This window comes from Haliotis rubra, unplaced genomic scaffold (genome assembly GCF_003918875.1).
Source record: "Haliotis rubra isolate DU_JTF1 unplaced genomic scaffold, ASM391887v1 Scf870, whole genome shotgun sequence".
NCBI classification, from domain to species: domain Eukaryota; kingdom Metazoa; phylum Mollusca; class Gastropoda; order Lepetellida; family Haliotidae; genus Haliotis; species Haliotis rubra.
In genome coordinates, this window is record NW_025767602.1 from 103316 (window position 1) to 247494 (window position 144179).

The window sequence follows — 144179 nt, forward strand, 5'->3', positions numbered from 1 at the left end:
TCACATAAAATATGACCCAAAAGTAGGGGATATTGTATGAATCCAACTATACCGTATGCATGTGTTTATGAATCACATCTCACTCATCAGCATCACCCATCACAAACACTTGCACAGACAAGTCAACTGTCCCCAGGGAATCATGTCACACATAATCTAGTAAGGTAGATGGGTCTACTGGGTATTTTAACCAAGGAACACACCTTTTAGAAGAATAATTCAGCACATATAATTACAAATAATGATGTGTCGATGTCGAGTGACTTCTCATTAATCTGTCCACATTAGTGGTGGTCTGATTAATTGAAATAATCGAAGATTGGTCGCAGTGACTAAACGACCCTGCAATCGATCATGTTTTCTCACAATCGAACACAAACAATTCTGGAACACTTGTTTTCATCAACAATATTTTTCACAAGGTTGGTTTTGTCTGTTACATTTCATAAGCACTACAGGCTTGTTCCAAGTCATGATTGAATTTATCTTAAAGACACCAAGAAATTTATGTTCCTAACATACTAGTCATCCTTTAAAGATGTGAAATTTTGCCAACCCTCCCCCCCCTCCCAAAAAAAAATCAAAAAAAATAACTACATGTTATTTTTTTATCTTTCCTTATTTTTTTGTGCATTAACAAATTTCATAAATGATGCTAACTAATTATTTTCGATGACTGATCGGTTGTAAGGAACCAATCATCAATTATGAGATTTTAACCAATTCCCAACACTAGTCCACAGCCTGCTTCACGTGTGTCACAGATCACATGTCTGTAGAGCAACAAAAGCCTCTATGGGTGAGATGGAGGACTTGGAAAAGAAGGCGACTCACAAGAAAGTTCATGTTTACTTGATGCCTAAGTGAGTGGGTGAATATTGCTGGATGGCCATTGCAATAATTTTGCAGCTATTTGCGGCGAAGATGTGCCTACATTCAAACAGTAAATGATGATCTTTTGGGATGCCAAAATACCCAATAAAAAATTAATATTACATAATCACCAGTGTCTTGAGTAGTTACTTTTGACTTTTAATACTGTAACTCTCTCTGATATCTCTTTCATGGCCAGATGAATATATAGTCCGGGTTCAAAGAAGTCATTGATAACAAAACAATAACCAACTGTGAGCATAACTACTTCAAATGAAATTTTTTTCTTTATGGAAATGCCGCCTCCGTGGTGTAGTGGTTAGAGCGTCCGCCCGGAGAGACCGGAAGGTCGCGGGTTTGATACCTGACCACATCATAGCAAAAGACGTTAAAATATGGTACTTGTTGGTCCCTGCCTGGCGCTCGGCATTAATGGGTACAACAAGGACTGGTCGGCTCGGAGTCAGTATAAAATGTCTGAGTGGGGTATTCATGCTTCACTGCGGCATGGTATCTCAGTGGGCTAGCACTATAAAACCAGCTTAAGTCTGGGCTAGTACAAGCAGCTGCACATACACATACACACGCATGCACGTCGTCATATGAGCGAAATATTCTCCAGCACGACGTAAAACCCAATTTCACCTCACCTCACCTTTATGGAAATGTTTCGTTGTTGCTAAATGTTGCACTGAGATATATTCCAGCTAAACGACAACAGTCATAAATACTCAAGTCTATATCACACAATCAAGTAATCGGTCTAGACAACAAGTGCAAGATGACATTCATCAAGCAAGTCAGCAAGCCTGACCCCACAAATTCTGTCAAACATTTCATGCAATAAGCGTGGGTTGCTTAAGACCACTCGAAAAATGAAACAAATATACATTTCATAATTACGTTTTCATTTAGCACGTAGGCAACGAGACAACATTGGTCTATCCAAAATGTTAAAAAAGAATAGGTGACACTGAAAACCAAAATCCCCAATCCAACACAATGCTGCAGTTTGTTGTGGTCAAGTTACTATTGTATGCTCCCCAAAATAATGTTTTTATGAATTTTATGTTTGAAATTAAGTAGTGATTACACAATGAGTTGCATGGATATGAAAATAAATACACTACGAATATTTTCTGTTATCTTGGAGGATGAGGTGGCTTTATATCTTTCATTTTTTCTCTAGCCTTTTTTTCTGCTTCTCTCATGTTATTACTGTATATCTGGATCTGTTTAGTGAAGATCTCTCCAAGCTGGCCACAGTTGCTCTTGGTGGCAGCCCCCAGGTTCCTCTCGATCTGCACCAACAACTTGTACTGGATGTCGTCTCCAAGACGGTGCTGCAACAATGAGAGAGTGAGTGAGTGAGTGACTTTACTGCTAGTAACGAGGTTGTTATTCAGCCAGTGGACACAGATGTTTACAGATGTTTACGGTGATGTCAATACCTCTAGTGTACAGTACATTCTCTCTGTGCACACCCATGATAGAGTGAGTGAGTGAGTGAGTGAGTTAACTGCTAGTAACGAGGTTGTTATTCAGCCTGTGGACACAGATGTTTACAGATGTTTACGGTGATGTCAATACCACTAGTGTACAGTACATTCTCCCTGTGCACACCCAAGATAGAGTGAGTGAGTGAGTTTACTACTAGTAACGAGGTTGTTATTCAGCCTGTGGACACAGATGTTTACGGTGATGTCAATACCACTAGTGTACAGTACATTCTCCCTGTGCACACCCAAGATAGAGTGAGTGAGTGAGTTTACTGCTAGTAACGAGGTTGTTTTTCAGCCTGTGGACACAGATGTTTACGGTGATGTCAATACCTCTAGTGTACAGTACATTCTCCCTGTGCACACCCAAGATAGAGTGAGTGACTTTACTTCTAGTAACGAGGTTGTTATTCAGCCAGTGGACACAGATGTTTACAGATGTTTACGGTGATGTCAATACCTCTAGTGTACAGTACATTCTCCCTGTGCACACCCAAGATAGAGTGATTGAGTGAGTTTACTGCTAGTAACGAGGTTGTTATTCAGCCTGTGGCCACAGATGTTTACGATGATGTCAATACCTCAAGTGTACACCCATGATAGAGTGAGTGAGTGACTTTACTGCTAGTAACGAGGTTGTTATTCAGCCTGTGGACACAGATGTTTACAGATGTCTACGGTGATGTCATAACCTCTAGTGTACAGTACATTCTCCCTGTGCACACCCAAGATAGAGTGAGTGAGTGAGTTTACTGCTAGTAACGAGGTTGTTATTCAGCCTGTGGACACAGATGTTTACAGATGTTTACGGTGATGTCAATACCACTAGTGTACAGTACATTCTCCCTGTGCACACCCATGATAGAGTGAGTGAGTGACTTTACTGCTAGTAACGAGGTTGTTATTCAGCCTGTGGACACAGATGTTTACAGATGTCTACGGTGATGTCATAACCTCTAGTGTACAGTACATTCTCCCTGTGCACACCCAAGATAGAGTGAGTGAGTGAGTTTACTGCTAGTAACGAGGTTGTTATTCAGCCTGTGGACACAGATGTTTACAGATGTTTATGGTGATGTCAATACCTCTAGTGTACAGTACATTCTCCCTGTGCACACCCAAGATAGAGTGAGTGAGTGAGTTTACTGCTAGTAACGAGGTTGTTATTCAGCCTGTGGACACAGATGTTTACAGATGTTTACGGTGATGTCAATACCACTAGTGTACAGTTCATTCTCCCTTTGCATTCAGGGGAGCCTACCAATTATGGTAGAGTGAGTGAACGAACAAACGAACGATCGAACGGATGAATGATCGAACGAACGAACAAACGAACGAACGAACGAACAAACGAACGCAGTTTCATCTTGCTGTGTCCAGACTTTTACTAAGATTGTGGCGTGATGCAGGTCTCCGATGTTTACCAGTTGGTTGAGTCTCACTGACATGGGTAGGTGGCTGACAAAACTAGAAACACGATCACGGTAATCAGAGAACTATGATCACAGGGTTACATGTGCCAATATCTTTAATGCTGCAAGCAGGAATGTTCCAGCTACTCCTTAGTAGGGCTGCACAATATGACCGGTTTACCAGTATTTATCGGTTCAGACATGAACACGATATGTATTGCGATATGCTGATCAAAAACCGGTATGTGGACATGCTTTCGGAAAACTTCGTAACACTCGGAAATCTTCGGATATTTCCGTACTTTAAATCGTTCCTTTCCTTGTTTCATTTGTGCTAAATATTATTTACATTTTTATATTACATTAAAACTTTTTATCAAAGCCTAGTCTAGCATAATGATTTTGTTGTGTTTTTGCTTCATAAGTCAAGCATTAACTCGATCATAAGTAGTTTTTGTTAAAAAAACTTCTTGCAATATATTGCAATACATATCGCAATATATGCTTTCGCATCACAATATGAAAATTCTCTGCAATACCCACCCCTACTCTTTAGTCATTGATCAAAGTTACAAGTTTTGTTCGTTGGTTTGTTGTTTAACAGTGCAGCTTGTAAATAATCAAGTCTGGACCAGACAATCCCGTGACTGACATCATGAGCATTGATCTACAGGATTAGGATACCATGAAGTGTCAGCCATGTCAATGAACCAGATCACCTGATCCTGTTGGTCCCCACTGGCAACAAGTATGGTCACAGATATATATGTCGTTAAGGTTTGAGATTCACCAAGGATGAGTGAGTGAGTTTTACACTGCACTCAGCAATATTCCAGCTATATGGCAGAGGACTGTAAATAATCAGGTCTGGGCCAGACAATCCAGTGATCACCATCATGAGCATCGATCTACACAATTGGGAAATTAGATGACATGTGTCAGCCAAGTCGGCGAACCTGACCACCCGATCCCGTTAGTCACCTCTTACGACAAGCATGGGTTACTGAAGATCAATTCTACCCCTGATCTTCACGGGTCACACAAATGATGAGTATGATGAAAGCACATGTGTATAGGTGTGTTCTTTAATGCCGCACTAATGAATGTTCGAACAATTAGACAGCACTCTGTATTTAATCAATTCTGTACAACAATCTAGATGCTAAGATCACAAGCAAATTTCCTTGATGTTTGGGTATAGTGACACATGATCCACAAGGTCACGAAGCCTAACCACCTGACCCATGAATTAGCAAGAGACTTACTGTCACCCAGAATCCACATGCTTTAAAAAATATAAAAACACAATGTGGAAGGGACTTATGTTAATGCTTAGAGTTATCTTTGTTTCCACATAACCGCATGGGGACGACTAACGAATGACTACACACAATGATCAGGGTTTTACTTCAGGACAGCCATAAGCTGACACATCAAAGTTTGACACAATTGTGTTTAACTGTGTATACACAGATAAAATAGACCAATATTTAGAAAAATGATTTTCAGATTATGAAAATTTAAATAACATAAGATAGAGCTGCAAAATATCAGATAGCATAACTAAGAAATATTCTTCACCAGAACTGGATCCTTGGAAGCTAAAAATCATTTCTGAAATCTATAACTATTTAGAGTAATACAGAGACAGTATGGATCCAAATACCTACCTCTTTGAAGGCATCATATGTTGCCTTGAAGGCTGGCTGTTTCTCATTCATAAAAAACCCTCCGACTGCCATGCAAGATGTAGGCACCATTGGTTTGGGCAGCTTGGCAGACACTCATATACATGCAGTGGTCTGCCCGATAGTTCCAGTCACACCCGAACACATACAGCTGCTCTGGAAGCAATTATACTAAACGTCAATTGAGACAGTGTCACCCTTTTATATCTCATGATTTACAGATGGTGTGCTTAACAAAGATGAGTGAGTGAGTGAGTTGGGTTTTAAGCCGCATTTAGCAATATTCGAGTGAGTGAGTGAGTGAGTTTAGTTTTTATTACAGCTATATGGCGGCGGTCTGTAAATAATCGAGTCTGGACCAGACAATCCAGTGATCAACAGTAAGGGCATTGATCTGCGTAATTGGGAACCGATGACATGTGTCAACCACGTCAGCGAGCCTGACCACCCGATCCTGTTAGTCGCCTCTTACGACAAGCATAGTCGCCTTTTTGTGGCAAGCATGGGTTGCTGAAGACCTATTCTACCCCGGATCTTCACGGATAGCAATATTCCAGCAATATCATGGCCTGGTAAACAAAGTTGAAATAAACATAGCACTTGATTGGACAGCATAGTTTTACTAGTATATCATAATACACTTTCAAACAATACACAGTGCAATAAATATCTTGACATAATATTTATTACATAATTGGGATGTAATGAAAGTAGGTGCTGTTGATGTGGTCATGACTAAGAAGGTCACAATATATATCTGACATAATATTTTATTACATACTTGGGATGTAATGTAAGTAGGCGTTGATGTGGTCATGACTAAGAAGGTCACAATATATATCTTGACATAATATTGATTACATACTTGGGATGCTTTTAGCAATATTCCAGTAATATCATGGTGGGGGACACCAGAAATGGGCTTCACACATTATGCCCATGTGGGGAACTGAACCCGGGTCTTCGGCATGACGAGCCAACACTTTAACCACTAGGCCAGCCCACCGCCCCGGGATGTAATGAAAGTAGGCATTGATGTGGTCATGACTAAGAAGGTCACAATATATATCTTGACATAATATTTATTACATACTTGGGATGTAATGAAAGTAGGCGTTGATGTGGTCATGACTAAGAACTTCACAATATATATCTTGACATAATATTTATTACATACTTGGGATGTAATGAAAGTAGGCGTTGATGTGGTCATGACTAAGAAGGTCACAATATATATCTTGACATAATATTTATTACATACTTGGGATGTAATGAAAGTAGGTGTTGATGTGGTCATGACTAAGAAGGTGAGTGAGTGAGTGAATGAGTGAGTGAGTTTAGTTTTTATTACAGCTATATGGCGGCGGTCTGTAAATAATCGAGTCTGGACCAGACAATCCAGTGATCAACAGTAAGGGCATTGATCTGCGTAATTGGGAACCGATGACATGTGTCAACCACGTCAGCGAGCCTGACCACCCGATCCTGTTAGTCGCCTCTTACGACAAGCATAGTCGCCTTTTGTGGCAAGCATGGGTTGCTGAAGACCTATTCTACCCCGGATCTTCACGGATAGCAATATTCCAGCAATATCATGGCCTGGTAAACAAAGTTGAAATAAACATAGCACTTGATTGGACAGCATAGTTTTACTAGTATATCATAATACACTTTCAAACAATACACAGTGCAATAAATATCTTGACATAATATTTATTACATAATTGGGATGTAATGAAAGTAGGTGCTGTTGATGTGGTCATGACTAAGAAGGTCACAATATATATCTGGACATAATATTTTATTACATACTTGGGATGTAATGTAAGTAGGCGTTGATGTGGTCATGACTAAGAAGGTCACAATATATATCTTGACATAATATTGATTACATACTTGGGATGCTTTTAGCAATATTCCAGTAATATCATGGTGGGGGACACCAGAAATGGGCTTCACACATTATGCCCATGTGGGGAACTGAACCCGGGTCTTCGGCATGACGAGCCAACACTTTAACCACTAGGCCAGCCCACCGCCCCGGGATGTAATGAAAGTAGGCATTGATGTGGTCATGACTAAGAAGGTCACAATATATATCTTGACATAATATTTATTACATACTTGGGATGTAATGAAAGTAGGCGTTGATGTGGTCATGACTAAGAACTTCACAATATATATCTTGACATAATATTTATTACATACTTGGGATGTAATGAAAGTAGGCGTTGATGTGGTCATGACTAAGAAGGTCACAATATATATCTTGACATAATATTTATTACATACTTGGGATGTAATGAAAGTAGGTGTTGATGTGGTCATGACTAAGAAGGTGAGTGAGTGAGTGAATGAGTGAGTGAGTTTAGTTTTTATTACAGCTATATGGCGGCGGTCTGTAAATAATCGAGTCTGGACCAGACAATCCAGTGATCAACAGTAAGGGCATTGATCTGCGAATTGGGAACCGATGACATGTGTCAACCAAGTCATGAGCCTGACCACCCGATCCTGTTAGTCGCCTCTTACGACAAGCATAGTCGCCTTTTGTGGCAAGCATGGGTTGCTGAAGACCTATTCTACCCCGGATCTTCACGGATAGCAATATTCCAGCAATATCATGGCCTGGTAAACAAAGTTGAAATAAACATAGCACTTGATTGGACAGCATAGTTTTACTAGTATATCATAATACACTTTCAAACAATACACAGTGCAATAAATATCTTGACATAATATTTATTACATAATTGGGATGTAATGAAAGTAGGTGCTGTTGATGTGGTCATGACTAAGAAGGTCACAATATATATCTGGACATAATATTTTATTACATACTTGGGATGTAATGTAAGTAGGCGTTGATGTGGTCATGACTAAGAAGGTCACAATATATATCTTGACATAATATTGATTACATACTTGGGATGCTTTTAGCAATATTCCAGTAATATCATGGTGGGGGACACCAGAAATGGGCTTCACACATTATGCCCATGTGGGGAACTGAACCCGGGTCTTCGGCATGACGAGCCAACACTTTAACCACTAGGCCAGCCCACCGCCCCGGGATGTAATGAAAGTAGGCATTGATGTGGTCATGACTAAGAAGGTCACAATATATATCTTGACATAATATTTATTACATACTTGGGATGTAATGAAAGTAGTTGATGTGGTCATGACTAAGAACTTCACAATATATATCTTGACATAATATTTATTACATACTTGGGATGTAATGAAAGTAGGCGTTGATGTGGTCATGACTAAGAAGGTCACAATATATATCTTGACATAATATTTATTACATACTTGGGATGTAATGAAAGTAGGTGTTGATGTGGTCATGACTAAGAAGGTGAGTGAGTGAGTGAGTGAGTGAATGAGTGAGTGAGTTTAGTTTTTATTACAGCTATATGGCGGCGGTCTGTAAATAATCGAGTCTGGACCAGACAATCCAGTGATCAACAGTAAGGGCATTGATCTGCGTAATTGGGAACCGATGACATGTGTCAACCAAGTCAGCGAGCCTGACCACCCGATCCTGTTAGTCGCCTCTTACGACAAGCATAGTCGCCTTTTGTGGCAAGCATGGGTTGCTGAAGACCTATTCTACCCCGGATCTTCACGGATAGCAATATTCCAGCAATATCATGGCCTGGTAAACAAAGTTGAAATAAACATAGCACTTGATTGGACAGCATAGTTTTACTAGTATATCATAATACACTTTCAAACAATACACAGTGCAATAAATATCTTGACATAATATTTATTACATAATTGGGATGTAATGAAAGTAGGTGCTGTTGATGTGGTCATGACTAAGAAGGTCACAATATATATCTGGACATAATATTTTATTACATACTTGGGATGTAATGTAAGTAGGCGTTGATGTGGTCATGACTAAGAAGGTCACAATATATATCTTGACATAATATTGATTACATACTTGGGATGCTTTTAGCAATATTCCAGTAATATCATGGTGGGGGACACCAGAAATGGGCTTCACACATTATGCCCATGTGGGGAACTGAACCCGGGTCTTCGGCATGACGAGCCAACACTTTAACCACTAGGCCAGCCCACCGCCCCGGGATGTAATGAAAGTAGGCATTGATGTGGTCATGACTAAGAAGGTCACAATATATATCTTGACATAATATTTATTACATACTTGGGATGTAATGAAAGTAGGCGTTGATGTGGTCATGACTAAGAACTTCACAATATATATCTTGACATAATATTTATTACATACTTGGGATGTAATGAAAGTAGGCGTTGATGTGGTCATGACTAAGAAGGTCACAATATATATCTTGACATAATATTTATTACATACTTGGGATGTAATGAAAGTAGGTGTTGATGTGGTCATGACTAAGAAGGTGAGTGAGTGAGTGAGTGAGTGAGTGAATGAGTGAGTGAGTTTAGTTTTTATTACAGCTATATGGCGGCGGTCTGTAAATAATCGAGTCTGGACCAGACAATCCAGTGATCAACAGTAAGGGCATTGATCTGCGTAATTGGGAACCGATGACATGTGTCAACCAAGTCAGCGAGCCTGACCACCCGATCCTGTTAGTCGCCTCTTACGACAAGCATAGTCGCCTTTTGTGGCAAGCATGGGTTGCTGAAGACCTATTCTACCCCGGATCTTCACGGATAGCAATATTCCAGCAATATCATGGCCTGGTAAACAAAGTTGAAATAAACATAGCACTTGATGGGACAGCATAGTTTTACTAGTATATCATAATACACTTTCAAACAATACACAGTGCAATAAATATCTTGACATAATATTTATTACATAATTGGGATGTAATGAAAGTAGGTGCTGTTGATGTGGTCATGACTAAGAAGGTCACAATATATATCTTGACATAATATTTTATTACATTATTCATGGTGACACCAGAAATGGGCTTCACACATTATGCCCATGTGGGGAACTGAACCCGGGTCTTCGGCATGACGAGCCAACACTTTAACCACTAGGCCAGCCCACCGCTCCGGGATGTAATGAAAGTAGGCATTGATGTGGTCATGACTAAGAAGGTCACAATATATATCTTGACATAATATTTATTACATACTTGGGATGTAATGAAAGTAGGCGTTGATGTGGTCATGACTAAGAAGGTCACAATATATATCTTGACATAATATTTATTACATACTTGGGATGAAATGAGAGTAGGTGATGATGTGGTCATGACTAAGAAGGTCACAATATATATCTTGACATAATATTTATTACATACTTGGGATGTAATGAAAGTAGGCGTGGTCATGACTAAGAAGGTCACAATATATATCTTGACATATTTATTACATACCTGTGATGCAATGAAAGTAGGCGTTAATGTGGTCATGAATAAGAAGGTCACGATATATATCTTGCTCACGAGATATATTTTGATGTAATATTTATTACTGTACAGACCTTGGAAGCAATGAGAGTAGATGTTGATAAGGTCCTGACTAGGATGGTCACAATATACTACTGGAATAAAGTAACTGTGCATTATTTGACGTTATGCCATATTTTAATCCAAAGAGATAATAACAAGATTTGTGGTGTTTTCCTTAATCCCTGTTTAACTGTTGACAGGATAACATCAAAACCTGTATAATTTGACACAAGGCATCGTGACACATCATGTTCATAAATTCAGTATCGGTGTGTCCACCCCGTTCATGCAGGCTTGACAACAACGATGCACAGATGACACTAAGCGATTGATGAAAGCTTGGGGAATGTTGTTAAATGTCTGAACCAATGATTGTCCCAAATTCAGCAACTTCAATGGCTAATTCTGGGTTTGACATGAATGTCACTCAATTTCATCTCAAGTGTGCTTAATAGCAGACAGATCTGGAGAACACCTGGCCAGAGGAGTACCAGATTGTTCTGCTGTCTCAGGAAACCCATCACAACAAGAGCAAAATGTGGACGGCATTATCTTGCTAAGTATGAAGTTACGTCTCTGTCTTTGAATGAACGGCTGCACATTAGGCCCAATGATCTCATCCCTGTATCACAGGCCTGTCAGATTGCCATTGACAATGACAAGTTGTGTCAGGCCATGAGACGTGACGCCTCCCCATACTATAACGGTACCACCACCAAACTGTTGACATCGAATAACGCACGCATCAGCATACCATTCACCTCGTCGTCTGTTAGATGCTGTCTGCACCAGGCAAGAAGTCTCAGTGACACTGGAGCTAAAGTGGACATATTGTAGTCCGTCAGGGTCGGATGTTGTGCTCCCTCAGTCAGTTCTGTACAGTCCTGTTGTACAGACCGAGCAGTCAAACTGGCAGTTTGGAATCAGTTTCTTAGTTGGGTCAGCCGAATGTGGTTGTCTTGCTGACGTGACGTCATGTGTGGACAGCCGGTCCGAGGCAAATGTCTTCTATTCCCATTATGTTGAAAATGTCTCCATAGATATGAGATCGTGTTTCAATGGACACCAAAATGCATGGCCACTATATTTTGTGCCATTTCAGTATCCAGTATACCCATGGCATGGAGACGCTGATTTTCTGCAAGCTGTGGCATAATGCACGTGCAGTTTAGGTTGAAATTTACATGTTTTCCACAACATTCACAGGCTAGGGAATAATCAGCCATTCTTCAATTTTCAAGATGAAGTGTGTGAACTTCAGGTATAAAAAAACATGCAAAAAGGGAGTAAGTTCGTTGTTCACAAAGTGCATATGCCATGCGCGATAGGTGACATCAAATTTCTAGCAAAGTGCTTTGCTACATGTTTATTTAGGGTTATTTTTATGACTTTTATTTTATGCATTTTTAAGTTATGCACAGTTCCTTTTTTCCATTAGTATAATGGGATATGATATTCAATACATACCGGGGAAGTAATGAAAGTAGATGTTGATGAGGTCCTGATCACCAAAAGTTATTTTTAGTTTATATTCTTTGTAATACTCTATCATGGACGGCAGCCACATTGATTCTCGGAGACGAGTCAGGTTCATCAACATCACACCAGAATTAACTCCTGAAATATGAAGATATTAATTAATAAACTGATATATCTGTGAAGTTCATAGACTCAACAGGTTCAATGCTTCCACAGCTATTTCAATTCTGATCAATGATCATACATGACAGTTTAATGTCTTCTTACAGCAGGGTGCTTGAAGGAGTGAGTTGGGTTTTACGCCGCTTTTAGCAATATTCCAGCAATATCACTGTTGATGCAGAAAAATGTTCACTTCAATTAGTTTATAATTTCATGCACTAAAGATATTTGTTGTCAAAAGGTTATATTTTTATGTTGCAAAGTAGAAAGTGCTAAAATAGTGTAGTAATTTTCATTGTAAAATTTAGTTCAGATGAGGTTCAGAAAGTCTAGTTTGGCTATAACTGTTATTAGTTTTCCAAAAAAGTATTATCATGATTGTCATAACAGATTACTTCCCCTTATTGTTAGTGTTGCTCCTCATCAGAGCACATGGCTTGTCACTGCGTCCATGTTGGAGACATCAGCTGTTGTAGTTAGCATGAACACAAATTTTTCTGAACCTCACCAAGCCAAAGAAAAAAGTGAAAGTGAAATTGAACGTATAACTGAATAAACTTTTGGTGCGAGTAAAGAATTTTTGTGTCTTGCATCCACAATCACGGCAGAGGACACCAGAACAGGATGCTTGAGACGTCCCCCCAGAAAACCATTATTTCACATGCTTTATCTCAACATGTTGCTTTAATGTGAGACTATAACCCAAAGCAATGCACAACCCATTACCACTGGTTTGGTGTTGACAATCCTTTTATCAAACTCTAGGCATCTTGGACACAATCACCAACACAGCCTCAAGAAGACGGGTTCGAATCCCCACATGGGCACAATGTGTGAAGCCCATTTCTGGTGTCCCCCGCCGTGATATTGCTGGAATATTGCTAAAAGCGGCGTAAAACCATACTCACTCACTCAAGAAGACTTATTCTAAACCCATGAAGACCTGGGTTAGAACTGATGTTCAGTAAGCCACAGTTGTAAGAGGATCAGGTGGTCAGGCTCGCGGACTTGGTTGACACATGTCATCGTATCCCAATTGCGTAGATCGATGCTAATGCGACTGTCTGGTCCAGACTCGATTATTTACAGACCGCTGTCATACAGCTGCAATATTGCTGAGTGCGGTGTAAAACTAAACTCACTCACTAACTGTTTTTCTGTGTTAAGTGATGCAGTTGTAACACTCAAACTGGTCAACTGCTGTTGCTAGAAACGGATGAACAGAATAAGTGACTGGAATATGTACCTAGTTTCCCATAGTAAGGGTGCCTGGCAAAACGGTTGTACCACCCTGCTGCTGCATCCTCATGTTCTGGGGCTAGGGCTACCAGCTGGGTGGAGTTGAACAGCTTGAAGAAGCTCCAGATACCCTCCAGTGGGCTGAGGAACAAGATGTCTGTGTCTACATAGATCAAGGCATCCACATCGGTCAGCAGCGTCTGGAACAACAACATCTTACAAGGTCATACACAGTTCATCCAGCTGTCAGTGGCATGCCTTGGGAACAAAAACATCTTATAAGGTCAAATATCAACACAGTTCATCCAGCTGTCAGTGGCATGTCTTGGGAACAACATCTTACAAGGTCAAATATCAAACACAGTTCATCCAGCTGTCAGTGGTATGCCTCGGGAACAACAACTTCTTACAAGGCCAAATATCAAACACAGTTCATCCAGCTGTCAGTGGTATGCCTTGGGAACAACAACATCTTACAAGGTCAAATACAGTTCATCCAGCTGTCAGTGGTATGCCTTGGGAACAACAACACCTTACAAGGTCAAATACAGTTCATCCAGCTGTCAATGGTATGCCTTGGGAACAACAACATCTTACATTGTCAAATACAGTTCATCCAGCTGTCAGCAGTATGCCTTGGGAACAACAATATCTTACAAGGTCAAATACAGTTCATCCAGCTGTTAGCAGTATGCCTTGGGAACAACAATATCTTACAAGGTCAAACAGTTCATCCAGCTGTCAATGGCATTCCTTGGGAACAACAACACCTTACAAGGTCAAATACAGGTTATCCAGCTGTCAATGGTATGCCTTGGGAACAACAACATCTTACATTGTCAAATACAGTTCATCCAGCTGTCAGCAGTATGCCTTGGGAACAACAATATCTTACAAGGTCAAATACAGTTCATCCAGCTGTTAGCAGTATGCCTTGGGAACAACAATATCTTACAAGGTCAAACAGTTCATCCAGCTGTCAATGGCATTCCTTGGGAACAACAACATCTTACAAGGTCAAATATCAAACACAGTTCATCCAGCTGTCAGTGGTATGCCTTGGGAACAACAATATCTATGCCTTGGGATGAAATATTAATGTGAAGGCAAAATATCTTTGCAACTTGTCCGTCCTTCTATCGCCAGGGCAAGCATGTTATTAAATCTACACATAATCCATTTGTGGATCAATTCCCATGGTTCTCTCAATCTCAAATTACCTACCCTTGATTTCCAGTTGCCAGGCTGACTGGGTACACTTCCAGGTCCAATGTAGTAATAAGGGTGTAAGTTACAAACAAGCTACACTGTATGGTTGTAAATATCAACAACACAGCAGCCAGTCATATTATTATGATCGAGTTTGCAATAAATCCAATACTGAAAAACTGACACAAACTAAGCCCTAAAAAATCATTTCGACGGAAACCATGACTTTGTGTCCATTAAAACTGATGTACGCTCAGGGTTCTATGTATTATAACAGCGTATGAAACAAGCCACAAACCCAGCCAGACATCAGGATTAAATTTAGATTTAGATTTAATCAGACCAGACAATCCAAAGAAAATAACTAATGTTTTCGCTACAATGAATAATTTGATGAACCTGAGACATGTATTTACTGCATGTTTGCAGAACTCCGCTCATCGACAGGTGTTGCTGTTTTAGTGTTAAAATATGTCAACGCAGGGCTTTGAGCTTGCTATCCAGTAGCTCAATGTTCAAACAGTAATTGTCAAGTATAAATGTAACGCTCAATTTACTCAGATGTATGGAACATGTTATCTAAAGTTTTTACCAGACCTTCGGGCTGGCTAGCTGTAAATTTAGACCGTTATTCAGAAATCTAGCCAATCGGACGGGCCTTATTTCATACACTGATTATGAGTTGCCTCCCTTTCCCTAATGCTTGACTGGTATAATGTTAATGAAAATGCAAAGCAGCCAATTTTCAATCGCAAGAGCCATGGAGTTCATCCAGAGTAATTGCAGGTTAACTGAAAAGCAAGCTCTGGAGAAATAGAGGAATGGTACTTATAGTGAGTGAGTGAGTTTTACGCTGCATTTAGCAACATACATCACGGTGGGACGCCACAAATAGGCTTCACACATTGTACTCATGCCGGTGTAGCAGCCCAGAATAACCCCCCACCAGATCATACCCCAGGGTAAACTATGGGCTAGCCCAGTTTATACCCCGGGGGTATATTCTGGACCAGGCCAAAGTATACCCCTCCAGCCCAGACTATACCCCTAAAAAAATTATGTTGACAATTCACTCAATATGAGTGTGTGACTCAGGGCAATGGTCTTGGTGTCATTTTAAGGAATTTGTAGGTGCATTTTATTTACATTACTGCATAATACAAAATTTATGAAGCATTTGTTTAGTGCCTCTCTGCGATGTGATATTTTAGGACTTTCGTGTAACCCAGCCATGCTGATATATCATCAAGGTTAGTAGTTAGTTATCTGCTTTATCTGCTTTAACTAAGGTATTTTACGTGGGGAATTACACTTATTAAGAAATGAGGTGGAACCAAAAATAGAAAATTTGAGAGAAAACTGATTTGAAAAGTTAAAAAAACATATATACATATTTATAACAATTTTAAGATGGTAAAAAGTGGAATTATTCTATTATTGTTTTGGGAGATTTGATGGTCTATGGAGATCATCAAGGTGTTTGTGGAATTATTTTATACCTACCTTCTTGTTGTGACACAAATTAGTTTGACTTTTAGAGAGAAAACATATAAGTTAAAAAAATTAAACAAAACATTTTGACAAGTGTTCAACCAATCAAATGTGAAATGAGAAAGATTAAACCACATGCTACAAACACATTACATTGTAATAGAAACTCAACATTTTGGAGGTGGGTGTTGTCTTAATTAATACCCTACTCCACTGTCTAACAACTGGCTGTCTAACTAATGGGAGATAACCGGTGTGAGAAGGGGCTGGTGTGAGTAGGGGCTGGTGATAGTGTGAGTAGGGGCTGGTATTTGTTTATCAATATGAATGATGTACCCTGCCAGCTTCAGCTTGAAAACTCACACTGATTATGCTTTGTATCTGGAAAATGTATCGGACCATTTCAATGTTGTAACCAGTGTTTAATTGTGTGAGAAGTACAATAAAATTATAGTAGTATCCTTAATCACTTGTTTTCTGTAGGGGTATAATCTGGGCTGGGGGGGTATACTATGGCCTAGTTCAGAATATACCCCGGGGTATAAACTAGGCTAGCCCAGATTATACCTGGGGTATAGTCTGGGCTAGCCCAGTTTAACCCCGGGTATAGTCTGGGACAGGGGTATACTCTGGCCTGTTACACCGGGAATCGAACCTGGGTTTTCGGCGTGACGAGCGAACGCTTTAACCACTAGGCGATAGGGGTGGGTATTGCAAAGGATTTTCCTATTGAGATATATTGCGATGTGAAAACATATATTGCGATACTTATTGCAATATATTGCAAGAAGATTTTTTAACAAAAACTACTTATAAACGAGTTATTGCTTGATTTATAAAGCAAAAACACAACAAAATCAATATGCTTGACTAGGCTTTGATAAAAACTTTTAATGATGACAAAATAAATACTAGTATGCAAATAATGTTTGGCACAAATGAAACAAGGAAAGGAACGATTTAAAAAACGGAAATATCAGAAGATTTCCGAGTGTTACAAAGTTTTCCGAATGCATGTCAAAATACCGGTTTTCGCAATACGTATCGTGTTCATGTCTGAACCGGTAAATACCAGTAAACCTATGGGCACTTATAAGGCAGCCCTCAGGGTGAAGAGTGCTTCAAGAATAGTGTGTTAAGTGAGTACAAATTCATAGTGACATTGGCAATACTGCAGCCATATCACAACTAGAAACAGGTAATATGTTAACAATTGTTAACATTAGTGTAAAAAATCTCTCGACAAAGGACAGAAAAACAACTAAAATATCACAATTTGAGATATTAAACCTAGCATTCAACTTAAAATTTATATGACTATTTGGGACAATACAATATAGAAACAGGCTATACATTGCCAACAACTAAAGGTAGATCACCATACTAGGGACCATGGGGACTTTCAGTACATTTGCTACCTGCATGGACCCAAGCTGGATTTACATCATCCCTTCAGCTGTTGGCGATTGTAGTCAAATTTAGTCAAACATTAAAAGGATGCATATTCTGCAATTAAAATACGTAGAAATGTATGAAAAAAATAGTTTGCATGAAATTGAACTTACATACCCTCTCAGAGCTTCAAAGGTAACCATGAGCAGTTGTCAAGAGAAGACTCATTGTGTAAGTGTGCCAGCAAGGTGAGGTGAGGTGAAATGAGGTTTACATCATATTTAAGAATATTTTGCTCATATGACAACGTGCATGTGTGTGTATGTGTGGCTGCTTGTACTAGCCCAGATTGAAGCTGGTTTTATAGTGCTAGCCCACTGAGATACCATGCCGCAGTTATGCATGAATACCCCACTCAGACACATTATACTGACTCCAAGCCGACCAGTCCTTGTTGTACCCATTAATGCCGATAACCAGGCAGGGACCAACAAGTACCATGTTTTAACGCGGCTGGGGATCAAACCTACGACCTTCCGCTCTTTAATTCTTTTACAATGGCAGACTGAAACAAATCTGTAGGAAATAATTGTTCAACAGGTATCACTGGCTCCATACAGACTTGTATTGACTGAAGCACCCCTAGAAGGACCACACTTTGCGCTATAGCAAGATTTTGTATGACAAGAAAACATTGATGTGTCCTATTGTTGACAATTGCTGAGTAAAAAACTGAGTGCAATCAAGTTCATCAATATACTGTGTTTGAGATGCCATCTGACTATGGACGAGAAACAGTTTGTGTTGGTGCTAGCTGAAGTAAGAGTGACACTGATACTAAAAAAAAGAGCTCAAATTCATGAAAATATATTACCATGTTGACAAAAAGCTGCCAAATGAAGAACAAGAGTCATCAGAAGATGACAAGTTCCCCCAGCCCCTACAAATTTGAAAGAACCAATCATCTGACAGTTTCTTTAAATCCAACTTAATCCTTTTAAACTGTTACGTTGAAATCGTTTCCATGGAAATCATGACAAATATAAATGCCAAAAATTTGCAAATAGCAAAAACAACCACTTCAAGATCTGTTTGATATATATGCCAAGATTTGGAAATGAAGCCCACCCCTCCGTTTGAGACTGAGTCCAAATCGTTTCCATGGAAAATAAAAAATAAAAATGACAAAATTTTGCAAATAGCAAAAGGCACCACTTTGGGAGCTGTTTGATATATCTGCCAAGATCTGAAAAGTACTGAATCAGTTATTGAGTTGCGCTCCGGAAAGGAAGCCTACGCCATCCGAAATATTTCCATGGAAATCGAAGTGTCATTGAAAGATATTGATAATGTTTTTGTTATGCTCCGGACACAAAATCCACCCTATCTTGAGATTAAGTCCAAATTGTTTCCATGGAAATAAAAAAAATTAAAAATGCCAACATCTGTAAATAGCAAAAGGCAGATGAAGTATCGACTATATCCCCCTGCATTATAATCCAGGGGTATAACAACCAAACATGGTCTGTGTTATTTCCAAATGTTCATCACTCTTTTAAATAATCATGAACACACCTTAGCATGAACTACTTACTGGCAGGAAGAGTCTCTGTGAGGCACAGGGCTTGAAGAGCTGCTTCCAGTCATCAGACTTGCCTCCAGATGGGAAGCTGATGTCATAGATGAAGTAGTCCACCTTGGTCAGGAATTCAGCTGGCCAAAAGTCCAGCTGTACAAAACAAACAAGAGTTATATAATCTATGGACGAAACACTGATTCCAATTTCAGCAAGTTGTTCCATCTGCAAGTTGTTCAACGTTTACTCATGGGTTGTGTTATAACTGAAATTCTCGTCAATTCAGCATAAAACTGACACAGTCTCCATTAGTGCTGGAGCGATTCATAAACAAATCTGTCAATCAATCGCCTCACTTGCAGCAGAGATAACCGAGGGAGACTAATCAATATACATATAAAATGAAACGTTAAATTGCATTTTAGAAAGAATGTTTCTTATTGACATGTTTATTAAATCAAGATAATACACAACTGATCCAGTTTACCGGCTTGTAAAACTGCGATAACATACTTTGTGTCTCGATCATCTTGTACGTAGTATTAATCAGTGCCTGTTTCATTTGCACAATGTTCCATTATTGTCCATATGAGTTTTGTGGCGTGGTTTACAATTACAACTGATCATTGATCGATTACTGAGCTCCGATTATCGATCTGCATATCATGAGCAATAACCAGCCCCCGTTTCCATGTCATCGGGGTGTTTCTGAAGGCATAATGATTCTGAATGCCCCATATTTTGAAATATACATTTGAAGCCAAGAAACTGATAGACCCTGAGATTCATTAGCATGCAAGATTCAAGCAATGACCAATTTATTCACCTCATATTACAGACATAACTCATGTGATGCTCACCTGCTGTGGTCTAAATCTGATTCATTCCTAGTATCAATCGTGCATACATTTTGGGTGTGATTTATAAAAGTTTGATTTCCTTCAGGAAACATACAAGGGCAGATATTGAGGGTTGTACATCTTCCCAATAACGCATAATGTGCACAGTGATTGTGTGAGTTTCATTTTACACAGCTTTACGCAATAAGAGGGAGCATTTGTGTCGCCGAGCTCTGTGTTTTCCTGGCTTTCCTTTTTAGTGGATTCTTTTACATTTAGCAACATGTCACCACCCCTACTAAAGATTTAAACAGCATGTCGGGAATAAATGAAATATATCCAATTAGTTGTTCATTTTGAAACATACGTGACTGTCGCCTCAAGTGGTAAACACACCTTAAACGACAGTCAGTATGTAATTTCCATTACTGATAACCCGGTAAACAGATGTAGTATTTTGCTATGACAGACGTTTCATTTACCTTTCAAAGAAACTAAACAGGACGTTAAATAACTTTACTGTCAAGTCCAATGTGTCTGTCGCCAGTTTGTAATTTATGAAATTTGTGTCAGTTTTCTTTGGGAAATTGTTGATAGAAAGAAATTTACGTTACTGAAATGTACGATACCAGTACATTCGGATTTTCATATTCCGACGTTGCCCAGCTCAATACGACTTTTGCACACGTCACTATTTTAACCCACCACGTGTCATAGAGTCCTGAGGCGGCATATCAACAAATTAATATCTTCAGTATCGCTCAAAATATGATTATCCATTCCCCTAGGGTCAATGTACTTCTGTATCTTGGCTGTGGCTGATTGTGAACTATGGTTGACGAACTATGTATGTAAACAGATAGTGAAATGTACGTTACACTGGGTAACGTACATTTCACCAGAGTATCCAGTTATTCATGGACATTTAAAGTAAACATCAATCTCATAATCTTTAATATTATTAAATTCTTATGACGTTTAACTAGTATGAAGAATGTATTAAGCAGATATATCCATGCGTTTATTTCGCTGAAAGCTATTGATTTTTAGGCTATTTAAATTTTGGAAATCACTTTCAATAGCTACTGATACTTGCATAACCGTACCATGTTGTTGGCGTAAGTGTTTGTATGTAGCATATAAATGTAACTCCAGATACCCAGAGTGCCTTTGGGGTAAGACATGAGAATATGTAAGATGGTAACGTACATTTCAAATGTGCTTCAAGTAGATGGAGAGGATAATGAAGCGGAAATATCCTTTTTGGAGAAATGAGTTAGTGAGTGAGTCGGGTTTTAAGCCGCTTTTAGCAATATTCCAGCATTATCACGTCGGGGGACACCAGAAAAGGGCTTCACACGTTGTACCCATGTAGGGAATCAAAACCATGGTCTTCGGCGTGACGAAGGAACGCTTTAACCACAACGCCCAACCGCCCATTTTTGGAGTTAGAGATTTAAATTAATTGAAAGTGTGTTTGCTTGTTTCTTTCTCAGTCAAACCTTACTGATTGTATGGAGGATTACAATTCATAGAGCCACAGTCAAGTAGTAAAATGTGCGCTACGAATGAGAGTCACGGCAGTATGATTTAGTATCAAACTTGGAAGTGAGAGATGATTTTACCGATTTGAAAATGAAGGTTGCTTGAAACGATTTATGTCGTTTTTAAATCATCTTAATTTGTTCTGTCTGATGAAGTGAAATTTGCAGTATTTATCTGAAAATTCATAATTTCAGAACTTTGCTACAAAGGCAGTAATGTACGTTACATTTCATATACGTATATGTTCATGCAATCCTTTAAGATACGAACACATTCGAATACTTCATTTTGAAATTATTGCTTAGATGATCGTTTAATTGTCGACTTCTAGAAATGTTCTTGTCTCTAAACATGTCTATTTTGTGGACATAACATAAACCAAATGATGTAGTTTGAAATTACACTGACATGGTTTTTGGCCGAAACGATATGTCACCTTTGAAGATCTCGACTGGAACTCTTCTTTGATATTCATGACAGTTATGTATTTTCTTTAACACCGGAATATGCTCCACTATGGCAAGGAAGAAGAAAATATATCTTTAATATCTCTGTTTAATGCTAATCAACGTATCTGAGTATCGCTTTCAACGTAACGTACATTACTTAACTACATTTTTGGAAACTCGAAGCATTACTTTGAGTCGAAAAATAGTATGTTTAAAACAAAGATTACTTCACAACTCTTGTTGTATATTATGTACCTAATACTCTACTCTGAAATAATCGTATAGTTAATCAATATATATTAACTTTATTTTTTTACTTTTGATATGGTCAAATGCGCCCATTTATTGAGAATGAGTGTTTAACAATATTCCAGCAATATCACAGTGGTGACACCAGAAATGGGTTTCACACAATGTACCCATGTGGGGAATAGAATGTAGGTCTTTGGTGTGACGAGCCAACGCTTTAACCACCAGGCTACCTGTTGTAACTATGGTTAAAACATGGTCATTTTATGGATGTTTCATATATCATCATGCTTACTAAGGTTGATAGCGGAAGTTGGAATGCTTGTCTCCAAGCCACGGCTGCTGGATAGAACATCCATTGCTTTCCTATTGTTCACTGACATATTTTCTGTCAATCGTGTTTGCTTCCACTCGGACACCAAACTACCCCACCGGCCCTAGTGTGTATAGATCGATGCTCATGTTGATCACTGGATTGTCTGGCCCAGACTCAATTATTTACAGATAGCTGGAATATTGCTGAGTTTGGTGTAAAACTAAACTCACTCACTCACTTCTAATGTGTATTGGCAATGGAATCATCAGAAAAATAATCAGTAGTATATTTTATCGTTATATTGTCACAGTAGCTCCTCACATAACTTAGCCACTCTAAACCAGTGATCAAAATAATTTTCGAACTCAACCAGACAGTCGGGCAGGTGACCAATAAATGTTGCCTGCCCGTCTTGAAAGCTGCCTGCCCGCACTTTTGACTCATAATTGCATTTATCATTGTTTCAAATGTGAATTAATTCAGCAAATTAAAAACAACAAGCATGAAATTAAATACTCAGACATCCCCAGCCTGTGAAAAGATTTTAAAAGAGCCTGTTAAACTTGCAATTCTCCATATCGGTTTACATCATCAAAATTATATATTTTCTTCTCGCGTGTTATTCATACAAAGCTTCCAAAAGGGAAGTATATAAAAATATCAGCCACACAATCGAGCTTGTGGATATTTTTTTCAGGCAGCCCAACATGAAAGTTGCCAGCCTCAGCCAGCCTCAGCCAGCCTCGATCACTGCTCTAAACTCAATGCTAGAGTGTGTCTTTTGAGTAACGTCACAACTAGCAATATTCCAGTGTAATGAGAGCAGCAATTAAATAATTAAGTCCCGTGATTGATACCATGAGCAGCTTTACCTGCTGTTGAGGTACATTGTGACACCATCCAATCCATTTTGTCATCTCTTATTAGCAGCAAGTGCTGCTGTAGACCTATCCTCAACAATATTCCCCATTAAGTATTAGTGGATGACACTGCATGTGAGCATGCCTAACATACCTGATCTCTGAAGCCTTTCTGAAGCTCTGTTTCAGCAAATATGTGGAACACCAGGTGCTTGCTTGTGAATAACACAGCTGATTTTAAGAGGATGAGAGTTTCAGGTGTTCGATCACCACAGGCAACAACTGCCAGGTGGATAGAATCCTTTGGGGCAGTTTGTATGCTGAAATAAACAATCATAATGATGATTACTGTCTTCATGTGTGGGAATAAACATGAAGTGGGAATTCAAACGAAAGAGCCAAATGCACATATGCAACTAAACCTGACCTGTTTTGAATTTCTTTCATTAAAATCTAATTCTCTAATCAGATGTTATGTTTCTCAGCCAAATCATTTCAAAAAGGTGACATCTGACTGGTTGAAGACCCATTGGTGGACAACTAACATTATACATGACGAAAGGATTAATCTATGCTTGATAGGAGCTGGCATTCAGTCCCCAAGCCTGAGGAAGTGTGAGTGGGATTTGAACTATGAAGTTCCAAATTCATCTTACCCAGGAATGTAAGGATTTTGATGAAGGCGTTTAATATTTCATGAACTCAAAAGAAAATGAAAATCTCAAACGCAAAATGAATCTGCAACTGAACGTAGTCAATACGATCTGGCACAAAATCCAAATTGAATTGAAAAACTACCAGTGTTTTTTCCTAAATGTCCTGCTAGGGATTTAAAGCTTGGAATCCTAGATACTAGTATTCCCTGCACTTTTTTCTCACTCGTATACAAATGTAATTCTAGGTCCTAAAATCCTTGTTGAAAAACCAAATCAACAGTGAAGACTTACCTTGAATAAACTGGTTTTAAACCTTTGGTATTGCCATTTGTTTTTTCATTCAAGACATTGTCATTGGAATGGCCCTGGTCTCCAATGGACTTCTCAGCATGATGATGTTTGTCTGACTCAGGAATGTTTTCTGGCCTTTTCAAAGATTTGGGCCTTTTATTTGAAGTCACTTGTTCCTGTTCCACTTCCTTTACAGACTCTTTCTTCATCCTAGCATCATCTCGTTTCATTTCCTGTACCAGGTTGTCTTTGACCTCATCTTGACCTTGAATATGAAGGTCAGGGTCGGTGTGCTGTATATAGACGATAATGACAGCTACAGCTATCACAACCGTTACTCCCAACTTGAAAATCATCTTTCGACGCATCAAGCATGGTATGACTGACGGCACACTGAAGTAGCTTGTCTTCCTCATCTAAAATACCCTGTCGAGATTATCTTTATAAACTCTGCAAAAGAAATAATGCCTGGGTTTTACCTGAAATTAAAGAAATGCTTCACAGTCCAAATCTTATCAGTCTCGAAAGAAGTAGAAGATACACAGATGTTTTAAACATGCAGTGGACACTGTCTAACCTGGTATCATTCTGGACCAGAACAAATGCTGATGCAGTTGTCAGACTTTTACCATTTTGGCAAAACATTGAGCAGGGGTATGGTGTTGATAAACCCAAAAATGTAATAAGCATTAAAATCCACAATCACAGGTGTCTTGAATGCCCAAAGCAAGCATGAATTCTGCAGCACCACACTCAAATCGTGCACACCTGGGATACAATGGAACCCTGCTTATCCAAACCCCTGATATACCAGACAATATTAACATGAAATGAAACACATACTACATAAAATGGTTTAATTAACCAGGAATTTGGTTTCCTGGACAGTGAATTTCAGTTACCAACAGAGAACAATACACACTACTGTGTGCTACTACTGGACAGCAGCCGTGCTTGGTGATGTTATTTTGCCACTCATCACCTAGTGTCCCGCATCAATGGGAAGGGCATCACTAGATCACCATGATCACAGTGTTAACTTAATCCTGATAGTACATACGGATGATGCGATACATCGATACATCGATGCATCGATACTTTTTCTAAGACGATACAATTATCGATACATTCAAAACTATATCGATATTTAGTTTTGAAAGTATCGTTTTATATATGTTTATGCATCGTTTGCATTTTGCAATTGTACCATATTTTTTTTATGTTATGAAAGTTATAAATGATTATTTTTCCTGCACAAAGATGGGAAATTAGGACTTTTTAATCTCTGAGAATACTGACTGACTGACTGAGTTTGGTTTTATGCCGCTTTTAGCAATATTCCAGCAACATCACGGCGGGAAATGGGCTTAACACATTGTGCCCATGTGGGGATTCGAACCCGGGTCTTTGGCGTGACGAGCCAACGCTTTAACCATTAGGCTACCCCACCGCCCCAATCTCTGAGAATAAAAATTGTTGATCTTTTCATGGACAATTATAAAATATGAAATATTAATGTTCAGAATGTTACTAAATTGACGCAAGAAAGCAGCGAAAATAGGTATCATGATATGTATCTAATCGTGACATGGGTATCATGATACGTATCGATTCATGAAACTTATGTATCGTGACATCCCTAATTGTAATATTACACATACTGGTTATAAAAAGTATTCAAACTAAAACTAATGGTTCGTATAACCCTGTTACTGTATTGTTATAACAGCTATTCCTTCATGCTGTCAAATGTCATTATGCATATTGGAGATATCACCCACAAAAAAAAGACCTAAGGTGACAGATCTTCTTCCAAAGCAGGACCCATATAGTGGAGTGAGTGGATGAGTTTAGTTTTATGATGCTTTAAGCAATATTCCAGCAATATCATTGTGCCCATGTGGGGAATCGAACCCAGGTCTCCAACCTGACGAGCGAACACCTTAACCACTAGGCTACCCCACCGCCCCCCATATTGTGCACCAATCTCCCAAACAACATCCAGGACATATGCAAACTCGTTGGAGTTGGAACTCTGTCTTGAGTATTGTGACACAAGCTCTTAAAGTTTCACAGTCAGTTAGATCAATTCTAACTCAGATCTTCATGGGTACCATCAGTGTGAGTCAGTGAGTGGGTGATTACCTGTGTGAGTGAGGTTCAGAGCTGCTTTGAACAGAGTTTCAGTAACATCATTGTATGTCAGCTTGTTGTGGAGGAAAGTCTGAAGCGATGCAGCTGAGAATCTTTTCCCACTTTGGTACAACATCCATGAATGGGTTTGGTGCTGACAAGCTTACATACATCAGGGTATTACCAGGTTAACCACCCATGATGATAGGGTTCTGGCATACCTAAGGGACACAACTCTGCAAGGTGGAGTGCACCACATTATACCACTTGGGAACCTGTGTACCACTTCTCAATCACCACATTATGAAACAAGATATATTCACACTATTTTCACCTGTCTGACAACTCTTGAATAAAACATTCAAGAGGCAGCCATTCACACTCAATAGGCAAAAAGAACATTGACAATAAATTACTTTTTCATTACACATTGTAGTTGCACTGTGAAAATACATTTCATTCAAAACACAAAACACTTTACAATCATTCAAACAATTTACAGTTAGGATTATCACTAGTACTGATGCAGTTGTACAATTACACATAGGTTCATACCTGTTTTACTAGTCTTAACTCGTTCAAAATGTATTTTGGAGGGCGTATCGCCCAAAAACAACACTAATCCCACTTATATATTTGTAATTACTCAATACATGTATTACATGATCACAAGTATTCCCGATCAGTTCATGTTTATGCAGCGAACATTTTCCCTTGGAAACACGTTCGTCTTTTGCCAGATAATCTTCAAACAACACATACTAGTTCACCCATACACTATTTTTTTCATTGATGGATGTGCCCCTATTTCACTGATAGTGATACTGTAATAGATCTAGTCAGCAGACAAAGTATCGTGCTTGTTATCATAATGGTAGAAATATGGAGCATTTCAACATACCGCCATGTCGATTTTCCATCCCCATCGTACGAATACCAAAGATGTCGTCTACCTGTGACCAGCTCTGGGCTGGAGACAGATGTGTTTTCACAGATGACACCCAGGATTCGCGGATTGACACAGGAAGTTTACTTTTGTTGTACGTGCTGAACGAGAGTTACGCCCCTTGATCCGAAGCGCACCTGTTTTTGGTCATTTTATGCACGCGTCTTTTAGGTTTTTGGATCAAGACTACTGACATGTATTATGGGGATCAAAGGTAAGATTACATTAGGTACGATAGTTCTTTTCGAATACTTAGTTTTGTAAGTACATTTTGTAAACTTTCAACTTTTTGAAATTTTTAACTGACAATAATTTGTGTCATTAAATAAATGATAAGATAAGTAACACGTATGAGTTACGCCCCTTTGAATGTGGGACGTCGTCTGCTACAACAAGTTTTCGAATTCCCAGCTGAGCAACACCGTTCTTGAACAAGGGTGGTAAGTCTGTACGTATTCGTCATATATAAAATGAGATTACTGCAGTGGTACTATTCGACATATTCTAATAGCTCTGTTCTTACCCCTAACTCTCCGACCAACCACTCATCTTTCTTTGTATTTTTTCAGACATTAGGAAAACGGATCATATTTAACAATGAACATTATGAAAGGTTGGCAAAAATTACTGTGAGAACGGAAAAAGAACGGAACCTAGTAATTTTTATTATGAGATAAATTAAGAGGGACTATGTACAGACGGGAGGTGCTTTTTGCTTGATTGGCATAACTGGCACTCAAGAGGAATTTTATTGTTGCGATCTATCAACATTCTATCTATCTCTTTTTCAGTATCCACTCCCCTCAAACCCCACACTCCTCTCCGCCTCAGACTGTACCCTCTCTGTTTGTCACTTCCCCCTCCGTCTGTCAGTGTTCCCCTTCCGTCTCTGACTATTATTACTCCTCCGTCTTTGACTTTTCCCCCTCCATCTGTCAGTGCTCCCCCTCTATCCCTGACCGTTCTCCCTCCGTATCTGACTGTTCCCCCTCTATCTGTCAGTGTTCCCCCTCTGTCTCTGACCGCTCCCCCTCTGTCTCTGACCGTTCCCCCTTCGTCTCAGACTGTCCCCCCTCAGCCTGTCAGTGCCCCCCTCCGTCTCTGACTGAGACAAAAGTATTCAATTCCTACATTTGTTTGTCCACGGATGGAAGATACCACGTCATTTTTCATGATCCGGTTTACAGTCATCAGTGTATTACTTTTTAAAAGGCAAAATCCCAAATAGTCTTCACGACGATGTACATCCGTAGACAGTTCACAAGCCAAAAAGGGGGGACACAGTCACATTCCAATAATACCAGTAAGCTCTCAACACTTTCAAACAAATAAACCAATTGTTTTCTCAAAATCAAAATGATTTTGATCATTCTGTTGTTGTCCCAATTAAGTCTGCATTATCATCTGAAACGTACAAACAAAATAGAAATACCAGTAAAGGAAATGTATATTGTGTGTATAATATGTATACATTAAGGAATCAGGGGGATTTATTTTGATGTAGGTGTCATGCAGGATTGTGTATGACGAACATTAAAATATAATTTTCAGACGTTCGTCAAGTTATGTCAAATACAACATGGTGTATTCCCAACACACCCGACAGCCAAGAGCTCTCTGTTAGCAACGCTACGTGCCGGATCAGTTACATGACATCTGATAAACCAAGAGGGCTCAGAGCTTGAAAAGGAACAGCTAACACTAGATCTCTGACTGCGAAATTCGACGAGTTTCCATGGCTAGTTATTAGTGTTGGGGTTTGAGAGACCAGTTTCAGTGGAAGGATGGGGTAGTTTTGTGGTTAAAGCGTTCGCTCGTCACGCCGAACACCCGGGTTCGATTCCCCACATGGGCTTAATGTGGCTTAATGTTAAGTCCATTTATGAAGTCCCCCTCCGTGATATTGCTGGATATTGCCAATAGCTATGGTGGCTGATTAGGGCCATCGCTTTCTCGCCTTAAAATTCGGAGGCGAGAAAGCGAGAAAGCGATATCACGAGACGAGAAAGCGATAACACGAGACGAGAAAGCGATAGCACGAGACGAGAAAGCGATAGCACGAGACGAGAAAGCGATAGCGCGAGACGAGAAAGCGATAACGCGAGACGAGAAAGCGATAACACGAGACGAGAAAGCGATAGCACGAGACGAGAAAGCGATACCATTACGCGAGAAAGCGATAAAGCGAGAAAGCGATAAAGCGAGAAAGCGATAGAGCGAGAAAGCGATAGAGCGAGAAAGCGATATTACCTACAATTCAGTGCTGTCTGCGCATGATCGACTGCAAACGGGATCTCAGTCGCCATCGTAATTTCTGGATAGTATTAAATGGTTTTCAGTAATGTTCTTGCCCACGAATGGCGGTGTATGACTAGACTTTTAGAAAATATCTTATAGAGATGTAGACTTTCCTTTGACATGCAATTTGCACGTATGCAATAGTCATATCGTGAAATAACGGAAACGTTCATTTTGTGATGTGACTTAAGGAATTATATATTTTTTGACATAACTGGATTCGAATTGTCTTAACCAACTTAATCACACCAACCAATTGAATTGTTTCTTTGATGGGCATTTTAGATTTTGAGTTGATGAAGAATAATGACAATTATATTGGATATACAACTTCTTTTATTCTGTGGAGGCGACGTTTCGACATAGATTCTAATGTCGTTGTCAAGCAAGTGATACATGAGTAACAAATTGAGAGAATATATACATGAGTTGTTATTACGGTAGATAGGGATGAGTTGTTTATACATTAAATGAGGTTGATGTACAACGCTTGTAGAAGAGATTGAGTAAGTTGATTGGAAGCTAGAAGGGTGATATACAAGGACTGAATTAGAATTTATAGGAGGCCAGGTTGATGTATATACAAAGATGGGTTTGATGTACATAGTTGAATTGAAACAGATAATGTACACAAGAAATATTATTGATTACTTTATCAAGTAATAATAGGCATTGGGAATGTAGTATCCTTCATCTCTGTTGAGAGCGGATCATATCTTCTTGATGTGTACTGCTCCCAAAAGTTTCCGAATTTTCTAGTCTGACTGGTTCTTTTTTATGGTTTTCTTTGAATTATGATGTTGTGTGAGAAATGTGTCGGAAGTGCCAGATGAACGGGAGGGACCTATGACAAATAAGGCATTGTGACGAGTATATTTTCATGTCAATTTCCACCATGAGTGGCCAGCACTAAGACAATCAACCACATCCAAACCAGCATCCTAAAATAAAATCACCGAGTGAGTGTGTGAATTGAAATATATGTCGCCTAAGAGCAATATTCATGTTTTAGGTTCATTGTTGATGGTTTTGTGACGCCATATTGTACGCCATCAGTTCAATTCCAACTTAATGGAATGGTGAGTTACACTTACATTTCAAACAAATTGGAGCTTGCGTTTCTTTTGCAGCTCAGTTTATTACATATACATCACATTCAGAGAGTTTTGAAGTATGTGACACTATAAATGAGCTGTATGTAGACGATTCAAAAATAATTATCAGTTCTCGCTGTTTGGTTATAGGTGGAGGAATTAGAAAATGAGGCATGGGAACTTAACCGTTTATGTTTATGTCACTTTATTGTATTTCAGGGTGATCAAAATACAGCTGTAGTTTCTTTGAATTAATAAAAACGATGAAATTTATTAACTGAAGAACTTCACCTACATGAACCCAATTCGCTCCTACCCAAAGATAGAGGAGACGCACGTGACAGTAAAGCACCTTGGTACCTCAATGTAGTAACAGAACCATTCCACAGTCAATGGTGTAATCTAAGCAAATAAAAGGATGCAGTCAAACGTTCGTCTAATCAAAGCTGAAAATAGTACGCAGTTAAACGCTGGTCTAGCCATATATAGTGAACTTCTTTGGATGGCATTTAGAAGTTGGTGTGCTTAACAACGGGGAAAGTTATATGGATATACAACGCCTTTATTATAATGTAAGAGACATTTTGGTCCGCCAATTTCAAACCTGTTCTGCCATCAAAATATCTATCAAAACCCATCTTTTCCGCCATGTTTTCTTCTGACAAAAGTTAGATAATAGACATGTTATACCAACAACTGGTTTTCTACAATATATTATTACCCTCCGCCGCTATTTTGACTGTATGTAATAATTGATGTGTGTGATATGTACTCTTATACCACCATTGGTGGTCTATTGAGAATAAAAGTAAAGTAAAGGCTACAGCTGGACGTGGTCGCATAGGTTTTGAAAAGCTGATTAGTGTATCCAGTTAATCCTTCGTAACATTTTCGTTTCCAGAGGAGGACTTGAAACTCGTTCAATATATGGAACTATCTACCTGTATCATCTTGTTTATAACCTGGTCAACTCATGTCAAAACGATTCAAATCAAATAGAGCAATAGGTGGCATTCACTGGGATGCAGACAAATAAACCCTCCTACACATCTACAAAACATTTATCTTGTACACACAGGAGTGAGTCGCTCCCGTCCTTCTCTATCCCCAACGAAACTCCTTACAATATATTAAAAAGCCACAGGTGCAAAGACTAGTACCTACTACCTATTACTTACTAGAAGAAACCAAATGACTCAATAACTACCAGACTGGGTCAGAAAATAAAATATCAGAATATATGCAGAATAAACCCTTTAAAACATCCCTATCCAGCCACACATTACAGTGTAAACTCGATTATCCAGACTAACTCACAATGTCAAGGCCACGCACCACACGTTTCACAACCAAAACATAAACACCGTACCCTGGCTCCCAGCCCTACTTTTAACATTTAACCCCAATTCATCTATTTAGTAGACTCCTTATGAGCTTATCAGCAACAGTTTAACTGTTCTGCACAATAAGTCACAATATACTTTACACCACTTACTTAGTTGAACTTATAGGCAATCAACTTCCCACCTTCTTCCGTCCAACTTCTCAGCTCCCCATCTAAACTAACTTATTTTCAATATACAGGTGTTTATCATATAGTGCTTTATTCCCCAAGCAATAATTTTATTACGTTTTGGTTAAACACACCTACCACGTCGGTCGATGAATTGTGGCACTGTCTCAAGTCGATAGTTGGGAGTTCGGGGACAGACAAACATATACGTATGTACAGAAGCCATTCTTGTAGAAGTATGAGAGGTTATGGCACATACATTTAGAACAATACCTTTTTCACATAATAGTAGATATATATATGTGTGAAATATGCACACATTAAACGACCAGATGAAAGGCACATGGTGCATAAAATTCCACCACTGATACAATACAGCCCGACGGGGAGTTGGTTTGGTTGGTCTGTTGTTTAACACCGCACTAGGCAATATTACAGCTATATGGCGGCGATCTGTAAATATTCGAGTATGGACCAGACAATACAGTGATCAACATTATGAGCAAAAAAACGCCACGGAGTTGGGTTACGATGACATTGTCAACCAACCAAGTCAGCGAGCCTGACCACCCGATTCCGTTAGTCACCTTTTAGGACAAGCATGTGTTGCTGAAGACCAATCTAACCCGGATCTTCACGGGTAACATGGGGAGTAGGCAAATGTGTAGCTTAGCCCAGTGAAAAACAGAGCTCATAAAACAGGACTCATAAAATACCTAAAGGTATTAAGAGCAGTTATGGGCGTAAACTTCTGTATTTGTATAACACGATGCAACGGAGTACATTCTTATTCTCCATCGAGTGAATGAAAGCTGAAAACGTACAGTGATAAACAAACAGTGATAAGATAACAAGGGAAGCCAGTACTTAATTAGCGCTAAATTGGTAGGGTTGATGGACAAATGGAAGCCAGGGATTGTTAATCCCGGCATGAATAATGAGATAACAATGGTGGCATTTAACAAGGGAAATGACAATAAAGAAATGCAAGCCGGGAATTAATCCAGACCTCATTTCAACGAAAACACACTCGGTTTCTGGTGTTATTGTTGGATTATTGTTTGGACAAGTCAAAGGATTAATTACAAAAATGCCACAGAATTCGAAAGCATGTTCATTTTGTTTCTATACGATTAAACCAAATGACAATAAAGCCTCCTGTTGGATTAAATCATACGCAGGTTAGACGTCATGTGCAGACAGGGCAGAATTATGTGAAATATCGCTTTCTCGCTCTATCGCTTTCTCGCTCTATCGCTTTCTCGCTCTATCGCTTTCTCGCTCTATCGCTTTCTCGCTTTCTCGCTTTCTCGCTTTCTCGCTTTCTCGCTTTCTCGCTTTCTCGCTTTCTCGCTTTCTCGCTTTCTCGCTTTCTCGCTCTATCGCTTTCTCGCTTTCTCGCTCTATCGCTTTCTCGCTCTATCGCTTTCTCGCTCTATCGCTTTCTCGCTTTCTCGCTTTATCGCTTTCTCTATCGCTTTCTCGCTTTCTCGCTTTCTCGCTTTCTCGCTTTCTCGCTTTCTCGCTTTCTCGCTTTCTCGCTCTATCGCTTTCTCGCTTATCACATATCACACACATCAATTATTACATACAGTCAAAATAGCGGCGGAAGGTAATAATATATTGTAGAAAACCAGTTGTTGGTATAACATGTCTATTATCTAACTTTTGTCAGAAGAAAACATGGCGGAAAAGATGGGTTTTGATAGATATTTTGATGGCAGAACAGGTTTAAAATTGGCGGACCAAAATGTCTCTTACATTATAATAAAGGCGTTGTATATCCATATAACTTTCCCCGTTGTTAAGCACACCAACTTCTAAATGCCATCCAAAGAAGTTCACTATATATGGCTAGACCAGCGTTTAACTGCGTACTATTTTCAGCTTTGATTAGACGAACGTTTGACTGCATCCTTTTATTTGCTTAGATTACACCATTGACTGTGGAATGGTTCTGTTACTACATTGAGGTACCAAGGTGCTTTACTGTCACGTGCGTCTCCTCTATCTTTGGGTAGGAGCGAATTGGGTTCATGTAGGTGAAGTTCTTCAGTTAATAAATTTCATCGTTTTATTAATTCAAAGAAACTACAGCTGTATTTTGATCACCCTGAAATACAATAAAGTGACATAAACATAAACGGTTAAGTTCCCATGCCTCATTTCTAATTCCTCCACCTATAACCAAACAGCGAGAACTGATAATTATTTTTGAATCGTCTACATACAGCTCATTTATAGTGTCACATACTTCAAAACTCTCTGAATGTGATGTATATGTAATAAACTGAGCTGCAAAAGAAACGCAAGCTCCAATTTGTTTGAAATGTAAGTGTAACTCACCATTCCATTAAGTTGGAATTGAACTGATGGCGTACAATATGGCGTCACAAAACCATCAACAATGAACCTAAGACATGAATATTGCTCTTAGGCGACATATATTTCAATTCACACACTCACTCGGTGATTTTATTTTAGGATGCTGGTTTGGATGTGGTTGATTGTCTTAGTGCTGGCCACTCATGGTGGAAATCGACATGAAAATATACTCGTCAAAATGCCTTATTTGTCATAGGTCCCTCCCGTTCATCTGGCACTTCCGACACATTTCTCACACAACATCATAATTCAAAGAAAACCATAAAAAAGAACCAGTCAGACTAGAAAATTCGGAAACTTTTGGAAGCAGTACACATCAAGAAGATATGATCCGCTCTCAACAGAGATGAAGGATACTACATTCCCAATGCCTATTATTACTTGATAAAGTAATCAATAATATTTCTTGTGTACATTATCTGTTTCAATTCAACTATGTACATCAAACCCATCTTTTGTATATACATCAACCTGGCCTCCTATAAATTCTAATTCAGTCCTTGTATATCACCCTTCTGGCTTCCAATCAACTTACTCAATCTCTTCTACAAGCGTTGTACATCAACCTCATTTAATGTATAAACAACTCATCCCCTATCTACCGTAATAACAACTCATGTATATATTCTCTCAATTTGTTACTCATGTATCACTTGCTTGACAACGACATTAGAATCTATGTCGAAACGTCGCCTCCACAGAATAAAAGAAGTTGTATATCCAATATAATTGTCATTATTCTTCATCAACTCAAAATCTAAAATGCCCATCAAAGAAACAATTCAATTGGTTGGCGTGATTAAGCTGGTTAAGACAATTCGAAGCCAGTTATGTCAAAAAATATGTAATTCCTTAAGTCACATCACAAAATGAACGTTTCCGTTATTTCACGATATGACTATTGCATACGTGCAAATTGCATGTCAAAAGAAAGTCTACATCTCTATAAGATATTTTCTAAATGTCTAGTCATACACCGCCATTCGTGGGCAAGAACATTACTGAAAACCATTTAATACTATCCAGAAACTACGATGGCGCCTGAGCTCCCGTTTGCAGTCGATCATGCGCAGACAGCACTGAATTGTGGGTAATATCGCTTTCTCGCTCTATCGCTTTCTCGCTCTATCGCTTTCTCGCTTTATCGCTTTCTCGCTCTATCGCTTTCTCGCTTTCTCGCGTAATGGTATCGCTTTCTCGTCTCGTGTTATCGCTTTCTCGTCTCGCGTTATCGCTTTCTCGTCTCGCGCTATCGCTTTCTCGTCTCGTGCTATCGCTTTCTCGTCTCGTGCTATCGCTTTCTCGTCTCGTGCTATCGCTTTCTCGTCTCGTGTTATCGCTTTCTCGTCTCGTGATATCGCTTTCTCGCTTTCTCGCCTCTGAATTCTAAGGCGAGAAAGCGATGGCCCTAATCAGCCACCATAAATAGCGGCGTAAAGCCAAACTCACTCACCCAAACCCAGGAGAAGGGCGAAGAGTCCACGGGGACGTAACACGATGGAAGGGAGACAACCCTGCGGCTCTACGGGAAAGGTCTACGTGGCTACTTACACTAACTAATATGCGACGTCCTTTGTATTGACTCGGACTCACAACATCCGTGGACAGTAAGGCGTCGTGGACATGCGACTGGCGGACAACCCAGGAACAGCAGTCGTGGCACGGCCTCAGTGACGACACGTAAATTTGCATGTGGTTTCTGGAATGTTGAAGGTTTATTTTATAGTGAGTGAGGTAGTGAGTTCAGTTTTAAACCGCTTTTAGCAATATCCCAGCAATATGATATATCACGACGGGGGACACCAAAAATGGGCTTCACACATCATACCCATGTGGGGATTCGAACCCGGGTTTTCGTTGTGACGTGCAAATGCTTTGGTCACTAAGCTACTCACCTCCCCGTTTAGGCTCTACCAACGAGGGGCGAACATATGCACTACTGTAATTAAGTAATGTAGAAACGGCATAATTATATGTTTCAGACAAAGGCATTGCTAGTGGTATTTTGAGTCAACGAGTGTTTTTAAGCGTCACAATGAGCAGTATGTCTGCCACGCACACAGTTATGCACGCGGCCCTTGTTCTCTAAGAACGTTTACCACTTTGGTTTCACCTTTGACATCGGGTCTTCGGCGTGACGAGCGAACAAATAACCTCTAGGCTACAAACATCCCCAGACACACACCTCTTCTTATGTATGTTTGATAACATAGATTCCACGAATTTTAAAAGATACATCTGATATCACAGACCTGAAAATTTTTGACATTTCGTGTTATTATGAGATCAATTCACAGACTGTTATACAGCAAAGAGATCTGTGGCAAGACATAATCATCATTGCTGGCGAGACATTGTTCAGTGGATATGTAAAAGTGCCTTCATGCCTTCCATATTGGAATATTTCTAAAAGAAAGTCATGAAATGATTGATCATATATGTGCATATTCCCTCGTCAATATTCCTGTTATGAAAGAAATAGGATCTTGAATGGTGTGACCAATTTGAGAGTGCTTTTGTTGGCCTTCACCATTTCGACAGTGGTCCAGTATCTTTGGTTGAGGGTGATATTTATAGTATTAAGTACTTATTGTAAGTAAGTAATGAAGTATTGGTAGGTTGAAAAACGGCTCATATTCTTACGAGGACGACTATTATTGTTGGTATAGTACAGGAGTAACATAGTGTCAATAATAAAATGAAAGAATTCAACTGGTGTATGTAGTATATTTGGCCTCTATACTGCTTCGCCTGGAATAGCTGCAAAATTATTGATGCGCCATTGAATAATATTCTGTCACTTATTCTATATTGCTGATGAGCATTTTCGAACTGACGCCCTCGATCACTGGATTAATCAATCACTGGGGTTTTAAATGCCAGCTTAATTGATTATTGCATTTCATCAACTAATGCTACAGATGTTATCAACGCTTTTTAAATAAATGATAGTCAGTATAAGGCCTTCGCTAATGGACAATATTGCTGTACAAATATGTTTATACCCAAGTCTTAGGAATCCCGAAACAAGTGCTTTATACCCGAACATTTATATAAACAGCGCCTTGAGCATGTACGAGTTGCGTGGATATGCGCGCTATATAAATATCCAATTATAATAATGATATTAATAATATGATAATAATGCTTATATGAACGTGAACAATAATATTTATGATAATTATTATGTGACTTCAGACGACATATCGCTTTGTTATCGAAGTTGATTAGTGTATCCATACTTTATTGGTCTGTATACTAGTTCAAGCTGACAAATTATCTGGGCAGTATTCCAAATTGCCTGTGTGACTAACATCAAGGGAATTCAATGGGGACGTAATATTAATGTAACTCAATACGTTAGATCCGGGTGAACAATGCATTCGTGACTTACAAATCGTCCGACCACACGATAAGAAAATCAGTGTCAACCTACCTGTTTTAAAGCCTCCGTGTGTGGTGTAAGATTGTACAGCGACTGGGAATAATTGCTGAAGATTCACGAAGAGATCTTTTTGAATCATACAGATTTGTCATTGCCAATATTGAAGCTATAGGACGACTTGGTTCTGTACCAGACAATCCAGTGATAGATATTACAAGCAAAGACTCACGCCATCAACCAAGTCAACGAACCTGAAAACCCGAGGCATTATATCGTCCCTTGAGGCCAGCTTATTTTTCTTGGGACCAACTCCTTACTAATTTTTCGCCTCTTACAATTAACAGTGAGGTGCTGACACATTCAACCCTGGGTCCACATCTTTAGCACAGTGTCAGTGGATTAGTTTTTTGAACAAAATATCAGTCATACCATGCCGTAGACTGTTGCCTTTTGTGAGACCACTGACTACGTTAAATCTCCCGATCACCAGTTCATGGTATGGCTATGAATTTCAAAGGAATCTGGAACTTAAACCGCAATAATAACTGAGTTATAATAGCAGTAGCAAGAATATGATAGTTGAGGCTCATTCTCCTATACAATCATGTACAACAGTAAAAGGACATAGACCAAGATGTTTCGATACCCTCTGTATAACATATCTATGTTACAAATTCAGTTCAAACTTGCAGGTAGTTGCGAACATTATAACATCCGGTTATACCATAGATTAAGGGTTTGATGTTTGAAAGTATTTGCAATGGTGGATATAGCTTCGTATTGGATTAGTTATCCAGTTATTTCACTTATACCCATTTTTACCTATTTAGCCACGATAATGCGTTTTAAAGAAATTATTTGAATCTTACTGATATAACCTTGTTGTGAAATGAAAATTAATTCTGTGGTGGATAAGAAGGGTTTTCAAGTGAAATTAACTGATCCATCCAAGATAAACAAATCATGGTAAACGCTTATCCGATAGTTGGAAAAGCCAGCTAATGGAATGAATCGGATTGTATGTATGGTGGCATAGCTTCACTCCTGTTCCGACACATGTCATGTCGAACAGTGGTGTGTATTTTTAACTGTATGACTGAATGCTGAACAAAGTGTGCGCCCACCATCTGTCTGACCATGCAGTGACATTGGACAGTGGTTAACACAAGGCCACAAATAGATGTCTAGAAAACACCTCCACTAACTCACTGGATGTGAGGAACAATGCTACAAAACATGTCAGTTTCTATGATCATGAAAGTTTGAACAATAGGGCTGCATTTATGTAACTGGGTCTGTTTTGTTGAAGGGCCATGAACCGTAACAAAGTCTAGAGATGAAAGGAACACCAAGGGACCACTGCGAAAATAACAACCTGCAAGCCCTTCATGCCTGAACTGCCCTGAAAATGACCTTTGTCCAGACACTTGTATAACCATTCCACAGCTTATATAAAGATTATTCAGGTCAAAAGAATTTAAAAATATTGTTGACAAAAATGATATGTAATCATGATTTATGCAACTGAATGAAATGTGCAAAACGTGCTTTAACATTTGGGATTACAAAGTTGAATTTAATATTCAGCTGGCCACTGAAAAACACTGACCACTGACAACCCTGTGGACAAACCACACACGTATTATGATTATGATGAATGAGTAGTATCAGAAACTAAAGTACACACAACTTATAGGTTGGGAAATACTTTCGCTGTGACGTTAGTTGGAAATATAATGCCCGTGTGTTTAACATTGGATGGACGCCATGGTGTTACTCACATTTAGCGACCTGGGTTATTGAAAAAATATATACGTGTATATTTGGCCCGAGGTTCTGGAGGACTAACTCAAGTTTTTGGACGAAAATGGAACTAAATGCATCTTTTCAGGCAAATTATTTGAATGGCGGGTCATAACGGTAGGGTAGAACATGCTTTGCCTTTTGCGATATATCCGGTGTAGCTGATTTTCAGCGTCCCACACATATGATTGTAAAATCTGTTTTGCCATTACACCAAATAGAATCCTCACTCACTCATGTGTCCACAGGCTGAATAACGAACCCGTTACTAGCAGTTAACTCACTCACTCACTCACTCATGGGTAGGTTCTCCTGAGTGCACAGGGAGAATGTACTGTACACTAGTGGTATTGACATCACCGTAAACATCTGTAAACATATGTGTGCACAGGCTGAATAACAACCTCGTTACTAGCAGTAAACTCACTCACTCACTCTATCATGGGTGTGCACAGGGAGAATGTACTGTACACTAGTGGTATTGATGCTGTAACCTCTGTAACTCAGGTCTTATCGAAAACAAATAACATTGTCTATAAATTTGTGAAACATATAATAATCTCAGCCATAAGTTTAAGTAGATTCCAGTCGTGAAGAAAATACTAAATCTCCCCGACACATTGTTGTCATCATGCCATGCTTAGACCATGACAAACCTTACATTATATTCCATGCCGTGAATATTCTGTGTTTTGAATGTCAGAAGCACCCTAATGTCATCTGTAGACTTGACTATCTAAATGTGAAATTGACCGATTACCTACGGTATTTAAAGAATATTTTAAAGATATACATGGAAACGTTTTTAAAATGTTGGTCAATGTCCAGAACAGGTGCTTCGATTAAAACAAAACTGTAATGAACCACTTTTAGCATCGTTTTGTCAGCTTACGTTCCCTCCAAGTCATCACAGAAATGAGTGTGTGGGATCAATATTCCAGATCAAAATGGTTGAGCCAACTTGAGGACACAACGATGAGATCATTAATACTTTACACCGATACTGGGAATAGAACCCGGATCTTAGACGTAACTCGCAAACCCAAAATGGCGGCTTCCCTATCGCCGAAGTTACTAGCAGATACAATAAGAGTCACTCATAACGCAGGACAAACCTGCTTCTGACAGTACCTGTTCAACGTCAAAGTCAAAGATATGTATTGTACTTAAGGCCTCCGGCACATATACAAGGAATACAAGTATATATACAGCACATGTTACAGACATTTCACAAAAGAAATTACAGTTCAGATAAGATATTGCTTTTAAGGATAACAGCATGTTTTACAAAAAGCGCTAGATTACGTATTACATTTTTCATTTTTGGAAGATAGAATGGAAACAAAGGCAGTTGAAGGATATTTTAACAAGTAATTATTTGGGATATATTTTTGTCTTAAATCAGCATAAGGTGGGCATACAAAAGCGAAGCGAATTTCATCTTCTATATCCGAGTTACATAATGGACTTATCCTTAAACGTCTCTCTATTGAAAATCGTGTGCCTTTATTTACTGATAATTCTACCAAACCCAGTCGAAAATTGACAAATGTGCGTCTGATATTTCTAGATGTCAGTACAGATAGATATAGTTCTGGTTGAATTACGCTCTTATGTGATCTATACAACTGATATCTTGAACTATTGTCTAGACAGGAATGCCATTCTTGATAATACATGCTAACAGAATGTTCTCGAAATTGCTTAAGAAATAGATTATTATTACCAACTGTTTGATTTAGCCACACAAATCCGAAGCCATGAGAAAAATAAAGATTTCTAATATGAGACGCCCATGTTGTCGTACCCCTGTCATCTAAATGTACAAGCATGTTATATAAGCTAGTTTTGGGATTCTCTGTTCGTGCATTCCAAGGATCTTTAACCAATATTTTAAACATCTGATTTGTGAATTCATATATATCGGATATCTACCGCATTCTCCATAAACCATACAAGTTGGTGTTGTTTGCGCTACATTTAAAAATCTTTTACATGCTAAAAGGTGTAGTTACTCTAGACATTTATGACGTTGAAATCCTCAAATTTCAGACCCATAAAGCATAATCGGTTGGATTTGTGCATCAAACAATTTGAAATATATTTGCGGGGTTAAAATTCCAAAATTCTGGGAAACTGACATAACATTGATAAGAGCCTTCTTAGCACGTGGTGTCAGATCTATAACACCCCTTGTAAAGTTCATGGTATGGGAAAACAATAAGTAAGTATAGTGATTAACAATATATAATTGTTTGCCATTCAAAAAACATTTTTCTTTAGAGACAGGCCCACCTCTTCTAAAGATAACTATGTTTGTTTTTTCAAAATTAACAAATAATTTCCATTCATCTGTATAACGTTCCAAAATATTCAGTTGGTTTTGTAGGCCGACTATAGTATCTGACACTAAAATTACATCATCGGCACGGTGGAGGATAAAAATCTCAATCATATCTGGAAACATTTGCACACCATGTTTATCTGAATTAGAAATATCATAATACAGTTCGCCTATACAGAAGGAAAACAATATATTTTCCCTTGTAAACCAGACTTTCGTATAAGCAGTGCCATAATTTACAACGATCTTTTAGGATTTGATCTCTTTCTAAATGAACGAATTTGTTTCCAGAACATAGGAGGAATGTAGATAGCATCATTCAATCTGTTCAATCTTTGATTACGCAGGTTAGATTTGAATTTTCTACATGAAGCTTTGTATTTGTTTCTCATTTTACAAAAATAATTTCTGTTGCTCTCCGAGCGTCTACACCGAAAACGTCTAAGTGCTTTGCGGTGTCAAGTCGTGCAGTTTTACACTCGTCACTTAAGGGTGTTTTATAGTTTTGCTTAAACGGCTTAGTCTTTTTCTTCATACAATCTGCTGCATCTAATATGACATGGATAAACTCATCTAAAGCTCCGTTTAGATCGAACTCAAGTTTTGATAAGAGACGGTCATTATAAAAGGAAATCTTACTTTTCAAATTATCAAAAAATATTTCGCAAAAGGCGTCGTTCAAAACAATCTTTACTTTAGAATCATCAATATGGTTTTTATCACTTGAGTTGTTCATATTTGGAAATTGACAAGTCAGTTCTAATGGTAAATGATCAGAGTCTACTCTGTCTCCAATATTCAACAAGTTAATAAATTGGAAGAAATTTGGTGAACCAATAAAATAGTCATTGACACTTGATCCCTATTGCCCATGAAACGCATATTCGCCTTGCGAGTCTCCATACACTCTACCGTTGCTATGAACAGACTGAAGGCATAGCATAAATCTAACAGATTACCAAAATTATTAACAACACTGTCCTGAGAATTACGATCATCAATAGGATAGTTGTCATCATCAGCGCTCGCTTGGAATACATGATTCATATTATCATCATCAAGACTAGGAGACACATTGTTCTGTTTGCCTGTACGGGCATTCAGATCACCACAGATAACAGGGTGACATCATCACTATCACCTTACACCCCAAAGGTAACTCTGACCGACAAAATAATATTTCCCAATGCCTTGTAGCACCATCCTATAGACGCTCATCAAAATGAATCTTGATGTAAAGTGCAATGTCATTTTTTAAAGAATATTTCTAGAAGAATGAGATGATAACCAATCATGAGTGTTATTGTGTTTGTGTTTGTGTTTTATATATTAATGTTCCATATCACATTTAAGTACTAAGCGACGACGCTTAAACAATCAGTAACATTTATAGTATTATTTTGGTAACTTTATCATTCAACTCCAGGGAAGAGGGTGCCAGAGTTGCCTTCTTTAACAAGGTCAAAATTCTGGAACAGGCTGATTATGAACCTTGGTTTTATTATCGAAGCAGTACTCACAAACATTCAAGACGAGCGCAGCTATAGCTGTATGCTTGCGACGCTGCGATCAACAAAATTCTCTCACCCCGATTTGTTTGATCGTGAGCAATAAATATCATTCTCAGTGTTCAGATGTACATGTAGTATACATGTACTCGTCACGTATCAATGATCCACAGATGAATCATCGACAACAAGGTCAATACCGTCGCTTCATTGAACATGAACTAGATCTGCTTTCAGAGATTCAGGTTTACAGCAATGTACTCGTGAAATTTATCGCAAAATAATTATTGATACCTTGATCGTTTTGTTTCCTCAAGGACTCAGCATCGTTGTCGATGAAATTGTTGAAAATTAGTAATAGTAGTTTGTGACTTGCATGTGTGAGGTTTATATACCTTAGCAATTCAGTTCTGGATTCCAAGTCGTCACGTATATAAAGTAACTATGCTGTCGTATTTACAAATAATAGTGTATACTGGAGTGCATAACATTTAATCTTTCTACTGATTAAAAATGATGTCTATATTTATTAGGCTGATGACACGCAACGTCTCTAAACTGATCGTATATGTTATGTAAAATCCGTGTTTTATTTGGAAGAAAAAGTAAATCCACAGATTCTATATTAACTTGGTAAAATGAAAAAAAAACAGCTACTTTTGCGGTGTGAACTCAATCTTGCTGTCAAACTGTTGCCGGCCATTTCTCGTAATTTACGCCAGACTGCGCAAAGTATGGGTTCGAATCTAGTATTTGACATGTTAGAATTCTTGATGTATGAATACCACTTCTGTTGTCAAAGGTGAAACCAAAGTGCTAAACGTTCTTAGAGAGCGAGAACCGCGTGCTAAACTGTGCAGAAATATTGGTCAAAGTGACGCTTAAACACACTCGTAGACTCAAAATACCACTAGCAATACCTTTGTCTGAAACATATATGCAGTTACTACACTACCTAGTTACAGTTGTCCATATGCTTGCCCCTCGGTGTTAGAACCTAAACACCCGCTAAGATCCGCGTTAGAATTGATCCTCAGTAACCCATGTTTGTCGTAAGAGGCGACTAACGGGGTCGGGTGGTGAGGCTCACTGACATGTCATCGGTCATCGGTTCCCAATTGCGCAGATCGATGTTGATGCTGTTGATCACTGGACTTTTTGGTCCAGACTCGATTATTTACAGACCGCCGCCGCTATATAACTGGAATATTGCCGAGTGTGGCGTAAAACTAAACTCACTCACTCACTCACTCCAACTGCGTAGATCGATGCTCATGCTGTTGATCACTGGCTTGTCTGGTCTAGACTCGGTTATTTACAGACCGCCATCATAAAACTAAACTCACTGACCAGAACCTAAACGGGACGGTGGATTAGCCTAGCAGTCAAAGCATTTCCTCGTCACGACGAAAACCCGGGTTCGACTCCCCACATGAATACAGTGTGTGAAGCCCATTTCTGCTGTCACTCTCCGTGATATTGCTGAAATAGTTTCAACAGACAGTATAGTTCCAGAAAGCATGACTTTACATTTTCAAAAACAGATGTTTCGCTAAGATCACAGCCTGAACAACCATATAACAATTTTACAATTTCTGCACGCTTATTTTTGATATCTTTGGTTCAATATAGAATAAACTTTATGGTTAACAACTTTATGGATTGTCGAGAATATGTATGGAAACGTCGAACTTACGAAATAAAAGAAGTTGTTATCCATTAAGTTCGTGTTATATTTTACCTCCCAAATTATAAAATGAAACTCACAGAATCCTTGGTTCAATAAAAAAACAAATATAATAAAAACTCGTTACAATTTTACCATGAGTTTCAACTGACATTCATTGAATGCATGTGACTTCGTGACTGTGTGGTTTTATTCTGCACCCCCTCAACCGGCATCCAACAATTATTTTGTTAAAAAAATATATCCTGGTTTGGATCGTGCAACGCAGAAATTTGAATGCGGTCGTGATTATTCACGTATGCCTATTTACCTACACAGTTCATATGCTTGCCGGTGTTTTGAAATCGTAAATCGGTCAATACGAGGTCACAAATGAGTAAAAGTCTAAATATATCTTCATTGACTCACTGAACGTGAGAAGCAAACAATGCTACCCGTATTGCAAATCATGTCATGTCCATTTCCTGGGAAGACTTGAACAATGACGCTGCTCTTAAGAAACTGGTTCTGTTTTGTTGAGAGGCCGTGAACCGTATCAAATTGCAAGATGAAAGACGCAGCTACGAAGGGAGTTCAGGCCTACATGTGAAAGATGCTGGATAATACCAACACGATTAGTAAATGCTGAAAGTGTTAACGAGGCTACTTTCGTCCTTTGTCTAAGACCCTTGTATAACAATCTCACAGCTTATATAAACTTTATTTATGTAAGCACATTTGAAAGACTATGATTGAACGAAAATTGAAGAATGTAGAAAATATACATACATTAAACTGAATGGAACATGTACCATACTCAGTTTAGCATGGATTTCTTTATGCACATGTAAATACATGTGCCAGGGTCAGAGGCTAATTATCCTCATGCAGTGCACATGCACTCGTCACACATCTTTGAACGATAAATGACGCGTCGTCCATAAGGTCAAACCGGTCACTTCATGAAACATGGATTATCCCTACATGAAGAGATTCAATGATGAAAAGGTGTTATTTTATTGTATAGTCAAATAATACTGAATGCCATTCCACTGATAAAAATACTTTCATTCACATTACTCTGATGGTACACTTGCTCTTTGACAACATAGTGTGTCATGTTTAAGCATGACTTTAAAAATGAAACGAAACTATTTCGTATTTTCATCTGAACAAAACTTCTGTCCTCTGATCTTTGTTTTTAGTTGTTGTGAAGTTGTTGCTGGCATTATGTGCCAGATTACACTGAGATTGGGTTTGAAACCAATATCTGACCAGGTTATGTATTGCGTCTACACCAGCGGGTCGGTGGGTATCTGATTTGTTAAAGCGTTCGCTCATCACGCCGAAAATCCGTGTTCGATTTACCATATGTGTACACTGTGCGAAGCCCACTGATGCTGCCCCCAGACGAGGTGTTACTAGAATACTGATAAAAACAGTAAACCATCATACTCCTTCACTTCAGACCGCCTCCGTGGTGTAGTGGTTAGAGCGTCCGCCCGGAGAGCGGAAGGTCGCGGGTTCGATCCCCGACCGCGTAATACCAACAGACGTTAAACTATGGTACTTGTTGGTCCCTGCCTGACGCTCGGCATTAATGGGTACAACAAGGACTGGTCGGCTCGGAGTCAGTATAATGTGTCTGAGTGGGGTATTCATGCTTCACTGCGGCATGGTATCTCAGTGGGCTAGCACTATCAAACCAGCTTCAGTCTGGGCTAGTACAAGCAGCCGCACATACACATACACACGCATGCACGTCGTCATATGAGCGAAATATTCTAAAGCACGACCTTAAACCCAATTTCACCTCACCCGTCACCTCCTTCACTTCATGATTCAACCTTGTGGTACACGTCTTATACCTGCATGATCTTATATCACGATTCACAGTGACGCTAAAACTCACTCGTCCACTCAACATTTAAGAAACAACGCAGAAACGTCTGAACGTGTATTGTTACATAAATATGCCGTATCTGTTTCTCAAAATCGCTAATAATTGCTACCTGAAACAATACTCTTCAATAAACGGCTGTTGCTCCTTTTTGACATATTCAGTAATTATGACAAAACGTCAATGGCTGATGCTTTATCCCTAGTCATCCCAATTACGCACAAACACAAACGTAGTTGTGTAGCTTGACCTAGCTAGGATCGTCACTGGAATTCGTAACTAGGTCACTTGACTTTATCATTCAGGAAATGGACAAGTAGTTGCGTGCATATATGCGGTCGATCCAGATATTATCCACGACAGGTTTCTATGGAAATACGCAATAACTCGTGGTATCAATAATGAGATGACGTATCGCGTGCATAGGGACAGTGGCATGATGCACACGGGTTTCTGTTATGACTGCATGCATCAAGGTTTGTTTGTAATGTGGGTGTGATGTTTTCCGAATAATAGGAAACGACATCCTTGTGAAAAAACACCGAATCATTTTGTAACCAGCAAATTAATGTGTAATTTTTAGAATATTTTCGTTTAATTTAAGTTTTAATTTGTTCAGAAAACAACATAAAACAGGGACAAGAGTAGGACAACCTTGTAATATGCCTATTTCATCGTCCAGACAGATTTGAGTAAGACGATAACATATACTGCTTGAACTTTCGAAGTTTGTTTCCCAAAGCACTCTACGATCTGTTTCTAATTCAAAATATTCAGGCTTCCGAGAAACAGCCATTGCGCTTTTCAATACCGCAGTATTGTTGTCTTGTGTTAATGAGGTGTCGTCACAACCGGATAGGATGTGAGTTACGTCACGGCTAGGAAACCGTGAAGTACGCAGCTGCGGACACCGATGGCCTACTCAGTATTACAAAATATATAACAATATATGTAGTAATACTCCACTAACCATGACGACAGCCTGTCGGGAGGATCAGTTACACTGTCTGATCGATAAAAGTAATATATTTTAAGTGTAAATGTTTCTATCAGAACAATACAGTTTCAAGTAAGTGAGTGTGTTTTGTTTTATGCCACGTTTAACAACATTCCAGCAATATCACGGCGAGAGACACCAGATATGGACTTCACAGATTGTACACATGTAGCGAACACTTTAACCACTAGGTTACCCCACCGCCCTTTAAACGAAGTGCAGCACGGAGGCACAGAAGCGTAACCCGAAAAGAACCAAGATAAGATTATAATATAAAGAAGATATGAAATAATAATTGGCCGTTCTTTTTAAAAGTTCCATAAATTAGTTTTGTTGCTGAAAGACGTCAGAATCCGTCATCACCATCAGATGACTAAATCCCTTAGACATTTCCGACTGGAAAAATACGTTTGTCTCATATCCCGAAGAGCTGCTGATGTAAGGTGCGACCAGGGAGACTGTATAACGTTAGTAGATTAAATCCCTGGTGCGACATATGAGGACGGTTAGGTTGAAGTGGCAGTGGATCCTGGAAGAGTTAGCACTTACAGATGATATGTATAACAAATACTCGTCTGTATGTGTTTACAGCCACGTACCATTTACATATACATTGTATATTACTCAAATAGAAAATATAATGATCTGTTATATAGCAAGCGCTTCGCTTACAGAGTGATCTGGTATTATTCAGGGCTGGAAATAACTTTAAACTTGCTAGTGTACTCCAGTACAGTGGCACAAGTAAAATCACTTGCCCTGATAATTTTTCCACTATACTGGCCGATTTTCTTGTTGACGTTTAAAATAAACAACACAATTAACACTGGAAAGTCAACTGGACACCGGTACAGTGTGATATACAAATTTGCTTGCCCGACAGAAAAAAACACCTGACTCCGGCGTCGGGAAATTGGTTATTTCCACCCCTGAATTATGATATTTGAGTAGGTAAGCGACCGATGACTTTATATACACTTGGCAGTTCTTCTGTCTATGAAATAATACGCATTAAATTCACAAGACGTATACCCTGTGTCTTCCCCGAAATGATAATAGACTGAACCCGTCTTAACAAGTTTATTTACCGTCACGCACGCTATCTAACTCACGAAGGTTGACTCACTCACGAAGCTGGCCTTTATTACAAACAGGCTTTGGCTGTTCTGAAAAACTAGACTTGTCGCATTGCTTGCTGCAAAGATCATTACAGCAATCTGTCACACTATCACATGTGGCGTCATTACTAAAGAACCCTGCTTTATACTACATATATGAAATGCTATGGTGATTGATGGTACACATCTGCGATTCAAATCAAGGCAATATGCATTGTACAGTACAACTAGAAACTATTGAGAATTTAAGATTGTATTTTATTTTATTTTCACTCATTACGTACGTATTAAATGTGAATATTAGCAGAACATAACTCCAGATTCAAAGACAGGTGAACAGTTAGTATTTTGTCAAGTCAACATGGGCAGCAATGCAGGCTTCAATGCCGCGGGGCATACTCCTGATCAAAGAAGTTAGAAAGTCGTGGTCCATGCTGTCCCAATATCGGAGCACCTCTTCTTTCATTTCAGCAATATTTGTCAGATTTCCTTCATAAGTCCCCAAACATTTTCTATTGGATTTAGGTCAGGGCTATAGCTTGGTCAATCTAATAATGTCATATTTTGGGTCCGAAACCAGGCCTGTGAATGCTTTGAACGATGTTTTGGGTCTTTGACCTGCTGGAAAATCCAAAAATGTCCATAGAACACGTGAGCAGATGGAAGTAAATGTCCCTCGAGAATATCTGTGTACCGCTCACTGTTCATATTCCCTTCAAATACACAGAGGGGCGTTGCCCCCAACACACATATGCCACCCCACACGTTAAATTTCGGACTGTACTTTGGGCGCTGATACAAAGGTTTTTCAGTGTATTAGGAAACAGCCACACAGAACTTTCATCTGAGAAAATCACATTGTCACAGTTAAAATTTCTATGCTGTAAGCAACAGTTCAACCTTCGCTCCTTTTGTTCAGGTTTCATGATCGGTGATGGAATTCCTCGACTTTTCTGCCAACCAATTGCATGCAGCTCAGTTCTAATTGTCTCTTACAGACATCCACAGTTCCTCTATCAATCATATCCAGCCTTAAGTTTTCTAAACTGCTTCGTTTGTTTTTAGAAACAAGAATACCAAGCCGCCTCCTGTCACCGACAGTCAATTTTCTGGGCCTAACTGCGCCTCCCTGGTGCTCAATGCCATATCCATTTGCAATATTTTTCAAAACACGATAAACAGTGGACAAAGGGATGCCTGTTCTACTTGAAATCACTTTAGCTGATCTGATGTCCTTGTTATAATACTCTAAAATCAACTTCCTCTTCTCTAAATCATGCATACTGAGGATCACTGAAAATGTCGTCCGCTAGCAAGTAAACAAAGGGGGATAACTCTTCACAAACTAATGAAAAAGGATTAACGGAGTTGTCTCTCTTGAATGAAACCAAGCACTTAATAGCTGGTCAAGGTTGTTTATACTAGCAATCCAATTAAACATATTCCTAAAATTCTCAATAATTTCTGGTCATACTATATTATGTATGTTAACGGGTCAGTCACTGTCGAATGACTGAGTGTTCGAGTTGTAATGTTGTGTTTGCAATTCAGTACTGTTAGAACAGCAGTGAGGTGATGATCAGTTATCGGGTCTCGCCATAGAAACTAGTGGTTAATAGTATGAGCAAATAGAGATACTTTTTAAACATTTTCCTGCTATTTTTTCATTTCACAAAACACTGTTCCCTGTTGCGACTGTTCTAAACATGGTCAGAAGTCATTTTGATCAATTAACCCGTCTGGTTCGTAACTTAATTGTGAATTGACGTGTTGACTTGATTGGTTACAGGGGTGGATATGGTTAACTTTGTGAGCACCCGGTGTTATTTGGCTTTAGCTATGACAAAGGTCTTGATGCAAATCAGACATATTCCGTGAAAATACCACAGCATATAATACTCTATAGTTCGCACCCTATAAGCTTAATTCGAAATAGAAATCAATGATACCATTTTAACTGTTTATAATACATGAAATATCAGTAACAAACGTACTGCTATTACTCATATATAAGAATTTAATGAAATGTATATTGGAGAAGGCCTCGTACACGTGTCACTTGTGTTTAATCAATTTGCTTCTTCGCAATAAGATATGGTTAAAAATAATTCTACGTGTACACACATTTTGTACTAGTGGTCCAAATGTCGCAAATTCCTTACAGAAGCATCGATGGCAGATTTGCACCTTCTTTTACGAAAACATGACATGACTCTCTTTATATCAACATCGTCAACACAGAACAATATAGTGGAATGTGATGTGATATAAGAACAATTTCGTCCAGTTTCAGCTTGTTTGATCACTGGTACATTTCTACGCGAATATAGGATGATTCCAAACGTTTACATTCGGTTGTCATGTTGATCGGGGAATCCGCTATAAGTAAAGACACACCTTCTCTTTCTGAAAATGCAAATTGTATCACGTGTTTCTCAATTTTGAGGCTAATGAATGCCCCAAAACGCATAAACGATGTTTAGTTTTGACACAAGTCACGGACCGTTTTGTTTCTTTGTATGTTGTTTAAGGCAAAACCCAGCAATATTCTAGCTGTGTGTCGATGATCTTTATATAATCTGGACCAGGTAATAACCGGACTTAACTTACTACTTATTTCAGGAAACTGTCTGTAACGTTGATGAAACCCTCGTTGATTAGTTATATTATTTATTTCCAAGGAAATCAATCGACCCACTGGTACACAAAGATCATCAGCTGTGCACACCTGTGTCGGATAATCGATCAATAACGTCCTAGGTGACGTCAGCCTCTGTTTGATCAACAATACTTGATTATTAACGAAGATCAGTAGAAGTATATAAATACAGATTCACCCCTTAAATAGACCAGTTCTACCAGTGTCGATCCACCGATCAAAATAAACAAGCGCAAGCCGTAAGAGCTTTTGGTTGCTCAAATTTGATCGTATAATAAAACAAACAGTATATAAAACATATTTCATACACAATATATGAACTGATTGGGACACGACGAACCAGTGAGTGTGACGTTTATAACAGCATCGAGTTTCAAAAACTAACAAACGTTTCAAAGCGCTGCGCTGGTAAGCCACGCCGAGTTGTGACCGCTGACAGCGGTAGAGTTCGCGGGCCCGAGTTCGCCAGGTGATTCGCTGCGTCATCACAGGAGCGCTCAGTCACAGCGGACGTGTGTGTGTGACTGGGCCCTTGAGTCAAGAGCCGAGCCAGCGGAGGGGAAACAGGACGGGGTATGTGAAGCGGGTAGACCACTCGGGCATGACTGATATCATATCCCCCAATCACAAACAATCTCCGTATGAAGCTGTCGGTATGACGTGTTTGACTAATAATACATGGCCGGTATCACGAGGAGGTTTTGTGTATAGGTTGAGCGTATATAAATTCAGCTGAGGAGGACGACAGACAGTTCAAACTTGGAATTAGAGAGAAATACACTGTTTGTTTAAGAAACGTTAACAAAGAACTTGACCATGCGGACATTCGTGTGTTACTTTGTCCTGTCGGTGTGTGTCCACTTAGTGTCCGGCAAGAAAGGTAAGAATTTTCTGTACTTTTATAATTCATATTATGTATAAATGCTATTTATGTAATAGTATGTACAATGATATTTATGTATAAATGATAAAATGGAATAAATATATCACTTATACATAAAATGAATTATGTATAAATGATGTTTTTTTATTATTTCATTTTATGACAGTTTTCAGTAGTGTTTTTAAAACATTAGTATTAACACACTTTTATTTCAGCGATATTATATAAACATAATTTGAAGTAATTACATGTATGTGTTAAAACGGGATATGCTGTATCGTTGTCAGTTAGGTGTTAAACAGTGTGTCGAACATGAGGATATGATGTGATAGGATGCCAGCTAATTCTACATAACCCAACCCATCTGCTATTATGTCATTGCAATGTCACACATAGTCTATATACGAATGATACCAAATACCATGAAATACATCTTTCCAATATATTTAATTCTTTATCTACATTCCATCCCATGTCATCAATATAACGTGATATATGCCATTCACATGGCACTGAACATCTGGTGCGGTATTCTCCATCGTTGCGTTAACACTCTAGTTAATCAATAAGGCGTAGGTCCAGAGAAGGCAGTATCGCAGCGACCAAAACAACAAACGAATGTCAGTTGCTGTTATAATTCCACGGAAGGAATTCGTTACAACGCGACACGAGTTGCCGTACCTTTGTTTTCAAAACGTTACGTAACGCCCTCCTCAGAGCTTCGCCCACTGCAGTCTCGTACAGTTGCTACAGCACCCCACGTTTTGGTCTAGCCAAGTCATCGCGTTATCAACTGTCATGAACTCGTAACTACAAGACGTCAATTATGGGGTTCAGTATAACATGCTTCACTTGGAGCAGTTTCGTGTCGTAAAGGTCTTGTCAGTGAAATTACGTATGTGTACGTTCATGAGTCATACGTTTAATGCAAAGTCCATTTTTCCCCGTCACCTATAAACCATTACAAGCACCCAGTACTAGAAAACCTCTGCTATCAATTACATATTATCTCGATCAATGACAGGAAAGTTTACACAACGATGATTCTTCTTGAAATGTATGCAATGGTAACAACAAATGCTATGATCATGATAAGAGATAACATTATATGATCAAATAGTGAGAGACTGACTGACTGAGTTTGGTTTTACGCCGCTTTTAGCAATATTCCAGCAACATCACGGCGGGGGACACCAGAAATGGGCTTAACACATTGTACTCATGTGGGGATTCGAACCCGGGTCTTCGGCGTGACGAGCCAACGCTTTAACCATTAGGCTACCCAACTGCCCCAAATAGTGAGAGAAGGAACGAATAATTAATTTACCACCAGGTCCCGATCTTCTGACATAATCAGCCACCGTTGGAAGTCAATTGATTACCACAATGTTCTTCCAGACAAGGAACCCATAACAAACCCACCGAGGCATGGCCGTAATCGATGTCCATATTCATTATACTCAATAACATTCGTTTATCCTGTTTAAACATGTCTCCGTGTTAAACGACGTTCGTTACATCAAGCTTCGTAACAATCACATTTAATACTCCTAACGTGTTCATACTCAACGTATTATCAAATCGTAATCATGGTAATAATACCAGAATATCAAACCTGAACTGTAGCAAATGTCTATGAGAACCACGCACTTGTAACCGGGATGTTTTGTCCCATTTACTTTAACACTTGATTATTTGTCCGAACACTTGTCATTGATGTTTCTCCTTGAGCGGTAACCGAGGGCAGGTGTATGTACGTTGTGCCTGTAGGTAACTAGGAAAGAGGTCAAGCGTTTATTGAAGCAGTTCGAGCGGACAGCCTTGGGCGTACATTTAGGTTAAAATGACCACCGCGAAAAGACTCATTATTGAATATATATTCGTCTTTACTGTATTGAATGTATGACATTTATATCACCATGTTGAATTTACCATGGAGGTGTTATATTATATACAATGATTGCTTAAAACCTTTTGTGATTCATAGTCGTTATTAATCATGGGACACCATCCATCGTATTTATGCAGTTAACAATTAAAATACCTCAGTAATATTTGATGTGAATATGTTCTTACGATGTGGTGCAATGGTCATAAACATTATTTCTTTGCGATTCATCTAAAATAGTGTTAAAGAAGAGTGTTGAATATATTGAAGACAGGACATATTCGTTTTAATCAACTGCGAATGGTGTGGACTGGAAATTGTATTACATCTTAAAATGCGTACATCGGTATTTCGAGTGCTGTCAGTGTCAGATATGTTAAACTTGATATTGGCGTTAAACTGGTAAGAGGGGCGGTTGGGTAGCCCAGTGGTTAAAGCGTTCGCTTGTCACGCCGAAGATCCGGGTTCGATTCCCCACATGGGTGTAATGTGTTAAGCCCATTTCTGGTTCCCCCACCTTGACATTGCTGGAATACTGCTAAAAGCGGCGTAAGACTAAACTCACTCACTCACTGAACTGGTAAGGCTCAGACCTTCGTCCTCATTAAGCACCTTGTGCCCATGTGGGGAATCGAACCTGAGTCTTCGGCGTGACGAGCGAACGCTTAAACCACCTGGCTACCCCACCGCCCCTCATATTTAACAGCCACGTACCAAAATGTATGATATTTTGTTTGACATCGCATGTAGCAGTATTTACAGACGTGAATGCGTTTTTACAGGAACATACATGACGAAATGATTTGGTCAAAATTGAAGCGTGAGAAACTCGTCTTTCGCCAGACGAGGAAGTACATTGCGAGGACCCTTGACCTCTAGTCCTCATGTTCTTGTGACTGGCCACCTTTCATCTGAGGTCAGGGCATACTTACCTGGGAACCTAACCAGGAAACGCCGCGCGCACAAAATCAATTATAAGGCCCAAACACTACCTGTCAATATGTATCATAATCACGTAATGTACATGTACTTGTGAAGATGGGATCGCCCTACAGATTGATGTGTCAGCTGAACTTTGCAAAATGGTTAATTGCAATTTAGTAAGGAATCGACAGGATAAACACCTCAATGTGGTAATTAACATAATACGAACTTTAACCTGAATACACACCACTAATGTAAAATGCATGTCTTGCAACTAATTTTACATTCAGGCGATTTTGTTTTACATTATTTGAACCCGAACGATATTGAAAACGTATACGATTAGAAATATATCTAAAGTGATATCTTAAATTATGAGATGTAGTAAAAGTGCCACACAGACTTTTTAATAATAATATACAATGAAATGTATCTTGAATAACATAAAGACATGTGGCATGTGTTAGTTCATTAAAGACATAATAAATTCTTAATTTATGACCATCAACTGCTTGAAAGGAAACAGGTCTCTGTCATTTACATGAAGATTCCTCCGCAGTCATATAAACATACCATGCAAGTAGACAGCCTTGTCTCACACATGTTCATATAAAACGGTATTAACACTTGTCATGACCAGTATTACTGCAACATGAAGGACGCTTAGCCACACCTGTTATGTATCCCCTGGGTCGTTCGTAACTCTTAAGCGCATACAAGCGTGAACCAGATAAAGATTTTACCTGAGGGGAACGGTAACTAATGTAGCTAAAGGAATTATTATATAATATCGTCAGTGCTACAAGGTGTTATTGGGGATATGTTGTGACGGGTGTTAAAAAGTATGTTACTGTAGTTTGTTGTAGCCGGGGCACCAGACGTTAAATGGAAAAATATCATTTTCCTTTTCACTACCCCATTCACTTCGCGTATGTCATACATACAGGGAGACACTTCTATCCTCTGTAATACAGTGGAGAAGAATACAACACTATCTTGAATTGAATTGTCAAAGGGGAGTACTAAAAATAAAGTCTTTTCGAGTTATGTAATACATTGTATAAGTGACTAACAATTCCTTGTTCATTGCAATGTTTCTTCAATATGTTTACACGAGAGTGTAGTGAATAGATATTGTCCAGGTGAGATTAATCTTTCATATCCAATACTGATCCAACACGTACTAAAGTTTAACAAACGTTTATGATAAGTATAAATAACCTGTGAATAAAACACTTATCATATGACGTCAGACTTCACAACTAAGTCATAGAAAACGTACCTAATAGATAGCACTTAGTTCTCCCTAAATTGAAATCAATGCTCATATATGGAAATAACGACACCTACGTAGACAATCCTTTGTTGTTCGCAGTAACCTAATTACAAACATTATCGCTCGTACTTCGTCATGACCGAGAAGACCACAATACTAGAAAGCTCAGTTGGTTGAATGTATACGTTAGTCATACTGTGTTGCACTGTCATTCATGCTGATCCACATACAGCTCCACACCGTTCGCTTATTATAGAAACGAAGGAAGGTATACTTGTGTAGGAATCACGCTGTTCTGCTTCACTGGACAAGCAGTACATGATTCAGGGCTGGTACTTTACAGTAGCCTTTGAAAGTGTTGTTACAAAGAAGTTTTACTTATAGGTTGATTGTTAGAAACATCTACTAGAGCACTAGGAACTGATTCACACGAATCATACACTCAAACAACTGTGCATAATAGTCATTCGTTGGTCGAATCCACGAACGTCTGTCAGGACATCCGAGTCAATGCTCCGATATGAATAACAATCAAATCTATTTAATTGTATCACACCTACTGATCTGAATTGGGTGTTGCAATGTAGATGAATTTGAACTATAATAACTCAATATTTCAGCATGTGCTCGCAAATGAACACACATGTTGTTACTGCTCGTGATGCTAAATCATCTTAAATTCTTATTCTGAAACTGAAATTGCAATATTCAGATGAAACCCGGTATAAAAGACACGAGAAATCTCATTTGCACTTTTGTAGATGTAGATGTAGATGTAGATGTAGATGGCGAATGACTCATCAGTGTCACTATCAAAACACTTATCACATGGTACACCTGTGACGGTGAACGACGTGACTCAAATTTCCCTTTTTTCTAAATTGTCCTATCCAATTCAAAGGACATTACATGATTAAAGTTTGTGTTTGCATTGGCATGCACTTTATGCAATTTCTGCTCGACATTCCACTGCAGATGGTCCTGAAAGTGAGCCAAATGCAAATTTACAAACTTATGCATTTGTATACGCCACTTACGTGATGTCATTTGTTATACAGCTGCTTATCCATGCCGTGGGGACATTTAAGACATCATATAAATACGCCGGAGCCCATCTCACCCTCAGTCCTAAACAGCGCGAACATGGCACATTACAACGTTTTGTTTATGATGATGGACACGTGTGGGGTGTTCTGTTTAACAGTTCCATAAATCAGTTTTGTTGCTGGAAGACATCAGCATCCGTCATCATCATCAGATGACTAAATCCCTTAAACATTTCCGACAGGAAAAAAACCGTTTGTCTCTCATCCCCAAGAGCTGCTGATGTAAGGTGCGACATGTGAGGGCGGTTAGGTTGAAGGGGCAGTTCCTGAAAACCTGCACTCTGTCATACGTCGTGTATACCTACACGAGGAGATGGAGCTATGTCACACCGTCATATACACAATCATTCTTATGTTCCTAGGTTTTAATAGGATGTTAGGTTTGCCTGTGTACTGCTTCACATTGCCATACAAATAGTTGAGACATGCAGTATATGACTCTTGATAAACATTCACTATAATGCCGATTCCTATTGCCGGTGCCTGTGCACCCCCACCCAACCCTTTCTCAGAAACCTGTATCCGCCTCTGCTAATGATAGCATGTCATCATATTGGATCACCTGTAACTCCTGATAATAATCTGTCTCGATAAATTCATTTCAAGATGATTGCCAGTGACAAATGCTTCCGGATAAAGAGTGAGATAAGGTTTGAAGCTTGACATACGGTAAACATATGCTGAGAAAAACAAATAAAGTAACACAGGAAAATTCAAGCGTTCCTTTAATATTTTCCAGTTTTCATCACCAGCTTTGAATAGCACTGTAGGAGGAAATCTGAGGATAAATAAAGGAACACTGTCATGATGTGGTGTTCCCTGATTTGGTTCCCTCAGTATACATTTTAAGGATGACTACAGCATAACAAATGCCCCTTCACAGATTCTAAGTAGTTTCTACCAGTAGAAGATTCTGCTCCACTAAATGTCACTTCCAAATGTCAAGGGAGATCACACATTCAAACTATTACAGTCATCTGGATCTCTGACGGAATAACCTATCCCCTTAACGAACTGTAAGCCTTTTCACTTAACTTGTATACGCAAAACGTTACCCTGCAGTATTTCTGCCACCAAGCTGAAACAGCACGCATGTGTGAAAACATTACACACGATCACGGTCAGGCGATGGTCATTCGGACACATAGCCCTCTTTGATTATTCACCGACCGACCTCGCGATTTAATGTGCAAACAACAACTTGCAGGTACAGTCTAGGCTCGCGGTTGCTCTGAGGCTGGTATGGAGTTCTTGTATTTACAATAGGTGGAGTTGTGGGTTGGATTGGACAATTAAACCTGATGCAGGTGATCCTAGAAACCCATATTCCAAGCGGGTGTTTTGTAACGTCATACTGATCAAATTAGACAGGGTGTTCATGAAACGTTGTGACCTGTGGCAATCTATTGTATATATTGTGTATATCTATCGAGATATTTTGTCTATTGCAAATATGTTTGCTACGAAACAATGCACCATCTGAGCCTGGTAATTAAACACAATATTATAACTGCTGTTACATTTGGAAAAACTGTTGCATATATCTTGTTAACAAAGTAAGAAATTCAAGTTCTGCTTGTTAAAAGGAATCAATATTTTACAAAGATATCAAATATTTTACTTTCATTACTGTTGTCATGTTTGGAAGAATATTTTGCAATATCTTTGCTCATCTTGTATTGCCTTATGGCAGTATAAATAGGAATAGAAACAAGGCCCCTTTCATTCTGCATATAAAGGGATTCCGCTAATATTATTCAAAGAAATACAGTTAGGATTCTTCTAATCTTGTTTTGCCTGATGTCTGCTCTGACCTTCAAAGTTTTAACACAGCCTTGGCTCTTGTAATTGTACCTGTACTACCTGTATTAATCACACAGGTGAAAATAACGCTGACTCTTCACACAGGCCATTATTGCCTTTTTATGGAAAAATCATGATTCTAGACAGGTAGAAAAACCTCTAAATGTACTGATTCACTGGCAATAAATTCTCTCACCTCAACTCTCTGCAAAACGTCATTGTTGGATACTAGTTATGGGGGCCTTTATGTCATTGTACCATCTAGTAGTCGTTTACATATATCCACATGATGACGTAAAAACCCATAGCGTAAACATAACTATATTCACAGCATAGCCGAGGTTTACTGAGAATTTTGAATGTTTGTTCGCGCTAGTTTCCGCAGTACCTAAGCACGCCTAATATATTGCTAACTTATTGTTATCAAACGGTGGTATCTTCAACGGGCGAGTAATACACGGTTTTGTGACGTTTATGTTGGAATCGATGGGCATCAGATATGCAACGTCTAAAGCAAACAGAATGACACTGCAAGGGCGTTTGTTTGATTTACATATATTTAGTATAGTCGTGGAACGCGTTTAAATGTTTAACATCTTTCAACAGGCATTTTATCATCACACAATATCCGACAGTGCTTCGTTTGTACGATGGTAATGTTCTCTAAAGTCAATATGTACACATTACGATTTCTCTATGCCTGTATGCTTCATTGTTGACTTATTCTAAAATCTTTATAATACGCAGACACGAACTTGTTCTGATAAGATGTCTATGTACGTGTCACTGTAACCCAGTCTGTGTCAGACCACCTGTACTTGCTCATGTTTCTCAGGTCAACGTTTGATGGCTAGAGATGGAATTGGGTGGGGCTGTGCAATTGATTCTTGTCTGTCCTCCCTGAGAGAGATATATAATATATATTCTCGGGGACCGTTAGATACTGAAGTCATTTGTTTAAAGATGTGATAATTCATAAGCATAAGCGATCCATATGTGCATGCCTTTTCCATACCACTACTGTTATAACTCACCAACAATGAAAACGGTAAAACAGACAGTAGGTGTGACCTTGTCTCACAACTTCAACACACCAGCTTCCGACATGTCCTGTCTGTGTCTAATGCTTTATACAACACACGCTATGGGATACTGCAGAAAGTTAGTATGAAGCTAACTTCTTTTTAATTTGTTTCGATGTTGCTAAGGGTGTCCAGACTTATTTCTCTATGATCTTCATACACAGTTCCATACGTCTTTATAGCGACTGCCAACAAGTAGTAAATACTGGATGCTCTTTTGCACCCGCAATGTCACGGCGGGGAACAACAGACTTCACAAGTTGAACTTTTTTCGGGAGTCGAACCTGGGTTTTGCCATGGCTACACAACGTTTTAACCGCTCCTTTAATTACGTGACACATACTAGTATATATCGGATAGAAAACATACGTATCTATCGTCCCACTGTTGTACGTGATAACCCTTTTGTCATAGTTCCTGATCACTTGGCTATGGTCTGTTTAAGGCACTATTTCGTCTTGAATACTTGACACATCTTATATTTCTTCTTGCAGCCTATGTGCAGCTGACAGATACAACCCTGACCGACAGCAGCGACTGCCAGCTACCCACAACAATACATATCACAGTAACAGCTGATGGCCGGTCCTTACCGCTGACACTAACCAAGAATACTGATGTTGATGTAAATGCTCCTATATACACGACCAGTTTCTTTCGAGATGATGAGGTGGAAAAGGAAAACCTTTTCGACATACCGGTGAGTTTGAAATAATGACCGTCAGAGCAACCGAAAAGATGTTATCAGAATGGTTGGCTCAACGGTAGTCAACGCGTTCTTGCTACGTGAATAAATGATTATTGTACTGTTTGCAAATGGCTTATCTCTCAGAGTGACACACCTAATCGCCACCACACAAAGTCTGCGGTCTAGCCCACTCGGTTACAGCGACGTCCACAAAAATTAAAGCCTGCGAACTGCAGCTGGTAGTCTAGATTACGAACTTTTAGTACCACACGGACAAGTGTACATTGGCACGGCTCCCTTGACTGGACCTAACGATGTACAATTTAAAATATATCTTTTGGAAAGTGGGTTATAATGACTTTGCAGTGTGAACGCTAACAAAAGGTATGAGGACTGCAAGCATTCTAAATCTATTCAATGTGGTGATCATTATTTAAATGATGATCAATAGCTATCCTTAGGCATCAAGTATCAGATTGCTTTTCAAATGCACTCAGTCACATCGAACATTCGACATATATATGTGCTGTATAGGATAGTGATGTTATCCTATATTCTGCATTGATTAATGAGACACAAATGTGAGCACGATATGGATTGACATGCAGTTACCAGCTGAGTTATTGCTATCACATAAACGATGACTATATCAACTGGAATGTGCGTTCAGCCCATATTTGCCTAATCCAACAAAGTATATCTAAATACCTACAGAAAACATGATAGTATCTTCGGCCCAACAAAATATGATTTCTTGACGAGTTGTAATGACTGTTCTGTATGGAACTAATCAATTGACCCTGGAAATTACGTCAGTGTTTCAAAAATGAGCATTTTGATTTAACTTTCTTCATAAAACAGTTTCAATAAAGAGCAATGTTCAAAGTAAACTCAAATCTTGTTGAGTAAGTGAGTGAGTTTAGATTCATGCCGCTTTTAGCAATATTCCAGCTATATGACGGCGAGGGACATCAGCAATGGACTTCACACATCGGTCCCAGATCTCCGGCGCGACGAGCGAACGCTTTAACCACTAGCCTACCGCACCGAAACCGATATACAATTTAAACGAAATGTATTAAATGCATCAAAATTATATTCGTTCCTTTTCTAGGATAGCGCAGAATACCAAGATGAGGCGCAATACGCCGCCATGACGGTTGAGTGTCACAAGCTGGATAAACGAGTAGATATATCAGTGGTAGGTACTTGTATACACTATTAACTATCAAACGTGAACTCAATACATTTCAAAATCATTTCCTATTAACATTTTACATTATTTTGTCCTGGAGATATTGTCCAAAGTTGCTCATGGACATATTTGCATTCAGATACCAATAGTGAAATCATAGAGAGAAAAAGGCAATGACTTTCTATTAGTTATTTATTAATCAAACATTCCTTCGTTTCGCGTTATATATACATACGTGCGAGCAAGTAGTTCAGTAGATATATTTGTTATAATTGTTTATGTTATTTCAGCGTGGTATGATCACATTGAATGGAAAACAATATACTATCGAGAGAAAAAGTCGCCAGCGCCGAGATACAGATGCTACAAGTGATGCAGGAGAATACGAAATAACTGAAGATGTTGCACCAGTCACATCAAATGATTATAGAGAGGCACCCCCAGGTATGTATACATTATTATTAACATACCATTGTCATTACTATCATGGGGCGGTGGGGTAGTCTAGTGGTTAAAGCGTTGGCTCGTCACGCCGAAGACCCGGGTTCAAATCCCACAAGGGTCCAATGAGTGAAGCCCATTTCTGGTGTCCCCCGCCGTGGTATTGCTGGAATATTGCTAAAAGCGGCGTAAAACCAAACTCAGTCAGTCAGTCAGTATTACTATCACTGTGGTGTTGGTTTAGATCTTTGTGTTGTGGTTCTTCTTGTTGCAACATATGCATGCATCTGTCCTAAAATAGCTCTTAAACATAACGTGGGAACAGACACGAACCGTCGGCCTACGTGGCCATCACATGGCCCCTGGGGATTTCACGTAGCAGTTAATGAGTTTCCTCTGGGGTGTAAGTATGACTTGCGGGAAAGGAGGACCCACAAATAGGAAGTTGAATTAGGGAACGTGGAATGCCAACTTTCACAAGCACCTGTTAAGTAATGTAGTTAAAGGAAACACTCTCGAGAACATAACTTCCCCTTGTATTTAAAGACACATGTGTTAAAGGGATATTTGACACTCAGATAAGACCCCCCTTGCCCTCCATTCGCTGCAGGTTTACAATATGTGCGACTTAATATACATTGTTAACGTACATGTCTACATGTATGATTTCATATAATTACATACATCGATGGACAAATGCATAGTTAAAAATATTCATCGCGGCTTGTTGTAAGGCATGTTGCTACTTGTAAATACGTCGTCATTAGTAGACACATTATTATGCAAAGATATGAAACACAGGCCTGAAACATTATTTTGTATGTCTTATGTAGATAAATACCTGCATTAATGGTGTAAATATGCAAATCATTATTCAGTATGACCCTTATGTTATCCAGAGGACATATATTACCGTCCTACTTGTTCGAATAAACGGGATCTGGTGATGGACAATGTCAAACAAACTAGGTGAACTTTGCTATACGATAAGTAGAAACCATGATACCACTATACCTATCACATTCCGTTGTGCATACACACATCACATGCGTTGTTTATGAGACTCATACTTCACGTTAATGATAATTTTATTCACATTTCCAGCTGTCGAGGATGCCGTCCGTACCATCAAAGAAAGTCATCAACTGCTTCCGCTTAAGGATGCCACCTTAACCAGACATAAACGCCAGTCTTCTCAATACGTACCGCTGAAAGGTGCCAACCTCGACAGGCAAAAACGTCAAGTCTCACAGTACTATATTGATGTGCTCGCTCTCGTAGACTTCGGCGTTTATAAAAGGTGGGTGTTGTAGTCGAAGGGGGATTACGAATGGGAACGCCGGCGGGTATGCAGTAGGTAACACCTGCTAATCTAGTCCAGGTTAGCGTACCTGAGTCACTGTACTTTGTTGACTTTCTGTCTGAAGTGACTGACCTCTGGTACTTGTGTTTTTGTCAATAAATACACTACATCATCACTTTATGTTAGTTTTATTAAAAACGTGAAGATAAAGGTTAGAATTGATCGTACGTAAGATTCTACATAAAGTAAGGACGATCACTTCTTGTGTGTGAAAAATATTTTTTAAATAAAAGGTTCTATTCCGAGAAAAAGCAAAATATCGTCAACATACTGACAGAAACGTCGGTTAATTGACTCACGTTAAACATGTCAATAGTTACGTTAACGTAAACAGAAGTTCAGTCAGAAACAAACACAACCCAGAATGGAAATTAGCCTAGTATTTAAACCCCACACTTGGCCACAGACTATCTCACAACCACCATTGTCGCTATTTCTAGAACCATGGATGAAAACAGACTGAAAACAAATATAAGCGTGTTTTACATTCTTCGCCCTGAATTAATACGCCCATACTGATGTATTATAACTGAGAATATCTTTGTTCCATAGTTCAGCATTATGGTATTTATAAAATATATTTATGTTTTTTTGTAATTATATACATTAAGGCTTTTGGGGTAACAAATAAAACGAGCCTTTTAGTATATCAAAGTAATTTGTAAATATACAGTAGATAGTTTTACATGTTTTATGTGGCGCAACCTCCACCCAGTGAACAAATGGCTGATTTGGGGAAAATATCATAACATATTATCCTGTGTGCACATTTATTGTTAATCATTCCAGGGTACCTCCAATAAAAGGGCATGAACGTTATGAAAACAAAAAATATATTTTCCATGTATGTTTTTTTTCCAGATGGTATGACGTCAGCACCCAGCCAACTGCAGATCAGAAAAAGATTGAAACGTTGCAAAACATAAGACGTTACTATGCCTACGTCATGAACGGGGTAAGTGTGATATCCATCTTGTTAGTAACTACACCTTATTCGACCTGGAGGCGACTAAAATCAGACAGGGTGTCGTCATTTGCACGCTTGTAAACTATTCGCCTACAGGGATTTCTGTGTAGGTCTAAACATTATGCACTTGAACACTCCCCTGACTAATGAGTTACCAGCTATTTGCTCATTAACTCAGAAAATGGATGAATAAACAAAACGAACAATGTGGGTTAAGCTTGGATAAAGTATGTTGTAAGCTGGGATAAAGTATGTCTGCAAACTAGGCTAAAGTATGTCTTCACATAAGTATCCATTCGTGGATCTATAGTTAATTCAATAAATGTCGAACCTGTAAATTTTACTTTGATGGTTTTGTCATTTTTCACTGTGTCTATAGTGTGGTAAAACGTTTCTTTTTTTCGTTTGCTATAGGTCAGCCTGAGGTACAAGTCAATATCTAGCCTTAACTCACGGATTAATGTCCGGCTTGTGGGCTACTATGTGGCCGAGGTATGTCATAAACCTATTTTTATCACTTAACGACCAGATGCTTTTAGTACCCACTAAACACACTGTTAACATACCATGCATTCATCGTGAAAATGTCTCCATCGAAGAGTAAAGGGATTTGTCGTTATATGTGACTATATTATCACTATTTCACAGTTATTTAATAACTGTTATGTGCAATATAATCAAATCGGTCGTTTTGTTTAGTTTAGATCATATTTCGTTTCCATAATGAAATGGATTTGATTGTTTCAGAGCGGGGCTTCATCGCCATTTACGGAATCATTCCGGATATCGGGTAGTTCTGGTTCTGAAGTTGATGCAGACAAAGTACTCGTATATCTCCGTGACTGGGTCACCAGAACGTCACTTCCGGCCAACGATCACGTCATGATGTTCTCCGGGTAGGATTTAGTACTGGTTGTACAATTGATAGAATTGCCATCCTTTAAATTCGATTTTTGATACCTTAACTTGCCCCTGGAATGCAGACCTAACGAGATATTTGTTAATGTTTGTCAATAGTGGAATTATCGCGTGTAAAAGAATGCTCTGACCGAGAATCTATTTGGACGCTCCACTGAATGTCTTGAATATCTGTCCTTCCAGGTATGATCTCTACACCATCAACCCCGCCACCAACACCAAATCCACTGCTACTTCAGGTAAGCCACTGCCTAACTTGTATACCATGCCATTCATCCACTGCCCAGCCCGACGGGTATGGCATTAGTAATCTTGTTGCTGGATGTAAAGAGAGCATATGCCGATGAGTACCTGGATCTGACCAAACTAACGTAATAATTGCAATCAAAAATTTAAATGTAAATTGGTATGTGTTTGCCTTCTCTATTGAACGGTTAAAGGAATACTCTTTCATTTGTGTTCGAGTGATATGTCATTGGTATTTTATTTATTTTATTACAGGTCTCGCTTACATCTCAACCATGTGCAGAAGCGATGGGAGGAGTATTTCATTGGTGGAAGATATCGGAGGGTTTCAGTGTATTGATACCGCTGCCCACGAACTTGGACACGGGTAAGCGTATGCTAGCAGTACATTGTTCTCCAACAGTAGCACTAACGAGACTTTGACGGTATTATATTGTGGCTCCGATGTCTCATTGACGCCATAAATACATATATTCAATGGGAACTCACATATTGTCAGGATTCAAACCTCTCTTGTTTCTATGACATGGTGATCGATATGTCTTCCTAAAGTCATTATTAATGGCAACAGAATTTTAAAAATACAAAAGAGAATTACCGATATCGAGGATGATATTTATAATAATACACGGGGACCTCTCTATAACCATTACCTCTCTTTATCAATTGATGAAAAAGTAGGAGGGATATGGTGCTATTAAGTGAAGTAATTCACCAAGCAACCATTCTAATGTGAAAAGAATATTTTGTAAATGTGTCATGTCCAATTTTCAGTCTTGGCGCTAAACACGATGGCGATGGGAACAACTGCAAGCCCAGTGACCGCTTTATCATGTCAGGAGGCTCATACAAGACAACCGACCAAAATGAACGGAACCCGTGGTTCTTCTCGTCATGCTCAGTTGATTACTTCCGGAATCTATTAGCATCTCTTTCAAGGACATCGTAAGTAACAATATTGAGTACAGGCTTTGTTCTTGAATCAGTTGAGGGTGATGTACAGCTATAAATCAAATGATTATTGTGACGAAAAATCCGTTTCGTTTTCTGGAGGAGGACATGGGAGTCTTCATCTGTGTCACTATGTTTCAGAACTGGAATACAGTGCATCACAAATGCCTTACCTGTAACAAATGTCCCGGATACAAGCTCTGTGCTGCCTGGACAACTGTACAACCCTAATCAGCAATGTCAGATGATCCATGGAGCCAGCTCCAGATTGTGTATGGTAAGAATACTAACGATAATTATACTGATATTAGATTATAGCGTCATGAAACTGTTAATATTCGTAAACCTTGTGCTGATTTGGTTTTAAATCTGTGACAAAACAATTGTCATTATTGATGAAGATGGTGGTGGTGATGGTAGTAGAAGAGGAGACTTATTTTGCTGGGAGCACCCATGAAACATTATATCTGTTGTATTGGTTTCGGTTATAAACGTCTGTGTCTTTTTCAGGGTCCAGAGTTCGGCAATTACAGTCAAATATGCTCCAACATGTTCTGTTTGGATCCGTCCAGTGTGAGCACCTGCTTTCTTCATGACGCCGCCCGGGGAACCACCTGTGGCGACAGGAAGGTGAGATTAACGTCTAACATTAATCCTTTAACTGTGCCTTCACACAGTAACCAGCCAATCAAGTGGAAAGGAGTTTGTAGTACAATTTATATGACTCTTACAACAAAAAACAGTTTGTGAAAGAGCTATAAAGTGATTTTACTATATCAATACTTATGTACCTTTCTGGTTATGACAGTGGTGCATAGACGGAGTGTGCCAGTACGCCCCTGAAGCTCCATCCGCGAACGGTAAGTCAAAATGTCCAACCACTTTTGCCTTTTACTGTTAAAATAACAGCCAAAATATAGTTCTCTCTCCTTTCAACTCTCAAGAGTAAAATCATATTTTTCATTGTTCTAAAATATACTCATATTTTCCAGAAAATTGTGTATTTGGAGACCAAAGCGGGGTGGCGTTTGAGGGCCAGACGTGCGAAGACTTTACAGGGGGAGAGAACTCTCCATACTGTTACCAGCAGGTTGTTAGAGGTCGCTGCTGTGCTTCCTGCAACAGATATTATACAGGTGTAGAAAGTAAGTTGATGACAATTAAGAAAGTAATAAATGCATCAAAAAAAAAGAAGTCCCGGAAATTAATCTTCAGATATTGATACTTTTGATGTACAAACGATCTTGACCGCTCCAATTGCATCCATTTAAAGGTTGAGTTAGGAACATTTGTCTTTAATGGAAACAAGTTCATATATCAACTTCTCGATAGGCTGTCTCTACGGCAACACGGTCCGCGGCTGCGACGCCAGGTTCTGCGACTACATCTACGAGGACGGTACACGGTACGCAGACAACTGTTGTCAGACCTGCGGACAAGTTGTTCCCATCACCACCACGACAACAACTACAACGACGCGAGCACCTGTAACGACAACGATGACAACAACAAAAACGACAACAAAGGCACCTGTTCCCACAACGATACCCAATACACAAGGAGGTATGTCAGAAACCTTGTTATATTTTGGCCATTGGAGATGAGGGATACCTTCAGCACGTTTATATACTACTCACACTTTGCTAAGGATCACAAAATTTCCCAACTTTACTTAAACATAGATTTATAATTTGAAATTGTATCCATTTAAAACTAGATAAATAATGATATGGTATGCTCTTCAAGCAAACAGCCACTTTAATCTAACCTTATGCACTTGATACATGAGTAACCATAAACATGTTTTTTATGGTACCAATCAACCATTTTGCAAATCGTAGAACGAGTCATTGACAAGTGCACAACACCTGTGAATGGCAGGTATGGGATCCTCAAGATGAAATGACAAACTGAAACCTAGGATCCATGCTTACAATAAGCTTAGATACTTAACCAAATAAGACCCACATCATAGTTTTGTGTTGAATCAATTGTTTGATCCTTAGCAAAGTGTGAATAGTATATTATTGCTAGATTAAGTAAAGTAGTAATTCATCTTCAGTCCACTAATTTGGACCTTCTGGGATAGCTACCAGCAATGGTGCAAAAACAATGTAAACATCATGAGTTTCAAATAACCGCCTGCCAGACGTTCCGAAACAGGTTGTTTTTGTTTCGACATCAGATATACATTCTTAATGACATCTTGATAATGGGCCGAAATTATAGAAGGCGGGAAACGTTTAAAAACCATTTCAAGTAGAGTTTTGTAGTATGTATTGTTATTGTTCAGTCCAATGTAACGAATGTTGACTGACAATACAGTCGAATAGCCAGTCCCGCCGTCGAGCTAGAATTCATCTGAATCTTAAACGAAAACCAATGCTTGAAGCTGCAGGAACGTCATCAGAGCTGCGGGAGACTGCGAAATCTTCAAAACGCCTTATTAAACACATTGTAAACATCGTTGTCGTTTTTATGAAAATCTAACTTATGAACTTGCCGTAAAAAAATATGATTTGCTGAAAAAGTTCTTTTTTCTTTTGTTTCAGATGACTGCACCGGTAACCTTGGTGACAGAAATGGCATAACCTTTAACGGGATGTCGTGTGCGGACTACGTTAACTCCGATTCAGGTGTCTGTTACAGCGAGTCCACCCAGAACTACTGCTGCTCCTCATGTAGACAGAAAGAAACGGGCATACAAGGTAAGGGAGATTACTCTCATTTCCCAACTTATCTTTTGGAGGATGTGGGACTCACTTGTCGTCGCAAGATGGCTGCTGTCGGCCATTTTGTTTACTGGTTCAGTGAACTGTTAGACGAAGGGTTTTGAAGGTTGTTCGGGTGGTAGTACTATTTCATCCTGGTGTGGGGATATGGAAACATTTTTAAGGGAAAATTGTAGGCGGATGATTTAATGTGTTGTTAAAATGCATGCATGTTCATGAATTCTATACTAACTCCTTCAAGTACAGCATGGGTGTATCATTGCTATTACAACAGTACAATGACATCTGACTTGTACTCTTTCTTTACTAACTTTAGAAATACATCAACCCTTGCATTGTGTACTTTCTGTACCACCTTTACGTATCCTAAATACTTTTAATCATCTACTTTCTTTAACAACTTTGCATTGTGTACTTCCCTTACTAATTTCACATATGCGATATTATTTGCATTGTGTACGTTGTTTACTAATTTTGTTTCTTGTTTGATCGTGTTGTTTTGCCCAAGTTCCTTACTGAGTTTCATCAAAACAAAATAGAATACGGTTCTTTATAATGATCCCTGAAGTAATAGTCAATAACACCTGAAGATTAAGATCTCACAAAGGGATCATGTATCAACATTTTTACTGGGTCGATTTTGAATTTGAAAATCGAATTGTCGCTAAGAATATTTTCAGTAGTTTTTATGTTAGCCAAAGGTTTGAGGTACAGGAAACCAATTTGGTGTTATTTAAGGACATAATGATTCTTCAGCAGATTTGTACGGTGCGTGATATTTGGACAATGAAACTCATGTATTTGGACATGATGGGCGTATTTCCTGTATGAAACCTAACTCTTCATTCGTGACGTGTTAACGTTACTGCTTTCATATATATGCAACGTTTCTGTTATAACATGTTAGCTATGTATCCACCAATGTACTGTACGCCATGTCTAACAACCCTAAGTTAATAAATACGTCCTTACTTGAACTCTGTACTCTGTAATTAACCGTGAGCCTGGCGCTCGGAGGAAGGATAAACATCCAGGAGTTACCTCCCTTCTTCTACAGCCAGACCCTTTCACTGCAAAGAAATAACGTCAACGTATTGGAAGGATACTGACCCTGACATTAGAAAGGCCACTGAACGTTTGAGAGAATCTATCACGATGCTAGCCACCGTCTGAAATTGGAATAACCAGGAAAAGGAAGGATCGTCCCGTGTATATGGCGACGGTGCAAATGTTGATGCAATATGTTGGGATCTCTGCCAGAAGATGAACGATCTTCCCATCAAGGGAATCTGAGACACCCTCTTGCCTTCTCGCAGTAACCACTCACGCTTGTCTCTCTTTGCCTGTGTCACGCCTTAACACAAACTGTCATAGTCCATGTTTAACACTTAACTGTTGTGTCACTTAATACTACATTATAGCCTGTGTCAGTAACCATAGTGTAGTTTGCCCATAGTTATCTGAAACAACCATTGTACAACGTAAACTCGTCTATGAAATTCCTGTATAACATATCCATATACACACATGTACAAGCATGCAGCACGGAACTGAAGATTTCTACTGGTAGTCATATCCTAGCGTACTTAATCTGTGACCGCCTCCGTGGTGTAGTGGTTAGAGCCTCCGCCCGAAGGTCGCGGGTTCGATCCCCGACCGCGTCAAAAGACGTTAAAATATGCTACTTGTTGGTTCCTGCCTGGCGCTCGGCATTAATGGGTACAACAAGGACTGGTCGGCTCGGAGTCAGTATAATGTGTCTGAGTGGGGTATTCATGCTTCACTGCGGCATGGTATCTCCGTGGGCTAGCACTATAAAACCAACCTAAGTCTGGGCTAGTACAAGCAGCCGCACATACACATACACACGCATGTATGTCGTCATATGAGCGAAATATTCTCAAGCACGACGTTAAACCCAATTTCACCTCACCTCACTTAGTCCTGTATGGGGCGGTGGGTAGCTCTGTGGTTATTGCAACCCCATTAAGCTGGACTGTGCGGGCGTCCTTACCGACGTCCCCAAATTCCCATCAGTGGTTGGGGCGGTGGGGTAGTCTAGTGGTTAAAGCGTTCGCTCGTCACGCCGAAGACCCGGGTTGGATGCCCCACATGGGTACAATGTGTGAAGCATTTCTGGTGTCCCCCGCCGTATTATTGCTGTAATTTTGTTAAAAGCGGCGTAAAACCATACTCACTCACTCATTCCATCAGTGGTTGAGTGCGTGAAGCAGTTATTGTTTAGCCTGTCACAGTTACGCTGAAATACTGCAGAATGGGTTTTACGATATACCCACTTACCCTAGTGTTTTTGGTTAGAGCATCTGTCTTTCCATTAAACCTGTGTATCTACATATCCAGTTATATTACAAAGGAAGTAAGCACACTGGGATAAGGCATTTGGTTATAATGACACATGTAAGAGATGCCCTATCCATGTGACGATATTTCTCCAGGATGCATGTACGGGGATTGGTTCAGTGGATGTGTAGATGAAGCTTGTGACTACATCTACTCGGACGGAACTCCTTACCGCTTCTACTGCTGCGACACTTGCAGAGGTAGACCGGCAACGACAACAACAACGACAACCTCCACTACAACAACTACCCCCACTACCACAACTCCTACTACCACAACTCCTACTACTACAACTACTACAACTACGACAACCACTCCCAGTACAACTACTACAACCACTTCTACAACAACGACTACAACAACGACAACCACCCCCACCACCACAACATCTGTGTCAGACAGGTGTTCAGAGAAGATCTATGGCGTGAGCTGCCAGGCTTATATCGGCCTGTACGGCAAGGGACGTTGCTACAATAGCGATGTCGCTAAAGCTTGTTGCAGTTCATGTGGAGCTGTTTCCAACCCCTCAAAACCAGGTAAAGCACAAATGAACTCTTTAACCAAACACTAGCCATAGTTACATTCTAACAATCACTGTTCTTAATTTGCTACTTTCTGCTATAATATCACAATCCCTCAAAATCAAGTAAAGCAAAACATGAACTCTTAAACAACGAGGAGACGTGCTTACATTTTTAATCACCACTGTTTAATCACCATTTAGCAACGCTCTGTTAAAACACATGACTGTCAGAGTCAAGTCTTTAACAATCTGATCCTCTAGCTTAGTATTTCTCTATCTTTTAATTTGATTTCTCATTTCTGATAGTTCATTGGTTTAGCAAATACTTTCACAGAAGCTTTATATATTAAACTATCTTTATCCTCTTTTGTGTGCAGTGCCCTTTAGTTAATCTTCTATAGCTTCACGTGTTCATGCACATCTAACATAAGCGTAGAACTGTCTGCAACTATCTGTAGCATACCACCCTATCTCCTAATGAACCCGGTCACCACTTTTCAGGACGAGGTTTCTTTTTCCGACGAAGGCCATTGAGTGGACGTATTAGGCCTTCAGCTCGTCCATCATCTTGGATGAGTTATCTCTCGTCCTTAGGGTTTCTGCAGTAGGAAAGATCTGAAATAACCGTGAAACGTATTGGAAAATGACAAACAGGTGATAATGTTGATCAAATTTGGGCTGATACTTTTGAAAAGACGAAACAGATACATAATTGGGTGAAAATTTTCTGTTAATTCACGCAACACGTGAGATGAAATTCATAAAGTTGTGACATGCACTGAAATTGTACATTGGAAACTGCCATCGTACGCCTGGAAATCTGTCTCAGAGCATGAGAGGTTACAACCCAAGTTTCAAAGTCTTTGTCATTTTGTAACAGTATCCTTTAAAAATTGTCCCCTGGTTACGCCAGAAATATATGATGATGGGATCGCATTATCATAGGCAGGATTACATCATCTAGGTATAATCAGCACTAATGGGGCACTGAAGGTTTCGCCTCGGTCTTTCCTCAAATTCACATGGCGTGATATAAAGGGTATATTGTTCAAAGCGTCGTTGAATCCCATCTCACTATCAATGATTTGATAGAGAATTCGTAGAGAATTTAATTAATTGCTACTAGAAAGTTCGTGGGCATGAGTAGAACATTGCTTTAAAAAGTATCAGCACAAGTTTGCCATTTGAACTGTATATATTTGTAATCTGTAAACGTCTGTAAACAGATATATCTGTAAACTTTCGGCGTCAGTTCCATAGGCTTGATTTTCCCAACTCAGTTTGCATTTTCTAGTTTGCTTTTTTCGTTTTTCTTTAACGTTGTTCCTCTTTCACAAACGTAACACTAATGCACGCTTTTCACGATTTATGAATCATACACATAGATATCTCATGTATTTCATTATTTAATCAAACGTGATAAAGTTAATGTAGCTTTCATGGTATAATATAATTAGAAGAAACATCTTGTTCAATTGTAACGACAAAAACAACAGCAGCTATTCATAACCTCGTTTCCAACTGTAGATTGCCTCTACGGGAACCGTCATGATAACTGCTTTGTAGCACTCTGTGATCACGTCTTTGATGACGGGACACTGTACAAATACTGGTGCTGTGACACGTGCTCAACCGTGGTTGTTTCAACACTCGCTCCACCGACAACACAAACAACAACAACAACCACAACAACATCTACTACACGTCCAACTACAACAACGAGAACAACAACGACCCAACGTTCTTCAACTACAACGAAAAATGTCACTCCTGGTCCTACTACAACTCGACGATCAACCTCAACCAAGACTACCTCAACTCCTACCACAACGCCTACAACTACTCCAACTACCACTCCAGTCTGTGTAGACACCAACACAAACTGCTCACTTACTCTCAGAACGGAAGGACCCCCGGCTTGTTACATACCAGACTTTGAAGTTTCATGCTGTGTTTCTTGCGTTAATGTACGAATTGAAACGGATCAAGGTATATGCCTGTCATTAGAATTTCTTTAGTGTTTATACTTGTAAAGATTATTTCGGTTGTATGTTTGAAAGCAGTCATGTTTCACACACGTGTTATTTTATCAAGTATTTTTGTCTTTTTCCCCTTTTATTTAACTTCATATCGTTGGGTTCACTTAACAGGGACCATGTAGCCATGTGCATAAGGCGTGTCTGAAGTATGAATACACGATGTGCAGGTGCAGGGCAGTGAACTACTCATTTCAGATACGATGCAAAAACGTCTGACGTAAATGTGTTTTCTGATAAGAACCACCTTGATTTTAATGAGATTATGCGCAATAAATGTACAAATTCCCATGTTCCTCCAAGCTCTGCAAGTGATGAGACAAATTATTGTTATAATCATTCAGAAATGACACGAAGGCGCAAATGCATTGCGTCACTCCTCTTGGGCGTATTAGTTTTCATGGAAGATATGTGCATTGTCGTGGGCAATATTTTGTAATATAGTGTCGTTATTTATTGCAGGATGCAGGTATGGCGACAAGAGTCCTTCTATCTGTAGCGGCCTGACAACACCTTTGGAGACGTCTTGCAAGGGACTGGAAGAGACCTGCTGCAATACGTGTAAATCTGTTATATCAGGATCAGACCGCAGGACGGGATGGTCAGCAATGTCCGCAATATTGTCTGGACTTGGTGTCGCGCTTGTAGCATTGTTTTTGTGAAAGTGCTGACTGGTTTATACCTGTTTGTGGACAATTATTTCACAAAGGCAGTTGCTGGTCGATATTGAATTCGGAAAGCATGAACTTGAAGAAGAACCAGGTTGCGAGAGGTCGTCTCAGAGGATGCAACAAGTGTCTCGAACCACTCCAGCCTTGCGATTTTATGACGCACATACCGTCAGTCTTCCTTCCAGGACAAAAGCAAAGTATTGTGAAACAGTTTGCTAAGGTGTCTGCCTGCAGAGAGTGAAAGTCGATTTAATCGTTCACTTTGCAGTTATCGTCAGGGCATTCCTATTCCAACGTTGTGGTTCTGTCACCATTATCAGCACAGACTGAACAGTACTCTCATATCAGAGAATCTACTCGATAATGCTCAACATTATGTGGTGATGATGATGGTGATGATGATGATGATGATGATGTCTCTGAACCTTTGTGTTTCTATAGACACTCGTGTCAGAGACTCAAGCTAATCGATAATGCTCAACTATACTGCAATATTTATTTATGATCCTCAACATGTTTGTCAAGTTGTGAGGTTGCGATAAAGCACGTTATGTTGTGTAAACACCTGTGTGGGTGTGTCGTTGCGACGCCGAGACATATATATAGGTCAGTCAGGTTAGTCGTCGGTGATAGGTCCAATGATAGAAGTAGTTTCCCAATACTAACAAATATACATTAACACACACAGTTTTCCACTGACAACGAACTCATCCAAGCCATTTTCTGTGATCGGTTATAGAAACTATTTTATGATTGCATGCAATTTGCTTCATATGTCAATCCTTTGTATAAAACATAATTTTCCACGCGTTCTATACAATCAAACCAATTAGACGTTACTCCTTTTCACATCGTATTCCTGACAGAGGAAACACTTGCAAATGAAACATGTTGGTCTCAGAGAACTTTTGTTGCCGATTAGCATAATACTTCCAACAGTGAATGCTTCTCTAATATTAGCCTGTATGCATGAACGTTTTTTGCCAACGTTAGAGTTTGCTTGTGGATGTAATGAGCAGGGCAAATGAGGGACGTTAATGTCTGAACGGAGCAAAGCTTTTATATACATTAACCGCTGAAATTTGTACATTCCATGATTTCGGGTTTGGTATTTTTAGTTGATGCCCATACTTTATGTTTGTATCAACTTGATATTTTATTTGGATTTGATGGCTTTCGGTTTTGTTACATTGAAGTTGCTTTAGTTTGAGTTACCTTTCATATTTCTATAAATATTTCAGTCTTTTATTCCAATGCATTTTGAGGGTATATCAATAATGCTTTTAAAATCAGTTTTAACAAGAGACGTGTATGTGGATTCAAGATGCCTGTTGCTATGACTACCAAGTGCTCTGCCGGACAGAGTGAATGAAAGCAGTCTAAATGTTGTCAATGCATGTATGGCCATTGAATTATAATCTCAACAAGTCAGTGCAATCAGGGTGAAATGTGTATATGCTTGAGTATAAAATAACCAGTATAAATGATTAACAATACATGCTAAATGCGGCTTATGATTCAGCTGCTGCCCTTTACATCTTGATAGCCTTGGTACAGATTTTGAATAAATCAGGGAATAGTCATTTCAGTGTCTTTCACACAATCACTTTTGATCCGACCTGTTAAATTTTTAGTCAACATATTAATCTAATGTCAAAATATTTAATTTTATATTTGACAAATGTTTTTTTAAATATACAACCCATAGTTATAATTAGAGCTGGTCTCTAAACTGTGTATAATGTTTTCTACATTATTGTCATGTATATTTTGTACATACAAATAAAACCTATTTTGAAATGACTTCTTATGTTTCTTTGAATGAAGGAGGTATTTTCGTTCATTAAAAGCTCTTCCAAGAGCAGAGTTGTGTGACAGTGTCGACTGTATCATGAACCCGTGTTTATGCTTCACTATCAAATAGTGACGACACAAGATATTAACGAAAACGATCAAGCCCCAGCCGAGGCGCCCGTCAAAAACACATGCAGATGCTAAGTTACGCCAAGTTGTCAAACGGTTATCTTAAATGGTACATTATAACAATAGACCAATATTGAGTGCAGTGCAGATCTCCCTGACTGCACTGCATTGTACATTCAATTTCACCGCTCTGACGGTGTCCCATACATTCAGGTATCAACCTTACACCAAGCCTGGAACCGAAATCTTAGCAACTCCTCAAAAGGAATCGAACCGAGCAATGTCACTCATCCAAGTGCATTTCGCCGCCATCTGTATTATATTCACATAATGACTTCAGTGGTGATTTGGGCTGCATTTAATGCTACGTATTAAACAAGAGAAATGTTAGACACAATTCAGGTCGAGTTGGATCAATGATATTATTCGACAGCTTTGGGAGCTTCCGCCCTGCCCCACTTATAGATACAACCAACAAGGTGCCCCCTTAGGCAAGTGACTGTGTAAATGGGTACCCGGTAGAAACGTAATCGACAGTTTTTATGCTGAAGGAAAACCAAGTTCTATGGATAGTCAACTTCTTTATTGCAATGGGTGCGACGTGTCGGTGTAGGTACTAGCACCGTTATCAAGCACCGTTATCTCTCTCTCTCTTGCTTGAGTTCCATAGAACTTGGTTTTCCTTCATCTATACAATTTCTAAAATGCCTCTCAAGTTTTTAAGGAAGCAGAGAATGTACATGAACACTGGCCTGGTGAGAGAATAATTGCGGCCTTGCATGAGTATTGCGCTATTTCAAGAGATTTTAGGAAGAGGCTTATAATTAGTCATCATCATGGTTAAGATGTATTTGTACGGGTTTTCCACCGCATCCCAACTCTCCACAATTCACTACAAGCGTCAAGCGTGCCACTGCGTTAGAACTGATGGCTGCAATCCAAGTTCCGCCCTGATTAATATTCTTAATGTGTTTAGCACCCGTCCGTTTCTGTCTCACCATCGTGGCATATCGTCCAAGATCAATGCTTGCATCACTTCCGGCTACTCTCCCATGTCAAGCTGACATCACTATGCGGTAACGTTCAAAACACATTCATTGTGATGGTGTCCTCCCATTTGTGAGAACTCCCAGTTGTGAGACACATTAATTAATGGTTCAGTGCACATAGGTGGTGTTTCCACATCCCCACAGTGAAAGTGGGATCAGCCCAGTTGCTATGACTACCAAGTGCTCTGCCGGACAGAGTGAATGAAAGCAGTCTAAATGTTGTCAATGCATGTATGGCCATTGAAATATAATCTCAACAAGTCAGTGCAATCAGAGTGAAATGTGTATATGCTTGAGTATAAAATAACCAGTATAAATGATTAACAATACATGCTAAATGCGGCTTATGATTCAGCTACTGCCCTATACATCTTGATAGCCCTGGTACAGATTTTGAATAAATCAGGGAATAGTCATTTCAGTGTCTTTCACACAATCACTTTTGATCCGACCTGTTAAATTTTTAGTCAACATATTAATCTAATGTCAAAATATTTAATTTTATATTTGACAAATGTTTTTTTAAATATACAACCCATAGTTATAATTAGAGCTGGTCTCTAAACTGTGTATAATGTTTTCTACATTATTGTCATGTATATTTTGTACATACAAATAAAACCTATTTTGAAATGACTTCTTATGTTTCTTTGAATGAAGGAGGTATTTTCGTTCATTAAAAGCTCTTCCAAGAGCAGAGTTGTGTGACAGTGTCGACTGTATCATGAACCCGTGTTTATGCTTCACTATCAAATAGTGACGACACAAGATATTAACGAAAACGATCAAGCCCCAGCCGAGGCGCCCGTCAAAAACACATGCAGATGCTAAGTTACGCCAAGTTGTCAAACGGTTATCTTAAATGGTACATTATAACAATAGACCAATATTGAGTGCAGTGCAGACCTCCTGACTGCACTGCATTGTACATTCAATTTCACCGCTCTGACGGTGTCCCATACATTCAGGTATCAACCTTACACCAAGCCTGGAACCGAAATCTTAGCAACTCCTCAAAAAGGAATCGAACCGAGCAATGTCACTCATCCAAGTGCATTTCGCCGCCATCTGTATTATATTCACATAATGACTTCAGTGGTGATTTGGGCTGCATTTAATGCTACGTATTAAACAAGAGAAATGTTAGACACAATTCAGGTCGAGTTGGATCAATGATATTATTCGACAGCTTTGGGAGCTTCCGCCCTGCCCCACTTATAGATACAACCAACAAGGTGCCCCCTTAGGCAAGTGACTGTGTAAATGGGTACCCGGTAGAAACGTAATCGACAGTTTTTATGCTGAAGGAAAACCAAGTTCTATGGATAGTCAACTTCTTTATTGCAATGGGTGCGACGTGTCGGTGTAGGTACTAGCACCGTTATCAAGCACCGTTATCTCTCTCTCTTGCTTGAGTTCCATAGAACTTGGTTTTCCTTCATCTATACAATTTCTAAAATGCCTCTCAAGTTTTTAAGGAAGCAGAGAATGTACATGAACACTGGCCTGGTGAGAGAATAATTGCGGCCTTGCATGAGTATTGCGCTATTTCAATAGATTTCAGGAAGAGGCTTATAATTAGTCATCATCATGGTTAAGATGTATTTGTACGGGTTTTCCACCGCATCCCAACTCTCCACAATTCACTACAAGCGTCAAGCGTGCCACTGCGTTAGAACTGATGGCTGCAATCCAAGTTCCGCCCTGATTAATATTCTTAATGTGTTTAGCACCCGTCCGTTTCTGTCTCACCATCGTGGCATATCGTCCAAGATCAATGCTTGCATCACTTCCGGCTACTCTCCCATGTCAAGCTGACATCACTATGCGGTAACGTTCAAAACACATTCATTGTGATGGTGTCCTCCCATTTGTGAGAACTCCCAGTTGTGAGACACATTAATTAATGGTTCAGTGCACATAGGTGGTGTTTCCACATCCCCACAGTGAAAGTGGGATCAGCCCAGCCCAGTACCCACAGGAGGCATGGTTCATTGATGAGTTGATTAATGAAATAGATTATCAAAGATTTTATTTACAAAGAAGAAATAGTTCATTAAATATTTTATTTATTCAGAAGAATATGTAATTATGATAACACATTTTTATTGACTATTATGAAGTTTGAAAGTTATTTTGGTTTAAACATATTTTATTATCATTATCAAAGTGTTTAATTTTTAAGGACATTTACTGGAGTATGTTAATCAATTTATCTTATAAAGTTTCATTAAGTTACCTCCAAAAGATTCAGTTACATAGCAAATCAGTAAGTAGCTAGGGTTAATCCATTCTATCAGGCAGGGGAGTATTTGTGTTTTCTTTGTTAATTACCTACTCCACTGTCTCATAACCTGGAGTCTCACAATTGGGAGTTCTCACAAATGGGAGTAGACCCATTGTGATTGTACACGAAACCCAGACATACTGTCGTCTCTTTCAATGTTTCGGAGTTATATTGGAGTAGCCTCCCTTTGACCGTAAGTATACTTGTACCCAACATAGTTTGGTATCATTACAAGAAGGTACTATACGGTGTGTAGGGATCTAAACCGATTTAGGTGACGCTTCCCAATATGCTTTTCAAGACACCGTGGTACGAAGTAGTTTAATTTCTACATCCTCCATCACAGAATGAGTGAGTGTAGATCTAAGCCGCATGTATCAACATTCCAACATTAGCCAGGTGGGTGGGCACCAGAAATAGGCTTCCCACATTCCCCCAATATTGGAAGTCAAACCCAAGCCTTCAGCCTACAGAGATTTTCATAAAAAAACATTTATGGACAAAGACGAAAGCTCGGTTCTGTATTTTTATTCTTTTCTTCATATAAAATATCAACAAGTATATGAATATATTCCAACAATATTAATCATATCAAAAACCATTGGACGTTGAATGCCATATTGCTTTGAACATATTAATAACTGATTTGATCTCTATATGCCCGTTAAACTGAAGACATACAAAAATATCAAAAAGCTAACTGTATGACTGACTGACTGACTGACTGAGTTTGGTTTTACGCCGCTTTTAGCAATATTCGAGCAACATCACGGCGGGGGACACCAGAAATGGGCTTCACACATTGTGCCCATGTGGGGATTCGAACCCGGGTCTTGGGCGTGACGAGCCAACGCTTTAACCATTAACAGTACTGTGTATAAACTTTGACCATGAGCATAGTCATGGTGCTAAGTCATGGTGCTAACATACCTACAGGAGTTCATAGCTAATCTTTGAATCGAACCACGATTAATAAGTTCAACACAATTATGAATTTGTTTATTCGGACAGCTGATCGCTACCCAACATGTCAGGTTGTTTAGTAGAATCGTGTCAATCATTCTCATTGCGTGTATTTCTTCATCACACTTTTCACAGCACCCTTAACACTCACACTCAGCCTACATTCCCATACAAGAAACTCTCTTAATAAACGAGTCATCCTCACGGCTAGTCAAGATAGCAAAGCGCGGTACTGAAACTGAATACTGGTCATGGAATTACCCTAGATGAATGTTAGATTGTATATTAATATCTAGCACTAGTATATGTGCTTCTTGCAGTTATTGCCTCCTCTCTTCTTAATACATCATGTTTGAAGATATATTGGGTAAATTATAGGTCACCAACAACAAATGCTGGCTGCCGCAAGAGGCGACAAAATGAATTGGATGGTCAGACTGGGTGATGAATACCCATGGATGAAAACCTAGGATGTTAATCCCTGAATTGTCTGGTCTGGGATCGATTATTTACAGACCAACATGTTGAGATAGACCATAGCTGGAGTATGGCGTTAAACAACGAATAACAAACAAACATGAGCTTTGATTTTAAAGTTGTAGGTACATTAATATAATATATTTGGCACATTTTTCTGATCCATGAATCAGATAATAAAGACGTCATGATCTTAACCTGACCTTTCGGTACTGACCTTAAGTGTGGACTGAGCTGGGATCCACAAAGCGATCATAGAACAGCTGATTGTTTACAAGCATGTATGGAAGTTTCGAACAGATTAACGCCGAGATCGTTTTGAGGATCAGGTCCAGGGGTGAAAACAAGGTATGACTGTTGAAATTTATCGGCCAAATATGTTAATCGTACTGGCATGCATGAACTAAACGGGTTATAAGAAGTAAAAATATGGCCGCAAATGATGACGTCATGACATGCGCAGAATTGACATCCGGTGAACAAGTTTGGCAACAGTTTTCTCGTACTTGTCTGTCGGTGCTGCATTCCTTACCGTAGTTACTTAAAATATCGCATCGTTGTTGCTTGTCACCGTATTCGCAACCTGCAAAAAATACACATGAAACCAATTATTAGGATGTGTCACGGTGCTCACAATATTAGTTGCTGTTTTGTCTGGCCCAGACATTTTACAGGATTCCGTGACGTGGCTGGAAAATTGCAAAGTCAGGCGTTAAACAACAACCACACACGGACGCACACACAGACACACGCTGACACCTTTCCGATCATCTAGCATGTACAGTGAGTGGACAATTCTTAAGCTTGTTCGTTTAAACCGAAAGTTTCTTATTAGGACTTGTGGGAAAGATTCTTAATTGTTTTTCTTTCAAGACAATCTGTCCATTTGAGGTCAAAGAATATAATTTTATTGTCTACAATATCTTTCATTTCCTCGGAGCCTAATCAGATACCCGGGTGGTATGTATTAAACATTCGATTACTCATCATTACTGACCAGATATTTCTCAAAAGTAGAATTCTCCAATCCAGCGAAAGGGTTCCATTTGATAACTTGCGTTACCTCCCTTAGACTGTACACGCATGCGCCTTGAGGCCGATTGTGCCTCCCCACAACCCCAACCACACGCATTCAGAATACGAACGAAACACACAAGGACACTCTAGCACCACATCAACATACAGTAAAACACACACGAGAACAACCCAAACCAAAAACAAACCCCTAACAATCACCAACCCATCCACTAACATACCCCACCATTATACGAGGTCGACCTTATGAAGCCTCTTCTCTCTTACCAGTTTTGTCGACATTGCGATGGCTTGCACACGTTGAACAGCAGGAGAACGCAATGCTAGGTCTGTAACACTCGTATGGTTGTATGCTGGAGCAGTCGAGGCCGTCAGTAGAGACGTCTCTACATTGCCATGCATTGACGCTGAAGTTGCACGTCCCACAGCAGTCGTTGTCATAGATGTTACCGTTGGGGGTGATGGAGTGACAGTCTCGTGTGACGCAGCCGGGGAGTTTGTCTCCGTACTTGCAACCTTGGTTGAAAATAATTCTTGTAATGTTCATTGAATTCGGACCTCTGGGTAAGATGCATATTAATGAACGGCATTTTAAAATCTTGTTTGGATACAAATACCCATGAGAAACTAATAAAGTAAAACAACATTTGGCCTAATACTACTTTATACCTAGCCATTGCACCCGTTTCACCTGCATGAAGGGCACAGGTGGTTCTATTGATTGTAACTCTATACAGATCTTTATTTACTAATCGAATGTAGGTATGCCTTAGTATGGTTTTACGTCGCTTTTAAGAATATTCTAGCAATACAACAGCGGGGACACCAGAAATGGGCTTCACATATTGTACCCATGTGGGGACTCAAACCCGGGTCTTCGGCGTAAGAAGCAAACGCTTTGACCACTAGGCTACCGCACCGTCCCGAATGTAGGTATTACACATGAAAGAGCGTGTTGGGCAGAAAAGAAAAGGGGCAGCTGAGGGGGATATAGGATGTGAATCGGTATATCAGAATTCTGGCGGGACTTTGGCTACATTTTCATTGAAAGAACACCAGGGCGTGCTTGTCGACGGCACCACACCTGTAGTCCCTGCATTATCACATTTATTCAACTTCGTAGACTTCATCTTACACTGATTGAGGTTAATTAATTAGCAATGGGTGATTTTGATGTCCTCGCATCCGCGTCGAAATTCCTACCAATCGGAAATGATGCGTATGCGATTTGCGATTCGCGCAAAAGATATAACTTTGAAGTTTGATCTAGCATTTTTGAAAATGTATACGATGCGTGGTTTGAGTAGTATTGGTAATATAGGTCCCTCTGTGGGCCTTTTCCGTACGGTGAAAAGGGGTTAAATGACGCGTGCAAGATTATGGTAATAATATTAAGACTTGCTCTTGTGCATGTTCAGACTTCTGGCAGTTCTGTTGTGTTCTATTGAGTTAAGCATGGTTGCCCCAAACAGACACATTATCCCCTCAATTCAGAGCTCCAAACACGGCAAAAGGAGTATCGTCAAATAAGGTATTCTCGAAAGTTTCATTTGCATTAACCCGTGAAGGTCCGGGTCAGAATGAACCTTTAGTAACCCATGCTTGTCGTAAGAGGCGACTAACGGGATCGGATGGTCAGGCTCGCTGGCTTGGTTGACACATGTCATCGGTTCCCAGTTACGCAGATCCTTGCTCATGCTGTTGATCACTGGATTGTCTGGTCCAGACTCGATTATTTAAAGACCGCCGCCATATAGCTGGAATATTGCTGAGTGCGGCGTAGTACTAAACTCACTCACTCACTCATTTGCATTATAAAACACTTGGTTATATGACGTGAATAATACGATGTAACAGAAGCATTCTTATCATAAAATCTTTGAAAAGGGATCACAATTTCGTTTGGCGGATGGTAGTGTATTAAAAATATCTCAACACTGACGGTACTTTACCTGGTGAAGTTGACTGAATTGTCCCACAGGATCCACAACAACGCTGCTGAATGTCACTTCTATAACAGGCGTATGGTGTCTCCGCCACCGCCGCTCTGCACGGTTTGCCGTTCACGGTAACGCCGGTTTCGTCACCAAACACGCAATCATCTGCAAGGATGAATGCAAGAAATCTCATCTATGTCATCGACTAACACTAAAACGTTGGAATGGGTGTATAGTTACTGAGGCAGAGTGAGTGAGTCAAGTGGAAGTAGGGCCGCCTTGTTCAGTAGTTTGGTTATATGGCACGGTGTGTGAACTTGATAGGGGAGGAAAACCCGAAGTAATGTTGTTAGGTTCACCGTTCGTGAAACGCAGGAACACAAGTTCTGACAAACTCACATCGTAGGTTTCTTACGCTTACAAAGAGAACTCTGGCTTTTGGATAAAGTAGGATAAAAACAACACGCTGCTGCTGATGGTGGTGGTGGTGTATTAACTTACCAACTTTAACTGGCGCATCTTCAGATTCAACACATCGCCCTTGTTCGCACCACTGGAATGACAGAATTGCCAGCATAAATGTAAATGACTTTCTGTCAGTTAAGGATAAATGAGGGTGTAAAATATAACAACATAAAACATCATGCATATCTAAAGATACGCATCATCTGTTGTCACGTTGAATGTTTTACTGGATGTCTCAAACTACAGTAAACAGCCTGAGAAAGGTCGCACTTGCAACCTGGGAATATCACCTTTTTTGTTGCCGCAGGAAGTTCCATCAGCACCGTGGTGTTCATTACATCGTATCTGGTTCTCATTCCCAGTACTCTTGTAGCAGAACATGGAGGTACAGATGTCGCTGACGGTGCTGAATGATGGTCCCTGTCAAGATGAAGGTAGTTTAAATGGTCATGGAGTGAGAGAGTTAAGCTTTATACCGCTTCTAGCAATATTCCAGCAACATCACGGCGGGGGACACCAGAAATGGGCTTCACACATTGTACCCATGTGGGGAATCGAACCCTGCGTGACGAGCGAACGCTTTAAAGGTCACATAAACCCTAGGGGGGTAAAAATACATCAATCACTAACTGGCATCGTTATAAATGAAACCCCGTCATTAAAACTACTCATTTCGACCTTTAATTGACTTAAATCGACCTTTTTGACAACAGTGCACAATTCTCACCCGCGAACGAAATTTCAACCAATCAGAGCGGCGCGCGTCTGTGACGTCATATGAGGAATAGCTTTGAGGGCCGATGCAGAATTCATCTACATTTTAGGGGTTAAATTATCTTGTTTACAGGCTTGTATAAACCTGAAATCGTGACAGTTGTTGTGGAAAATAAAAGCTATATGTTCTCACAATCTACTGTCATTTAATTTTGTCTCCTGCTTTGCCTAGTTTCCGAGTTACAACTTGTTTTCATAGACGATTCTGTCAAAATCGATTGGTGTCGTTAGGCCCTATTTGTATAATGACTGATCCAAATCGATCCCATTTCTGTGTTTTTTTACCTCGATATTTAATCATGTCATGTTAAAATCTGTTTGTATTCTCAAAAAAGTGTCGGCCCATAAGTTTTCACATCCAATACAGCAATTAATACTCCCTTGTTGTAACCCGTGTTAGGTGGTATAAACCTACACATGTTATTTGTCATCATTCACTTGATGGTCAGTTAATGAATTTATAACAGGTATAATTAGTGGTAACACACTTAGATTACCCGACAAAGGTTCCCATTTGGCATTTCTTGTGTCTGGAGTAAATATTCAACATTATAAACATCGATCAAAGGATTAACCGATAACACGCTGATTGATTAATTACTTTTATCTCACACAGCGGAATTGTCAAAAGGTAGTGTTTATGTATGTAGATTTACTAATCTATACTGAATACACTCTGTCGTGTCGGTGTCTGCGTAAAACAACGTCCTTCTTTCAAAGGATTAACCGGCAATACATTGATTGATTGCCCATTATTGGCTAACTAAATTACTGTTTTTAAAGAAAGGCGGACATTATGCAATTAGTTGCCAGGTGTGCTATCTTGGGTGACCAATGAGACTATACACCAATACCTGAAAAGATTTATCACTTTTTCGTATATTAAACTGTTAAAAGACACATCATTTGGAACAGTTTTGTGGATATTGATGGATACATTCCTCGAACAAGGTAATGGCCTGATATTGTTCCTATAACTTTAATCTGTTTTAATTTTAATATTTGCATTTTGATTTTATTCATTTGTCGTAGCATTCAACAGAATCATTGTTTTCGCCGTGAAGTGTAATGAGTCAGACAACATGCACTAGGGTGTGTGTGCGAATTATGATTCACATTGGCAAACTATAAAATGTCTAGATATTACAGTTCTGTTATAAATTCACTATAAGTATCAGCAGATCGTCTTCTTTTTATTTAGTTTCAAAATGCATACAAGTATGATAATAAACTAATTAGGATTATAAGACCAAATATAAAGACGCACATTGACTAGTATCCACATACTGGTGAGTGGACATTAACCATGGGAATGTAGCAAGAAATTTATCGCGCAGTATTGTGACTTCGACCCCCACCTCGCTTCCGTGGAAGAAATCGTTATGTTATAAGTTGTGTCATGCAAAATCCGTTTGGTTATGATTCCAATACATATTTAACTACGAGTAGAAAGTAGTCTTGATTATCTAACTTGATGAAAACAAACTATAATCTCATTAATTCTAACAGATTTTTTTTTTATTTTTAAAAATGGCGGCGCCCTGTCGGGAACATCCGCCAGTCTGAGGATAAATGGTATTTAGGTTTGTTTTCACCGAGTTACAAAATCAAAACTACTTTCTACTGGTAGTAAAATATGTATTTTATTGATGGCCAATAGGATTTTGCATGACATAGCGTATAACATAACAATTTCTCTCGTGGCAGCGAGGTGGGTGTCAATATAATACTACTTACAATATTATTGTTACTTCGACCACAACCTCACTTCCGAGGAAGAAATCGTTATGTTACAAGTTGTGTCATAGAAAATCTTTATGGTCATCAATCATATGCATATTTTATAACAACTAGTAAGTAGTTTTGATTCTTTAACTTCAGTGAAGCGATCTGAACACAAGTAAGATATCGTTTCAGGCTTCCACAACGCTCGCTTCGCACTCACAAACATAACCGATTTAGCACGAACTGCGGGGTCCTGTGGAAATCTGTGCATGGGGACACCATCGTCCGACCCCTAGGAGCAATTGACGACAAAGCAACGATTCGGCATGTCATCGTTGATGTCGAGAAATCATCAAAATGATGAGCGTGCTACACATTTTCTATACAACTAACTGAAAATCGTTCCTCATATGACGTCACTGCAGTGCTCTGGCGACAGAGTTACGTAACCTGTCTGTGGTTTCGTTGGCGGGCGAGAGGGAAGCAGGCGACTATTTGGCCACTTTTAATCGCTCGGTATTAATTAACCACAAGTTTTTAAAGAATACATTTGGTGTTCCGCATAAGACTAACCTCAAATCTTTCATATGTAATGGTTAAAAGAGTAACAAAAAACAAAGTTTAGTGGTTCTTTAACCACTTGGTTACCCCACCGCCCTGGGTCATGGAACTCTTTGATCCGTGTATGAGATCAGTGTATATCATGGCCGGCGAACTTGAGAGGAAATCCCGAGCGTCTCATGTGAGACGATTACAGGTTGAAGAAACGAACGGGATTTAAACCCAGATTCACTGGATCCTGTTACGGCTCAGAGACGCAACTGCGTATAAGCCCATTCCTGGTGTCTCCTCCCGTGATATTGCTGGAATATTGCTAAAGACGGTGTTAAACTAAACTCACTCACGCACTCTTTAAATCTTTCGTAGATGCACAGTATTGCACACTCAGATTCACAAAAATGTTTTTTTCTGTTAGCGTACTTAGAAGTATAGCTCTTCCCCCAACACTCTAACTTTTATTGTTAACACGATTGCTAGACATCAGACGTACAGGTGGTTTGCTATACGCAAGTTTTAGGTTCACAGTGAAACCCCGTTAATCAAAACGCTACCGCCATCCCCCAAATAACGAGAATACTATTTGGACACGTGTGCGTAAATGATCACAATAGTAAGCGTCCGATTGCAAAGGTTCCGGACAAACGGGGGTTCCCTGTATCCATGTTGTATTTGACCTTACCTTACAGTAGTAAGACATTTGACCACCGATGTGTTTACATTGTTGATCGGGACTGAACAGTTGACCTGGAGCCGGACTGTTTACAGTCGGGACGCTTGGGGTATGATTCAACAAGCACGACTGTCTGCCTCTGAAACGAAAGGGGGTCAGTGAGTTGGCTGGTCTGTTGCCCTCTTTGAACAGTATTTCACACAATACGGCGGGATGAATACCCAAAATGATCCAGATCTTGGACGTTCACAACCCTTGAGCAAGGTGATGATAAACTGTAAATACATTCCAGGAGAATCAGAGTTTTAAACCTTGATGACAAGCTTCTTGGAAGCCCAAGAAACGATACTCGGCACAGTTTATTGAGGCGTCAAAGACGACTTGGGAACTTGTGTCGGCCGAAATGCCTTTTTAAAGACGCTTTATTTTCTCTCGATTTCTTTACAAACAACATCGTACAGCTGTAATACAGCTGAAGCAAATATATACTCATCATATAGTCACATTGGTACAATGTACTTCTTTGCTATGGATGTGGAAAGGGTTTTGTCGCTTCTATTATGAAAGAGAATCAGTGAGCGACGGTACTTTATCAGATCTTAGCTTCATCAGATCATGATGTGAGAGAAAGGCCGGAAAGTGAGTTTGGTCTCAGGTTCTTTGACCAGATCGCAAGAATGGATATATACTAAGCTGGGAACCAATGACCATAATCTGTGACAACCTGGTATTGGATTCCAAGATCATATGATAGTGACACAAGGGAAACAACTCGGCATATTCACTGATCAACATGGTCTAACTTACTGTTTCAATTTGTTTTCAAAGAAGTTTGCCATTTGTTGCATGGAGCAGCTTGAGAAGCGCCATGGGTTCGCTTTGGTCAGTTCTGTAGGCTCGACTGGTTGCCCGGCCATCAGGTAGCGGTCACGGGAACTACAGCTGGGATCGTCGTCCCCGTCATGGGTGGCGTTCATACTGGAAACAGACACATGTGGTGGTGCACATATTGTGAAGTTGTGGTGGGTTTAGCTTAACGCAGCTTTAATTATAATTCTAGCTTCCTCAAACTGTATCAGATTAATGTGGAAGTCATGCAGATATCGTACATCTACCAGCGATCACGAACGAGAAGAAACATTGGCGATTCGAACGGCATCGAACCCGGAATCATTAGGTTTCTTGTCAGTGGGAGTGGAAAGGTCGAGGTCGTGCAGCTTGTAAATGAAACCCACAGATGACAAATGTGGAGACATAATAAGGATAAATTCGAATCTTTGCACGGCCATTACTGCGCCTTGATGCCATGCATGGGTTTGAGATGAAGGTTGGATGGGGTTGCGATGATGGTAGGATGTGCTTGAAGTGATATTTGGGCGGTGTTTGAATGATGTTTGTAGGGGGTGGTAACGAGGGCTGTATGGGGTTGACATAAAGGTTGGATGGACGCCTGGTGGATGTGTAATTAAAGCTGGATGTGGGCGGCCTTTGAATGATGTTTGTAGGGGGTGGTAACGAGGGCTGTATGGGGTTGACATAAAGGTTGGATGGACGCCTGGTGGATGTGTAATTAAAGCTGGATGTGGGCGGTGTTTGAATGATGTTTGTAGGGGGTGGTAATGAGGACTGGGCGGGGTTGACATAAAGGTAGGATGGACGCCTGGTGGATGTGTAATTAAAGCTGGATGTGGGCGGTGTTTGAATGATGTTTGTAGGGGGTGGTAATGAGGACTGGGCGGGGTTGACATAAAGGTAGGATGGACGCCTGGTGGATGTGTAATTAAAGCTGATGTGGGCGGCGTTTGAATGATGTTTGTAGGGGGTGGTAATGAGGGCTGTATGGGGTTGACATAAAGGTTGGATGGACGCCTGATGGATGTGTAATTAAAGCTGGATGTGGTCGGCGTTTGAATGATGTTTGTAGGGGGTGGTAATGAGGGCTGTATGGGGTTGACATAAAGGTTTGCTGGTCGCCTGATGGATGTGTAATTAAAGCTGATGTGGGCGGCGTTTGAATGATGTTTGTAGGGGGTGGTAACGAGGGCTGTATGGGGTTGACATAAAGGTTGGATGGACGCCTGATGGATGTGTTATTAAAGCTGGATGTGGTCGGCGTTTGAATGATGTTTGTATGAGGTGGTAATGAGGGCTGTATGGGGTTGACATAAAGGTTGGCTGGTCGCCTGATGGATGTGTAATTAAAGCTGGATGTGGTCGGCGTTTGAATGATGTTTGTATGAGGTGGTAATGAGGGCTGTATGGGGTTGACATAAAGGTTGGATGGACGCCTGATGGATGTGTAATTAAAGCTGGATGTGGTCGGCGTTTGAATGATGTTTGTAGGGGGTGGTAATGAGGACTGGGCGGGGTTGACATAAAGGTGGGATGGACGTCTGGTGGATGTGTAATTAAAGCTGGATGTGGGTGGCCTTTGAATGATGTTTGTAGGGGGTGGTAATGAGGACTGGGTGGGCTTGACATAAAGGTTGGCTGAGGCCTGGTGGATGTGTAATTAAAGCTGGATGTGGGCGGCCTTTGAATGATGTTTGTAGGGGGTGGTAATGAGGACTGGGTGGGCTTGGCAAAAAGGCTGGATCGGCGCCTGGTGGATGTGTAATTAAAGCTGGATGTGGTCGGCGTTTGAATGATGTTTGTAGGGGGTGGTAATAAGGACTGGGTGGGGTTGACATAAAGGTTGGATGGACGCCTGATGGATGTGTTATTAAAGCTGGATGTGGGCGGTGTTTGAATGATGTTTGTAGGGGGTGGTAACGAGGGCTGTATGGGGTTGACATAAAGGTTGGCTGGTCGCCTGATGGATGTGTAATTAAAGCTGATGTGGGCGGTGTTTGAATGATGTTTGTAGGGGGTGGTAACGAGGGCTGTATGGGGTTGACATAAAGGTGGGATGGACGCCTGGTGGATGTGTAATTAAAGCTGATGTGGGCGGCGTTTGAATGATGTTTGTAGGGGGTGGTAACGAGGGCTGGGTGGGGTTGACATAAAGGTTGGATGGACGCCTGATGGATGTGTTATTAAAGCTGGATGTGGTCGGCGTTTGAATGATGTTTGTAGGGGGTGGTAATGAGGGCTGTATGGGGTTGACATAAAGGTGGGATGGACGCCTGATGGATGTGTTATTAAAGCTGGATGTGGGCGGCCTTTGAATGATGTTTGTATGGGGTGGTAATGAGGGCTGTATGGGGTTGACATAAAGGTTGGATGGACGCCTGATGGATGTGTAATTAAAGCTGGATGTGGTCGGCGTTTGAATGATGTTTGTAGGGGGTGGTAATGAGGGCTGTATGGGGTTGACATAAAGGTGGGATGGACGCCTGATGGATGTGTTATTAAAGCTGGATGTGGGCGGCCTTTGAATGATGTTTGTATGAGGTGGTAATGAGGGCTGTATGGGGTTGACATAAAGGTTGGATGGACGCCTGATGGATGTGTTATTAAAGCTGGATGTGGTCGGCGTTTGAATGATGTTTGTAGGGGGTGGTAATGAGGACTGGGCGGGGTTGACATATAGGCTGGATCGGCGCCTGGTGGATGTGTAATTAAAGCTGGATGTGGGCGGTGTTTGAATGATGTTTGTAGGGGGTGGTAATGAGGACTGGGTGGGGTTGACATAAAGGTTGGATGGACATCTGGTGGATGTGTAATTAAAGCTGGATGTGTACGGGAGGGGTGGGTGGGGTTGACAATGGTTGGAGGGGTGTGCGGGGTGACCAACCTGTGTGCCAACTCGTGGGTAGCCGAGTGGACACTTTGGAATCCTGCATGGTCCTCGACGACGGAGACGCTGCGACCACCTTCACACAACGTCCCAACAAATGCCTGACCTGAAGAACACAACTCCGGATGTAACAGTAGACTATGACGAATACCGATACACTCAAACCTCTGTCAGTCCCAGCACATATCACCATGCACAATTAATGCCATAAATCTTTAATGCAGGTATCATGACCAACCAACACAAGAACTTAGAAATACAGGATATTATACCTGACATAAACAACCAATAAACAATGAATTTGGCAAAGTTGTCCTTAAGACTAAACGATATTAGCTCTGACACCTTGCAAAAGGACGACTTGGGACACACGCGAGATGTGTCGCAAGGGAGATAACTCAGGTAGTTCATGTGCTGGATGACTCCAAACGATAACGAATGACTTATAAAATCATAAAATTAATCATCAATATTAGAAAGATAATAACTAATATCAGTTGAATCGAATACTCGACTATATAGGACAGGGATCTATTACGAAGACCTGTATATTTGATTAGGAGTGGTGGTTGGTCACACAAACACGTGCAGGCACCTAGTTGCGGGTATAGTAACGTGCAGTATAATTGGACAAAATACTGTGACTATGTGTCCCAGTCCACCCAGCTGCAAATGGGTACCTCGTAAGGATGAGGATGTCTGATAACTCGCTGCGCCTAACAGGCTGAATGTGTTGAATACTCCCCAGGGAGTTGAGTTGGTTAAAAGGATGCCAGACAAAAAGACATCCGTTTATAAAGGGAACATTCCAGCGCCTTGAGCATGTACTAGTTGCGCTATATAAATATCCTATAATATAATAATACTGCTACTACACTACCACCAATACCACTACTACTACTACTTCCTATCTGCTACTGTAACTACTACTACTACTGCTACTACTACTACCACTACTGCCTATCTGCTACTGTTACTAGATCTATGATAATGATACTAAAATACCTTTGGTGTATTTGAATAAGACGCCATTGTCGGTTCCCAGAATGTCATACCTGAAAGGAGAGTAGTTAAGTTCATTGTATTAAGGTAGCATCACACGAGTTTTACATCTGTTCGAAAAAACAAACCAAAAAGAAACCAACATTTAAATGGTGTGACCCAAGAGGTGACGGACACCGTTTGAAGACATCTTGTCTAACGATGTGACAGCGCGATTCATCTGTGCTGAAACAGTCCAGCAAGCATCATCTCTAATCTGAGTCGGATGGAGACGTCCAGCAGAGATGTTGTTGATGATGCACATGGAGTTGGCGCTGTGGTTTATGGTCGCTTTGAACAATAATTCCCGTATGTAAATGTCTGAATGTTGTAGGTATTAAGTGTAAAGACAGGTATTGAGGAACCGAAGATAATGATAGAGTCGGATATGGAACTGAAACCCCGATCCCAGGATCCTGGCACACCTAAGTGACGCAACTGAGCGATTCTGATGACACATGCCCCCACGTTGTATCTATGTCTATGTGTGACTGTTACGAGTCTAAAAATAAATTGATGAAAGAGTTACAATCAAATAATGCACTAATAATGCATAAAGTATGCACTATAAGAACACGTAATGAAAGGAAACTTTGTTTTTACATGCTTACCCGGTAAATAACATCACGTGATCATTCTCTGGAAGTGGATTCGAGGCCACGTAGTTTCGCAAAGCGTACAATGTACTGTTGGCATTTACATTATTTCTCATTGCAAACTGACTTGTGAGTTCGGCTGTTGGTGATGTTGCAGTCTACAATAGAAACAGACGATGCGTAGTTAGGACAAATGATGGGCCTTGTTGATCACTTAAACCCTATTTATCAGGACTCACTGCTCTCCAGACTGTCAAAGTTCAAAATGTCTTAAAAAACATCCCGAGGCCGGAAATGTTGTCCGGTTTAGACAGAGATCCGGATTAGGGATTTGTCAAAAAGGAGATAAAGAAGTGGAAAATACAGATTAGATTGAACGAGTTTACTCTGTGTAATACCGTGGAAAATTCGGAACCACTTATGCGGTTCGTCATTGACAGAAATTCGGAAAAGTCAGAATCCGGTTTGGGCAGATATTAGGGCATTAGTCTAACACATGTCTTAATTCGGAAATTGCTATTCCTGGTAAGAGCAAACTTTGCAACCACTGACATGATCATGTCTATCATGGTTTTAATTAACGATTACCTTGAACTTTCAGATAACGGGAACTAAATATGTTAATAACAGTTATTAAACGAAGTAGAAATGCGTATTTCTCTGCAATACGACTGCCATGTGACGGCACAGCCTCCAGGTCAGACAATCATGTGATTCCAGATCAGACAATCCAGTGACAATGATTCTGTGCTAGATAATCCATCTATGTCGAGTCCAGAAAGACAATTTAGTGACACAACAGACTCGACGGAATTTGTTGACGCTAAACACGTATGTCAACGTCGAATAGTTGATAGGATCAGAACTCCTAGATTTAAACTAAGTCTTAATTCATGATAAATTTGTATTCACATTCTACTAATTTCCTGACGAATCCGGATTAAATGATGTCATTGGTCCGCAGTATACTATCCCGCGTACGGCTGTATCTTGAGTAATTGAGTGGTCAGACTCGTATAATGGGGGGTTGCAATCGAGGGGTGATACCCATAACAGCAAGCATTGAGTAAGTCGTGCCTTCACTCAATGATTTTACAGACCGCTTTGATAAACCTGGAAAGTTGCGGTTTTAAACAAACAAACAAGGAAAACTTCATCGACTTACCTCAGAAATGATTATATCTACAATACTGACATTTATGTTGTAGGCTGAGATTGTGGCAAAGCGGACGTTCACCTACACGAAACAAAACAGACGATATTACCACCCATCTTAAGTTTGAGATCTCATGACCGTCTTTGTGTTTTTTCTACAAACAAACAACTATATAAAACATAACCAGCAGGGACCGGGATTCGAACCCACAGCCCTACGGTTCGTCTTTCAATAGTGAGTGAGGGCCGTAGGTGACGCTTGTCCCTTGTGATGAACTGACACACCAACTCTCTCTCACTTGGCGGAAAACATTCTAATACATGTCAAGGTTTAACATATAACTGAAAGTTTACAATGACCTATTACAATATGTTAAAAAACAATTTCTTTAAAACATACAAATGCATGTCAATGGAATATTTTATGGTTTAATTGTACATAAAACTGAACAACTAACAAAAATTCAAATATTTGTAAACCAACTAGACCAAATATGACATTCTATAAGCAATTGTTGGAAAGAACAAAGGCATTCGTGTAGTTTTAATTCAATAATCAAAACGAACTTTTCAAATACTATGACACAAAGAACAGTGCCTGGCTGCTGTGGAATCCAATGAAAATGAACATAAAATAAACGTCAGAATGTGTATGAATGAGTGAGTGAGTGAGGTGAGTTTGATGCCAATTTGAACAGTATTTCAGCTATATAATATCGTGTCAGCTTGGTGAGGGAAGAATGTCCCTTATGATGTCATTCCTGCACTCGATGTCTAAACCCCAATGATAAACAACTCGATGTCTAAACCCCAATGATAAACAAATCCCTTAACGATAAGAAAACACAACTGGGCATGACGATATGTTGCATCCGAAACCAAGTTGGTTTCAAACCCGGTTTGAAATGAAACTACAATTTCCCTGTTCAATACTGCATAAATGTAAAGGCTATTACGAAGAAAGAATTCAAAAGTAACTTACCCCTCTAAAAACTAGCCCTATATAAGTCTTTATAGCTGCTTTCGTCTGATCTATTGTTGCTGTTCGATTTACAACCGTGCGCCAACTGTTGATGACAATGAAACATTAAACCAATTAAACTATATCTAGAGTGAGTGAGTATGGCTTTACGCCGCTATTAACAATACAACACCAGAGAAGGGCTTCTCACATTGTATCCATCTGGGGAATCGAACCCAGTCCTTCGGTGTGTCAACGATGTTACGTTTTATATACGAACTTTGGTAAAAAACAAAGTATTCTTATGATGCCATTGAATTCGTTGTATTCGAAAAATGATTTTTTATCAGAAAAAAACATTATTATCAGTGGAAAAGGATATACTCACTGCAGTTAAAGATATACTCACTGCTGAAAAAGCTGATAATCTACTATGACTAAAACGTCAATCTTGTACTCGGGGGTTGTTTGCCGTCTGTGCCGTAATGAATGGCTATGATGTTGATTGTATTCTGAAATACAAATCAACAAATACCCATAAAAAAACTACGTTTGTATCGGCGGCGAAAAGAGTGTCTTCTAATTGAATATCTTCACATGTGTTCATAAACGTATAATATATAGCCAATTACTGTTACGTTATAAACATTGGCAGAATTAGTGTATGGATGTGTAAAGTAAAATATTGATTTATCGAGTTGTATTGAAAAATAAGGTTTTGTTTTTGAGAATATATATGGTCAAAATAACATACTAGGGTATTTACAGGCATACTTAGAAAACAGAAATGACATTATACGAATTCTACCTATTTTTTTAGTGTTGGAGCCTCCAACGAACGGAACTAGATGATGAAGGTGTCGGTAGGATGCACCACTTGACGCCGGGTTCAGACTATAAAGCTCGCCGCGATCCATTAGAAACCCTGACTGAAAATTGAAGACATAACTGTCAGTGAAATGTGTGTGTGAGAAAGGTTTTACGCCGCTTTGAGCAATATTCCAGCAATATCATGTACCCACGTGGAGAATCGAAACCGGGTCTTCGGCGTGACGAGCCAACGCTTTTACCACTAGGCTACCCCATCACGTCGTCAGTGAAATGATAGATAACAGAGAAGTACACCTTTGACAATGAAAGGGTAAAGCATGTATGATAGGTATGATGGAATTTCTATCATCATCATCATCATATTCATCATCATCATTAAACAGAGAATAACAACCACTAAATGCGCCCTTTTCGGGTTTGCGGTTAATCCCGGCACAGTCCGGCTGGTAAGTGTCTTAATTAGCTCAAGGCCCTTGACCACTCACACACGCAGTCAAGAAAGCGAAATCTTCAAGGAAGCGCTGGCTAGTTGAACCCACCAAGAACCTTTAGGAGAGTATCAGAAGGGCTGCAATCCTGGCAACTGCCTTTTCTTTTCTAACTCGAAAATTCAATCATCATATACTTCAAATGACTTAAGGCCATTCGTTTCACAAGAAAGGAGAGAAAAAAACAGGTTAGGAATAGATAAACTATTGACAAGTCAAGTTTGTTGGTATGGATCAGGCTGTTGCTGTATATGGAACTATTCCGCTGTATATGGAACTATTCCAAAGAAATATATTATTGTCATTTTCCAATACCAATTTTCCGTACCATGGACGGACGTCTGTATAACACCCGTAGCATAACAGTAAATATAGGACTCAGCCACGCTATCATGTCTCACAAGGTGTTGGTCAGGATAATTATATGCACTACATGATCTACATTTCATATTTACATTTAGATGCAAAATCACACATTTAAGGTTACGAGTGCTAAGTGAGATGTCCTGAGCAGCAATAAAAGCCTTCTTTGTAACTTTTAAGCCTTATTATCACACGTACTATACGATACAATGGTCTGGATCCTATCATGGAGCATCTGACGTCAAAGGAACTGGTTCGATGGACATCTTCGTAAGATTTCTGAAAAAACAACAACACAGTTTTAAAAACACCAGTGATACGATCTCACACGTGATAACCTAAATATGTTTTGTTCTCGAGAAATAACATGTAACATTTTGTTTCGTATTCAATGCCATCCAGTGTTTTCAGGAACTGCAAAAGTCCGTTATATTGTGAGCCACATCATACCGAGCCTGTTTCCGATATACCGCCGACACAGTCGAGTCACCCAGAACAATGGGAATCACGAGTACTGAGTAAATGGCTTTTCAAAATAAATCGAAAGCAACAGAAACATCTTTTAACAATTCATTCCTGTTTCACACGGGAACAACAGTTAAAAATATAATTATAATGACACCCATATATCATCTTAGGTCATGCTGGTATTAGTGAGTGGGTGAGTGAGTGTGTGATTGTCTGTGTGTAGGTCTCTGTGTGCGTATGCATATAATGTTTGATATAATATAGTGAGTTTCGGTGAAAGGTTAAATGGGGGCCAATGAGTGAACATATGAGACGGTGAATTGATGTGATTATGGGATTTTATTTGGATACCAGTTACAGCAGAAAAACGAGATATTTGTTATACTTTGCTATGAGAATAAGTGGACATTAAAAACGTGTTATAATTATGTCAATGTATTTTTATAGCAGACACTTGTACTAGTCTGAAGGGTAACTGTTCTTTACGAGAAATTTCAGGGACAGTTTGTTTAGATAAATTCCAGAAGATGTAGAAGATTATTTAAGTGAACCGTACCAGATAGTTATGTGACACGTATTTTCCATTGATAAATTGATTTCACGTGGATTAACAGTCTTATTCTCTGGTGTTGCTGAACATTAAATAAAACGCAGTAGCAGAACGTTTATGCAATTGCCAACAGTACAGTGCCCTTACATTCCAAATAATTCAGACCACCTCCGTGGTGTAGTGGTTAGAGCGTCCGCCCGGAGAGCGGAAGGTCGCGGGTTCGATCCCCGACCGCGTCATACCAAAAGACGTTACAATATGGTACTTGTTGGTCCCTGCCTGGCGCTAGGCATTAATGGGTACAGCAAGTACTGGTCGGCTCGGAGTCAGTATAATGTGTCTGAGTGGGGTATTCATGCTTCACTGCGGCGTGGTATCTCCGTGGGCTAGCACTATAGAACCAGCTTAAGTCTGGGCTAGTACAAGCAGCCGCACATACACATACACACGCATGCACGTCGTCATATGAGCGAAATATTCTCAAGCACGACGTTAAACCCAATTTCACCTCACCTCACCAAATAATTCAGATGCATATATCTATGTACTTAGGACATACAAGTTGAAAAACAGCGAGGACATTAATCTGTAAACACAAGGGACTATTACCCTGGAAATACAAAGGACATTAGTCTGTGAACACCAAGGGCAAGATTAGTCTGTAAATACATAGGCTATTCGTGTGTAAATTTTACGGGAACTACACTGTAGGTACAACGAACTTTACTCTGTAAAACATAGGACATTTGTTACTACAAAAGGCAATATTTTGTAAATACAAATGATATTACCCTGTAAATGGCATTACTCTGTTAATGTCTTTGAAACATATAGAGCATATGTCTGTAAATTCATCGACATTAGTCTTTATTACAAAAAACATTACTCTGTAAATATGAAAGACATTTCTCTATAAATTGTTTTTCATAATTCAACATTTATTAAACTGGACGATTTAAACGTAAACCTTATACGGATTAACGGGAGTTTACGTTGACAAACAATACAACCCAGAGAATGTCAATGGTTCCATCTGTATGTTGTGGGGGTTTTCAACACTACCAGCAACAATTACACAAGAGACTCAATGCGCTGGTATGACCCTTGAGAAGGTCCAAGTCCATATTTCCTTCTGGGTTGGCTGAGTGACTCAGGGAGTTATATTTAAATCAGTATGCAGGATTTAATGCCCGCGTAAATTCCCTTTGTCATATTTTCCGTAAACCGCACTTTTAGGTTAAACAGCGCTGATAACTAATAATTGTATTTGTATGTATATCGTGGTCAATAGTGAATTACGTCTTTGTTGTATGAGTGGGTGAGAGAGAGAGAGAGAGAGAGAGAGAGAGAGAGAGAGAGAGAGAGAGAGAGAGAGAGAGAGAGAGAGAGAGAGAGAGAGAGAGAGAGAGAGAGAGAGAGAGAGAGAGAGAGAGAGAGAGAGAGAGAGAGAGAGAGAGAGAGATTGACTCAGTGGGCATGAGACTGTCGACCAGAGTGACTGATAGATGGAACTATTGTTTTAGAGAAAATATATTTTCAGCCAGTGCTGCAAGACGAACATGTATTTCCTGTTCACAAAATATAATTTATTTCAACATTAATCATTTCTGCTTCATGAGCTTCCTACTTTCTAAACATAATGTCTGATACTCCAACCATCCTATCACCTTCCAAACCTCACCACCGGCATATAAAATCGCCCGCTGCTTGAGAGCTCTTGTAACTTTGAGTGAGTGAATAAGCGTGCAAGCGTGAGGGACAATGGCTAAGCCAAAGTTATAAACCAAGGATTGTAATAAATGCGATTTTGGGATTCGAACTTAGAATACACGGAGCCTAGGACGACCAAGGGACGCAACTCTGCATCATGCAACAGCGGTCCTCTGATGGTCTTTGAAGAACGTTGTGGGTGAGATACCAGTACGCAGAGATAGCAGTACATCATTAGTATCAATATGTAATTAGCCAAATCAATTGGATCTGATTTATGGATACAGAAGGTCGTGAGAGATTACTGCGTGACCGTCACACGGCGTTCAACCTTACTCAATAAATAACGTTGATAGCAGTGTTTGAGGTGTTCACTTGTTACCCAATAAATGTACATGTAGACAACAGCATGGGGCAAGGTACTGGTGAATTGCTTGTGTTGAAAATAATAGTTGTAATATTTGTCAATGTCTTATTTGGGCAGTTATATAAACGAAGCAAAATTATTGCGAGTTTAGTGAGTGAGTGAGTTTAGTTTTACGCCGAGCTCAGCAATATTCAAGCTATATGACGGTGGTCTGTAAATTATCGAGTCTGGACCAGACAATCCAGTGATCAACAACAAGAGCATCGATCTACGCAATTGGGATACGATGACATGTGTCAACCAAGTCAGCGAGCTGACCACCCGATCCCGTTTGTCGCCTCTTACGACAAACATGGGTTACTGAAGATCAAATCTAACCCGGATCTTCACAGGTTATTACGTGCTTAGAACTAACGCGTACGATACTCTAAAAAATAAGTTCTTCCGCAAATATTACAGACCCTCGATATTGCGATATCGACTTCACTCATTGCACCTAATTGTGGAATCGAAACAGATAAAAGCTAATCCCCCAACCCCACCCCAGCACCTGAAGGGTGATGTCATAGACGCATACAAAAGTATATCTTGTAAGGGATCTCACTTCCCCTGTGGAACACTGTGGGGGAGACGCGAGTTTCAGTTGCGGTTTCGTCTCGATTGGGGTGTCGCAATCTGACAAGACAGCGTAATCGATATTCGATATCAGTGACGTAGAACACTTCCGGCTCTGTTCTGATCCCTAAAACAGCTATCGAGTTGGATTTTGTTTTTTACTAAACTTCAATTGTAATCTAATTTAGGTTTATATGCCGATGCTGACTCTGAACTCAACGGAGCCTAGTACGACAAAGGGACGCAACTCTGTATGATGCAATACCGGTCCTCTGGTGATCTCTGAAGAAAGTTATGAGCATCGATCGTTGCACATGCATGACTGCATGCATTAAGGGTGTTACATGTTAACAGGAGAAAAAATACTTGATGATTACATTTAGGAATGGGCTATTTCAAGTTTTCCGACATTTAAACCCCCGAAGACACATTTATTTGCATATTGCAGGCTCACCCATTTTGTTGTTATCAGTTGCCAAAACGTGGAGACGAGTTGTCCATTTGCTTTTCTCTCCAGTAGAGGAATTGGAATAATGGTGTCTTGATGCGGCTCATGTCGCAGATGTAGATTTACCGATATGTTGCCACCTTGAATTTGAAGGTAAAGGTCATCTGCAAGGTGACAGGAACGTTGTTTCTCCTTGAGTGTAGACTGGACGGATATGCGGACGACTCTGACTGTGAAATATATATACATATATATAACCTTTCATATAGGCGGATCCAGAAATCAAGGGGGTGGTGTGTGTGTGTGTGTGTGTGTGTGTGTGTGTGTGTGTGTGTGTGTGTGTGTGTGTGTGTGTGTGTGTGTGTGTGTGTTTTCGAACCCTGAACCCACCACCACACCCCAGGATCAGCCACTACTTTCACACACAGGCCATCGTGTCTTTGCGTAGATGGAAGATTTAAAAAAATATATCGAAATGCTAGGTCATTATGTATTGTACTGTGTAGCATTTCGAGTCGGGGGTCATCTCAAAAAAATATCTTTTAATCTTTAATCTTCCCAAAAACACGAGGGCCTGTGCTTTCACATACATCATTGAAAAATATGCATTCTACAAAATCTCTTGGTACGACAAGTCGAAACTGATCAGAACTTTATGGGTGAGTGAGTTTAATTTAACGACGTTTGAAGCAATATTCCAGCAATATCAAGGCGGGGACACCAGAAATGGGCTTCACATATTGCACCCATATGGGGAATCGAACCCAGTTCTTCGGCGTGACGAGCGACCGCTTTGACCACAAGACTACCCCACCGCCCCTCAGTACTTTATGAAGGTGCCAAATGGTAGAGAGTACGTCACTAGGCCAGTTGCTTCTGATAATATACCATATGTTTTGTTGGTTTGTTATGAAGTAACGCATTCAGACAATCTTTAATTCATATCACCAAAGTAAGCGACTTTTGACAAACTGATTGCAACATGAATTTTTCAACGAGTTATGATGATTGCAATCCTTAGCTTTCTTTAAAGAACTTCAGCAGACAGGTCTTTTGCAAAGCAGAATATGAACATATTTTACCAGGCACGTAATGAGAAAATTAGTAAAACGCATGGCAATACATTCAATGAAATTTAGAGAGGATGCCATATATCGTCATGGGTTGTCAAGGCGGAATTAATAGGTCTGTGGTGATGCTGAGACTATTGGTTTCTGAGATTTTTACTAAGTGAGTGAGTGAGTTAAAATTTAACGTCACATCGGCAATATCTAAGCCATATCGTGACGAAGATTTTTACTGGCAAAAGTCACCTTAAGTGAATGAATTTTGAGTTATCTGCCCTTAGTTCATGTGTCTGGATAATTGAGATGTTTTGCACTCCTATCGTCACATTCTTGTGGATCCTCGTGAATTTGTGGCTACCTTCAGGTAACAGGGATTTCAGGTATCCCAGGTACAACCCCGGCGGAATTACATAGCGTCAGGAATAATAAATAGAGCGTATATAAAACGGCTCTCGGGCTTGTAGACTTGTAGACCTAGTGCAGCAGCAGCTGAACAGTGATTGTACCATCACCTATGTATTTTATAAAGTATTGTATAGACCCCAAGTTACATGTGACACATGTAACCCGTAACCTGATTGAGAATGCCATTAAATTGAAATATGCCTCGCTCGGATGTCCCCACTTCGAAATCATTCCCTTTCATCGAACCCGTATGAAATATTACTGAAGCGGAACATTTTGCTCACTCCAGGCCTTCATAAGTTGACGCAAATATAATGTATTTCCAAACCCCATTTTTATAACGATTCCCTTTCTTCTTTAGTGTCAAAGCTCTCAGTAATAGCTGCAAGAAACGTATGCCCTTGAGCTTGTAACTCACACATTCATCTTGCAACTTCTTTATTAAAACGAAACATTTAACGCCCTTCCATACAACGGTGTACCCAGTCTGACACGCCTTATGATACTCAGTCACACGGCGATAGAAAACTGCGAGCTATGACTCAGAAAACGGTTATCGTGATGTTCGCATCACGAGCTACTTATTTAAACATTCTGACTGAGGCCTATGTTAGCATATGAACTGTCGAGCAAAAGAAAAGTATGCGCCCTTGTTTGAGGTTAAAGCTTAAACAAACAAGAAAGGCTTTTTATATTGTGATGTACTTGATACACGTATCAAAAGGATCAAGGAATATTGTGTGCAATAATATTACATAGGTATCGATATTACATGCAGTGACATTACATTGGTGTCAGATATCGATATAACATGCAGCGATATTAGATTTAGGTCTTATGTATATCTATATTACATGCAGCGATATTACATGATATCAGGTATCAATATTACATGCAGCGTTATTACATAGGTATCAGGCATCGATATTAAATACAGAAATGCGACATACGTATCAGGTATCAATTATATTACATGCAGCGACATTACACAGGTATCAGGTACCGATAGTACATGCAGCGGTATGAACCTGGATGATCCAGGATGTAAGGCACCACAGTAAGCGCGCTTGTAATCTTTCTCAAAGTCAGTACACTCTAGGCGACACGATCGAAATGTTGACATCTCCTGTGTATATGATACGGACAACATCAATATTGTTATCTCGCTATCAATATTGATAATCTAGGGTCAATCAAAATCTTATCAACTTCGATGGAAAATGGATCTGGGTCATGGTGACTTGGTTGATTGCGGGTCACGGTGCCCCGTCATGATCATGCTCACAATATCAGTCACTTGTTTGCGTGACCCAAGAGGTGGTCGTCAGACAACAACAGATGCACAAACACGATTCAGGAACTACAATGAAGGACGTGACAAATGAACCTGTCCGCAGTTTGTATTAGCCCTATCATGCCGTTGATAACAAGAAAATACCCTCTTGCAGTGTAAATCCGTATTTGTTCTCGCACATAAAATTAGAATTATTTAAATGCGTAGCGAATTCGTAATAAACATCCTCACTGACTGTAGTGTTTCCGTCACGCATTCTGAAGTTCAGAATTATTGGTTACTCATATGAATTGGATTTGCGTGTAATTCGTCAACTAATTCTAACTAATTCATGCCTATGACATGCGTCATAAAAAACAATGGTTGAATATTTTGACATTACACGTAGGTTGCCTCGCCCCAAGACTGAAAGTTTGAAACTATAATAATTATTATATTTTTGTAATGAGCATTGAATATATATGTCAATAAGTAAAATGATACTACGATTTAACCTTTGTGCATTAAGGACACTGTCATACGCATTCGAGAGTGAGAGTGTTATGTAATAAGACAGGATGTGTTCACTCGCTGCCCGCGCATAATTATCTCACAGTCATGGAAAACTATGATCAATAATTAGACACATAACCCCACAAAACCCATTCCGTAATCACATATAAATGACACGATTCCTACTATGTGTATATATTATAAATAGTGTTATAACTATTTTATTGAATAATTTAGGATGAACACATACGATGTTTTGGATACATTGTATATAGTGTCTGTCGTCAATAACTGTACACCCATTGGAGTATGTCATGGGTTGTATGAAAAACAAATATATTATTTTGGATTGAAACAGATTGCGCCTTTTCTTTGGTAAAACGCTAAACCACCAACAACCACACATACCCTCCTCCCAATCCAATGAATGTGGTGTGTGTGTGATAGGGGATGTTCATGTGAGCAGAACTCGTATTTGAAGAAAACATGAGTGAGTGAGTGAGTGAGTAAGTTTAGTTTTACGCCGCTTTAAGCAATATTCCAGCAATATCACGGCGGGGGGACACCAGAATGGGCTTTACACATTGTACCCATGTGGGGAATCGAACCCGGTCTTCGGCGTGACGAGCGAACGCTTTAACCACTAGGCTACCCCACCGCCCCTAAGATTACATGACATACGTGATAGTAAGTATATTTCTATGCTGATGATCAGATTATCATCAGGTGCTATGATCAGATTACATATTGATAACGCAGTTGTCCAACATAAGGAAAAACGTTTTGTCTACAGAGTTTCCTGTTGCGCGTATCACATGACAACTACTTGACAGCATGGCGTGCTCTATTGATTCCTTGCTACTGGGGGTGGGTGGGGGAGCGGGGTGGCTCGATAAACCCATTATGTCCTGGATCGCTTGAAAGAATTACATTTATAGAGTACGTCATTACACAAGAATACTCAGACTTGACTACCCTCAGAGACAAATTCCGTTTGGTGTAAAGGTAAAAATAGCTGTGAAACTGTGAATCATAGTTTCCCCTAACATTTATTCACCGTGTATACACCAACGACGAAGGTGTTGCGTGACCATCTGGTCGTTCATGTCAACCAGGATCTTGGATTCTAGAAAGTTTAGTCACTAAGCCACACGGATATGTCACATTTCACAATTCACCGTCAACCGGATCTATACATGGCTGTCATTTATATTTGTTCCAAGAAATGTATAAATAAACCAAAAGGGAGGGGCAATATAAATTGATTCTGATCAATACCGACTAACCTGTCCTATCGTCATAATATATCTTCATAATAAATCATCCAGTACAAATTACAGATGTGTTTTAACAGTTAACAGAAACATATACAAACACCCATTTTCAATATACTATGAAACCGTTGAGAATGTTGTGATTGTACAATAATAGGTTGTCCCTGGTAAGATGGACATGAGTATATTGATGGGCATTGTTTGTCCAGCTCTTCAACACGGACATGGAACCAATAGTCGTCTTATCTGGTGTCTGTGTTCTAAGTAATTGACAAGGCTGACCTAGTCGTCTTAGGTGCAACAAGTCGCTCTGAAGAGCTGCGCCTCTTAGGCATGTCAGAAACCTTTGACGGTGGGTTCGAATCACAGATTTGCCCTCATCAAATAATGTCTGCGCCATACCGGGTTTGTGAGTTTCACCAGAGTTGTTTGTTTATTTGTTGTTTGACGCCGCGGTCATCATTAATTTCCAGTCTCGACCAGTTAATCCGGTGAACATTATTAGCATCGATCTAGATAGGTAGGATGCGATGACATGCATCAACCAAGTCAGACAGCCCGACAACCCGATCCCGTCCGTCGTCTTTTACTTAAAGGAAGTGATGTTGGAGACCAGGGCCCCGTTTCGCAAAACTCTCGTAAGCCTAACATCTCGTACTATTTCTCGTAGCATTCGTACCTCCTATGTTACAGTATGGGAGGTGCGAATGTTACCAGAAAGGCTGACGAGAGCTTTATGAAACGGGGCCCTGGTCTATAAGCCGGATCTTCACCCAAGTGGCATCCGCATACCACCTGCATCATTTCTAACTTTCCAGGCAAATGACGCTGACACGTAGTAATATAACTGAACATCTGCTCAACGGGGCATCAGAAGCAACTGACACGCTCATTCTGTAACTTCAACACGCAATACATGTTATACGAGGTTAAGCCAATATTGCCGCAGTTGTACAAATTGGCCCTTTTTAGGTCAACAGTTGTACTTTTAACAAACTGTTTCATCTGTGCTCCACTCACTATATTGTGTTTGTACGGTCAAATTTTAACCTGGCTGATTTCGTTCAATCGATCCGAATCTAGAGGTTCCGTTATTAATTCTACTATTCTTTATGACGTTGCTGCAAGAGCAAATTATTTGTTCCGAGTTACAAATACAATCAATCACCCGGATTCAAAATCGATCATGCATAATGGAATAAGAATGGCCGAAATCGATCATCGGCATTGTTAATCGAATACCCAAGAGAGTGATCAACCCTATGCATATAAACGCCTCTAAATATAATGAATAAAAAATATAACCACTCCTTAAGATATGTGTTGGCGAGATTTCATGCCCGTGCACATAAATAATAATCTATCACGAAGTCAAGTATACAGGCGTTGTAACTTGATAAGAAATTAATAATATTTTCTAAATAAGTGTAAACCACTTTTTGCTGTGAGTGCAAGATGACAAATATAACATATATACTCATGCCAATAATGGTTGTCACCTCCTTCAATTTTATTTATTGGAGAGGGTGTGGGTGTGTGTGGGGGTTTGGGGTTGGGAGGGGGTGACAACCATTATTGGCATGAGTATATTTTACATCTGAGATTACACATTCTTAGTAAAATACAGTTTAACTAGCAACCTAGATATATACAATATCCGAATCCGAATCTGTACTTTACAGAGAATAGTGCGTAATTAACGTGAACGTTTACTGTGTAACATATTTGTGGAGATACAGAACGCGGTTATTATCAACCACACCCAATGGCTAATAGGAAAGCCGTCATCGATCCCTAACAATATTTTCCAGCGGTGATCGGCTGTTTGATTTGAACAATGACGGTTACAAATCATAAATATTTGGGGGAGGGGGTGTATGTTTCTTAGTGAATACTGAACACAATTTGGTGAACATGCCCATTAAAAAAACAAGATCCCTCACTATAACATCATTCTATTATATTTGGAATCTCACTTTCTCATTTCTCTCTTCCTTGAACTTTTTTGTTCAGTAAATTAATTTGGGACGTTGAGTCCGAAATATCGTGCTCGTGGACGATAATATATTTTGTCGCAATGGCAGTCTGTCTGGATCGAGTAAGCCGTGCGTAAACACGATTCACAATGTATTACACGAGCAATAGTTTACTATAGACTCTGCCATATTTATATTAACCAAATCGGGAATGTGATAAATCGTAGCGTCTATTTAATCCTACACTGGTCCACAAAGACAAGATTATAGCAGGTACGTGCTTGTTTACTCTCACAGTCTCTGTGTTAATAATGTAACTGTAGATGTCTTTTGAACAGCGTGTTTCAATCACGTCGCACCTAAGACCACGACGAATTCTGTTCCCGGTAACTGCGATAGTGTTAGGGTAGACTCCAGACTCACCGAAGTCCCCGACATGATGTTGATATATTAATCAAACCCTCATAAACGTATTTTATAAAAGGGAACCAAAGGTATGTTAATTCCAGAACAGAGAGAATGTACATGGGAATGCAGAGGCTCAGGAATCGATATGAGAATGGGATGTTTGGACAAAAAACATGGTGCATGAATGAGTGAGTGAGTTATATTCCAGCAATATCACGGCGGTAGACACCAGAAGTGGGCTTTCATTGTGCCCATGAGGGGAATCGAACCGGCATGACGAGCGAACGCTTTAACCACTAGGCTACCCCACTGCCCAAATACATGAATGAGATACTAGAACTGAGAAATGGAGGATGTAACTCAAAAAGGGATAGGGAAGGTATGTTAGAGCTTTGAAAGGGATAGGAATGGGGTGCTGAGAAGGCGATATATATGGCCAGCTACAGTTAAACCGCTTTAAGGATTGAAATGGGTTACGAGTGCTGAGAAATGGATAGGAATACTATCGATGTGAGAGCTAAAGAGGGAGAGGAATGGCTCGCTAATCCTACGAAATCGATAGGAATGCTTTCCATGTGAGAGCTACATGGGGCTATGAATATGATGCTAAAGCTACGAAATCGATAGGAATGCTTTCCATGTGGCAGCTACACGGGGCAGTGAATGGGATGCTAGAGCTAAGAAATCGATAGGAATGCTTTCCATGTGGCAGCTACACGGGGCTATGAATGGGATGCTAGAGCTAAGAAATCGATAGGAATGCTTTCCATGTGGCAGCTACACGGGGCTATGAATGGGATGCTAAAGCTACGAAATGGATAGGAATGCTTTCCATGTAAGAGCTATATACACGGGGCTATGAATGGGATGCTAGAGCTACGAAATCGATAGGAATGCTTTCCATGTGGCAGCTACACGGGGCTATGAATGGGATGCTAGAGCTAAGAAATGGATAGGAATGCTATCGATGCGAGAGATAGAAATAGAGAGGAATGGGATGATGACAAATTGACATAAATGGTATGCTACAGCTAAAAAGGGATCAATATGAGTTGCAAGAGCTGAGAAATAGACAGTGAAATGAATCTCGCCAAACACACTCAAATTGTTGGATATTCAATATTTACGGAGTAGGGAATTGTTTGAATTTTTCATAACGAAACTTTGGTGTGACAGTCAAAAATCATCACACATTGTTCCCAAGTGTGCCATGCAATCGAACCCGGGGCTTCGGCGTTATGAGCGAACGCTTTTAACAAGGCTCCCTCCTCCAACCCTCCTCTCCAGAACCTCTGACAAGTTTGAGAAAACCCTAAACTGACTAAGGCCTTTCACATCTGTAGTAAGTATGGTTTGACGCCGGTTTTAGAATGATTCCAGCAATCATTGTTGGCTATTATATGGGCTTCACACATTGTACCCATGAGGGGGATCGAACCACTGGCATGACGAACGAGTTGTTGAGTTGAGTTGGGCTTTACGTCACATCGGCATTTTTCCAGCCATATAGTGACGCATGTATGACGAACGAACGCCTCAATCATCAGGATACCTCTCCCTCCGTTAAAGCAGTGAGGTGGCCTAGTGGTTAAGGCGTTCGCTCGTCACGCCGAAGACCCGGGTTCGATTCTCCACAGGGGTACTAGGTGTGAAGCTCATTTCTGGTATGCCCCGCTGTGATATTGGTGGAATATTGCTAAAAGCGGCGTTAACCAAACTCACTCACTCACTCTCCGCTCCTTTCACATTTGCAATTGCTACGTTGATGAGACCCGTTGAGTAGCTGTCAACTGCACATCCTGGATACGAACCCATGGATCCTGCATTCAAAACCGCAGAGAAAAAACAAGGAGCCATTGCTCCCCCGCGTCACTTATGTTCTGTTTGTTTCTGATAAGGATATTTACTCATTTACTCCGAGACAATATTAGCCCGTGAGTCACCATGGGTGTGATTGATCAGACGGTGAAAAAACAAGTAGCGATAGCTTCGGGACATTATTGTCACGTTGGTCTGTGTTCTATATTGATGATCCACCACGTCGGCAGACACGACTACGACTGTGACGCCATTCTGTAATGTCATATCAGTCAGTAGATTACAGTCCATATGGGGGTGTCGGGGTAGCCTTGTAGTTAAATGGTTCGCTCGTCACACTGAAGATCCGGGTTCGATTCCCCACATGGGTACAATGTGTGAAGCCAATTTCTGGTGTCCCCCGCTGTGATATTGCTATAATATTGCTGAAAGCGGCGTAAAACTGAACTCACTCACTCACTACAGTCCATATGTTATTTCCGTTTATTTATCTGTAGATCAGTTTCATCAATATTGTTTTCATGATGAACAAAACACAAGTTTGCGTCCATGCGGAACCAAATACTAGTATGCAGGGTTGTAGAGCTACTACTATCCATGAGTATATAATATTAGTGTTTATGATACATTAGTATATGCATGAGTGGGAGAGCATATGTATTTCTTGAGATGCCGCAATCAGGATTCGTAACAGTAAACAGGCTGTTGCACACTATAATAAAGCATTATTCTTTGCTATCATCCACTTACAGTCTGTAGCTGTACTTGACGACACAGTAGCGATTATATGTATTACGTTAATAATAATCATCATCATCCATCTGATCAGAATACCAACAGTCATACCACGTGCCAATGCATCGCAGTCAGCGAACTTAAACGATTGTATGTACCTTAGTCTATTAATAGCTATATGGCGGCGGTCTGTAAATAATCGAGTCTGGACCAGACAATACAGTGATCAACAGCATGAGCATCGATCTGCGCAATTGGGAACCGATGACGTGTCAACCAAGCCAGCGAGCCCGACCACCCGATCCCGTTAGTCGCCTCTTACCACAAGCATGGGTTACTGAAGGTTCATTCTAACCCGGACCTTCACGGGTCTTACATACGTGTAAATATTACGAGACCTAAGTTGTGATAAAGTTTACCTTATTCTTTCAATGTGAATAAAAATGCTTCAAGTGAATTGAACCAGAACTGTCGTGTGATATCAGATATTCAAATCAAGGTCACAGGTCAGACGCAAGGAAACCCCTAACCTGTGTTTATATTGATCAACAACAGACACACGCGAGCCATAGTGTGTGTTTACAGTCCGATCAATGAAAAGTAAATGCTTGAAATGATTACAACAGGTGTACATCCCTACCTGGTTGTTGTGATTCAGCAGGTAATACAGGTGATATAAACAAACATATGAGTACAGGTAGAGTGGTCAGTTCTTTCATCGCGTCCGGTCCGGCTCACTTCCTGGTGAGTGCTTGTTCTGTTCGTCAGCTGGCGGGAGTCGGTCGCGAGCCGTCCTCCGTGGGGTATGGGGTGATAGTGAGTGAAGATAGATAACACAACCGCTCTTGAGCACGGGAGCGTGACATTAGAACACAGATTGTTCCCGGGGCCGACACTCAATCCCCTTCATTACTTCATCTTCAGATATTTTGTGAATCTTTATACAGGTGTTCCTCTAACCTGAATGACGCGGCATTTCTCAAGACAAGTGACGTATATTTACCCAGCAGGGGAGACAACCCGTGTTGTCAATAAGGGTAGTGCATATATATGCAGGGCGTTTGCAAGTCGTGATCGGGATAAGCCTGTCCATGAGGTCGATATCTGAATGAGTCTTTTACCACAAATAGACGTTAGAGTTCCCGTTGAAAGATCAAGTCGTGCCGACTATGTTTACAAAAGCAAAAGGCGCAAGTCGTACGGCAATACTGAAAGCTTCGTATAGAGAGTTCAGGTAGCACGATAAAAGACCACTGAAAATGACGCGGAGAGAAGCGACAGGCAGAAAGTTTATATATCATAATCTGATCTTTTCAACTGTTAGGGGCTGTATTACAACAGGCGGTGACATAAATATGCATGACTGTTTGAGCTACACCTTTATGGACAAAGCTGTGGCAATTGTCAGGCTGTTTGGTGTCAGTGTGTAAATCACAATTTAAAATCATTTAGTATAAGCACGTTTCTACACGATCTAAGCATGGAGTCTGAGTGAATGAATGTTGTTTTGTGCTGCAGTACATCGGGACTGTACATGGGGCACAAAATGCAATCGTAATAAGTATGGTCCGAGTCATGCAACCTTCTTTGCATTCTTAATTTAATATTAAAGAAACAAGAGGGAATATTACTCAAATACAGATCCGAATACCACTTTAAACTAGGGATGGATATCATAGAGTTCGATAATCGTTAACTAAATATCGATTGATTATCGATGCATATCGGAGACGTAACTTTGAGCAAAAATGTTACAAATGTCTAAAAGAATATATTTCATATCACTGGTGAGTGGTGATATTTTAGCCTTGCACAAGTCTCTAAGGTAAAAATTATTAGTTTAAATGATAATTTCAAAAAATAATAAATAACAGACTTGTGTCCTTTGACTGTCCACTTATTTAGACTTGCCTCCTCGGGGGTTAGATTGCTGTACATCAATGGGTTCAGCGTTCAGTGCAGCCTTGGAGCAAGGCTAGTGGTTTGTTTGCGTGGACCATTAACACAACAGCGCCCTGAACATGGTTTAGAAGCAGACCATGACTAAAGTCCTACATTTGTAGTGTTTTTTCTATTACAAAAGTTAATGTACGATACTAAATATAACTCAGTTTTCATATCGATGATCATAAATCTTTCCTATCAACAATATTTCCGATTATCGTTCATATGAGCCAGCCCTACCTTAAACAACAATAGTAAAAACCCAAGGATTGATGCTGGCGTCTTACCAGGATCACAGGCTTCAAGTAGGTCTAAGTGGTGGAACTCTGCGATGCCTAAACTGGCTGGGTCACCCGTAAAGATCCCAGTTAGGATTAATTTTAACCAACCCATGCTTGCCGTAAGAGGCGACTAACGTGATCGGGTGGCAAGGCTCACTGACTTGGTTGACACAAGTCATTGTATCCCATTTGCGTAGATCGATGTTCATGATTTCAATCACTGGACTGTCCCGTCTAGGTCCAGAACTAGCTGGTTGTAGAGAACAATATAACACTAATTATATGAGCAATATTACATGACTAAGTATTCAACCTTTCCACTAAGGGGAAAAGATGATATTCTCTTTTTGAAATGTCACACACATTCATTATTTAGCAGTAATTATAACTTGGTAATATTAAGGCAGAATAGGTCTCAACATGCCAAAGATTGAAAGACATCCAACCACTGAATTAATCACAATGTGTCACCAGATTGGTATTTCTGTTGCTCGTGATATCAACCACACGCCTGTCAGGCCAATATTTAATTCTTACAGGCCGCCATGAAAGAATATAGAATATCTCCAACCCTATCTGGCAAAAATAAGTATTCATTCATGTGCGTTTCAAAATTCAGAGCAAATCCAGTCTGATATAGTATTTTCGCGATATAGTTTGCTACTTGTGGTATTTGTATGTTCCTTAAAATGACAGACCCTACATGTCTATGGTTATTTCTGTGTGATTAGAAGGTCATTTCATTACACTCTCACCACCAGCCGATATATTTGATCTCGAGGGTGAGATTCCATTTTTTAAAGAAAACCCTCAATCACGCATATGTTGAAGGACGCAACTCTGCACAGCGAACTGCACACGATTGGTCCGTCTTGCCCTCTCCCCACACTTCAGGTGAACGAATATTAAAATGACGGAGACAAAGATCTGTACATAATTATAAGAAGGCCATTGCACCATCCGACCATGCAATGATGATACTCAATGTTTTCGAAAAGTGTAGACCAGTGAAGGTCTTCAGTAATCCATGCTTGTCGTAAGAGGCTACCCGCGAAGGTCCGGGTTAGAATGAGCCTTCAGTAACCCATGATTGTCGTAAGCGGCGACCAACGGGATCGGGTGGTCAGGCTCGCTGATTTGGTTTACAAATGTCATCGGTTCCCAATTGCGCAGATCGATGCTCACGCTGTTGATCACTGGACTGTCTGGTCCAGTCTCGATTATTTACAGACCGCCGCCATATAGCTGGAATATTGCTGAGTACGGTGTAAAACTAAACTCACTCACTCACTCGAAAAGGGTAGCGCATCCTGCCGCACAGGTGGTACCGGGGGACAAGACAGTAAGTTATAGCCATCAGTGAATTACAGGTCTGTACGCTATAGACGTAGTTTACCGGGACAATACAGACAAAGCTAAATCCTAAAAGGCAATGTATAAAACTTTAACGCCAACAAATAATTCTCCTCGGTTAATGTGGAAAGACATTCTGTGGCGCACAAAAGGGATAAGATTGATTAACTTTAAAAACTGATCACTGAAAATCAGTGGTGGCATCTTAGTCCCATAAACAAGTAATAATATGCAACTGCATCTTAAATAATATTTCATGTTCACCAGAAAACTTTCAAGATCATTTCGTAAGGAATGGTGTTTTGTGATCCTGTTCAAAACAAAGGATGCAACTCGCATGATGCCAAAAGGTTAACTGTGTCCAAATATATTCTCGCTGCAAGCTCAGTTACAATTTGTTGCGTATAATGCGCTCATTTGTATCAGCTGAGACAATAAACATGCATGCAAAGTAATTAGAGAAACATATTCAACAGGATATGTCTTTTTCGTGAATGTTTCAACTTCTAATGTTACTTTTTAAATGACAGTTAAGACAAATCTATTTAAACAGAACAATACATCTTTCTAAACAGTATGTCAAAGTCATAGGTTTTTGTCCTATCACGCCATGAGGAGAAATTCATGAAATGATGAATCCTCCTTGACAAAGACAGACATACGAAAGGATAGCTTTATCTCTGCATCATATTTCAGCCAAAGTTTACTAGTGATGAATATCAGAACAAAGAGGAACCATGCACATACTCCGACCCCACTTCCTCATTGAGTGGCTACTTCAGATGAAACCTAACAATGTCGAATGCACGATTTCCTCGTAAACAGCGTGGGTCGAAAGGTCAAAATGCTTTAAGTCTTAACTTTCAAAAACAAAAACAAAACAAAAAAAACCAAAATCATATCATGCGTTGAAGAGACTGTCACGACGAAAGTATGATTTTCAAGCCATGTCATGGCGATGAAGCCCATGAATTGACCAGAAGATTACTTTGCATACACATGTATACCATTATAATCACTTACTGAATGATGAATCGAATATATTTAGCATTATTGTTCAGGCAGAATCTGTGTGAGAAATTAAGTAAACTACACATGTATCAAATATGGAAATATTTAGATTGTCTTTATAAAGTTCTAACTTACTCCTTTAATATTGTACCATTCCTTCGTATATTTGTTCAGATGGTGAGATCTAAAAGAACATATCAGTTGTACAGTCAGTTTGATTTCATTTGAGACCGATGAATTGCTCTGTCACTAACACAAAATATGATAATTGCAACAAAACCAAATTTTGCACATGAACTCGACAGACCAACTCTGATGATTTGTCTCATCCCGAATAAAAAAGTTGTTTAACAAACGTTCGTTATTTTCAGCGAGACGTGCGAGTTGCACGTGTGAAATTGAAATTTCACTACACACGCTTGTTAATTACAAAAATATCAAAAAGCAAACTGTATGACTGACTGACTGACTGACTGAGTTTAGTTTTACGCCGCTTTTAGCAATATTCCAGCAACATCAAGGCGGGGGGACACCAGAAATGGGCTTCACACATTGTACCCATGTGGGGATTCGAACCCGGGTTTTCGGCGTGACGAGCCAACGCTTTAACCATTAGGCTACCCCACCGCCCCTAAAATAATGGTCGTTTGTTAAACAACTTTAAGACTGGTACCCAACATGACGTCATAGATCAGAGTGAGTAAGTGAGTGAGTATGGTTTTACGCCGCGTTTAGTAATATCCCAGCAATATCACGGCGGGGGACACCAGTAATTGACTTCAAACATTGTATCCATGTGGGGAATCGAACCCGGGCCTTCGGCGTGACGAGCGAACGCCTTAACCACTAGGCTACCCAACCGCCTCAGGCAGGGATACAACAATCAGACATGTTGGTCTGACGCGACAGGGGATCGAACTACCGACTTTCCTCTCCACAGGCGGACGCTCTGTCCACTGCACCAGGAGGCGATGTTGGTTTTCTGCGACAGCTAAGTGAAGGCTATGGTTGACTTTCACTCCATAATACTATGACACAGAGCTACAGCAGCTGAGTGACTGTATCGAGGAAATACGTCAAATACAGCCCTGTTTGGGTGTGTCATGGCTCCAGTGCATTTAACCTGCGTGATACGTGATATGTGTCATTGAGTACAACTGCAGAGTGTGGCTATGGAGTTACCTCCCCCTGCCAATGACCTTCCTGGCTCAGAAATCTTTGACCCTTTGAGGGAGGGTACTATCCAGATAATGCTTATGTCATTGTGCCCGTATTTTTAATTATGTTTGTTAATTTCTTTTTTGTGCTTGCATATAAAATCCAAACATGATTTCGTTTCCTTCACATCGATGTTTACAGTTAAAACAGTCAGTTCCACAGTCCGCTTGTCTAGAATTCTGATAACACGAGGTATTCTCGTTGCTTCCAATGACATATTCGCAGGGAAGAATACTCGTGAGCACATGTGGCACGTCAAAGGTCATGGCGATTCGTTAGAATAATATCCTTAAACTTAAGCACGATAGATCACTTGCACAGACCTTGGTGGTGACATGTCGAGCCAGGGCCGACGTCGACGTCACATTGTTGATGAAACAGGATACAAAGGTGGCTGTGAGCATCACCTAGGGATGGTCCTACCACGTGCACGTGTGTTGAGAGCAAGCAAGTTTCCGTCGGAGATGTGTGCAATTACTTCATCACATGACTTATGATACGCATCCCCTGGGAACAGACGAATACAAATTTAAAGAAATACAAGTCGGTTTACGAAATAGTGTCCAAACAAAATCAGCTGGTGAAATTAAATTGAATTTTCACCGCCAGGTCTATAAGTGTTTAAAACACTCCCAAACGAGTATTTCTTCAAATGTGTTACTGGAGGCGCTCCTATATTGGAGTATTTGCTTGTGGCCGGTTTACTGAGGATTTGTAGGTAACGACAGTATAGACCCATTGTGACAATATGTCATTGTTTTATGAGGCTCGAGTTAACTGTCTTTGACTTGAAAATAACCAAATCAGCTCCTCTGAGTACACTGCAAGGTGTCAATCACTAAGGGCTGATAAATTATTTTTTCTTATAGTGACTTAACAAATTGTGAGGATATGATGTAAACGCGTGTAAATGCATAGCATTGTACTGTTATGTTTGTAAGGATTGTGGAACATTTGGCCCAGAAACATTAAACAATGATTGATTACGTGAATGTATCTTGCCAAATACTGTCAACTAGTTGCAGGTGATGTCTTAAATTTGAATTTCTAACCATTATATTTAGCAGTTAGATTTTCGACACTCATACAACATTTTCCAGCATGTATGTTAATTGAAATGCTTTTCTAAAGTGTTCACTGACGCAAGTGTTCAGTCACGTCATTGTGGGCTGTGTTGGGGCGTTTCGTGATTACCTAAACGATAACTGCACATTTGGCATGCATGTTTCGCATGATGAAGTCTCTTTCTGTAAACTCTTTTCAGTATAGAATATGTAATCTAACACTTTGAATATGTCGGTCGCTGTTGATATATCTTTTGTGTGGTTAAATAGAGTTTTGCATTGTGACTGGGTCACTCTGACGTCCAATTATGTATTTCTGATAACATTTATGTTGGTATGAGCCAGATGTGAGATAGCACAGTCAAATATGCAGCGTCACATGTCTATCAGTACATACGTACTGCACAGAAGGGACGGTGGGTAGCACAGTGGGTGAAACGTGGCTGCTCGTCCGATGAAGGCAGGGATCGATTCCCCACATTAACATAATTAGCGGGGATCAACCACAAGGCTGATTAACAATTTGCCATCATGTGGAAGTGCCCATTTAATAACACATGGATGAACCCCAAAATACCTCGTCCTGATTTAGGGGTTCTCTGATTGACGATGTCCAGGTCACATTGTGCATGTATCTAAGATAAGATAAGATAAGATAAGATAAGATAAGATAAGATAAGATAAGATAAGATAAGATAAGATAAGATAAGATAAGATAAGATAAGATAAGATAAGATAAGATAAGATAAGATAAGATAAGATAATGCTTTATTATCCAGAAGGAAATTTGCTTTGCACGGTTAACATTGAAAACACATACAATACAACAAAAGAAACACATACATAAAACCACAAAACACCCATACATGTGTGAAATATTACTAAAATAGCTAGCAACAACAGCCAATATATTAGGTAAAGATAAATGATGAATAAATAATAATATATTCAAGATTCAGACCTATTTAGTGGCGACATTAAAACTTTTGCTGAGGAACATTAGCTATAAAAGTATATTAATATAACAGTTTGAAACAATTGATAAAGTATTATAAAATGATAAACAAAATTAAAATAATTCATTTAAAACACTGATGCTTGAGAGGTGAATTAATTTTGAGCCCTATGTTTTCAGGAATCTAAATCAATTTGGCTCACTCGACGTATTCAACTCGTCCTATCATTGGCATATGCTCCACCTTTTTTGGCCCAGGAGATCCACTCTCTCCGGCAGATCAGAGGCGGCGGGGTGGCCTAGTGGTTAAAGCGTTCGCTCGTCACGCCGAATACCGGGGTTCGATTCCCCACATGGGCACAATATGTGAAGCCCATTCCTGGTGTCCCCTGCGGTGTCCGCCCGGGAAAGCCACATTTGAAAAACACCAATTGCTGCTAAAGCCACATTTCAAGTACAAACCTCTGTGCCACGAATCGCCGCCAAAGCCACATTGAGTAAGGGAATCAATACTGTTGTTTGTTTCAAAAATTCGTCACTCATTGATCACAATGGATTAAAATTGTTATAGTGACTTGTCCTTTGTTTGTTTAGTTAACATATGATGGGCGGCTTCTTTATTCTCGTTGAAGTATTTAGTTAACATTATGATAACATATGTTCTGAGATAAAATGATGCATGCTAATGGGTCATTCTTTTGAAAACGGCAATTTCAGCTTTTGCTCTTAAAAAACTATATTTGTACTTTGGTTTGTATGATTGGTATATTGCATCAGCAGAGAAGTTTGGACAAGAATTTTGCTTAAAAACAGCTATGAAATGGAAAGAGTTAGGCGTCACATATGTAGTTGTTTATAAGTATATTTGTGCAATAAATGGTCATTCTTCTAAATTTGTTTTTATTTATTTATTGTTTTGTTGAGATTTTAGCATGAATGTAAACATAATAAACTGAGGCAACCATAGCTCTTATCTCAAACAGTTATCAGAAAAGGATAAAACATTGAATTGACCCTCCCATAAGTTAAAATGCTTCAAAGAAATAATTGGTTGTATAATCATAAATAATTCGTAAAAGGGGTTTGAGTATATCTACGTGAGGCAGCTAGTTTCTGGACTTTTCTCCTCGAACAATTCAACTGGATTTCTAGATTTTACATGATGAATATTTCACATTATTTATGGTAACATGGATTAGCTAATAGCGCATTGCCGGGAGAGCCACATTCACACGATCACTCAACCATGTTCATTGCCGGTTAAGCCAAGTTACCATTTCAACTCTGTTTTCCTTAAATGTGACTTTCACGGGCTGTAACCGTCCCCCGCCGTGACGTTGCTGGAATATTGCTAGAAGCGCCGAAAAACTAAACTCGCCACTTGGTCATACATGTATAAAGATCCTATGATCTTATGGACTAAATACCACTCATACGTTATGATTCATTGTTCGTTGTAAACGTCTATCAGTATTTTATGGCGTGTCGATATGCTGTCGAATTTGACTACATGGTATAATGGATAGCGTGTCAAAAGACATTAAAAGCGGTGTTACCCTGCCTGGCCAAAATATTATGGTGAAAAACAAGGAATGGTGAAGTGACATTGGTAACTACTCGTCCCTTCCCGTAACCTTGACTCGTACCCCTCTCGTAGCCATTTTATTGAACGTGGCTCCGTCTTAGAGCACAAGGGCAGAGAGAAAGATATAGTCTAGTCGCCGAACTATTTTCAAGGGCATGTAACTTTAGTTTACTTGCAGAGCACTTGGCATCCACGCCCATTCGTAATTACTCGCCTCTATCCGTGACCTACAAGAAGACTCGTACGAAGAATCATACGCCATTGTCGGCAAGAATCGTAGCAAACCAATCAAATCTTCGCTAAACTATGCACAGCACAATTTAAACATAAACTTTGAGCTAAAGGATCAGAAACTTTAAACACCGAAACATATTTACAACTACTCTTGTCATTCCGGCAAGCCGGATTGCGTCTCGTACCCCTCTCGTGGCCATGTTTACGACTGGGCCCTGTCTAAGCGCAAACGGGCATGGAGATGAAAATAGTCTAGTACCATACCAAGGAAAGATAACTCTGAACTTCCAGACACGGCTCCTAGAATATCCTATATCCCGTGGGCAAAACAGTAATACGATCATTTCCTTTGTAAATATGTTTCAGTGTTTAAAGTTTCTGATCCTTTAGCTCAAAGTTTACATGTTTAAATTGTGCTTTGCATAGTTTAGCGAAGTTTCAAACTTCAACGGTGTCGCCATTTTCATGCTTCGACATGCGTTTTACTACGCGCGATTTTATGGGTTTGCCACGATTCTTGGCGATAATGGCGTACGATAGGGGTACGAGTCTTCTTGTAGGTCACGGAAAGAGGCGAGAAGTTACGAATGTACTAAGTCTTTCAGGTTACGGAAAGGGACGAGTAGTTACGAATGGTGAAATGAGTGATTCAAGTATCTTTATACAAGTATCTCATCAAAATATAAACATTCAGGACAAGTCGATGTTTTACTTGGAATGTACAATTGTGTAAAATCATGTTATGAACACTTTTGTTACATATTTTGATTATCTGAACAAAATAGGTAATTAATAGATTTTTTAAAATACAAAATGCCTATGCGTTTCTTTTTTTGGATAGTATATTATGGTGAAAAACAAGGATTGGTGAAGTGAGTGAAGTATCTTATACTCGTAAAGCTTCAGCATGGTGTAGGTTAACGCAACAACACTGCATTAGTAGGCTTTAAATATGAATCATTAAAACAAAACAAAAAACACAGTCCCGAGTGTGTCGCTGACAAACGAAGATTCACAATGAGACGGATCAAGGTTGGAAACCCAGAATCATCGGATCCTGATACGCTTTATGGGTCTACGCATGACGACTATTCAACTGTCCCACAATTTCCGAGAACGCTAATATGGTATAGCACTTGGTCCATATAGGCTGAGATATCCGTTTGAACATTGCTCTGCACGTACGCCCTAATATACACATACTGCAACACAAACAGCCGGCATCCTACGCCAATAGCATCCTGTTGTACAGACGCCCGTGACTCAGTTTGAAACGGATTTAACCGCCTAGGTAATGGCTGTATTATCATACTGGTTTCCCGAGTTGACAGCTTTCGACAGTTTAGAGGAAATTGGGGTGTGACAGGGTTTGTCATCATGGTGGGATTATATATAGAGGATATTATATGAGTGCCCATGTTTTACTATGTTTACGACACGAGTGCCTAAATTTTGGTATTTTCCGAGCGAGAGCGATGTCGTAAACATAGTATGACATGGACACGAATATAATATTCTGTTTATTACCGAAGTCGTCAAATTGAGGAAAATAAACCCAAATCTACTTTCAAACATAGGCTGGCTACCCGCGGTCGCCACATGTAGAACGCAACGTCACAGAAGAAACATGACGTCATAGCATTGTTCATGACGTCACATCACTATGACAAAGTGTTATTTTGCCCTAGGGCATCGTATGACAAATATGAACCCCGATATGTTCGCCCTCGTAGGTAATAAATAGAGAATACTACACGAGGTCTCATTACATACGAATTATACGAAACGAGTGTCCTTCCTATGGTATCTGACCGAGCGAAAGCGAGGTCAGATATCATAGGAAGGTCACGAGTTTCGTATAATTCGTATGTAATGGGACCGAGTGTGGTATTTTATTTATTACCCACGTCCTACATGCATTAAATTGACAAAATAGCGTACTTTTTTTTGGTATGTTTTTGGTTTCAAACCGAAACCGGTTTCATAAAGAGGTTGCGGGAGAGTTTTGTACTGTAGTGCAATATTTGCATGACGTGTCACTGTAATGACGTCACTGCCTTGGTAACCGACGTCACGATGCATGTCAGTTGTCATCGCCTCGTACAGCCTCCCACAGTAAACTACTCCGTAGCACCTCGTTTCTTGGTTTGCAGTTGCTTCATTCGGCTAACATCACTGGTGGAAACATTGCGTTTATGTTTTTCGACGGATATAATGTCTCAGTTCGACTCACAATTAAACAGCGACACGGCAACGTTCGCAATGTTTACATTCCCACAATGCATTTAAGTTGTAGAATGAATGAATTCACGTGTTTGTTATGAATGAAAAAATAGTTACGTCAGAATGTGACCTAATTGAGAGGTCATGGGTTATCCAATCAAATCGTTAGAATCTCAGGTCAAGTCGTTACGACACAGGTCAACGCGATACGACACTCGTGTGACCTACGAGATTAGTATGCAACTACCAATACGTTGACCTCGTGGGTAATAAAGTTGAATAATTCTGACACGAACCTACTTCAGCAACATTCCATCTGAAGGCGGCCATCAGAAACAGGTATTACACCCTGCATTCATCTCGGAAATCAAATCCGGGTCTTAGGCGTGACGAGTGAATGCTTAACCACAGGCTACCTCGATGCTACTACAGATAAGGCATTTGTTGTCTAAATAATAAAGCTAAATATTCACCGTGATTAGACTGCGTGCCGTAGCTATGACAGTTTAATTCTGCAAACATGCCGTTTCTTTCTTTTAACTTAAAAGAACTAAAATACCGATGCCATGTCTGTCTAGTCAGTCCGGTGGCGGTAGGGTAGCCTAGTAGTTAAAGCACTGGCTCGTCACACCGAATACCCGGGTTCGATTCCCCACATGGGTACAATGCGTACAAAAATTGATTAGACATAATTTTGGTTGTCTTTTATTTAAAATTTGACAAAAAGCCAGACTTGCGTTTCTTTTGCTGTTCAGTTTATTTTATACTCTGAGGGGATACCATTATCCAAGAGATACCAAATGACAGATCGTTTTTCATTTTCTGCAGTTTTGTTAGAAATAATATACCCCAATGTGTTGTGATGACTAATATCTCGTTAACCACATTACCCACATATGTGAAATTTGGGATATGACTTTGCTAAAGATTCCTTCAAAATAAAATGGAAGCTTTTCAAACATTGGACATCGAGAATACAGTTCGTCTACGTACTTTTTTGATCGACTCACGTATATGGCAGAGATCTGTTTGAGAGGCATTCTAGAGGTTGTAAGTAATAGGAATGACAAGTCTTGATGGATGATCAACTTCTTTATTGTACAATAGCGACGTTTCCGTATAGAAACGTACACCGTTTTCATACATGAAAACCATATTAGCGTTCTTGGAAATCGTGGGACAGTTGATTAGTTGTCATGCGTAGACCCATAAAGCGTATCAGGATCCGGTGATTCTGGGTTTCAAACCTTGATCCGTCTCATTGTGAATCTTCGTTTGTCAGCGACACACTTGGGACTGTGGATTTTTTTTTTTTTAATGATTCATATTTAAAGCCTACAAATGCAGTGTTGTTACGTTAACCTACACCATGCCGAAGCTTTACGAGTTTAAAGATACTTCACTCACTTCACCAATCCTTGTTTTTCACTATAATATACTATCCAAAAGAGAAACGCATAGGCCTATTGTATTTTAAAAAATCTATTAATTACCTATTTTGTTCAGATAATCAAAATATGTAACAAAAGTGTTCATAACATGATTTTACACAATTGTACAAGTCAAAAATCGACTTGTCCTGAATGTTTTTATTTTGATGAGATTTCTTACAAGGATGAATAAGGCATCGCCACAACGCAACCAAAATCATCTTCCAGTTGCAATTGTGCAGCAAAAAGCATGTACTGTCTGACTATAAAAATCCAGATTACTTTCGGAAATTGGCATTTGTTTTGAAGGAGTTTCAAGGTCAAATCACTACGCCACGTCTTGCCGCTGCGACACGGAAACATCGCCATTGAAAGAATGCACGCTGGAGATTTTCAGTCTTCTGTTGCCAGGCGTCTGAATGCTAGTCTGAGCACGATATCACGGCTTGCAACTCGTTACAACCAAACAGGTATAACAAATGACCGTCCCTGTACAGGCAGACCTCAAGTCACCACTGCAGCCCAATATCCGGTCAAACTGTACGGAACAGGTTGAGAGAGATTGGACTGAGAGCCAGGAGACCCGACGTCTGGACCGTGGTCGCCATCGCGCTCAACGTCTCAGATATCTAAAATTGTCCACTTGGTTGTATATACATCTGCCTCCTCTAAACTGATGTAAAAATTCATGTACTAAAGTGTGTTTGTGGACGAGTTATACATGTTTGAAAATACAACATTTTCTCAACAGATTTCTGGGTTATACGTTTCTTGCACAATAAAAAAGTTGATCATCCAAAAAGACTTGTCATTCCTATATGGTGGCGTAAAGAATCGAATCTGGTTCAGACAATCTGGTGATCAACAGCATGAGCATCGATCTACGCAATTTGTGATGCGATGACATGTGTCAACCAAGTCAGCGAGCCAAGACCACCCGATCCCATTAGTCGCCTCTTACGACAATCATGGGTTACTGAAGATCAATTATAACCTGGATCTTCACGGGTCCACAAACTGATGCTCATCAGAGAGAAGCTCCGATTCGAAACCACGATCATATGATCCCGGACCCCCATGGAATGGTTGAATTATACAGTTGCACTAAAGCCGACACCAACAAATACGATATGTGGAACACAATATTATTCTATCACTCAAAAGGTTCAACCTAAAATAATTCAGTTTTATTTCAGTTTCTCCAAGCAAATGATCAATACTGTTTCCCTAAAATGATTAAAAAAATTATTTGATCGGCTCAAACAGGAGGTGTCTTCGCAAACAGCTCGTCGCCAGGAAAACCGCTATCAGCCGTCTATTTTACCGATTGTTTCCTCGGTACTGATGGACGGAAATCTCCAGTGTTGAATCAAGTCAGACGAATTGTGTCTGCTGTAAAATAAATACGTTAAGCAAATATTTTAAAACACGGTGACAAAACACAATACCCCTGATTTCCATGAACACAAATGTGTATTTATGTACCCCAATACCATCGCATGTTATCCTGGTTTGTTCTTTGTGATAACATTCACCTATTGTACATTCATGAGGATAAATCAAATACTTCCTTCTTGTATTTAGGCTACCTAGTCCTGTGGTAGCTAGGTTTATATGTAAATCAAAGCCTTATTTATGTCCTTGTCGAGCCGGCTCACTTTTATATTTTAAGTTTTGAAGCGCATCAACGACAAAAAAATATGTTCGATGCCATTTCCCGTTTTAACTTGTACTATGTATGTATGTATGTATGTATGTATGTATGTATGTATGTATGTATGTATGTATGTATGTATGTATGTATGTATGTATGTATGTATGTATGTATGTATGTATGTATGTATGTATGTATGTATGTATGTATGTATGTATGTATGTATGTATGTATGTATGTATGTATGTATGTATGTATGTATGTATGTATGTATATAAACGTCGACATATTGTTGAAGGACACTCGGCAACTTTCACGAGACACGGAGAATTCTATGTAAAACAGAATTTTGACTGCTCTTCCAAAAACATAACATATGTCATAACATGCACAGGCTGTAATGAACAGTATATTGGTCAATCAGACAATTTAAGAGCCCGGGTTCGTGTCCACAAACAACAAATACAGTGTCCTGAAACCCGATGTATCCCACTGAGTGAACATCTAGATGTCCGTGCGAAAGGAAACGATGTTAAATTTACAATATTTCCTTTTTATCAAGTTCATGGACACAATTCTTTAATGAAAAAGTTTTCTTTAGCTTTACGCTGCATGGCGTCAGCAGAATTCATTTTATAGAAAGGGAATATTTTAAATGTTTTTCCTTTCCTGCTGCGCATTTGTCGATGTGAGCGCTTAAGGGGATGCACCTTGTTTTGGGGTCCTTAATCCGTTGTTTATGGACGCGCATTCTGTCCCTCAAGTACTCCGTTTGTCCAATGTATTCTTCATGACACCCTTGGCATATAATAACATAAATATATTATGTTTTGCGGAGCAGTCCATGTTAGAGCGTACATGAAATAATTGTTTCCTGTTTTTGAACTTTATACATGAAGTTTCAAGTATATATTCACAAGTCCCACAATTTCCCCGTTTACATTTTGAGACACTGAATTCTGTAGGTTTAATACATGAGTCGAATGTGGCACGTGTCAATATGTGTTTTAAGTTACGGCTTTGGCGTTTACTCTTTATCATTGTTACATTAGCCATAATTCGATTCATTTTCATATCAGCATTTAAAATTGGAACATTTTGTCTTATGATATGAAAAAGTTCAGGATTCTTGGGATTGTGCGTTGAAACATAGGCCAGATTGACAGTGTTATTTGTTTATCACGAACTTTCAATAGTGTCCTTCTGTCTGTGTGTATTGCTTTCTTTATTCCATCTTCATTCCATCTTCTACAAGAAGAACTGGGTATCCACGGGACTGTAGATATTATTAACACGGAAAAACGAGACAAAGTTTTACCAATATTTTATAACGATATGCGTTATTGAAAACTGGAAATTACAGACTAACCGACTACGTTCCTCAATCTTAAACCTGCCATGGGTCACATTGATAACGAGCATCGGACTTAATCCGGGACCAGTATCTCTAAAGCTAACAGAACCAAGGTGCATTACGTTTATCTGTCTTTACGGCTGTTTGTATTTCACGTTGGTCAAATCACGTGCGTGCCACATATACCTTCGTGGCATACTCGCGACTGGTCATCGATGCTTCGGTCCAACTAAATGACATAATCTCACGTTCACAATAACACCGTTATCGTAACTTTTATCTGTAAACGCGAATTATTTGCGATAGCTAGAATAGATATATATTACGGATGACAGTCACAAATCAGGGGGTGGCTGTCTAGTAAATTCACTCGGGTCTCGGGTGTTGTGTGAGTTGGTTGTGCCACTGGTACCTCTGCTGAGCGAGTTGAAACTTCAGCTCGCTCTTAATAAGTGGCGGGGGACCGAAAGTGGCAATGGCGACACACCAACCCACCAACATGGCAACACCTGACGCAGCACCGAGACGACCCATCCACAGACAACCCAAGACTCCACCACAGAACCGGGCGGAACAGACGAGCAACTGGAGGATCCCGCAAACCAATGCCCAAGGTACCAACACTACAGGTACTCCTCCAGTCACTATATATGGGGTCCCACTTCCTACACCGTAAAGCACCGGTAGTTGACATGATGGACGACAAAGGCAGCGTCATGGCGGTCGTCATCATGGATCACAGAAGAAGATGACCAGAGGCAGAAGCCCAGACAACCCGGTCATCATCAAGATGTCAGCCGATAATCAGGACATCATCGGTTACCCAACATTCATGTGAGTGAACCAACTTTCAAGTTCAAGTTAACCAAGGCATACATCACGAATCATTTGCAAGTTTCTTCCGATGTGTGTGACAATATCTGTGAACTTTGGTTCTGACTCTCACCGTGAACTGTGTACGTAAACTTCTCAAGGACGTTCTTGTTTATGTGAGGTATGTTGTATGTTCTCCGGTCATTGTTTCGTTGTGTTCATATTTGTCATGTTTTCATATATAGAGTATGTATTGTAATCTATGTGATGTTATCAGACATACATCTTTATCAGATTAAGTTGTTGAAATCGGCTAGGTTCTTACTCTACGGTACGATCTGGGCCCTGTTCCTCAAAGCGATCGTAGCGCTACGACAGTCGTAAGTCTATGTTAAAGTATGGGAGTTACCATCACCCTAGCGCTACGATCGCTTTGAGGAACGGGCCCCAGGTCACATCATACGCCCTACACATGTTCGCATTTAGTGCAGATCAACGTTATCTGCGGGATCCGAGTCTTCCCATACAAACCAGACTCCCGGTTTCAAGGATTTTTCTTATACCTTGTAGGTCTATAACCGTCACTATAGATAATAGCTTTCCATAAGCTATTCAATACAATATGATTTCCTGCTTACATTTTCATGTCATCCTTTTTTGAACATGTGAGCATCAAATATACAAGTACTCATTGTGAAAGATATGATATAGTAGTTCCCTGTGGTAGCAGCTTCTGTACAAGAATACCCATGTTATGGAGACCCATTGCTAGGCATATTCACCGAGCTATTTAGTGGAGACTGTATACCCAGTTTGTATCGTACTACATGTACTTCGTTTCGCCTCTGTGAGTTTACTCTTAACTATGATACCGGCGGAAGTAAGTAACTTCGGGTCCTTGGCTTACATAAACGATTCGTAGAAATATCGTCGAGCCAAATTCACTTGAATGAATTTTTCATTATATGTCAGTTTAGGCTTTTGAAGTTGGTTAGGTTCCCTTCTCTTCATGTCCTTACTTTGTTTAGAGCAGATCACAATATCTGTTAGCCTTGCCGAGTCTAGGCTCACAATATAAGACTCCCAACTTCAAGGATCTTACTGTTTCCATGAAAAATATGACATTCATATGCAAACGACGACGTATTGTGCACATTATGTTTTTGTTTCTATATGTCATATATGTACTTATCAGTCAGGTATTCCGACTATCTGGTCAACCGCGAGCAGGATTTTGCCGCTCAGTGGAAACGTCCAGTGTTTTGTTTGTACGAGCTGGAAAGCCGCTCACCTGTGTTTTGTGTGTACACGTCAGTAATTCCGTTGAACTTGTTATTGTTATATTTTGCTACGCCGATGTTGGCAATTCGACTTATGTGTTTACTTGTACGTTCGTGTATATCTTATCTAAAACCATTACGATCAATTGACTATTTATCAATGCCTGTACACATGTTCTCGTCAGCCATCATGGATCCGAGGTACCAGTTGTTTCCGTACCGCAATTTACTCATCACTCGTAATGTACTGTATGATACCATTTTTGTTTATTGAAATTTCGGGACGAAATTTTAAAAGAACAGGGGGGATACTATTAACACGGAAAAACGAGACAAAGTTTTACCAATATTTTATAACGATATGCGTTATTGAAAACTGGAAATTACAGACTAACCGACTACGTTCCTCAATCTTAAACCTGCCATGGGTCACATTGATAACGAGCATCGGACTTAATCCGGGACCAGTATCTCTAAAGCTAACAGAACCAAGGTGCATTACGTTTATCTGTCTTTACGGCTGTTTGTATTTCACGTTGGTCAAATCACGTGCGTGCCACATATACCTTCGTGGCATACTCGCGACTGGCCATCGATGCTTCGGTCCAACTAAATGACATAATCTCACGTTCACAATAACACCGTTATCGTAACTTTTATCTGTAAACGCGATTATTTGCAATAGCTAGAATAGATATATATTACGGATGACAGTCACAAATCAGGGGGGTGGCTGTCTAGTAAATTCACTCAGGTAAGAAACTTTACTTTCTTCTACTTTGACATATATACCATTGTTATTCTAGGTTAACTTTAATCTATTGTAAATACCTTAACTATAAGTTACAACCCTGGCAGTACCTTCAGGTTTATGTGGAACGAGGCATCCCTTGGTATGTGTCTCATATCTTCTGTATTGCAGTTTAGGATTGTGTATTTCATACTGATTGACACTACACTGTTTTGTGACTATTATAGAATGTATAGAGCGTGTCGGATATTTTAACTATTGTATTACGTTGTGCATGAATACTATATTCTGTTTGGGACCGTTACAGAATGTAGATTGTATGAACCGCCACTGGGGTGATGTGTAGAGTTCTGAACTATTGTTGTGTACATTGGAATATGTATCGTGATTAATGTAGTATCTGTCGTGTGTAACGAATCTACATGTGATGTTTATGTACTTTGATATCTGATTGCATTCTTATCATGTTCTAATAATTAATTGTAAACTATGCTATTATTGACTGATTATGTAAAATCGTTCAGTGACTGCTGTGTAATAAACTCCTTGTTTATTTACTCAGGTGTTGTGTTGTGTGTGGGTTGGTATGGGCAGACCTCTTGCCAAGCGAGCTGATTCCCCAAAACTCGCGTTTTAATAATATGATATATACTTGCTTAAGAACGTGTGTGTGTGTGTGTGTGTGTGTGTGTGTGTGTGTGTGTGTGTGTGTGTGTGTGTGTGTGTGTGTGTGTGTGTGTGCCATAACGGTCTATAGGTGCCTTGAATAAAAACAAGACATTCCATATCATACATGCATAGCCAAAGAATAGACATACAGTATCACACATTCCACCACCCGACACCCCCAAGAACGGAAACAATTACAAAACACAATATGCAACAACAAAGACAACAACAACACAAGTTAAACAAACAAAAGACCGTTTAGACCTTCCAAACCATAATTCATTTTCACAAAGACTTGGCATATCATTACATCTACTAAAACGCGAGTGTTGGGCAATCAGCTCGCTTGGCATGATGTTGACAATACCAAACCACACACAACACACGAGACCTGAGAAGATAAACGAAGAGTTTATAACACAGGATGATTTGCATAATCAGTCAATAAAAGGTTGGGTTACAATAAAGTATTACAACATGTTCACAACGCAATCAGCTGTCAAAGTACATAAACATCACGTGTAGATTCGTTACACATTAATCACAACGCAATACAATAGTTCTATATTCTACACATCAACCCAGTGTGCGTTCATATAGTCACAAAACAGCAGAGTGCCCAGAACGTAATGTAATAGTTAGGGTAAACGATACACGATATACAATCTATAATAGTCACAGAACCGCGTAGTGTTAATCAGTATTAAATAAATAATCCTAGACAGACATACAGAAATATATGAAAGTATGCCACGTTCCACATAGACTTAGCCTGAAAGAAGTGCCAAAACTCCTAACATAATGAATGAATGATTATCTTTATTTCCACCAGATTTCAATCCGAAGATCATATACATATATACATCAAATATCCACAACAACATATTTACAAGGCGGATACACACATGTACAGAGCAAAGGCAAGGGAGGATCTGAAGGACACACTTGAGTGAGGATACCATGGAATACAGATATTTACAAAATAGAACAATCATACATCTCCATGACATTTCATCTATGTGCTCAATAACCGGTATTTCACCTCCAGAAAAGAGAGACAGCATTTCATCCTCTGGTAGTAATTCTGTACAGACACACTGACATGAAAAAGATCTAAAACTTTGGAAAAGAACTGATTCCTGTTGTACATTAAATGGCAGTCATAGTCATTACAGTGTCTTTCACAGAGTTCACAATATTTTGAGAATTGATTTGTACAGAAAATTGTAAGATGTCTCTATATTATGAATACCAAGGTTTCGTAGCACATAGGCAGATGAAAAACGTTTGCCAAAGCCCTGAATACATCTGGACCCCTGAAGGTCCGAGTTAGAATTGGCCTTCAGTAACCCATACTTGTCGTAAGAGGCGACTAACGGGATCGGGTGGTCAGGCTCGCTGACTTGGTTGACACATGTCATCGGTTGCCAATTGCGCAGATCGATGCTCACGCTGTTGATCACTGGACTGTCTGGTCCAGACTCGATTATTTACAGACCGCCGCTATATAGCTGGAATATTGCTGTATGCGGCGTAAAACTAATCTCACTCAGTCACTGAATACATCTGGCAAATTATCTTTCGACCAATTCGTAGTCTTTACCATGCAGAATAGGTAAGCGTTCACACTCACAGAAGCTTGTGAGTATAATCCTCCTTCTTATCTTTACACAGGAGGTAGGATGGAGATCTTTACTGTTTAAGCCGAAATTACATCCTGTACTTAGGGAGTTTGCAGATTGTCGTGCTTTTTGACAATAGATTTGGGGGGAAAATCAGAGGAAAGCATGAAACCTGGTCGGAATAAAATTACACAGAGAACTTAGACATATCTCACTTTTGAATGAGCCCCGATCTTAACCATTTGGGGCATATCTGGAACATGATTGGTCGCCGTGCGCAACAAAGGGATCGTCCTGTACAGAACTTGGCCCAATTCGAAGCTGCTTTACACGAGGAATGGCGTTGACTGGCCCTTCATAGGATCAGGAGGCTGTCAGAGGGTATGAGGAGGAGAGTGATGACTGTCATACAGTCACATGGAGGTTACACTCGGTATTGACCTTGAATCGTGTAAGAAACGCAAAATGGCAGTTCGAATGTTCACATTCACCAATAAATTCACCATTAAACATTCTAGGGCCATACTTGTACAGACATGGTTTTGTATGAAAGTCAGTGCGGTTTTTTTTAAATGAGCAATTATCATCATAAAATCAACATGGATTCCAATCATATTGCCGTCTTTATGAGTCAAAGGATCATACGGGTCAGAAAAACTCATGTTCTTCCATCGTGGTCACCACGACAAGATTTATCTACGTGTTGAAAACCCATCAATGCAAAAGTACAGGGGGTGCTTAATTAAGTTCTTTGTGTATATATCTGATTTTTATGAGAACTCAGTAATTATGAAGTTCGCATTTTCAGAATGAACCCTCGTCATGCTGAGTTTCCAAGAATCGCCGGATGTGTGGTTTGTCAATTGTACATTGTGTCCCGCCAATAACTGCATGATTTACTCCCAGCTCACATACACACTGCCGACAACAGGAAATTGTGATGACTTCGAAGCCGATATATTTAGAACTTTGCTTGAATGATGACAAAGCACTAATATGTTCGTGGATTGTCAATATTACGAAAATGTTCATTTTCAACTTTCAACTGATTCTACTGAAAAGACAAATTAACACAACAAGAAATTGAAGACGTAATGTGTCTTTGCATGGGTTTATGACGATTCCGAAATCCTAGTATCGTAAGCATGTGATAGTGACATGTGTCATAGCAGGGTTACGACATTGTCAATATCGCACAATGAACCCTGATTTCAGACAATATTCCTGACAGTTATAGAAATGGCTTCGTCGGTGTTTTGTCTTTATCTGATATTCTATGTCGAATTCGACATTGCTCGTTCACACATGTCCCAACACATCATCTTTTCATATTCATGCGAAATTACTGACTTCATGTTGTCATCTCAGATATGAAATAGCATCCCTTATCTCATTTTGCTTCCTGTGGACAGTATATCTATTCTTTTGTGAGGTAAGCCTTTCTGGTCCAATACGCTAAGATTGCTTCAGTGTGATACCTGTTTGCTTGTCACCATTGTTTCAACAACACTACCATAAAGTCAAAATAATTCCTGCGACTTATGAATGTGGTTTAATTGCTAACAGCAATATTCCAGCAACAGCACAGAGGCCTGTACATAATGAAGCAACTGATCGTTGTGTGAAAGACATTAATGTCAATGTACTGTCTTAATGTCCATAAATATTGTGTGTGTGTGTGTGTGTGTGCGTGCAGAAATTGTGTACACCAAACGGAATATGCATGTACATACACACAGGGCGGTGCAGTAGCCTAGTGGTTAAAGCGTTCGCTCATCACGCCCAAGACCCGGGTTGATTCCCCACATGGCACCTCTGATTCTCCCCGCCGTGATATTGCTGGAATATTGCGAAAAGCGGCGTTAAACTAAAGTCTCTCTCTCCTCTCTCTCTCTCTCCTCTCTCTCTCTCTCTCTCTCTCTCTCTCTCAAGACTGTGTATTCGTTTTACGTTTCACCATATACATTTAAGTAATTGCTCATTTGTCTCATTGAATTCAATTCAAAATCAAGAATTTCAAGTGTAAAAATGGGTTTCGAAACAGAAAGAAACAGAGTTTTTAACATGAGGAGAAAAAAAAATGAAAATCCCCGTAAGAATACCCCGAAACATTTCTTGAGCAAGTTACACAATATCAGCAGTTACCATTGACAGCAATGATAATTACAAGACTGGAAAGGTTCACATTCTCGCCCAGTTAAAAAAAACTGCCGCTACGAGTAAACAATAACTTCCAACGCCCAAGTCAAACATAACTATACTTGACAAAAATAGTTAGGGATATACGTAAATTTTGAAATTATGAATAATGATCTATTTATTCATTGACACACTGATAAACTATCAATCATAAAAATACCAATATCCCTAGCATATTTTGTCCAGTATACGTACCTATATAAAGCATTGCAGCATTTCTAAGTTGTAAATTGTTTTAGAAATAAATAATCTGCTTCGTTGATTCTGTTGTGGAAATACCTCATTCGGTAAATATATTGAATGCAGTAACAAGGTTGAAACCCGTGTCACTTATAACTTCGGATCATACAATGTTTATGTCTATGTTTATATGTGGTATAATAGCAGAGCCCATGCCGGTATAATGTCTGTATAATATTTTAAGTGACTTAAGTGGTTATTATTGTAAAACAGATCTCAGATATGTAAACAAAGATTGTATAAACTGCTGTCTCTGGACTCGATTAATACGTGGGCATAGAAAACCCCTGTCTGCAGCCAGGCGTCTCACTGGCTCATGAAACCTCCTCGCCAAGCAAACGATCGGTGACGTGGAGCAAAACGACTGGCTGTATTTCCACTTAAGCGCACATGACTTCCTTCTTTCTAAAAATAGCTATGCGGTGTTTTCCCGTATGGCCTAACGTTAAGTACTGCTCAGTATAATATTCCGTATTTATAAAACAGGGGCGACATCGACTAGACGCTTGCTGTACATTCAGACAAGGTAATGTTGATATTATGTGTAAAAGCGTAGGTTTATTGCTTAAACGTTATCGTATACCTACACCTTGTCGAGATGGGGCTGGCATTTTAAGCTGAAGTTATGAGATCCATCGTTTCTCTTTCGTACCGACACTGTACGTCTTAAACACAAGTTAAAGTTGTAAATGAGTTTTAACCATGCTTGTGTAATATTTACCCGTTGCTTAAAAATGTTGTTTGTCACCTGGTGCCTGAGTTGGTGCAGGATCTGCTCAGCTATTATCGAACACATGTTACCATCAGCATTTCACAATAATCCATGCTTATGCCGGTCGGATTCGTACGAATGTTTTCAGCCGAGAATGTTTTAAATATGAAATTAGGTTTGTCTTTTAAGTCTCACTAACATCCTTAAACGATTGCTAAGAACTTTGTAAAGTCTAAATACTGGCGATACGAATAACAATTAATCCTGATATCATGTTTTCGCGAATTTTTTCGCTGATAAAATATTGTCAAACGCAATGTTTTTGGTGACATTTCAACTGCTCTCCTGACCTCTCTTCAATGATTATTAGCTAGATATATTCTTTCCCTTGTGCATCGGATATTGTTTTGTGTGAATCTCCCTGTTCACTGAACACAGCAAATCCTACTGAGCTGAGCGTGCCCATCCTGTAGGAAACCGCCATAGCTCTAATGTTGCCAGGCATGTCCTTGATGTCAAACGCCACTCATCAATTGCCCTGCAGTAGTGCACCTCTGACCTACATCCTGTTTATACACCGACGTGACATGTCGGAAATAATCAAGAATATTGTCAGTCGTATTTCTAAGGATACTCAATTTCTCGCAATACTTGAGGAAATATATCATGGATTTTCTGCGAACTGTTTAACATAAAAACAGCTGAGATGTTACCATTATCTATTTATCTGGAAATTACCATTTTAATTTATTTCCCTGTCGAAAGGAGACACACATTGGCTATTAATACTTCAATTGTTCTACATGTATGTTGTACTAGAACACTTTTCATCAGTCGAGATTTAGGAGGCTAACGGGCTGGTTGGGTTTTCCAAAGGTAACTTTTGTGATTTCAAACTGGTTGTAATTGTTGACGACCATATGATATGTTGTTTAGTTTTATTATTAAGTCTATGAATAACAACAGCATTTTTTAATCCCCATGCATAGGCTTAGAATCAAATTTGTTTTTGTGTTTACAACAATCCTGCAGTGACTTGTTAAGTTAAAATTTAGACGAGGAAGTTGAAATACAATGAGTTCGTAGCTGCTGACTCGTGACAAGTGATCAGGATATGGGGTGATATTTCACCGAGTTTGTGTTGCTGCAGCTTGTAAACATGTCCCACACACATATGTATATATATGTATCACGCTCTTTACATATCCTCCACAGATGACATCGTCGTGTTTTCCTCGTGGAAAGATTATTTTTAGTGTTCTGCATATCACTATCATGCTTGTTGACATTGCGTATCGTGTGCATCCTGCTCCGATGCCATGGGTTGATGCTCACACGTTCAGGCACTAGCTTGCGTAGTCCAGAAGCAAGTGTTTTCAATAAATAGTCGTTTCTAATCATATCGATCAAAACCGTTGTCGCTCCAGTTGGTGTCAGCTCTTCACATGTGAGGTACACTCGAGTGTGCTCTTTATTTGGTTGCTCAAAAGTGTTTCCATACTTTTCAAAGAGTTTTAGGGTTGAAATATGGCGGACATTTGCATATTTGACGTATTATTTACGCCCTGTGTAACCAGTGAACTGGCTCATTCACTTGTTGATGACCTGTTCAGGATATGCTCACCTTTTCAATCGTTTCCAGACTGCCATGAAGAGACCGAGTGAGTGTCGTTTTACGCCGCTTTTAGCAATATTCCAGCAATATCACGGCGGAAGAAACCAGAAATGGGCTTCATACATTGTACCCATCTGGGAAACGACCCCGGGTCTTCGGCGTGACGAGCGAACGCTTTAACCACTACGCTACCCCACTGCCCCGACCGCCACTAACATTGTCTGACTATATGTAATGTGTTACAGATTGACGGTCAGATCGTCACTACTGAGTCAAGCGTCAAGTACATGGATAACAACCCAGTCAAAACAGAATCAGTGTCGGATTTAGGTACATATACACCACCAGTAAGAATGGAAGTCACACATACCAACCCCCAGTTCCACATGCTGCCAACAGTGCCTCACGTCACGCAGCTAATACCAGTGACGTCACACCTTCCACAAAAACCTGAGCCGTCCACGAGTCTGTCCCAAGGAGAACTAGGTAATGCTTGTGCAAAAGTTTTCAAAATAATATTCTGGTTTTCTGCTTCTTTAGCCTACAAATATCCTAGGGACCGTTCATAATTTATAGCTGTGGGTGTGTGGTGTGTGTATGGTGTGTGTGTGATGATGATTCTTATGGAGAAGCATGTACGATGCTAAATGACCCCTTTAAGGTTTATGTACAAAGTAAGTGACCCTGACTCTGCATATCATGTCCCAAATGTAATGACCCCCTCAAAGTACTTTTGTACAAAACTGATTATCCTGCCCCCCTACCTCCCCAGTAAAATATGGGTGACCACCCATTCAAACCATCATCACCCATCCTAGCCATAAATTATGAACGGTCCCTCGCCTAACGCTTCATGACTTTTCTATTGTTTGCGCTGATATGTCATGATTTAATAAGTATTTGACGAATACGGACAACATATAAAGTTGTAAAAATTATACATCGCTTAATACATTGTTTGTTGATTCCATTGTATTCCTCCATCATATAACACTTTGTGTCTGAGATCGGGGTCTGAAATGTAAAGTGCTTCGTTTCAGTTTTTGTCTCTTGACATACATTCGAAATTAACGAGTAAAGGGAGGCGTGTGTTCTATGTCTGTCTGTTTCGGTAATAAAAGACTTCCTGGGGATTGCAAATGCTATGGCAACGGTCAGTGTTAGGTGCCAATGCGGGACTCAAAGTCAAAGTGAAGTCAAAAGATGTTTATTGTATGAAACCGAGAACAAAAAGTTAAGCGCCAGCCTCTTTCAAAACTAAGATGTGAAGCTGTGGAAATGTTAGGCTAAAATAATCGGGAAGACCAATCCATATTTAGAGAAGGTTCATCTGGTAACTGATTTAGGGATATCATTAACATTTGTATTTACAATTAAAGGAAATATTGTTAAAGATACGATGGCACTGATTTTTAAAGCAAGCTATAATTCACTTTTCAAAAGACCTTTTTGAGGAAAACAAAATGCATGTTGTCCAAAAGCGCATACATCCTGTTTAAAGTAAAAGATAATTTCCATATTGGTTTTGTTTTTAAACTAAAAGTATTAAACCAAATTATGATATTTTTTTTTCTGAAACATTTCCTATGAGACAACCTATATTGACAAAATATACTGGGTGGCGCTTAACGTTTTATTCACAGTATACATGAAAGTTACCGTGATAAAGCAATATTTTGGATGTTTACATATATATATATATATTAAGGGTATACAATTCGTTTATAAGAAGATCTCTTATTGCTAATGCATGCTTTATATACAAAGATAATTGAACAAGAATATTTTCATTATTAGTTTATAGCAAAGATATATATGCATACAGGGGTTGTTTTGGTAGAAAATGGTCTGGTATATATTTCTGTCTTAATTCGTGATAACACGAACAAAGGGGTTACAGATGACAAGTTTGATGCAATCCCCCCCCATTATACACAGTTACTTCCCTTATGATCCTACGGGTTTGTGTGTGTCAAGGACACGCTTCGTTATGATGCATGTCTGCTTGCATCAGCCCAAAGTAGCAGTCTGCATCTCTGACCGCTATACTTCCGGGTTGCCCCTACAGCAGACACATCGTGTTACAAATGATGTAGTGTGAAGCCACACTCTTAACTCTTTACGTACGCGCTTGATCTGATTGTCTCCCCTTACTGTGTGCTTGCAGATTTCTTGGTGTCCTGCTTAACCCAAATCGCCTGTTTCCCAATCGGATATGGTACAGAGCATATAGAAAGTATGTAACATAGATTATATCAAACATAATATTATGTCAAAATAGGGTTGACAAATGATGTTGACCACTGTATATTTAGATAAAATAATCATTTGGGAAATGTCAAGTCGATGCTAATACAAATATTTTATATAACATTCTTCAGGTGGTTTTACGTTTAATGTATGAAAGATGTTTAAACTTAATTTTAATTAAGTGCTAGATACACTAATCTTTGTATCTGAAATGACATAAATTATTCTGAACTGTACCAGTATATACAGGATGATCAACAGGCAGAGCCCCCATGAATGTAATAATATATACTGACAGTGTCTCGTGTGTGCGCTCATTAAACTGGGTCTGTGCCATCTCTGCTAACGGGACAGCGCGTCACACATATTCATTTCGGCCTTCATCATAACAATTGAAAAAGATATATGATAAAGGCAATCTTAAGTTTTCCTGAGGTTAAAATTTAAAGGCATTTATAACATCCAATATTTACTGTGATGTGATTTTGTCAGCAGCTGGAAATATTCCCTTATTCGAAGAGCTGATCGACAGCTCAGACACAGCACCAAGACCTGACAACTCAAAGAGATTAAACACTGGAACAGGGGAGACAACTGCAGCGTTTACTGGTAAGTGTCATTCATCGAATCATGGAGATGGAAAGATAACTAAATAGAAACAACAACAAAATCACAACTACCACCACCACCAAAACTACCCCCCTTTAAAAAAATAACAAAACAAACAAAACCAAAAAACCCCAGAAAAAAACAAACAACAACAACAACAACAACAGAAAACAACTACAAACAAACAAACAAATAAACAAATCCAAAAACACTTATATGACAAATGCGATTTTTTCAAACTTATGGGGTAGAGACTGACTATGTTAAGGCAAATATGAAGATCAACGTATTGTAACGTTTAATTATCAGAATACATGTTGGCATTTTATAGTGCAGTGCTTTTGCAGTGCTTTTGATTATTCGTTTGTATCCACGTGTCCAACTCTATTTTCAAAGCTAGCACCAGTGACATGGAGACGGCAGCAAAATTTGTCCAAGACCTTCTGCGCAACCCCCAGATTGAAACTTGTCACTCACCTTCTCGGCGTCAAGGTCATGATTTCACGCAGAGAAGGCAGCCAGGATTCCAAATGCCATCTTCACCAATGGGTCAAGGTCATCAACCTGGACGTCAAAGCCCACAATTTGAAGGTCAAATCTCTCCATACGGAGGTCAAAGCCCTCCTTTCTCTGGTCAAGGGTCACAGTCAGCGACGGAGTTCTACTTTCCCATTATGGAGAATCCAGACCACCTCTCCTCTCCTCCAATGCTCATGGATATGGGATATCAGCAAGGTCAAGGTCAAAGCTACGTGCAGGATCCTGGAGCAACGTCTCAAGGTGATTAATTTTACTGTTTTCTCAATAATTCTTTTTAGGGCGCTATTTCTTCTTCCACGACGACCTTTAGTAGCTGTTGGCCTGATTAGGGTGACGCCCAAACACCCGAGTAGCACACATATTTTCAGCTTCCGAATGTCCTGTAGAAGAAATGTCCATGTGACGCTCAGCAAGTTTACTGTACTCGACAACTACTCTCTAAATAAACTAAACGAAACTGTACCCCTTGATCAATCGAAAGAGTGTATTTTAAATAAACTAAACGAAACTGTACACCTTGACCAATCGGAAGAGTGTATTTTAGTGCCCTTTTGCATAGATTCATTGAAGCAATCAGTCCTAGATCGCTTGCTTATCTTACATTAATTAAGGAGATTTCTGACATGACCAGAGGTTTATCCCTGTGGAGTGGGTAAAGGGAAGTAACCCGCGGAGATCCATTGTGGAGCTGTATGACTGAATCAATTGTATGACTAAATAGGATATGTTCGTTGTCACCCGATCATTCATAGCTTATAGTGTAATGTACGGTTTGTGTGAGCTAAGCCTCGTGCACAGGGTATATACCCTTCGAGATTGGTTGACAGTTTAAAATGTAAGCTTTTAATGCATACTTATTTTACAAACATTCATACGGAAGTATCAAAGTAGAAACGAGGAATGGTATTTCTATTTCTAAATGTAGAAGAGTACCATATAACAAACAATTTGAAATTGACAAAAACACACCGCAGAACGTTTAACAGTGTGCCAGCTATTACAATACGACGAATTCATTAAGGGGGCGTAACTCCTGTACACCAATAATATACATTTAGAATATACGGTACTTGAAGCGTACGTACAATCTCCACGTTGAAATTTAGCGTGTTCGCGTGAAATGCCAAATGTTGACCCGTGTTTGCCCGCAGTCAGAACATACACATTACATCCTGAAGAGGGCATGAATTTTTAAAATTCCACTTTCGTTATTTATACAAATTTTGCAAAACCGTTATCTTAGGATTAATGTGTTCGTGTTAGCCTTAAAACATAAAAAAAACCCATAAACATAAACTTGAGACGCAGTTGACATAAATTTGGGTCAGTTGGTCTCAGTATACAATTGCACACTTAAAAGGGATGAATAATATATGTATGTCTTTTGTGTTTGTGTGTGCGTGTGTGTATGTGTGCGCGTGCGTCCAAAGTGACCGGGGTCAGAAA

The 144179-nt window shown here is 39.7% G+C and overlaps 4 protein-coding genes across 12 annotated transcripts in view; 2 read left to right on the top strand and 2 right to left on the bottom strand.

Annotated features, from left to right (window-relative positions):
* Nucleotides 1-1432: 1432 nt before the first annotated feature.
* LOC124263203 (glucoside xylosyltransferase 1-like) lies at nucleotides 1433-27834 on the bottom strand. The gene is given in 9 exon segments (XM_046697783.1): nucleotides 1433-2216; nucleotides 5455-5502; nucleotides 5504-5628; nucleotides 12372-12521; nucleotides 13792-13984; nucleotides 19471-19605; nucleotides 23865-24030; nucleotides 24658-25107; nucleotides 27692-27834. Coding segments are annotated over 8 exon segments (1434 nt in total). The 5' UTR covers nucleotides 25074-25107; nucleotides 27692-27834; the 3' UTR covers nucleotides 1433-2015.
* Nucleotides 27835-52889: 25055 nt separating this feature from the next.
* Nucleotides 52890-78263, top strand: LOC124263196 (mucin-2-like). Of its 4 annotated transcripts, none has more exons than XM_046697771.1 (20): nucleotides 52890-53286; nucleotides 61863-62068; nucleotides 63171-63257; nucleotides 63542-63695; nucleotides 64797-64992; nucleotides 65917-66010; nucleotides 66437-66514; nucleotides 66770-66918; nucleotides 67124-67179; nucleotides 67442-67553; nucleotides 67961-68131; nucleotides 68279-68414; nucleotides 68648-68767; nucleotides 68946-68997; nucleotides 69130-69282; nucleotides 69470-69700; nucleotides 70690-70845; nucleotides 73326-73766; nucleotides 74255-74407; nucleotides 75281-75374. In XM_046697771.1, exons 1-19 carry the CDS (start codon nucleotides 53223-53225, stop codon nucleotides 74359-74361), a joined length of 2763 nt encoding a protein of 920 aa, XP_046553727.1. In that variant the 5' UTR covers nucleotides 52890-53222; the 3' UTR covers nucleotides 74362-74407; nucleotides 75281-75374. The 4 variants fall into 4 exon arrangements, with proteins under 4 accessions (XP_046553727.1, XP_046553728.1, XP_046553725.1 ...); XM_046697769.1 differs by lacking the exon at nucleotides 74255-74407 and adding an exon at nucleotides 76252-78263 and having other exon boundaries at nucleotides 52897-53286; nucleotides 75281-75742; XM_046697770.1 differs by lacking the exons at nucleotides 73326-73766; nucleotides 74255-74407 and adding an exon at nucleotides 76252-78263 and having other exon boundaries at nucleotides 52898-53286; nucleotides 75281-75742.
* Nucleotides 78264-83046: 4783 nt separating this feature from the next.
* On the bottom strand, nucleotides 83047-114118 carry LOC124263200 (A disintegrin and metalloproteinase with thrombospondin motifs 19-like). Of its 2 annotated transcripts, XM_046697777.1 has the most exons (17): nucleotides 113768-114116; nucleotides 103665-103888; nucleotides 99699-99779; nucleotides 98627-98747; nucleotides 98228-98330; nucleotides 97840-97924; nucleotides 96868-96939; nucleotides 95718-95860; nucleotides 95071-95120; nucleotides 94063-94171; nucleotides 91134-91304; nucleotides 90336-90465; nucleotides 86890-87016; nucleotides 86633-86686; nucleotides 86147-86296; nucleotides 84462-84710; nucleotides 83047-83742 (listed from the first exon to the last, which is right to left on the bottom strand). In XM_046697777.1, exons 1-17 carry the CDS (start codon nucleotides 113844-113846, stop codon nucleotides 83540-83542), a joined length of 2151 nt encoding a protein of 716 aa, XP_046553733.1. In that variant the 5' UTR covers nucleotides 113847-114116; the 3' UTR covers nucleotides 83047-83539. The 2 variants fall into 2 exon arrangements, 1 of the variants encoding a protein (XP_046553733.1); XR_006894789.1 differs by lacking the exons at nucleotides 83047-83742; nucleotides 90336-90465 and having other exon boundaries at nucleotides 84579-84710; nucleotides 113768-114118.
* A 23229-nt stretch (nucleotides 114119-137347) lies between these two features.
* LOC124263201 (ETS-related transcription factor Elf-3-like) overlaps nucleotides 137348-144179 on the top strand; it is a 12840-nt gene continuing 6008 nt past the window's right edge. The window contains exons 1-5 of one of the 5 annotated variants that reach the window (XM_046697780.1): nucleotides 137348-137533; nucleotides 139580-139820; nucleotides 141502-141570; nucleotides 142077-142193; nucleotides 142590-142973. In XM_046697780.1, the coding sequence (XP_046553736.1) occupies nucleotides 139622-139820; nucleotides 141502-141570; nucleotides 142077-142193; nucleotides 142590-142973 (769 nt within the window). In that variant the 5' untranslated portion in view covers nucleotides 137348-137533; nucleotides 139580-139621. The remainder of the gene's footprint in view (nucleotides 137534-139579; nucleotides 139821-141501; nucleotides 141571-142076; nucleotides 142194-142589; nucleotides 142974-144179) is intronic. The other 4 variants (XM_046697779.1, XM_046697778.1, XM_046697782.1 and 1 more) reach the window with 4 other exon arrangements.

Coding starts and splice junctions, on each gene's coding strand:
- LOC124263200 (XM_046697777.1), bottom strand. CDS start 113,846: ATGAAAGAACTGACCACTCTACCTGTACTCATATGTTTGTTTATATCA. Junction 94,172..95,070: donor CTTATTCAAATACACCAAAG/GTATTTTAGTAT, acceptor TGTGTTCTTCAG/GTCAGGCATTTGTTGGGACG. Junction 86,297..86,632: donor AGATGCGCCAGTTAAAGTTG/GTAAGTTAATAC, acceptor TCATCCTTGCAG/ATGATTGCGTGTTTGGTGAC.
- LOC124263196 (XM_046697769.1), top strand. CDS start 53,223: ATGCGGACATTCGTGTGTTACTTTGTCCTGTCGGTGTGTGTCCACTTA. Junction 66,515..66,769: donor TGGGCTACTATGTGGCCGAG/GTATGTCATAAA, acceptor TGATTGTTTCAG/AGCGGGGCTTCATCGCCATT. Junction 66,919..67,123: donor CACGTCATGATGTTCTCCGG/GTAGGATTTAGT, acceptor CTGTCCTTCCAG/GTATGATCTCTACACCATCA.